Source organism: Panulirus ornatus, chromosome 8, assembly GCF_036320965.1.
Source record: "Panulirus ornatus isolate Po-2019 chromosome 8, ASM3632096v1, whole genome shotgun sequence".
Classification (NCBI taxonomy): domain Eukaryota; kingdom Metazoa; phylum Arthropoda; class Malacostraca; order Decapoda; family Palinuridae; genus Panulirus; species Panulirus ornatus.
Window position 1 is genome coordinate 6,059,353 of NC_092231.1, and position 133,844 is coordinate 6,193,196.

The 133,844-nt window shown below is 44.3% G+C and overlaps 5 protein-coding genes across 8 annotated transcripts in view; 1 reads left to right on the plus strand and 4 right to left on the minus strand.

Moving 5' to 3' along the window:
• Positions 1–221: 221 nt before the first annotated feature.
• Positions 222–15,095, minus strand: LOC139749673 (carbohydrate sulfotransferase 10-like). The gene is made up of 6 exons (XM_071663838.1): positions 14,360–15,095; positions 6,089–6,253; positions 5,294–5,404; positions 4,596–4,720; positions 3,288–3,495; positions 222–2,039 (listed from the first exon to the last, which is right to left on the minus strand). Exons 1-6 carry the CDS (start codon positions 14,939–14,941, stop codon positions 1,728–1,730), a joined length of 1,503 nt encoding a protein of 500 aa, XP_071519939.1. The 5' UTR covers positions 14,942–15,095; the 3' UTR covers positions 222–1,727.
• Positions 15,096–17,238: 2,143 nt separating this feature from the next.
• On the minus strand, positions 17,239–35,312 carry LOC139749781 (charged multivesicular body protein 4b-like). Its single transcript, XM_071664020.1, has 5 exons — positions 34,828–35,312; positions 32,700–32,877; positions 31,312–31,426; positions 28,198–28,385; positions 17,239–18,732 (listed from the first exon to the last, which is right to left on the minus strand). Exons 1-4 carry the CDS (start codon positions 35,006–35,008, stop codon positions 28,203–28,205), a joined length of 657 nt encoding a protein of 218 aa, XP_071520121.1. The 5' UTR covers positions 35,009–35,312; the 3' UTR covers positions 17,239–18,732; positions 28,198–28,202.
• A 2,734-nt stretch (positions 35,313–38,046) lies between these two features.
• LOC139749782 (uncharacterized) lies at positions 38,047–78,268 on the minus strand. 2 transcript variants are annotated; one of them, XM_071664021.1, is made up of 3 exons: positions 77,975–78,268; positions 68,811–68,982; positions 38,047–43,025 (listed from the first exon to the last, which is right to left on the minus strand). In XM_071664021.1, the coding sequence occupies exons 2-3, from the start codon at positions 68,868–68,870 to the stop codon at positions 38,562–38,564; spliced, it is 4,524 nt and encodes a 1,507-aa protein (XP_071520122.1). In that variant the 5' UTR covers positions 68,871–68,982; positions 77,975–78,268; the 3' UTR covers positions 38,047–38,561. The 2 variants fall into 2 exon arrangements, with proteins under 2 accessions (XP_071520122.1, XP_071520123.1); XM_071664022.1 differs by lacking the exons at positions 68,811–68,982; positions 77,975–78,268 and adding an exon at positions 54,016–54,103.
• On the plus strand, positions 68,587–84,670 carry LOC139749783 (uncharacterized). Of its 3 annotated transcripts, none has more exons than XM_071664024.1 (3): positions 68,587–68,913; positions 80,033–82,021; positions 83,248–84,670. In XM_071664024.1, the coding sequence occupies exon 2, from the start codon at positions 80,058–80,060 to the stop codon at positions 81,990–81,992; it is 1,935 nt and encodes a 644-aa protein (XP_071520125.1). In that variant the 5' UTR covers positions 68,587–68,913; positions 80,033–80,057; the 3' UTR covers positions 81,993–82,021; positions 83,248–84,670. The 3 variants fall into 3 exon arrangements, with proteins under 3 accessions (XP_071520125.1, XP_071520124.1, XP_071520126.1); XM_071664025.1 differs by having other exon boundaries at positions 68,588–68,913; positions 80,033–81,494; positions 83,248–84,668; XM_071664023.1 differs by lacking the exon at positions 83,248–84,670 and having other exon boundaries at positions 80,033–83,238.
• A 37,839-nt stretch (positions 84,671–122,509) lies between these two features.
• LOC139749669 (uncharacterized) overlaps positions 122,510–133,844 on the minus strand; it is an 11,970-nt gene continuing 635 nt past the window's right edge. Inside the window, exons 1-5 of the mRNA XM_071663833.1 lie at positions 133,762–133,844; positions 133,068–133,377; positions 130,186–131,155; positions 128,483–128,614; positions 122,510–127,624 (exon numbers count right to left, since the gene is read on the minus strand). The exon at positions 133,762–133,844 is cut by the window's right edge and continues 635 nt beyond it. Coding sequence (XP_071519934.1) covers positions 123,731–127,624; positions 128,483–128,614; positions 130,186–131,155; positions 133,068–133,377; positions 133,762–133,844 — 5,389 coding nt within the window. The 3' untranslated portion in view covers positions 122,510–123,730. The remainder of the gene's footprint in view (positions 127,625–128,482; positions 128,615–130,185; positions 131,156–133,067; positions 133,378–133,761) is intronic.

Here is a 133,844-nt window from a genome sequence, read left to right on the forward strand (position 1 = left end):
CAGTCACTCAGAGGTTCTAAAGTTAATAAGTGTTAACTACATTTACAGACAGTGGAATATGCTAATAGTTACTGTAGTTCTCCTACAACTACTATATATATATATATATATATATATATATATATATATATATATATATATATATATATATATATATATATCAGTATTTCTAATGTTCACTACTAGGTAATATCTGGATTAAAAAGAGGTAAATAAACTTCTCAAAATTATGCTTTTATTTCAAGTATTCGAAACGAGTATTTCTTAATATTCTACTGGAATCAAGTCACTTTTTTATGTTACCTCTGCCACAACAACGAGATGAAATGTCTTTTTCACAAATGGCTAAATCATTCTCAGCTTCAACGTAGAACCTCATGCCTTTATATCACAAAAAAAACAAAGGTTCTCAGACATATTACCTTCTAATCAACACCACTACATGTACAGCACATGTAGTTACAGAAAAAAAAAAACCTTTTGAGTTGTTTCAACAAACTAATATTTCAAAAGTAGGAAAATCTACTACATAAATAGAACTTTAAGATTACGTTTCACTAATTTCTGCCATTTATGAAAATCACATTGAAATGAGGATCATTCATTTAACGTTTCACACAATCCTTCGTTACCTGTCTAATCCTCATACAAGTCACTACAGTGATCAGGCTATGTTAAGTGACCATGATTACCACTGACAAAAAAGGAAGATGTAGTTTGTACGATGAGTCGAGAAGTGGTGGCTGAGGGTGAGGGTAAGGTGTTGTGGGAGAGAAAGGAGGAACAGAAGATTGTGGCTCTGTTTACCATCATCTACTCCACCCAAGGAGGTCATCAGTGACCACAATATGTTCCTGGCAGGAGTCGAAGATGAGTCTGCCTCTCAAGTTCATAGTCTCCAAACACTATCAGGTTCAACCTTCTGTTCTCAAGAAGGTGGTGTTCACCGTCCGAGATCAACACAAGAACTTGGCATCATGTCCTCCGGTTGGTGCTACTTAGACAACACTTTACGTTCGACTACTTAGACAACACTTTACGTTCGACTACTTAGACAACACTTTACGTTCGACTACTTAAACAACACTTTACGTTCGACTACTTAGACAACACTTTACGTTCGACTACTTAGACAACACTTTACGTTCGACTACTTTTCAACTGGCTACATGAAACTTACCCTTTTATAAAGCTCCAGGATGGTTGGTTTGCCCCGTGCCTGCTGGATGGCCGTAGGTCAAATCTCCGCTTCAATGACCTTCCTCCCTCAGAGTCCTTCCTCACATGCTGTCAATCACCTTATTCATCCTATTTCCTGAGTGGACAACCATCACTCCTTCGAAGAAGCAATGACTTGGAATGCATAGTCTTTTTTTATGGAAATGGACATGCAAGAAGCTGTATGTACTTGTCTTTCGTTAACACGAGCATAGACAGGGACTTGTCTTTCGTTAACAAGAACAGAGACAGGGACTTGTCTTTCGTTAACAAGAACAGAGACAGGGACTTGTCTTTCGTTAACAAGAACAGAGACAGGGACTTGTCTTTCGTTAACAAGAACAGAGACAGGGACTTGTCTTTCGTTAACAAGAACAGAGACAGGGACTTGTCTTTCGTTAACAAGAACAGAGACAGGGACTTGTCTTTCGTTAACAAGAACAGTGCCACAGACTTAACTAGATCATTTTGTCCAATCCATCATATCTATATTTCCGTATCAACATTTCTCACTGTCTCCCAGCAAACTTCAGATACTCGTCGACGGAATACCCAAACAGATCGAAGTCAAGCTTATACCGCTGGTAGAGGAGTCGAACTTGTCTCTGAGTTAAGTTCTTGAAGTAGTGAGGCAGTACAGTTGCCGACGAGCCTTCGGCGTCTCCTTGGTTCCTCCATTCATGCACGTCCTGGATCTCCTTCAGGTCGGCCACTTGCGCCAGGAACTGCTCGTCTCTGGTCATCGTCTCCAGCTTCAGAACCATTTGGTAGTCAGAGGCACACACGCCACACTGCACCCAGTACGGTAGCCAACACACCACCTACGGAGAAGGGTAGGGTAATACAGACACACACACACACACACGTCTGGGCCAAACGTCCACTGAATCTAATATGGAATAATAGTAACTCCACCAACGATACAAAATTGGTAATAAGAAAGCACAATAATGTTCCAATAATAATCCACTGGATATTAAAGATACCCCCTCATCTACGATACAATATTGGCAATCAGAAAACACAAAATAACGTTCCCATAATATAATAATAATAATAATAATAATAATAATAATAATAATCCTTCTCAAACACGATGATCATGTTTACAACCGTCTCCTGAGTCTACAGAATCAGGAATGTTATGGATTGGATTGCTTTAAGTGCATCGTTTAGTTTAGTATGAAACTGCGTTATATATACGTTCTTCTGTTTTGAGTGATGTATGACCAGGAAGGTGAGGCGTAGTTTAGGGTGGAGCAGAGGACGTTTGCAGAAGACACTACAGGATTCTTTTTCCTGTCCAAATTTGGTACCAATAAGATTTCTGTGGACGTTTAAAAGTTGTTCATATCCTCTGTTAATTGTGTGGTATGGGAAGTGATTGATGCCCAGTAAGAAAGATGTTGAGTGTCAAGGGTAATAAGAGGGTGTAAGTTGGATTAATGTCTGTCATTGGGTTCTGAAAACGATGGCTGACTTCTTTGGCGATGCAAACACTATTTTGAGAGACCCATTGTCCTAACAGTATGTTATAGCGTTGAATATTTTGATGATGATTGTAAAGTAGTTGTAAATGTAAGTAAATGAAAGCATGACTTTATGACTTATGATTCACAACCTGGGTCTACGTTTTCTGAGGAAATGTGATATCCACTGCGTCAAAAGTTGTTAGCTCTGGCTGGTTGGACGGTTATTTTGGGGTTGTTAATTGGGTTTTACGCCTAACAACTGCCAGGGTCATTAAGGCTTTCAAGGTCAAGCAATAAACATCACCCAAAAATCGTAAACATCTTCAGGAATTCAAGATAATTCTACGACCACATATATACACACCCTCTGTATGTGGACCATGTGTTATTCTGTGTTCTATTATTCGGGAGTTAGAACAACATCTATCTACAATATCTATTTCCACTTAATGATCTGCTAAGTTTAGGTTTACTTCTTAAATCACAATTTGGCCATGTTAAAGTCCACAGATGATGTAGATATTTTCCTGACCGGTTTAATCTTAAAATTCAATTTTCAAATTAGTCTGAATTTCCGTAAACCCGTCGATGGCTTACGTTTTCTATCCAATCCTGGGCGGTCTTCAAGCTCTTGGTGGAGTCGATCACAAAATCAACAAACTCGGGGAAGGTTGGCGTCGCCCTGGTGACATGGCTGTCGGCTGGTCGGTATCTGAGAACGATGGCTCGCTGCAAGTGCTCGAAGTACGGTTGGAAGGGACGAGGGTCAGGACGTTCAATTTTGTCCCTGTAGGCCGAGAGTAACCTGTAGGGGAGGAAGAGGAGGACAAATGCTGTAGTGGGGAGGGTGGGGGGAAAAAAATATTCACATGATGGACTCACTTGCTAAAATAAATAGCTCAAAAATCACCAGAAAAAAACAAAAAACACTAGAAGGAATGGGAAACCTTAACCTATTCACTTAAATATTTTCTCTTGTAACTTCTGTCATGCACATCAAAATAGGAAAGGCACCAACCAGATCTGTACCCTGAATACACACACACACACACACACACACACACACACCTTGGATACATAAAAATCTTTGTAATCCAAAGAATATTTCCACAGCATGATAATATGAACAAGCTAGGAAATAAATCAAGATACATTCAGGATTTACGAACTTTGAAAAAGATTTGAGCACTTGGTGACAAGGTGGTTTTTTGAAATGTGCTGACAGTACATGAAGTCACTAGACAGCTGCTGGAGGGAGACCTAAGAGGTTCCTACAGAAGGTTAAAGCAATATAAATCAACACGAGTTACGGTACGAATGAGCAAATCCTTGACTGAGGTTGGGGATAGATAAGGTTGAAAATTACCCCTGCTGGTCTCAGATGCCACTGAGGATGAACCAAGAGTATGTTGTTTGGGAAGATAAATGAATGGATGTTTGAGATATTCGAGAGAATGAAACTGCTGCCAGCCAAGGACAGAGTATTCAGAAGTGCAGATGTAATTTTGATTGAAAGAGACTGATGTATGGCATAATGAATTAAATTCTAAAATGAGGAAGTGAAGTAGGAGGGGTCTGCAGTAATATAATGACAGCAGGCAATGTTGATAATAATCTGCAATGAATCTAATCTCTCAAGAATGGGTTGTAGATGAAGACAGATCGCATGTTGAGGGTGAGATATGGAGAAAAAAAAATATATCAGATTAAATAGTTTGACCATAAATGAAAATAAAAATCATCAAAAGTTTATGAATAAAAAGGAAGCAAAAATCATTGGGGGAAAAAAAAAAGATGAAAGAAAAGTTTCTAAAAATGTGAAAACTAAAGGAATGGATAGACGAGATGAATCTCGTCTTAGCCATCCGGATCGTCGCGAACAACAACACACGGAAGACATCGTACCTGGTGAAGGGGTGACGGACGACGAGGAAGCGGAGGGCCTTCTTGAAAACTCGGTTTTTCTGCTGGCTCTGGTGTGGCTCCCTGTACTCCTCAAACACTCTACGGTGACCACCTCCAAAATTTGGCTGGGGAAAAAATAAAAAATTGGCATGTCTTCAAAAGCAAGTGGTGGTCCAATGTCTTAAATATAGTTTGGTTATTTCTGCTGCATTTTGCAGTAAATTCAGATAGTTTAACTTGCCTCCAAAAAGAGATGAATTTGTCCAAATATGACAGATGACAAGTGTAAATACTAACTCAATTAAATATCAAAGTCTCTCTATAATTAGAATCTGTTGGTTTTTTAAAAACACCTGAATATTCAACCCCTCCCCACCCTATTTTTAGAGGGGGGTGGGGGGCTTAGAATAGATAAATATTGGGATGGGATAAGGAAAACGAATTCTCAGGTGACCCGTTCTCTCTCTCTCTCTCTCTCTCTCTCTCTCTCTCTCTCTCTCTCTCTCTCTCTCTCTCTCTCTCTCTCTCTCAACTATACAAGTTCTGTCACTGACATGGATTGGATTCTTCTTTAACGCTACATACAGCAACACGACTCAATCCTCAATCTAAACTTTTTTTTTTTTTTTTGCAATGTGACGAAGTCCACAAAAAAAAGAGAATCTAACCCTCTTGATCATGTAATCAAGACCCCTCACCATATACTTGAGCTTCTCTCTTGCTTTGGCTGAATATTTCTCTAACGCTGGGTTAGCATCGTTGATGTGTTTCAGACGTAGGAAGTATGCCATCCACGTTGTTGACGCCACCTGGGAAGCCAAAAGAATAAATAAATAAAGAACAAGAGTCAAAACTCCAAAACAATCAATATAACACCATCAAACACCTTTGGGGCAGAATACGCAGCTAGACGTTCTAATTTTACGTAATAGGTTAACTACCATGAAAAAAAAAACATTAAATCGAGCTTCTATAACACTGGAAAGATAATGTTAACAACACAAACAAGAAAGCGCAAGTCGTGCATGCCTGAGAAGTATAGTTTCAGATGACCGTGTCTGGAGTGGAATTTCAAACTGGGATGGTAGAGCGGATGTCTATGTTGTCAATGTTTGTTGGGGGGAGGAAGGGATCTATTAGAATAGATTACTGAAATGTGTGAGGCAGGGGAAACCTTTTTAATCTTATCTTTAATTTCTTATTCTAAATGAATTCTTTTTATTTCATTTTTTTTTTGAGGGGGGAGGGTTGGGGGTTGGGTTGGGTATGAACTGCTTATGAAGTCAAGTTCTGAGCATTTGAGATGAGACTATTGGACGTAATTTTGTTTCGTCCCGCAGTGTTGAAGGTCTTACTTGTCCAGCAGTTGGTGATTGTTCTGGGTACTCGTGTTCTGTGCAGTTTGCCGCTTTGTTTTATGAGCCTTTGACTTGTTTTCTCATCCGAAACATCTTGTGTGTGGAGAGCAGACAATCGCTGGCGTGTTGACCCACCTTGTACACCGGGCAGTATATGACCGGAGGAGTCCTGGTGGTGTCCCACACGAAGGTTATATGTTGACGGACCGACGTTAACTCCGGGTGCTTGAGGCAGACGTCCGTCAGCCTAGCCAGCCGCTCCTGCTGCACCGCCATCTGTTCAGTCATCAGCTCCTCAACCTGGCAAAGACGAACGGCTATTAAATGGTGACAAATATTCTTCCTTCTCATCAAAAATATCCAACTCACAATCACTTTCGGCTCAAAAGCCTCGCTAACCTAATCAGATATCATCCTCCACGAATACCACACGACGCTGTGAATATTGTTGAAATCTAGCAGACAAAGTCAGGATACACGTGGAAAACAGATCCAGACTCATGTTTCCATCCAATCGCACGCCCCTGGATTTTTCCATGTAGGTTGGCGTGACTGGAAATCCGTTATCATTATAGTGATGGTTCCCAGTCCTTGATGGAACTAAGGACTTGAATAACGGCTGGATGTTCCAGGATACATCCCTCTTGTGTTGAGAAGTGTGATGATATTACTCAAAGGAAGTGGTGAGTGTATCGAGGTCAACGAACCACTTTGAAGGATTCACTTTTAAAGAATACCAACTCAATGCGTGAAGACTAATATGTCTCGTGTGTCTCTCTTTGTCCCCTAACTTGCGCATGTTTTATCCTGCAAGAAATAATTAGTATAAAAAAAATCAGGAGAGTGAAAGGCGTGAATGGGATAAAGTGACTTATAGAGATGTGGTATACCGGGGTCGACGTGCTGTCAATGGACTGAACCAAGGGCATGTGAAGCGTCTGAGGTAAACCATGGAAAGGTCAATAGGGCCTGGATGTGGATAAGGAGCTGTGGTTTCAGTGCATTACAAAAAATGGATATATATATATATATATATATATATATATATATATATATATATATATATATATATATATATATTTTTATACTTTGTCGCTGTCTCCCGCGTTTGCGAGGTAGCGCAAGGAAACAGACGAAAGAAATGGCCCAACCCCCCCCCATACACATGCATATACATACGTCCACACACGCAAATATACATACCTACACAGCTTTCCATGGTTTACCCCAGACGCTTCACATGCCTTGATTCAATCCACTGACAGCACGTCAACCCCGGTATACCACATCGCTCCAATTCACTCTATTCCTTGCCCTCCTTTCACCCTCCTGCATGTTCAGGCCCCGATCACACAAAATCTTTTTCACTCCATCTTTCCACCTCCAATTTGGTCTCCCTCTTCTCCTTGCTCCCTCCACCTCCGACACATATATCCTCTTGGTCAATCTTTCCTCACTCATCCTCTCCATGTGCCCAAACCACTTCAAAACACCCTCTTCTGCTCTCTCAACCACGCTCTTTTTATTTCCACACCTCTCTCTTACCCTTACGTTACTCACTCGATCAAACCACCTCACACCACACATTGTCCTCAAACATCTCATTTCCAGCACATCCATCCTCCTGCGCACAACTCTATCCATAGCCCACGCCTCGCAACCATACAACATTGTTGGAACCACTATTCCTTGAAACATACCCATTTTTGCTTTCCGAGATAATGTTCTCGACTTCCACACATTCTTCAAGGCCCCCAGAATTTTCGCCCCCTCCCCCACCCTATGATCCACTTCCGCTTCCATGTTTCCATCCGCTGCCAGATCCACTCCCAGATATCTAAAACACTTCACTTCCTCCAGTTTTTCTCCATTCAAACTCACCTCCCAATTGCATAAGTATATAGAACCAATCTCGTCTATGGATAAAGATATTAGCTTCCAAAAACGTTTATATAAAAGTCATGTTTTAAACCCGAGTAATGTATCCTGCTTTTATAATTCTGGTTGAGGATGGTATTTTCCTCCTGTTCACTTAATTGTATTTCTAATACTTTAATCAATACTGTATAATTCATGGTACAATCGACGAATGTGCAAGGATACTGTGTTAACTAATTTTCATTAAAGCAGATATACCATTGCCCGTGCACAGCCAATTCATAATGGTTTATAGTCGCTTTGATAATAGCCCCTCCCTACAAAAACAGAACTAGGCTTTAATAAGTTTCTCTCTCTCTCACACACACACACACACTTCAGAAAATCAAGGGATAAATAACACTCTATTTGAATTGTACTGTACCTCAGTGATTTTTTTTTTTACCTATTATGCTTTAATCAATATCCTATACAACGACTATGCACATATAAATACTTTCAACGTCATACGGCGCCTACTAAGTAATGTGGACCATGTGCTTCATCACGAAAATTGCTGTAACTGGCAACTCGACCGAGAACAGCCAATGACGATGGCCGTAACAAACTCCTTTAAGCTGTTTGGGGGCGGAGCATCATGTCCTTGGAAGGAAACGTTTGTTAACCGTCTTTTGGCAACCATTTAAACAACATTACCACAATGGTCTCTTTTTAAATGACGTTTATCAGCATCTCTGCCAACTTAAGAATCATTTATTTGAGTTTGGTTTCGTATATCTGGAGGTTCGCAGTTACTGAGGTATAGTTTTTGATACTCTTGCAGAAATATACCAGCCAGCAGCAACCCAGTGTGTGTAATTCTGCCAATCTATGTACGAAAAGACAATGCTACTCTGTCACATATCCACTACCACAGCGGGATGAACGATTTTAGTGAAAAAAAAAAAAGTAAATGGATTCAGTCGACTGCTAGTTTCAAAAAATGTCAAAAATCTTCACAATCCTAAATCATATATTAATAGTACCTTTAATGGACTTATCAATTTGTTTAAACAAGATCAGTCAATTCTTTGTGAGTTATAACGTTATATTTAATGGACATACACGATCTACGATCAAGGTATACTCTTGGAAAGAGAATATTACTTTCAGAAGCAAATCAATGGGGAGGGGAGGGGGCAACGGGTTTGTACCCCCTCCCTCCCCTGAGGGATATACAATGAACAATAATAATGATGATTTATGTATTTCATGTTTGACGTATGTGCCGCTTCATTTCATGTTGGTAATTCGTTCAGTATGTCTTACAGCCTAAAAAAAAAAAAAATAATACAATTTTAACTGCATGGTACAGTTGGCCATTAGATAACTGGTTATTTTGGATTTGCGCCTCTTCAACTACCAATGTCAATATGGCCATCAAGTTCCATATAATAATCATCAGATGAATAAACTCTTAAGACACAAATCCCCTTCATGTGCTTAAGACACTTCTCAGACCATATTTCTCTACATAAATGGTATCAAAATCTCGATACAATTCATTTGGCCAATGATAAATCACCAATAAGGTTGAGGGAAATGGAAAACATGTAAGAAACATATTCGTGACTCCCTTTTAAACGATAAAAAGTTAACAATACATCAATACGTCACGAAGAATTGTTCTAGAGAATGGAAAAGGGACTTAATTAATTAAGAGTCGCGAGTTTACAGATGATAAAGGAGAGTTTTGTGGTTAACACAAGACCAGCTGGTTGGCGAAGAGCGCATGAGGGATGTTCTTCCATAATCTAACCTGTCCTAAACTAGCTTATCCTAGTTTAAACGGACGGGAGAAAATCCCGATCGCGTTTTTCACGTAATATAAACCATTTCAAAGTCCCCTCTTAAAACGCGTGCCCGGCTTGGCAAGTGTACCTTGGTAAAAGCTGTGCATTCATAACGTAACCCAATAACGCCTAGAGAAAATCACTGATAACGTTAGAAATACAAGCGAGCCTACAAAATACAATTCTAAATTTAAAATGAAAATCCAAATTAAAACTACAAGCGAACAATTGATAAGTCTTAAATTCCTTATGGGCGCCTTAATCTTTTGAGGGCCGGCAAGTCTGCTTATTGGCGATATGTGGCACGTTATCCAGCCATGTGTGTAAAGATTAGCCAATGACATAAGAGCATGGGTCGAGTGTATGTATCTTCGAGTCTATGAGCGAATCTAATTGGTTGTGAGTAACGAGTATGCAGCTGTGTATCAGAGATGAACTGCAACACAATTTTTACCAAGTGTGTGTTTGAATTCTCTTTTTTTCTTTTGTAACAACTTTTTGGAAGTATCTGCTGTTTTGCTGATTTGTCAAGAAATGTGGAGGAAGTAATTGCTGTGCTCTGGATATGAACATGCCGGACGGTATGAGGCGTGTAAGGGACAAAGCGAATTCGAGCGATGTGGTATACTGGGGACGACCTAATGTCAATGGACTAAACCAAGGCATATGAAGCGGTCGGGGAAAATCACAGAATGGTCTATGTGGCCTGGTTGTGGAAAGGAGGCTCTAGGTCCAGTACATTATACATGACAGATAAAGTGGGGATGTGAGAGAATGAAGCCATTTCTTCGTCTGTTCCTGGCACTACCTCGCTAACGCAAGAAATAAACACGAAAAAAAGTTAATGATATCGTAACAAACAGTTTTAAACGTCAATTATCGCCACATAGATCAAATACGGTAGCACAATCGAGAATTGTTACCATCTGGGAATTTTTCTAATTTTTTTTATTTTGGCGCAAAATTAGTCTCTCAAACCTTGATCAGATACTATCATGAACATTCATTAAAAAAAAGTTTCATATGATAACGGAAATAAAAACTCGTATTTCTGTATTCATTAAGACTTGCCTACACAGGATGTTTCAAAGAAACAAGTCATATAACAGCTGCGCATTTCGCAAGGAACCGAAACTAAGCGGGATCTCTATACAATACAAACTTAACATCTGAAGAAAGACAGCTGATTAGATATGCAAAAAAAAGAGGAATGAATTGTTTCTAGAAATATGCGAGCGATGACGGTAGTAATACTATATCATAGACGTGGTGTCCCACAGAACGGGTCCTACGTCATTATACTCATGAAACCGTTACGTTCTTGAAATTCCATTACTCATGAAACACTTGTCTACTTCTACCCCTATATATCAGGATTCGAACATAAGCAAAAGCTTGTAAATACTATAAAAAAAAAAAAATCTTAAAAACTCCTTCAATACATCATTATAAACTGACAGCATTCTCGTACAGTGAGAGAAGACTCAGCTATGGTCAGTGACCCCAATCAGAGACCCCATCGCTACCTGCTTCGCCTGCCATCAACAACTGAGCATCCATCCTTACGTTCTTTCATTATGTGATGTAAACTGTTAAACAGGTACATGCAGTGTTCTCTCCATGTCATACACAACTGTTTATAATAGGACGCGTTAAACAGTTTTTCTTTATAAATACCCAACTGTACACACACTATTATACGTAGCCTACCCAATCATTGACCTACTATGTACGAAATGAAGTTTGAGAAACAATTCACATGAAGTAGTTTCAAACTGTAATCCTTCTATTATGAACTCTTACCATCGTGCAACAAGCCTATTTAACAAAAAGTTTCATTGAAATTAAGACTGTTCAATGATGCCAGTTCTCCTTAACTACTGTACTTCTTTAAGACAATCGGGAGTGAGGTTAATGTAGAAGTGGCTAATAATATGCCACAACTTCTACTTGGCAACTCCTCCCGGCCCAACCTAACGGTATTCACGCCACACAAACTGGTTGGCCAAACATCTTCGATGGGTATCCATATGATGGCATTCTTTTTATTTTTTCCTCCTCACAACCTCAAGGTAACGTATTAGTTATATGTGATAATAAGTATATCTGATCATAGGTATATCTGGTATTAGGTATATCTGATAATAGGTATAACTGGTAATATGTTTCGTGGAAGAGTTTGTTTAATCGAACAGCACTGACAGACCGTCACATGCTTTTAATCACAACTCAGACAATTCTTCCCAGATTTTATTTACAATCGTTTTTCTAATCATGGTCTAAAACGTAAGTTTTCAACCCATTCACCAAAACACCTACTTCTGCAGCTGAAGGAGAGTTGGCTGACCTACTTTTTTTTTTTTTATCCGATTCATGCATCGAGAATATATTCATTTTCAATGATGGGCAAACATCATCAAAACTATCAACACTGTAACTCTGGACATTTAAATAAATAAAGTCAACTAGTTATACTCAGACGTTAGCCATTGTGACTCAACTGCCTATGTATCATATTGTCTCGTTAAGTAATTACAACGATGCAGTTTATAACAACGCTACCATTCTTTTAATAGTAAATTTCTACTCCAATGTCCCACTAAAAAATACAATTACAAATAAGATTACAATGATATTTTGGAACGAAATCGTCATGGATGGGTACTGGGTACTGGGGCTATTCACATTCGGCACTCCTTCGTGGTTAGTGGTTAGCGTTTCTGACCATGAGTCAGCACGGGCTAGCCTGAGGTCGTCCCAGCATAGTAGGTAGGAGTTCTACCGTTGGGAGCCGGCCTACACCCAACATAGATAGATGTTCGGCAGATGGATGCCTAGCTCAGGTTGTGTGTGTTTGTGTACTTATATACATAAGAGTAATGCCATGGAACATGTACACAAAGTTCAGAGACAAGGTTCATGTGTAATGTACCTATATATATATATATATATATATATATATATATATATATATATATATATATATATATATATTCTTTCTTTCTTTCAAACTATTCGCCATTTCCCGCATTAGCGAGGTAGCGTTAAGAACAGAGGACTGGGCCTTTGAGGGAATACCCTCACCTGGCACAATTCTCTGTTCCTTCTTTTGGAAAATTGAAAAAAAAAAAAAAAAAAAAAAAAAAACCGAGAGGGGAGGATTTCCAGCCCCCCGCTCCCTCCCCTTTTAGTCGCCTTCTACGACACGCAGGGAATACGTGGGAAGTATTCTTAATCCCCTATCCCCAGGGATAATAGTAAATATATATATATATAATATATATATATATATATTTTTGCCGCTGTCTCCCGCGTTTGCGAGGTAGCGCAAGGAAACAGACGAAAGAAATGGCCCAACCCACCCCCATACACATGTATATACATACGTCCACACACGCAAATATACATACCTACACAGCTTTCCATGGTTTACCCCAGACGCTTCACATGCCCTAATTCAATCCACTGACAGCACGTCAACCCCGGTATACCACATCGATCCAATTCACTCTATTCCTTGCCCTCCTTTCACCCTCCTGCATGTTCAGGCCCCGATCACACAAAATCTTTTTCACTTCCTTTCATAGGGCTGAGCTTTGAATATCAACCCTCACCACTAGCCCTCCCGTGCAGGTAAATTATACTGGTAACATTTACTGAAGTCTTTCATATATATACTCTGCTTTTCTAGCAATGTGACGATTCAAAAATTAATTTACTGTGAATACAAGGAAAAAAATTATATATCACAAACCATCATTGCAAGTTACAGAACGCGTTCCACCCCTCACCTATAAAGGGAGTCTTAAGGGTTAGGTTGACCCAGATAATGGAGGGACGTTGACCCCAACCAACCCACTCAAACTATTCGGTGGTACGTCCACTTCTAAAGATATGTGTGTGTGTGTGTGTGTGTGTGTGTGTGTGTGTGTGTACACTTTTCAGAAAAGTGTACACTTTTCGCGACATGTGCAACTACAAATGTGCATAACACTATATTAATGCGATTAACACTGCATTACGTGTATTTCGAAGTATATTTGCCTATCTTAATATTCCAAAAACATATCAACGACTTGCAAATATATATTAATGGGTACATACACAAAATAGCAATATCCACGGTTAACTTTTACACAACAATTGTGAATAAATAATACCCTATCCCGCTAATCCTAATAAATGGTGACTGGTTGGTTTAAGGTACGAATATCTACGAAAGATATCTCAAATCTAAGATAAAACTACAGCAGACCTCGATCATATACGGACAGCTGACTTTGAAAGGAGCTTAATGGGCACCTGACTTAGAAAGAAGCTTAATATTAAGCTGCGTCATTGTACTGATCGCTCTCATCTGAAATTTCGTAGAAATAAAAGAAATATAGTCCTACGACGAATTATTTAATTTCCTGGGCTTACAAGAGAGAAAATTTATCACCAGATCCTTTCAAACATGCCATTGTTACATGGTTCATCACGTGGAGATGCAAAACATCATTCTATTTATGCTATACCTACATTATCACCACATTTCCTCTCACTTTCACAGCTTTTTCTCCCTCCAAATTCGTTAAACTTGCCTTACAAGTGAATTTCCCAAGTGTAATGGTACCGTAATAACAGTAAAGAATCGACTGTTAAAACTCGACCATTTTACCTCAACTATGGAAGTTGTGCTTTTGGTATTTCTTACCTTGGGATCCTCGTGGTGGATTTTGAGTCTCTTGAGGACTTTGCCATTTGTAGGGGCCAAAGCCACAGGCCAGTTGGAGTCGCTGGGATCCGGGTGTCTCCAGCTTTTACATGGGTAGACATCCGCTGTCTCGTGGGTACGGCCCTCCTCCTGACGAGAGCTTCTAGTACAGTTCCTCACGCTGGGGAACATGACTTCCTTTGAGGAGGTCGTCGATGTGGGTATTCTCCTCTGCCAGTCTGCAGAAGGAGGAGAAGAGCTGAGATTTTTCTCAATCTTGGTGGAATCATATCGGACTGCTGGTAGAATGCGCGGTGAAGTCTCGTGCCAAGCGACCTCCTGAAGGAGCTCGCGGTCGCCCATCGCCAGGAAGAGTTCCTGGACGTCGCTACGTGTTGGTAGCCTGGCATTCTCCACCAGAGCTTTGACACGGGACTCGACGCGTTGCTTGTACTCTCTAAGGCGTTCGCTTTCACTGAAACGACTGCACACAAATATGGTGAAAGCACTGAGTATCAACACAATCTTCAGTCGCCTGGTTAGCATTCTCGAGGTGAGCTCCCGGAGACGTGACATGGTCATCGTTTTATACACACAGTCATATCGCTCAAATCGTTGTGCTGTCAGGGTATTTTGATATCACATAACAACATCACTTACAACTTCACAATGAGATGGATGACAAACTGAAGACCAGCAGAATGCTTACGTTATTACTCACGTCTGAACAGGTACTGCCACCTCCAGTAGAGCTGCCTCTTGTCGGGAGCATTACGTAACGTTGCCAGACGCATGAAGAAACTTGCCACTTAATTCATTTACTTTATAGGTAAGGTCTTATAGTGCCGATGATTTTTTTTTTATTCAATTCAGGCTTTATGAGGCTGGTAAATATGAGACCTAATTCCATTTCATATGCAGAACCAGAATTTCATCACTTTTGCGCAAACATATACAAAAAACCTCAAATGCTGTATTTTCATCATGCCATTTACATCACAAGACTATTGTTTATATTAAAAGTTGTAGAAATAAAGAAAAATACTAGACGAAATAGATTGATGATATATCAATACAGGCGTTCAACACACACACACACACACACGCACACACATGTAATTTAGGTATGAGTAAATCCCAACTTAGAATGATATTCAAAGAGCTCAACTCTCTGCAGGCAAATATAAAAATTGCATTCAAGTTCAAGGAAAGAGGAAATATTTAGCAAGCTTTTGACATCCTACACAGGCCAAAATTTGAATATTCTCTTAATTTTGGTCACTCCTCTAAGTAACCATCTTTGGTGTCCTCCATAGATGAGCAACAAAATGGCTCTAAAATCTGTAATTAAGACAGCCAAGTTATAGGGACTTTTAGTTGCCCACCATGGAAGAGAGAGGAGTGGTAGGTGAGTCTGACCTAACCGTCTAAGTTTCTAAATCTGATCAAATGCCGTTAACAGAAAAGTTGTTCGAAAGATGTAGGAAGAAGACTAAACGATAAAACAGGAAATTAAGGACAAAATTTCAGGAAAAGAAAGTTGTTAGGAAGTACTTTTACGGTATATGAGTGGAGGATGAATTGAAGAAAGTGAACGAAGATTAAATGAATGTGAACTGCACACGGTTAAAAAGAGGCTTGACAGTTATAGTGTTTTATGTCCGTCATGTGTCGTAATACATTTGTATTACGTTAATAAAATGGGTATCGCACTGTATTCACAAACTGCATTATTTGTTTCATGAAAATATATTGTACAACTAAAGCGTTGTAATGATCATGTACTATAATAAGGAAACTAAAGTAATACGCAAAGACACACCCCTGCCACTTGAAATTATTCCTTCCGTCTCTCTCTCTCTTCCTACATGTACACACGCCTTACGCCTTTAATAAAATCTTTAACAGTTTTTCTCCCATACTTTTAAGATCTTCCACAAGGCATCTCTATCAACCTTATCATACGCTTTCTCCAGAATCATCAATGTCACATATAAATCCATTTGTTTCTCTAAGTATTTCTTACCCACATTCATTATAACACCTGATCCACAAATCCTCTACCACTCTGCTTATCCCCAGTCTGATGCTCTGTACATCCCTTTACCAATAAGGTCAGACTGGGTGAGTTGAAAAGTCGGGTTGGTTTGGATTTGACTCCATCTAATAAGCATTCAAGTCTTGAACCTTCAAGATGTATGAGCAATATTTTCCAAAAAAGATGAATCATTCCTTTGCAGCAACTTGAAACCAATATAAAGCATCTGAATCAGATGCTCAGTTTCTTTGTAAATAGAGTTTCCAAAGGTAATTTATAAGATAAAGTGATACCAAGTACTGTGATCTTATTGTGTTCAGTAGAGGAACACAGATTACTCAAAAGAAGGGAACATTGTAAAAGGTCTTAGAAATAAAAATGAGCAAAAATTTAGTTTCAGAGGCATTACATTTAATTAGGCTGTATGCCCTACTGGGAATTCCCATGGTTATGGTAATGAAGGAAAAGCTTTGCAATAACAGCCAAGACAATCATTGCCAGATAAAGGACCGAGCTTTAATTGGTATAAAAACAAACAAAGAAATGGACTCATGGAAAGACTATTCTGTGTAGATGGGTACCCACTATGCTCAGAATATGAGAATATATATTACTGCACTGGATAAATATTGGTAATCGCTACTACAGTGATTTATAATGTTGTGTAAGGATTACATATAAATATTCAAAATGCAGCAGACTTCTGGGTTTCTTGGTTTTAATCATTCCTAATGCTTCCATACTGTCACCTTCCACAAGTCTTGAACCTGTTTTCCATATAATCATTTAAGTTTGGTATAAATAGGTTCGTCTTGAAATTCCAGGTTACGAAAAAAACACATTATTGGAAATAACAGTTTCTATTATATCAAATACATATATTGAAACTTATGCATTTTCGTTCAACTGAAATCATTAGGTATCCAGTACACAAGAATTACACCTCAGAGCAATTACAAGCTGGGCCTTCCAAGTCATTGGTACAGAACCTACCAATCACGCAAAAGAAGAGTAATTTTTGATCTTCAAATAAAATCTTTTATAATTGTATTTCATCTAAAATCTGGCTGTAGTTATCCATCACTTCACAAGCTTTATGACACAACACACATAAAGAGATAACTGATTGAAAAACAATATAACTAGTTATCACTTGTGCCTGTAAGTATTACAGCAAATGATTGCGGCTACTGTCTTCTTACCAGCAAAGCAAAAAAATATACCATGTGAGAGCTGCCACAAAGCTTACGGTTGCATGCTACAGCATATATACAAATCTTCACAAAACAAAATAAACATTTAAGCTTACCATTACAATGCATAAAGGGCTCATTTAGAATATTTACAAGATTCTTAAGAGAGGACGAATTATCATAAAGCCCCGCACAGTGGGGAAACCCATTTCCACCTTGCATACCAGAACACAAGCCTGTCATATCTGGAATACCGAGTATTATTTCTGGTGAATGCAGCAACTGTTAGCTTTGCATGTAATTTTGATAAGGCACATTTCCAACTCAGTGCGAGAATACTTAGCCTTCACAACAGTACTAATGCAGCTGAGAATCTCTGCTCCCATCATAATCACCACAAAGACTTCCAGAATCCTGCTAGATTACAATACAAACTTATGCGAAGCCCTGTATGCAAGAACTGATCACAAGAGATTTTATGCTGCTTTTTAAAGTCAGTTAACTTTGTAGAAACTGGGCCAGTGACAAGGAACATTTACACAACAATTAATTATCTTTTTATCATTCTAGCACTGCTTGAGCTGGTCATCTGCTCACATAACATAATGTCTGTGAAAATAAAATTAAAAAGAAATATTTCTAACGATTGTTGTAGAATAGACATTGCAATAAAGTGATCTACTCATTACAAAAGGCTCGTTGCAGTCTCCAAGTTGACAGTAAAAGGACTCAGAGCTCAATTTACAATGATGTGTGGCTAGGGCTTAATGCCAACACAAAACAAGCCATACTTAATACATATACATATATATATATATATATATATATATATTTTTTTTTCATACTATTCGCCATTTCCCACGTTAGCGAGGTAGCGTTACGAACAGAGGACTGGGCCTTTGAAGGAATATCCTCACCTGGCCCCCCTTCTCTGTTCCTTCTTTTGGAAAATTGAAAAAAAAAATATATGTATATATATATATATATTACATGTGAAGGAATTTAGGAACAGGCTGGTTTGTATGCAAGCACATGAAGGTCAATGCCCACAATGGTTTCATTGAGGAGACCTTTGACATCCTGGGAGTGATTACTGGAAAGTCAACAAAACAGCAGGGTTCAGGGTCCATACGGAGAGGAACCTGAAAAGGTTTCATAGATATATCAATTCTGCACATGATATATTTCATGAAATACCTGAATCACAGAGTATCAATAACAGTGTGCTGTAAGTATCCCTCACATCATGAATATCCATAGTTTTATCACATGAAATACTTTCTCAATAATTCAGAGATATATTTAAACAAATAGGCTAACACGTAAAAACTAACACATGAATGTCTAGATCATATATTTTCCATTATACTTTGTCGCTGTCTCCCGCGTTAGTGAGGTAGCGCAAGGAAACAGACGAAAGAATGGCCCAACCCACCCACATACACATCCACAGCCACATATACATACCTATACATTTCAACGTATACATATATATACATACACAGAAAAATACATATATATATACAATGTATAAGAGTGAGTGCTCAAATTGCAGAGGTATAAGTTTGTTGAGTATTCCTGGTAAATCATATGGGAGGGTATTGATTGAGAGGGTGAAGGCATGTACAGAGCATCAGATTGGGGAAGAGCAGTGTGGTTTCAGAAGTGGTAGAGGATGTGTGGATCAGGTGTTTGCTTTGAAGAATGTATGTGAGAAATACTTAGAAAAGCAAATGGATTTGTATGTAGCATTTACGGATCCGGAGAAGGCATATGATAGAGTTGATAGAGATGCTCTGTGGAAGGTATTAAGAATACATGGTGTGGGAGGCAAGTTGTTAGAAGCAGTGAAAAGTTTTTATCGAGGATGAAAGGCATGTGTACGTGTAGGAAGAGAGGAAAGTGATTGGTTCTCAGTGAATGTAGGTTTGCGGCAGGGGTGTTTGATGTCTCCATTGTTGTTTAATTTGCATATGGATGGGGTTGTTAGGGAGGTGAACGCAAGAGTTTTGGAAAAAGGGTCAAGTATGAAGTCTGTTGTGGATGAGAGAGCTTGGGAAGTGAGTCAGTTGTTGTTTGCTGATGATACAGCGCTGGTGGCTGATTCATGTGAGAAACTGCAGAAGCTGGTGACTGAGTTTAGTAAAGTGTGTGAAAGAAGAAAGTTAAGAGTAAATGTGAATAAGAGCAAGGTTATTAGGTACAGTAGGGTTGAAGGTCAAGTCAATTGGGAGGTAAGTTTGAATGGAGAAAAACTGGAGGAAGTAAAGTGTTTTAGATATCTGGGAGTGGATCTGGCAGCGGATGGAACCATGGAAGCGGAAGTGAATCACAGGGTGGGGGAGGGGGCGAAAATTCTGGGAGCCTTGAAGAATGTGTGGAAGTCGAGAACATTATCTCGGAAAGCAAAAATGGCTATTTTGAAGGAATAGTGGTTCCAACAATGTTGTATGGTTGCGAGGCGTGGGCTATAGATAGAGTTGTGCGCAGGAGGGTGGATGTGCTGGAAATGAGAAGTTTGAGGACAATGTGTGGTGTGAGGTGGTTTGATCGAGTAAGTAACGTAAGGGTAAGAGAGATGTGTGGAAATAGAAAGAGCGTGGTTGAGAGAGCAGAAGAGGGTGTTTTCAAATGGTTTGGGCACATGGAGAGAATGAGTGAGGAAAGACTCACCAAGAGGATATATGTGTCGGAGGTGGAGGGAACGAGGAGAAGTGGGAGACCAAATTGGAGGTGGAAAGATGGAGTGAAAAAGATTTTGTGTGATCGGGGCCTGAACGTGCAGGAGGGTGAAAGGAGGGCAAGGAATAGAGTGAATTGGATCGATGTGGTATACCGGGGTTGACGTGCTGTCAGTGGATTGAATCAGGGCATGTGAAGCATCTGGGGTAAACCATGGAAAGTTGTGTGGGGCCTGGATGTGGAAAGGGAGCTGTGGTTTCGGGCATTATTGCGTGACAGCTGGAGACTGAGTGTGAACGAATGGGGCCTCTGTTGTCTTTTCCTAGTGCTACCTCGCACACATGAGGGGGGAGGGGGATGGTATTCCATGTGTGGCAGGGTGGCGATGGGAGTCAATAGGGGCAGACAGTGTGAATTGTGTGCATGGGTATATATGTATGTGTCTGTGTGTGTATATATATGTGTACATTGAGATGTATAGGTATGAATATTTGCGTGTGTGGGAGTGTGTGTGTGTACATTGTGTATGGGGGTGGGTTGTGCCATTTCTTTCGTCTGTTTCCTTGCGCTACCTCGCAAACGCGGGAGACAGCGACAAAGCAAAATAATAAAAAAAAAAAAACAATGTACATAATTCATTCTTGCTTCCTTTATTCATTCCCGTCGCCATCCCACCACACATGAAATGACAACCCCCTCCCTCCACACGCGCGCGAGGTAGCATTAGGAAAAGACAACAAAGGCCACATTCGTTCACATTCAGTCTCTAGCTGTCATGTATAAAGCACCGAAACCACAGCTCCCTTTCCACATCCAGGCCCTACAAAACTTTCCATGGTTTACCTGACACTTCACATATCCTGGTTCAATCAACTGACAGCACGTCGACCCCGGTACACCACATCATTCCAATTCACTCTATTCCTTGCACGCCTTTCACCCTCCTGCATGTCCAGGCCCCGATAGCTCAAAATCTTTTTCAATCCATCCTTCCACCTCCAATTTGGTCTCCCACTTCTCCTTGTTCCCTCCACCTCTGACATATATATCCTCTTTGTCAATCTTTCCTCACTCATTCTCTCCATGTGACCAAACCATTTCAATACATACTCTTCTGCTCTCTCAACCACATCTTATTACCACACATCTTTCTCACCCTTTCATTACTTACTCGATCAAATATGTATATATACCAACACATAAATACCTGTGCATCCAAATTACAATAAGACAATGACACAGAAATATATATGCACCTGAATTACCATATAACATCCAAAAGGTGTTCATAATGTGTTCAGCACTGATAATAAAATAAAATGAAGCTGGAGCACTTCTTATGAAGCATCAACTACAAGACCTTGGTTGTATTCATTACTAATATATGTCACTGTTTTAGTTAAGACTGTTGATGTTATCTGTAGCAGAAAATTAGTATACTGTAAACCTGAGCAAACTATAACTTTCCAAAATGGAAAACCATTTCTCTTTCTGAAGTGGAGCCTTCTGAGTATCTGAAAAAGCCACTGCCAAAAAAGGGGTTACTTTCCTTATAATCCTTGCAATACTTGAGGTAATTCAAGAGAATTCATCCTCCAACCTTCACAAACATATGGGGTCAGACTTGCTGGAAGAGACAGAGATATGGCCTCATTCACTCACACTCCCTAGCTGCCATGTAAAATGCACCAAATCCTGAGCAATCATCCACCTTTGCGTGGTTTCCCCTGACCACTTCATATGCCCTGGTTCAGCCAATGTATACTACTCCTTCCACCAGACTCATGGATACAATATCTCAAATAAAAAATTGAGTGGTACCCAGCAATGACAGGAGGCTTTGCCAACATACATTCAACAATACCCTGGTTTGAGTCAGAGCTGGATTATTCCCAGGAAGTATCACAAGACATCTGGGTACAGTCCCTCCAGCATACACCCTAAAACTGTTTAAGTTGTCAGTATACCTTTGGAATATGCACCTTCAGAACATAGTATCTGCCTTTGCATCCCCTGCCAATGACCAGGGATATTAGATGAGTTTACCTATTATGGGGTCAAGTCAATATGCCTGCAACATTAAGACGTAGAGGCACTGAGGGCAATCAATCCTTATCAAGGTTATGTGAAAGGATTTTGACTATAAGAAACACTGAAGTTCCTCTGGATAGTCATCCTCTGAATTTGCATCTAAAGGGCTTCATCTAAACACTAGTTAGGACAAGATACCTGCGGGTTTCAAGTCTATGCTTATTCTTATCTACCCTGACAAAAATGTAAAGTACGATGGTTTTACCTTGAACAAGCTGAAGTTAGTAAACCATACATTGAGGATCTTAAAGAGCTGAAGGCTAACAAGGATTTGTCAAGATTTCTGACAGGTAGACATCTACCGAAAAGTTTCACTTTGTTTATGGGTTGAAACCCTGTGAAAAGCTCTACTGGTGATCATAGATAGACACCATTTGAAAAGTTTTGCACATGTATCATTGTTACACTACCTGCGACATGGAACTTACAGCTTTGGGGTCTGTCTTCATCTCCACCATCAGTGACATAGGGTTACAAGCTGATCATGACGGAAAATAAGTAAAATATCCGAACACATTCTGAAATCCCATAACCTTCAGAGCTCTGGAAAAATGGCTTCATAAACAACAACCCGAAGAGGTTTCGCATGCACAGCCTATGGGAGAACATTCTCCAATCAGGTATTCCTTGGTGTATCACATGTCTAAGCCAGTCATGACATGAGACCTTTAGGGCAGTGAGAACTTTTGTTTTCACCTCACTCACCATGAAACAAGGTAATAAGCTGTATCTGTTGAACAGAAACACAGGTAATGGCAAAACATATTTAATATGTGGAGGGATACATCTGGGGGACCATCCCTTTGAGGAAACAAACCTCTCAATTGTTTGGATAGAAACAATGCCCTTCAACTGGTGTCCAACACCATCTGATAGTCCTTCACCTCTGAGAAAGACCCCAGGCCCATTCGTGAACCCAGATAAAAAATATACAAAACAATAAATATTAGTTGGTAAGATCTATGGTAATAGGACAAGGTATGTGCATGGATGGCTCTACACACAAGTCATGGTGGATGCTTATCAGATAACACATCAACAGTGCACTGCTTAGTGTTTATCTTTCAAATAACATCAGAACAAAGGGACGAAAATGAGAAGCTGTAAACTCAATATGTGATAGTGAGAATCAAAAGTTCTTAGAATAAATGGTGGTGGGACACCTCGGGTAGAGAAGACTTACGTAAAGAAGAAAGACTGAAAGTACAGTAGAGCTTTGGTCATTTAAGAAAAAGCACAGTGCAGTGTATGCAAGAAGGCTGCATGACAGAGTACTTGTTGAAATCCTATTTGTGGTTACAGTGGACTTGTTCCAAGTCTATCTGCGGCTATAAAGTACTTCTTTCAACTCTTATCTGTGGCTATGAACCATATGTTTTCTTATTTAATATGAAACATTCTTAAACAAATTCAAGATTTATGAGAAAAGATGAAACATTAAAAGGTGTGAGAAAGATATTTGATCTGAAGAAATCATCAGGATTACATGTAGATGAAACCATAATAATATGGCATGGTCATACATGATGTATCTGAAAGGATAGTAAATATGATATTCAATAATACAATTGAAGGTACCAGGCAATGACTATGTAACAAAAAAGAGAAAATATGAGGAGCAAATTTCTGAAGACTAGGAATTCCTTCTAATATAGATATCAAGGGGATGATTCTTGAACACACATAGCAGAAGCAAGTGTGTAAAAGAAAAATATAATAAAAGATACCTCTCAGCAACTCCATTTAGCCTGCATGATAAATACATATAAAGCTTCATCTTGGTGTTCAAAACTTTGTTAAAGATACAAGATCTAAGCTGATATAAACAGGCAATGCTGAATGTAACAATGATGGAGTGAAAGACAAAACCCCAAGTACTAAAGCATGAAACAAGCAGGAATTTACAAAATGGTATAGTTATATGGACTAAGATTTATGAGGAAAATCAGATTATGAATGCTGGAAATCACATTTGTGTAAGTAACATTAATGACATGGAGAAAAAATGCAGGAGTGAAAAGAAATGGTCTGCAATGGAGTAAAGAACATCGGGAGTGGGGACAGCTTACAGCCAAGATAAAGTATAGTTGTTAAACATCCCTTGATTCCCTGGTGCTTTTAAAGTCAGATTACTGAGTTATGGAACAGTCCATTTGTTATTATAGGAGTACAACTAAAAAATAAAAAATAAGAAAGATGTGGAAGGATGGGAATGACCACACCTTTCAGAAAGTACTCTGTGAATAGGAAGGTTAGCATGACAATAATGTGATATCAAAAATGAGTTTATAAGAGTCTAAAAGAAGGAACAGAGAATTGGGCCAGGTGAGGGTATTCCCTCAAAGGCCCAGTCCTCTGTTCTTAATGCTACCTCGCTAACGCAGGAAATGGCGAATAGTTTAAAAGAAAAGAAGAGTCTAAGACTACACATACTTCACATCCATCTCAACAAAGAGCAAGATTCTATATCACACCACTATGTGGAAGGGAGTCGAGATAATCCAGCATCTTAAAAAGAATGAGAGTATATCTTGTAAGAAATGGCTATGGAAATATAATACAGATGCAATAGGTAAAGTAGAAAGTAGGAACATTTAGGTAGGAGCATTAGGTGGTAGGAGTAGGTAGGAATATTAGACACTAGTATTAGGTAGTAATAGTCAGTAGGACATTAGATAAGAGCCTCTGCAAACACTGTGCTTTATTTGCCCTCTGCTAGTAGCCTGTTTAGGGTGAGGCACTAAAGGCTAAGAAGCGGCTCTGGAAATCACTAGGTAAGGAGACTATTGCTATGGCCAACCCCCTAGACAGATAGTTAGATAACCAGAAGTTTGATGTCAGTACTCTGAATTGTTTCCGTCAAGGAATATGACCCAAGGTGTGGTGAAGTCTGTCAGAAAGGAATGCTTGGTTTATTTTTCAAAATGAAAGAAATGTGGATGAGCAATAAGATGACTAAAAGATGGCGATGGATTCTTAAAGACCTAGACCAAAAGCTGCATAAGACAAACATAAAAGTGAAAGACTGAGAAACAGTGGAGGTGATGAGGTTCTTATATGATACTCAGCAATCAATCAAGACTATAATCTAGAGAGGTGATGGATGAAACAAGGCTTCAAGTTACGACGTTTTATATTTATGACAATTCAGAATTACAGTGCATTTTGTCAACTTACAACTCTGTGCTTTGCTTTGTAATATTTGAATAATGAAAATCTCTAATCTACATACGCTTATTCTCTTACAGAAAATTTTCTTTCAATAATAAAGTATACCACCATATCTGAGGATATTGGGGAAGAGCAGTGTGGTTTCAGAAGTGGTAGAGGATGTGTGGATCAGGTGTTTGCTTTGAAGAATGTATGTGAGAAATACTTAGAAAAGCAAATGGATTTGTATGTAGCATTTATGGATCTGGAGAAGGCATATGATAGAGATGCTCTGTGGAAGGTATTAAGAATATATGGTGTGGGAGGCAAGTTGTTAGAAGCAGTGAAAAGTTTTTATCGAGGATGTAAAGCATGTGTACGTGTAGGAAGAGAGGAAAGTGATTGGTTCTCAGTGAATGTAGGTTTGTGGCAGGGGTGTGTGATGTCTCCATGGTTGTTTAATTTGTTTATGGATGGGGTTGTTAGGGAGGTGAATGCAAGAGTTTTGGAAAGAGGGGCAAGTATGAAGTCTGTTGTGGATGAGAGAGCTTGGGAAGTGAGTCAGTTGTTGTTCGCTGATGATACAGCGCTGGTGGCTGATTCATGCGAGAAACTGCAGAAGCTGGTGACTGAGTTTGGTAAAGTGTGTGAAAGAAGAAAGTTAAGAGTAAATGTGAATAAGAGCAAGGTTATTAGGTACAGTAGGGTTGAGGGTCAAGTCAATTGGGAGGTAAGTTTGAATGGAGAAAAACTGGAGGAAGTAAAGTGTTTTAGATATCTGGGAGTGGATCTGGCAGCGGATGGAACCATGGAAGCGGAAGTGGATCATAGGGTGGGGGAGGGGGCGAAAATCCTGGGAGCCTTGAAGAATGTGTGGAAGTCGAGAACATTATCTCGGAAAGCAAAAATGGGTATGTTTGAAGGAATAGTGGTTCCAACAATGTTGTATGGTTGCGAGGCGTGGGCTATGGATAGAGTTGTGCGCAGGAGGGTGGATGTGCTGGAAATGAGATGTTTGAGGACAATGTGTGGTGTGAGGTGGTTTGATCGAGTAAGTAACGTAAGGGTAAGAGAGATGTGTGGAAATAAAAAGAGCGTGGTTGAGAGAGCAGAAGAGGGTGTTTTGAAATGGTTTGGGCACATGGAGAGAATGAGTGAGGAAAGATTGACCAAGAGGATATATGTGTCAGAGGTGGAGGGAACGAGAAGTGGGAGACCAAATTGGAGGTGGAAAGATGGAGTGAAAAAGATTTTGAGTGATTGGGGCCTGAACATGCAGGAGGGTGAAAGGAGGGCAAGGAATAGAGTGAATTGGATCGATGTGGTATACCGGGGCTGACGTGCTGTCAGTGGATTGAATCAGGGCATGTGAAGCGTCTGAGGTAAACCATGGAAAGCTGTGTAGGTATGTATATTTGCGTGTGTGGACGTGTATGTATATACATGTGTATGGGGGTGGGTTGGGCCATTTCTTTCATCTGTTTCCTTGCGCTACCTCGCAAAGCAGGAGACAGCGAAAAAAAAAAAAAAAAAAAAAAAAATCTGAGGATAAATCATCTATGTACTTCTCATGCAAATTCTAGTGGTCACAGCATAATACTATTTGTATCCCACACAATGGTGAAATGCAGTAGTTTGTGTTCACTGCTTCAATATCAATTATGACATCCACTGTAAATGTGGGCATCTACACAGGCCTGGATGTCTTCCAGATGAAACAAATACTGGATCAGATAATTCAAGGGGTAATGTACACAAGCTAAACCTCCTCCTCCTCCCTTCCAGTGGTCCCTATTCTACTTAAACATCCCATTTTTTGGCATCTATTAAATATCAATCACATTTTTGTGATATGGTAACAGCCCACCCCATCCCACTAAAGTAGCACCTAAAGCCTTCATTTTCATTAAATGCTGTACAAATTACAATATCACAAAGCCTGGCATGGTATGTGGATGGCAAGTTTTTTCAGGTACAGTGCAATGATCTATCTGTTAGAGTTACACTGAAACATACACATTAACTTAGCCCCCTTTCATCGAATGGGTTTCAATGGTTCAACTTGCAAAGGATTCAACTTACAAAAGGTTGTCCAGGGATGTAACCATGTCATAAGCTGAAGCCTTGCTGTTGAGAAATGTGGAAGAACAAGAATCAGGTAGAGGGATGAAAGGATCAGTATGAAGGTAGAAGAGGTATCCAGCAAAAAAAAAAGAAAAAAAAAAAATTGGAGGTTTTTCAAGAACATTTGTATGAAATATGATATGCACAGGTTACTCTGATGTATTATGGGAATGTATGTACTGAATATAGATACACTGACATACAAATATACTGATTAAATACCATGCAACTTGCAAAAACATTGCATCAATAAACCATACCAAAGTATATCATCCCCTTGACTCTTGTTTATTCATTGAAATAAGTCACAACACAACAAATCTTTAAAAATGAATGCTGGTATCACCCACGATCAATTTCTAGAAGCTCCTGCAGCCCATCGCTGTACTACTTCTAGCAGCAGGGAAATATGAACTCCTTTAGAGAGAGTTCTTTGACATGACTGTACCACCAATGATACTGCCTTGCCAAAGGTGACCTCTCACTCACAGTATAACCCCAAGTCAGTAACACATCCCTTTGGCCTTGAAAAGGATATATTATAACACATCTATACCTACAGTGTTTATGATGCCCAAGCAGCTAATTCAGCCATATCATCATCCTCCTCCTCCTTCTTCCTACGCTCAGGCCTGGCAATGGAGCTGGTGGGAACCTCTGGTAGCTCTCCAACAGGTTCACCTGTGGTCAATAGTTTCTCATCCAGGTCTTCCTGTTCGAGCTCCTCTAGCTCAGCCAGGAGATCATCCTATAAGAAAAGAAAGAACATTTGCATTAAGAATATGCATCAATTAGTTATCATCTAAATATAATCTCCCAATAAATATTTGGGTGGCTAATGTAAAACCTCCTCTAACCATGCCAAACATAAATTACAGATTTCCTCATTTTCAACTGTTTAATTTTTTCCCATACACACATTTCTCTCACTCTATCTTTCACAATGTTATAAAGCCAATACGGAATACCAGAACACCATCTGCTCTCACCTACCAATGGAGGCACAGTACCAACCATTTGCATACAGTGATGTTTCAAAACCATCTAATCATCTTCGTGGCACATTCTACATGAAACCTTGCTGAAGATCAAGTTATGATGCAAGTGCATCTATTTGTACCATCATCAAAATGACATACAAAACCCTAAAAAAGTAGATATCCTACTACTGGAAAAAATTCTGTGAATAAAGTTTCATTTCACTCACAGTTTCTCAACTTGTCTAAAGCTGTTCATCAGAATCACTCGTTGGAACCATCAAGAATGCCCTACAAGACTGAGGTTTCCCTTTCATTCTCATGCACAGTCAACAATAATTAGTTGGAAAACCAGCAAGACTGTCCTATAAGAGTGAGATCACCCTTCCATCCTATCACACAGTCAACAACAATCAAATGGAATAATATCAGGAATGCCCTGAGAGCCTGGTCATCTTCGTGTATGCATAACTATAAGGTTGGAGTTAAGAAACCCTACATAGAAAATATATACTCTAACACTCAACATACCCAGAACTGCAATTAACAAGATGTCTGAAAAAATACTTAGTAAGAACAATTCATCTTTTTATAACTACCCCAGGGCCTCTTTCTGAAAGGGTCCTGGTGATTTCCAAGTGGTCATACAGCTTCAAGGCTGCACTACACTTCATGGCTGGGACTGGATTTCAGATTTCAAAAGTTTATTCCCAAGATAAAAGGAACTCCATCCACAATATGTACTCCTGGAGGTGAAAAGTTTTTTGACGAGATTATACTCTTTCATTTACTGATGATAAACGGTGCCATGCCAAAGGTGACTTTTCACCCACTGTGTAACCCCAAACATGCAAAGCTTGTAGACAATCTGGTATGAAATTCTTTTATGTATTAGGGACGTTGCATGTATAAACTACTGCTTACCTTCCCAGTCTTGTGACCAGTAAAACAAATTAGTGGAAAAGGCTCTTATGCCATTGAAAATAAGGTCTTGTTTATCAACTCATTGAAGCTTGCATTTATGTTTGAAAGTCATTTGAAATGTTTATGGATTGCTAATCACTCTTAGAGCATTTAAGTATGCCATCGAGCAAGGTCTGCTTATATTCTTACGAGTTTTTGAATGCAGAGCATGGAGTGAATGGTACAGGTGTTAATAAATTGAGATGCCCGAAAAATAAGATTTCCTAGGAAGGTGTATGGATGAGCTGAAAAGTATGTAATGAATGACAATGAACCAGATGTTAAATGTACAAAAGAATAGTTAGATCATTGGACAAGTATTAGGTATGCTTTGCAGTTCTAAAGATTGCTCCCCAGAGATGGTGCTCATGGGCTCCTGATGTCTTGCTATTGGGAGATTTCATGGTAACGGATAATTTGAAATTCTCATTTCTCTAGCAGAGAAGTTATATATTAGTAAATTTGTCTTTTTTATGTGTCTTTGTCACATTTAGGCAACATATATTGTATCTTTGAGACTGTCAGATTGGATCTTTGTACACTTGAATGTTTTCCTAAAGTGGAATCCATGTGTTGATAAGGTTGTGATGATTAGCCTATTATTTTATGTTGTCATTTGAGAGCAGCCTGCATATAGGGAATCTAACACTGTTATTGCTGAACCTTTCAGACATGAATGCAAGCTTCAATGAGTTGATAAACAAGACCTTATTTTCAATGGCATAAGAGCCTTTTCCACTAATTTGTTTTACTGGTCACAAGACTGGGAAGGTAAGCAGTAGTTTATACATGCAACGTCCCTAATACATAAAAGAATTTCATACCAGATTGTCTACAAGCTTTGCATGTTTGGGGTTACACAGTGGGTGAAAAGTCACCTTTGGCATGGCACCGTTTATCATCAGTAAATGAAAGAGTATAATCTCGTCAAAAAACTTTTCGCCTCCAGGAGTACATATTGTGGATGGAGTTCCTTTTATCTTGGGAATAAACTTTTGAAATCTGAAATCCAGTCCCAGCCATGAAGTGTAGTGCAGCCTTGAAGCTGTATGACCACTTGGAAATCACCAGGACCCTTTCAGAAAGAGGCCCTGGGGTAGTTATAAAAAGATGAATTGTTCTTACTAAGTATTTTTTCAGACATCTTGTTAATTGCAGTTCTGGGTATGTTGAGTGTTAGAGTATATATTTTCTATGTAGGGTTTCTTAACTCCAACCTTATAGTTATGCATACACGAAGATGACCAGGCTCTCAGGGCATTCCTGATATTATTCCATTTGATTGTTGTTGACTGTGTGATAGGATGGAAGGGTGATCTCACTCTTATAGGACAGTCTTGCTGGTTTTCCAACTAATTATTGTTGACTGTGCATGAGAATGAAAGGGAAACCTCAGTCTTGTAGGGCATTCTTGATGGTTCCAACGAGTGATTCTTGTGACACACATAATCCACCCAGATAAGCCTCAACTTCTATAGGCTGAGGTGCCATTATGGGTAAGAAAAATGGCTGTTAGACTAAAAGTTGCATACACCAAAAGATTCAGATTTCAAATTTCTTCTTGCAGCTTTACATATGTGACATTCCGTGAAAAGTCTCTGACTGTTCTTAATCAAAAACCAAACTCCTTAAGAATTCTGTGTATATATGACCTTTGTCTTGTATTATGAGTAATCAATCCTTATGTACAAGTAGCGAAACCAAGATGCTAAAAACATTAATTAAAGAACCTACTTCATCCACATCTTGTCCAAATGCCACTGGGTTAGAGATGGCCTCTGATATTTCCCGAGCTACATCCTGTTGCTCTGCTATGTCGTCCATCATGTCGTGGACCTCATCCACATTCCTGCAATTTTTTTCAAAAACTATCAATCCTAAGTGCACATTACATCATGCAACATATACATAAAAACCAATTCCTTTGATGAGAGTCACATTTAAATCATTGAAAAAACTTTCTGATAAATTTCTTATATTGCTTTAAATATATAACTATGACTAATTCTTCCAGATAAACTTCCATTTTAGGAGACCTGCATTCATGATTTATCTGATGATCATTTAAGAATGCTCTCAAATTCTGACAGATCATCTTTCGTAAATTGAAAAGATCATGCAACTTGCATTGTGGCCACCTTGGAGACCTATCTGTAAACCAGACATAACACTAAATTGCTGTCTCAATCAAGCATCACCTACAAGCAAAAAGAACAAGAAAAAAGGTGGAAAACACAAAGAAATAAAGAGGACAATGAAGAAGAAAGCAGAAGTCAGAAGAGATGCAAGCCAGAAAAATACAGGAAAAACTGAAGTCAGAGACACACACAAAAGGACCTAATAATAATAACGATATTAATAATAATAATAATAATAATACACATGACTGAGTGCGAACAAATGTGGCCTTTTCTATCTGTTTTCCTGGTAATATCTTACTGAAGCAGGGGAAAACAATGCTGTTTCCTGTGGGCAGTGCCAGGGATATATATTCAAGCATTAACAAACTCCATCTGACTGGGGTTACAAGTGAGAGATCATCTTTAGCAAGGCTGATCACTGAGAGGGTAATCACATCAGAGAACGTCTCACTCTAAAGGACTTGAAATTTCCTGTTACTGGAAGTATCACAGCTTTCAGAAGCAAGTTCCTTTAGAAAGAGGTCCTGGGTAACACCAGGATTCTATCATAGAAACTGGTCTAAAAGTAATCATAAATAATTATATATTATGCTATCCAAGAGCTTATCATTATCAAGGGTCTCCTGCAGTCCCTCAGTACCAGGGAAAGAATGGACGATACTCTTTCATCAAATGACAAAAACACTCTCACTAAAGGTGGCTTTTTCACTGGTGGTGTAACCTCAAGAAGATGGAGTCCAGTAACACATCTTAAACCTTGTCCATGAATGTCTAATCTTAGAGAAAATCAACTCTAGACACTACATTATAAGTGCCTTGATCTGTTAAAATCTAAAGTTCTTAAGCCTAAAGCTATTGCTTGAAGGGATATAAAACCAGGTCCAAAACCTAAATGAAAATTGAAGCAAGACTGACCGTCCCATGCATAAACATCATAGGATATCAAAAATTGGAACTCAAGGGTGTTCATTTGTTACTTACATGTGTTGATGAGCTGATTTCAGAGCTTTGGCTGCTTCACTCATTGTTTGCAAGACATTAGTGTTCGTGTTAGCTGACTCAAGGGCTTCTCGCTGCATCTCAATAGTACTAAGAGTTCCATCAATCTGCTGAAGCTGCTTGTCATACCTCTTCTTGCGCTTAAGAGCTTGTAGTGCGACTGTGAGGAACAAAGTCAATCACATTAAATTCTATAGAAAATATCTACCCTTTGGTTAGTACAATTATTTATTGCAGTTTCTAAACAATCCTATGAGTTGCATCAATATATGGATGTATGCACACAAATTCTTGCATCTACAGTGATTTCTGAACTACTACAGATAGAAGTCAGTGTAACAACTTTTGCTCACAATCTTTATAGGCCTGCTCTGTTCTAGTAACCTGAAAGTCAAAACAGTATAACATTTGGTCCAATGATGTAGTACCAGCATCGAAAAATATTATGAGCAGCCCTGGCAAATAACTGGAGAAAGAGAAAGCTTTGTATATGGCATTTATCAATCTAAAGAAAGCAGAATATAAGGTTTACAGAGACGCCTTGTGGAGGGTGCTGTGCATATAGGATATGGGAGGTAAGCAATCAGATAATTTAACTATGCACTGAAATTAGCTTTGGATACAGTACAGAGTAATTTTGTCTCGCAATGATAATATACCGTAGCTGAGATCAGAAGACATATTGCACAGCATAATTTAGAGCATTATATTTCATCACACAGTATCATATACGGCAATAGCATTAAGTTAATCTTTGAAAAATGTGGGGTTAACTAAAATGCATAATAATGAAACACTTGCAAAATCAAAACTGAAAAAACCTAATGTAACCTCCCTAGCAGCCAAGAATTACTCTAACTTTCAACATATTAATCAGAATATTGACAAACCCGCGACAGAGCAGCACATCAACTGCCAACGAATGTCAAAAAAACAGACGACAGATCAAGTGGCCATTTGCCCAAGCTCTCCACAAGCAGACATTCCACACAGCTCTACTCAACAGACTACACTAATGTTGGCATATAGTATTTCTACTATAAATCTTGGTTACTGGGGAGGTTAGGCAAGGATTTCATAAGTCTTGTTGAATTCTTTTCATTCGTTTAACCAACTTTTACAGAAAATAATCCCACACTTCCTCTAACATTCAGTAATGCCAAAGATGACGTCCAAGAATAAAATATACTGAAATATTCCATTTCTTTTCATCCATTCTTTAAACATTACACAATCCCTGCACAAAAAAATCACTATCTACAACTAGTTTCAACATACAGGTAATTTATAGTTTCCAAATAGTTTTCTGTTTATTACTTGCCTTTAAACCCTGCAATTTCCCACAAACTCTGAACACTGGCTACTTTTGAGTTTTTCCTTGTCATACAATACGAGAAAGTACTCCAAATCAAATGTGTCATCAAGCATTCAGCATAAACTTGTTTCATAACACTTTCATGAAAATAACATTAACAAAGGCGAGCCTCTAAAATACTTCAACATAATTTTTCTAAATTACCTGTAAATGTGCGTACATCTTTCTTGTGTACTGACGCATCTCAAACAATGAGACGTCCAGACCTCAGATGAAATACAATCTATCAAAATGTCTTCAGTCTGGGTTTTATGTGAACATTCCATCTACTGTAACTAATGTTTGCAGCCACAAGTAAATCAAGAACAAGACTCGACATTCACCTGCTGTGTAATAGTCAATATTCCACTAGGTCTATACAGGATAAAATCACCATTTTGGTCAACCACCAAGAAACAGGAGTTTAGGGTTGGCGAAATCATAAAACATATTGCATTGCTATAGATATGAAGCTTAAAATCATTCCAAAAGGCATCAAAAAATAATCCTCAACCAAACCATAGCTAAGCAAACCCAACAAAACTAACAAATGTATCCTGAAATTCACAAGATGTCCGAAATGATAATAAATACCCAATACAAACTTATAAACCCTAAAGGACACAAGGCTCAATACCATAAAGCAATTTATCTATTGACAAGCACATATACAGTCAGGCCCCTGAAGGCAGCAGGAACAGGTTTTTCTGACGTATCCCACGACACTAGAAAGTCATGCCCGTCACAGATACATACCTCTCTTATTTTTAGTGCCATTCTGCTTAGCGATGGTGATTTCTTGTTGAATTTTCTTCTCTAGAAAGTCCTGTTTCTTAATCAACATTTCCTCCGTGTCCCTAAGTTTCTGGATGGCTTCCCCCGCCGTGGGCGCCTTCTCGTTTTTCCCTCCGCCGAAAAGCTTGCCGAAAATGCTCATTTCTGTGTGTCTCACGACGCGTGCGGGAGAGGAGGAATAGTCCAAAAATATATCTGTTTTTCGTCTTCCCAACAGCCGCCCCTGAGTGTGTCTCCTTCCACCGTCGCTATTCCAAACAAACTCCCGTACGTTACCTTCACCGTCCCTCCAGTGACGTTTCACAACACTTTATCCCTCAATATTTCCCTCCGATTTTCCCATTTACCTATTACGGAAAAGAGAAAAATGTCATCTGAATTTAGTGTTGTGATGTGAGCACTGATATCTCTCTGTAATTGAAGGAATTTCTGTGCGTTAATGTGTCAGATGGCGAGTGAAAATAAAGGTATCCCAAATTCTCTCATGACGTCAGCCGTGACGTCATCGTCAGGCCATTATGAGTCAGGTTCTCGCCTTTCCTTTCAGCAGTTGGTCAGGCGGTCAACTCGAGTTGCAATATCCAATTTACGCATGAATACGAGGCAAACACACGCCCTTCATGAAGGAATCTGGGATGGTCCTACGGCAAATAATTTTAGCCGCGCCTCTTATCAAGATAAGAGCTAGCAGAAGCGAGGTATAGTCATGAGATAAGGAGAGATTGGTCGAGTGTTGGCTGACACCATGCATGGGGGGAAGAGCTTAGTCCACACGTGACTCTGGGTCACAGTTAATGGCATCATCAACATTCATCAACTTCCATCATCAATTTTAAGGTCAACATGACACAATGTTAACCTCTGCTGAGTGAAGTGGACAGTACTAATACATTCTGTATGGAAGTATGGTACAAGCTTATCATTAATCTTTAGATCAAGGACAATATGAGTATTATATCAGAGAGTTTTGACAGTGCTTCCACCAGCGTGGTGTGGCTGGCTACCTTGAGTACACGAATCTTATTGAAACTCCTGAGTTAGTTCACTATTTTCAACAAATATTAATTTTATTTATTCTCAGGGTTGCTGAGTGGTACCCAGGCCAAGGTATCTCTCCTTTCAAATAAGTCTCTCTATGAAGATTGAAATTCGCAAAGTTAGCTATTTCTTAAATAATGTTATTTAAGAAAAATATTTTTTTTTCGAGTGTCGCCCAATATTGGTTTTGTGATTTACATCTGAAGGACCACCATATTATATGGACTCACAGGTATAGTCGAAGGTGAATATTTTACTTATTAAAGTGTATTTGATATATATATATATATATATATATATATATATATATATATATATATATATATATATATATATATATATATATATATATCAACACGTAAAAGCTAAAGCCGGAAATATAAATTTTTACATTGAGAAACTTTGATTTACAAACCATTAAGAGTGATAGAACGCACATTTATCAGTGGAGTTTTTCATTACTAATATCTCGGGAAGATTATTTAAACTACATATTGCACAAAAACTAGATCCTTGAACACTTTTTCAAGTCTTTTTTTCCCCATACATCTGAGCTGTTTCAGACATGGGTCAGTGGGTAATTTTTCTTAGCCACGATTGTATTATTTTGTATATGTAAGATACGAGCAATTCTGGTGTTAAGGAGGAAAAGTGAAAGACGCTACGAATTCATTAAAAGAAATTGATATAGTTCCATGGTGTGATCTCATAATTTACTTAATATTACGTGAGGTTGAAGTTTTACACTCGGAGAACCCGTCTTTGGAAATGTCTTTACTGCCATACAACTTTTAGACTAATATAATGCACTGTCTACATTCATAATCACATAGGTTATTCTATTCATCCATAACCCTCATACTGTATAATAAAAAAGTATTTAGACATTTTCAAACAACTTCTCGTTCTTATTTCAAATTACTTTTCATTGCCGACCTCATCTGTCTGTTGTGGTAAAGTTTCCAGTTCTTTCTTCCACAATGGATAACTTTACAACCTCTAGCTTCTTCCTGTAACTCAGCATTGGTATTTTTTTTTAGATACCATCTTTGCTGCCTTACTCTGACCCTTTTCTCTATCAGATCTTATGTTTCCTCCATTATGACGGCCATATTTGAAATGTACATACACTCCAGTCTAGGTCTAAGCTATGAATAGTTGACAGAGCATTATCTGCTATTTCAATACTGACCAGTGGTTGGGATAATCTGCCTTCATAAAATTCTCCTAACGTGATGTTCTTGCAACAGGTCGGGTGGAATGTCGACTCCCAAGTCTATTTCACACACACCGTCTTGTTCCCTGCCCGGTTACCTTACAAGTCAAATCAGGATCTTTCACTGTATCACAACTCTTGGATTTGCTTGGCTTGAACTTTACCCTTGTATTTGACCATCTCTGGAGCTTCTCCGTCTATTATGTAAGCTGATGGCATCCTGGTCATTCTATTACTTCTCTTTGTGACTAGGAACCTCCGTAACCAAGCGTAGCCCCTATGGTTTAATAAACATATAAGCAGCATGGAGAGTAAAGCAACGTATCGCGCCACCCATATTAGTTTCCTGAACTAAAGTCACGTCTGACATTCCTCCTTGGCTTTGATAATGTTGACTCAAGAAGGGAGTCTCACCCCTTTATGGATGCCTGAAAATCCAATGGTTTTAAATACCTTCTAGCGGTTCAAGAAATCAAATAAACATACATCCCTGTTATATAAAGCTCACGTTTTCACAGAAAGCTGAAAGATTTGTAACACATGCCTTCCCTTTCTTGAACCAATTTTAGGTAGTTTCTCCTTTTTTTAGGCTATCTTCCATATACCTTAACCACCTTCCCTCCCTCAACGCTTGCAGATTACAGTAGTTTCCTTTTTGAAAAATATGTACAACATTTGTTGTACGACTTCCCTGACACCTCAGTCCCTCTCAGCCATTTGTGTAATATTTCTAACGTCTTTAGGTGTTTTTGCGCACCTTTTTAGCTCTGAGAATTTAGGTTATGCAGCTTAAATAAGGCTTGGTCCTTCAATTGCTACTTGTGTCTGTATGTAACACACTGTTATGTGTTTTGTGTATGTGCATATATACAAGCGCACATTTTCTTTTCCTGGCTTGCAAGGTGTCAGTAGAAGAAACTATGAAACTTTCTTTTATTTTAATTCAATTAATGCCCATTTATGCCACAGGTACATTAGCCTCTCATATTACAGACATATGATAATGGGAACATCATACATGCCTCTGAAAATTATTAACAGTGAATAATAGTCTTTATGCCACAACTCGACACACCAATAATGAAAATTAGTTCCAAAGACATTACAGAAAACCTGATATCCATCACCTGATTTTAGTAAACAATTATGTCTAGAAGACACAATATAATATGCCCACCTTGTTCTAACTGTAAGTCTATAATTCTGGTTGAGGAACCAAAATATGGTATACTTTTAATGCTTTAAAGAATAAAGGAACATTTTTTTCAACAACTTTGGCGTACCCTTGTTCTTACGAGTCCTACCATACACATAAATCAAAATATAAATAAATATTACACGTAACTCGCATAAATACTCCCAAATAATCATAAAAGTGTCATTATTGGTTACTGAACAAATATATTACATAGATCTTACACGACATCAGGTATGATCGAGATTAATGATCTAAATCTACAAACTGTGGATGTCTTGGGTGCCAGAGGCGACGAGACGACAAGTTCCGCCGCCGCCGCCGCCCGGGCGGGAACGGCTGCCCACCGAACGCTGCCGCTAACTGAGCCTGCTGGAAGTTCTGCTGGGCCGCCTGTTCCTCCATGGCAATGGCCATGTACGCTGCGCTGGCGGCGAACACGATGCCCATCAAGAGTAGCGTCGGGGACGAGAACAACGACTGCAGTAGGGAGTTAACCTGCTCGCGGTTCATCGTCTGGGGCGCTTTGGTGACGGGTTCGTCGTCTTCATCCTCCCGAGGATCGATTAAGGGTCCGATCTCCTTCTCTGCTGGGGCAGGAACCCTTGTAGTCGCTTCGGGAAGCACCACATTGACAACTGGCGCTCCCATGTGCATGTTGGTCTGTTGTTGTGGTCGGTAGCTCACGAAGCCGCCGCCAGAGGGACGACCGTGCCCCATCTGAGCGGGATCCCGACGGAGGTTGAGCAAACCTTGGTTCCTGTCGGGCTGAGAAGGACCTACGCGACTGATACTGCCCCGCTTGTTGTCGTTGTCTCTGACGCCCGTCTCGATTATGTCCTCCAGGCCTGTGGCGTCGAACTCCCCGAGTCTGGACGCTCCAATAGCATCAGGATTGTAGTTAGGAGGCAAAGACGGTATACTGGTGACAACTGGGAGGGCAGGCGACGACACCCCAGGGGATCGACTGTGAGTAAGCACGGCAGGACGAGGTGTTTCACGACGTGCAGTCGAGGTCACGAGTCGACTGGGTGTTGCTGTAACGCCGTCTTCAGCAGCACCTCCACGAAGATCTTCGTTCTGTTCTCTGTCGCTCCCATGGTTTCCATGATGGCCGCCGTGTCGATGGGAACTGTGGCCATGGTGGGCCTCCATCGCCTCAGCATTCCCATGGTTGGCTGGAACGATTTGACCGCTCTGTGTTCCGTGGGTGCCATGATGTCCATGCGCACTGTGCGAGCCATGATTGTCGCCTGTAACCCCACTGCTGTGTACACCATGACCGCCATGCGACCCGTGTAGTACACCATGACCGCCATGCGGCCCGTGTAATACACCATGACCGCCATGCGGCCCGTGTGGTACACCATGACCGCCATGCGGCCCGTGTAATACACCATGACCGCCATGCGGCCCGTGTAGTACACCATGACCGTCATGCGACCCGTGTGGTACACCATGACCGTCATGCGGCCCGTGTGGTACACCATGACCGTCATGCGGCCCGTGTGGTACACCATGACCGTCATGCGGCCCGTGTAGTACACCATGGTCGGTGAGGATGCCATGACCCAACTCAGGCGCGCCATGAACGGTGAGGTGGTGGTGGCCACTGCCGCTGCTGCCATCGAAGTCCGCAGGTCTCGGCGGGTACGGGTATGTGTAGGTCGGCGGCGGCGGCGGGAAGTAAGGGTACGGCGGGTACGGGTAGGGATACGGGTATGGGTAATGCTGAGGACGACTGGTGGTGGTGGAGGTGGGAGTGAGGGAAGAGGGCGCCTGGACAGCCAACACTATAGATGACACAACGTGCCTCATGCCCTCGGGAAGACGCGCTATGATCCCCTGTTGCTCGGGCGTCAGCTGAGGAGGATCAGACCCGTGGTGGTGACCTGACCCGGGGTGTGGCGCCTCCGTCGGACGTCTCGGGAAGAAATCAGGAGGCACAGGTTGGACCACCTGGCCGGCCATGTTTACATCACTCTGGCGGTAGTTGCCGGAACTGAAACTAGAACGGACGGGGGCTTGGGCGAGTTCGCCCTCGGATACGTTCTGGCCACCGTCAGCTAGTGGAGGCGTCAGCTCCTCTGACACACCACCTGACGTGGTAGTTTGATCTCTAGACTTATCTACTAATGCTTGAGTTGAGGAGTCTGCCCCCGGAGAAGAACCTTCGCCCACGGGGTGAAGTGCCATGTAGCCGTTCTCGTGAAGGCTTCCACCCACGGCCTGCACGTGATCAAGAAGTCCCAGCGTTGCCAAATCCCCCTCGCCCATACGAGCCAGGTGATCCAGGGCGTCGGACGACAGAAGAGCCCTTAGGATCGTGGAACTGGTGGCCAGGTCCTCATCCTCGTACACGACTGGGATCCTATCCAGTTCCTGAAGCACTGACAACCGGACTGAGTCCTTCTCCATACCCCAGAGCTCTTCCAGTAAATAGGGGTTGGCTGGAAGGCTTCCTCCACTGCCGCTCTGGACTGGACCGTCTGTATAACCTTCCAGGTCAGCGCTGGAAGGACGTGGAGGTGTGATGTCGTAGTTTTGATACAAAGGAGGAAGTCCTTGTCTCATGTAATCATTGCCTAAGTTTTGGTTCGAGGGAAATCTTGGGTTCACGTGAAAATGTGAATTTGGATAAGCTTGTAAATCTGCTGCCTCGTGAGGGATATTACCATTATATGATACCAGGTTTGTAGACTGGCTGGGGAATGGATCTTCGTTGATGTCTTCTTCTAGTACATCCCCAGTTGGGGTGATGGGGAATAAACTTGGATTATGAGGTCGAAGTATACTCGCGGATTCCGATTCTGCGACGCCATTCGGGGCCAAAGCCCAGTCCGTCAGAGCCTGGTGCGGTAAACTGTGCTGCAGCAGGACTGGTCGATCCCCACCTGTCTGATGGCCAGCGCCGCCCGTCTCATGATAATCCTCGTCGTTCACGTAATCGAAGGTCACCGCCGGGTTGCCCTTCCTCATGAATTTCGTCGGGCTGAGGACCAACTCGCCGTCTATCTCTTCATAATAATCCTCGTACCCTGTGGTGCTCCCCTCGTCCACCGCAGACGGAGTAATGTCGACGTCGTACTTCGAAGTGTCTGGAGAACCAGAGGTGGAATCTTCGCCAAGAACGCCGATGATAGTCGGAGTCTCTGTGGCCACCTTCTCCGTCGTCTGGTGTTTGTTCATATCTAACACAGGGACGGCGTTGTTGGTAGGCCTGTTTATGACGTCGGGAGGACTGGCATTCCACATTAGACTAGATATGACGACACTCTCGGTCTTATCTGTCGGGGGTAAGTGGGTATGTCTATGGTCTGTAAGATTCCTGGTCATATATTCTGGTTCTTGCTGAATGTCTTGGGGAAGCGTCAGGTAATCATCACCAGTGGTGCTGTTTGTGTCGGATGTTTCAGAATGGTATAGTTCCTCGTGCCCTTCATCATCCAGTAGGTGCTGGATGTCGTCGTTCACATCCTCAACCTGTTGCCCAGTACCTTCGTTCAGAGCAGACTGTCCGTCAGGAGTTAGGTCAGTGTCTTGGGAGCTAAACTCATCATTCAAGTCCTGAAGTTCCTCGGAGTGGAAAGCGATGCTCTCTGTGGGCAGAGGAGTTTGAATACCTGGCTGTTGGTGATTATGGTTGGCATGTCCCTGTGTTGGGGTGTGGTCATCGGTGATCTGTGTTACGATGGGGAGTGAGGGGACGACTGTGGCATCGGCGGGTTTTGGTGTGGCGGGAGGACTGACCAGCGTGTCGTTCACTAGTTTCCCGGTTGAGACGGAGACGTGAGCTATGGAGGCCAACTGCTGTCTGATGTAGTCCACCTCGGGGTCCACGGGCACTTCGCTGGAAGGTCCTCCCCACCGGGATTCGAAAGGGAACACAGGCATGTCGCTGGAAGCTGCGGAAGAGCTGGCGTTTGGCGTCTGGATGCGCGAGTCGCCCGAGGCACTTCCAGTGAGGTCCTGGATGGCGCCTGCATCCTGGACGACGGAGGAGGAGCCGTAGCGCTGGGTGAGGGCAGCCACCAGCTGCTGGATGATGGCCGGATTGGGCGAATTGATCATGACGTACCCCGGGCGGCCACCGTCGGGTCTGTTGATCATGTCCTCGACGAAGCTCTGCACCATGGACACAGCGGCCTCAGGACTGCTTCCGGTGATCCGGCTGCTCACCCCACCACTTCCCGGGTTACTGCCGCCGGGACGGACTGAAGCCTGGTTGAGGGCGTGCCCACCTGACCCCTCACCATCCCCGAATCCAACACCGCCCTGGCCGAGAAACTGTCTCTTTCCCTCAGCTCGGTCGAACACGATCGATGGGTCGGGTCTGCTGGTGTCAACAGTCTCACGACCATCGCTATTCTTCGTTGTGTTATCGTCTGGGGACTCGTCGTCGACTGCTTCATTACTGACAGTCTCACTCGCCACCACTGCTTCACCAGACACCGAAGTACAGTTAATACCTTCATTTAGTAAAGTTCGACACTTGGCAGACTGATCAGCCACTGGTGTAACACTGGTCGCCCCAGAGAAGAGAGAACCGCTGTGAACCACCTCCTCTGCAGCCTGAGTGGTGGTGGTCGGGAGTTTGAAGAGGAGAGATAGCCTAGCCTCCCACGGAGACTGTGTCGTTCCCGAAGTCCCCACTCGAGCGCCGTGGCTTCCCAGTGTCCACCACAGGCAAGTCCCCACCGTCACCCACACCTGCAAGAAAACTTATATGAATACTTAAAACCAAACCTATAAAATCTAGTGCAGATTTGGGGGTGAACTCTTAAAAAACAAATGGTCAAAAGCCGAGAGTGGGACATGTTCACCATGAAAGTATTTTTTTTGTCCATACACATAAATGATGCTTCAACATTTACGAAAATAAAACGAAGTGATTTGTCGTGAACATACTAGATTCCAAAAGATCGAAGCCTAATCAAATTATCTAAAGCCTGTTAAATGCGACCAAAGATCAGAAAGCTGTAAACATGAGTGCGACTGAAACATATTCAACACAGACGCATCATGATGTTATTTTCAACATCTGACGTACACATGTTAACTACCCTTATCCTCTTTTTTCAGTCACATGAAATGGTTCATTTGTAGTGAAACTATCATCCTTAAATAAAGTACTTTTAAGGAATAGTAAGTTCGTGAAAGAAGGGCGAGTGAGCACCCCAGAGGTGGTGGATTAAGTCAAACTGTATGAATTACACTTAACAGCCTACACTCCACTAAGACTGTCCAAGGCCATGTTTATAATGAGATGTGTACAGTCTGGAGAATTCGAGTCATCTGCAAAACATGAGGGAGATTCTCGCGTTCAACTTCGTCTTCACTTGACAATCGATGACCTTAATGACCTTGGTCGTCGCCACCCTAGCACGACAATCGATGACCTTAATGACCTTGGTTGTCGCTATCCTAGCACGACAATCGATGACCTTAATGACCTTGGTTGTCGCTATCCTAGCACGACAATCGATGACCTTAATGACCCTGGTTGTCGCTATCCTAGCACGACAATCGATGACCCTTATAATGACCCTGGCTATCGCTATCCTAGCCAACCAGGATGATCACCTCTCATTCCAGTAGAATCGTTTCGTACCAACATCAACAAAGAATGGTCCAGCCTTCTCCACTTCCATCCCACACTTTCTTATCAAAACTTGTTCTCTACATTTAGAGAATACGTGATGATTGATTGCTTTAGCAACTAAAAAAAAAAAAAAAATAGACTCCCATTCGAGGTCCTGTTAGAGTAGATTAACTTCTACGTAGCCTAGTGACATTGGACACCGCAGGGTGCAACCGGACTGAGGCATCAGACCAACGATACAAACGCTAACATCATGTCACTCCAAGACATGATACTCACACCCACCCACCACACACACACTTCACCCACCCCGGACCTGTCTGCAGGTGGGTTTAATCCAGCCTTAAAAATCTTCAACATCGTCCACAAGATCACAGAAAACAATATCAAGTCTATTCCTAATGGCTCTACATCAAGACGCAAACCATTACATATTTCTTCATAATTATTTAAACCAAGGAATTAACACCATGTAATCCAGGAGCGAAGAGGAAGTAACGCCTCTCAGATACAAAACCTGTGGGTGTGGTGGTCAGCTGAGACAGGATGGAGTGATCGCGCGCGCGTCAGCGAGGCTCCCTCCTTCCTCCCGGATGTATCGTTGTGTTTCGCCGAGGTGTCTCATCATTACTATTGATCACATGTACGTGTAGCCCCTCCGCACGGGAACACGATATCCCCGACCCGACATGCATGGGAGTCAAGTGTTACTGAATCCCCTCTGAAGGCGATGCAAAAGAGCATCCACTCAAAGAGAAGACGAGTGTAGACATCCACTCTAGACGAGTGTGGTCAGTTCTGAACGAGCTATTTGACAACGTGGGGCCTGAACAGGAGCCCTGGTTGCGCAAGCAAGGCGTAAATACAGCTTCGCTCGTTGGTAATCGTACAGGAAAGCGAGGCAAAGCTTAGTTCGATGGCAACAATACAGGAAAGCGAGGCAAACCATACAGCTATGTATGTATGTATGTATGTGATCAGATTATGTTTCATGTTCATGTATCAAATATATCACCCGGGAGTCACCATTGCCACGTCCTAGGCTTGCGGGAGTCACCATTGCCACGTCCTAGGGCTTGCGGGAGTCACCATTGCCACGTCCTAGGGCTTGCGGGAGTCACCATTGCCACGTCCTAGGCTTGCGGGAGTCACCATTGCCACGTCCTAGGCTTGCGGGAGTCACCATTGCCACGTCCTAGGCTTGCGGGAGTCACCATTGCCACGTCCTAGGGCTTGCGGGAGTCACCATTGCCACGTCCTAGGCTTGCGGGAGTCACCATTGCCACGTCCTAGGGCTTGCGGGAGTCACCATTGCCACGTCCTAGGCTTGCGGGAGTCACCATTGCCACGTCCTAGGGCTTGCGGGAGTCACCATTGCCACGTCCTAGGGCTTGCGGGAGTCACCATTGCCACGTCCTAGGCTTGCGGGAGTCACCATTGCCACGTCCTAGGCTTGCGGGAGTCACCATTGCCACGTCCTAGGCTTGCGGGAGTCACCACTGCCACGTCCTAGGGCTTGCGGGAGTCACCATTGCCACGTCCTAGGGCTTGCGGGAGTCACCATTGCCACGTCCTAGGCTTGCGGGAGTCACCACTGCCACGTCCTAGGCTTGCGGGAGTCACCATTGCCACGTCCTAGGCTTGCGGGAGTCACCATTGCCACGTCCTAGGCTTGCGGGAGTCACCATTGCCACGTCCTAGGCTTGCGGGAGTCACCATTGCCACGTCCTAGGCTTGCGGGAGTCACCATTGCCACGTCCTAGGCTTGCGGGAGTCACCACTGCCACGTCCTAGGGCTTGCGGGAGTCACCATTGCCACGTCCTAGGGCTTGCGGGAGTCACCATTGCCACGTCCTAGGCTTGCGGGAGTCACCATTGCCACGTCCTAGGGCTTGCGGGAGTCACCATTGCCACGTCCTAGGCTTGCGGGAGTCACCATTGCCACGTCCTAGGGCTTGCGGGAGTCACCATTGCCACGTCCTAGGGCTTGCGGGAGTCACCATTGCCACGTCCTAGGGCTTGCGGGAGTCACCATTGCCACGTCCTAGGCTTGCGGGAGTCACCATTGCCACGTCCTAGGGCTTGCGGGAGTCACCATTGCCACGTCCTAGGCTTGCGGGAGTCACCATTGCCACGTCCTAGGGCTTGCGGGAGTCACCATTGCCACGTCCTAGGGCTTGCGGGAGTCACCATTGCCACGTCCTAGGGCTTGCGGGAGTCACCATTGCCACGTCCTAGGCTTGCGGGAGTCACCATTGCCACGTCCTAGGCTTGCGGGAGTCACCATTGCCACGTCCTAGGGCTTGCGGGAGTCACCATTGCCACGTCCTAGGCTTGCGGGAGTCACCATTGCCACGTCCTAGGGCTTGCGGGAGTCACCATTGCCACGTCCTAGGCTTGCGGGAGTCACCATTGCCACGTCCTAGGGCTTGCGGGAGTCACCATTGCCACGTCCTAGGGCTTGCGGGAGTCACCATTGCCACGTCCTAGGCTTGCGGGAGTCACCATTGCCACGTCCTAGGCTTGCGGGAGTCACCATTGCCACGTCCTAGGCTTGCGGGAGTCACCACTGCCACGTCCTAGGGCTTGCGGGAGTCACCATTGCCACGTCCTAGGGCTTGCGGGAGTCACCATTGCCACGTCCTAGGCTTGCGGGAGTCACCACTGCCACGTCCTAGGCTTGCGGGAGTCACCATTGCCACGTCCTAGGCTTGCGGGAGTCACCATTGCCACGTCCTAGGCTTGCGGGAGTCACCATTGCCACGTCCTAGGCTTGCGGGAGTCACCATTGCCACGTCCTAGGCTTGCGGGAGTCACCATTGCCACGTCCTAGGCTTGCGGGAGTCACCACTGCCACGTCCTAGGGCTTGCGGGAGTCACCATTGCCACGTCCTAGGGCTTGCGGGAGTCACCATTGCCACGTCCTAGGCTTGCGGGAGTCACCATTGCCACGTCCTAGGGCTTGCGGGAGTCACCATTGCCACGTCCTAGGCTTGCGGGAGTCACCATTGCCACGTCCTAGGGCTTGCGGGAGTCACCATTGCCACGTCCTAGGCTTGCGGGAGTCACCATTGCCACGTCCTAGGCTTGCGGGAGTCACCATTGCCACGTCCTAGGGCTTGCGGGAGTCACCATTGCCACGTCCTAGGCTTGCGGGAGTCACCATTGCCACGTCCTAGGGCTTGCGGGAGTCACCATTGCCACGTCCTAGGCTTGCGGGAGTCACCATTGCCACGTCCTAGGGCTTGCGGGAGTCACCATTGCCACGTCCTAGGCTTGCGGGAGTCACCATTGCCACGTCCTAGGCTTGCGGGAGTCACCATTGCCACGTCCTAGGCTTGCGGGAGTCACCATTGCCACGTCCTAGGCTTGCGGGAGTCACCATTGCCACGTCCTAGGCTTGCGGGAGTCACCATTGCCACGTCCTAGGGCTTGCGGGAGTCACCATTGCCACGTCCTAGGGCTTGCGGGAGTCACCATTGCCACGTCCTAGGCTTGCGGGAGTCACTATTGCCACGTCCTAGGCTTGCGGGAGTCACCATTGCCACGTCCTAGGGCTTGCGGGAGTATCTTTTTTTTTCCCACGAGGGTTGATACCACAGGTCAGGATGTGAGTAGTCGCTGTTGGGATTCCCAGTGACGGTGTCTGCCTGAGTGAGTGGTGGGTGATAAACACTGTCTAACAGAGCTATCATGACGCGTTTGATGTTGGCACCTTCCTACTATGTACGGCTTGACCCATTTAGAAAAAAAAATTAGAAGGGTCGTTCAGTGTCTGAGCATCGTCGTGCTCAAGGGTCTTGCCGTCTTGCTCTAGGGTCGTATTGTCGTGCTCTCGGGTCGTACTACCGTCGTGCTCTAGGGTCGTACCGTCATGTTCAAGGGTAGTACCGTCGTGTTCAAGGGTCGCACCGTCGTGCTCAAGGGTCATACCGTCGTGCTCAAGAGTCGTACCGTCGTGTTCAAGGGTCGCACCGTCGTGTTCAAGGGTCGTACCGTCGTGTTCAAGGGTACGTACCGTCAAATGTTGGTCCCCTCCATTTCATCCTCTTCCCTCAGAGAGAAGGAATAAAGGTTTCGGACCCCACCAGGTCTCGTATCTGGCCAAACCCAACCTAACTCTCTTTCTCAATTCGTCTGTCACTTGTGCGCTGTCACCACTGTTCTTCCACAGACTACAGCAACGTTGCGTGTGTGCGCCATAAATGGATGGCCGAGCGGAACTGTGAATAAAGATGTTAAGATTAATCTAATCCTCATACCACCATTGTGGTGGTGGTGGTTGGTTTGGGCTTCTGACGGATGGCGAATATATGCTGATGTAATTAATAACGGGAATCTCCCTCCGCACGGCCTCGCTATTTCAAGGTTAGCAGAGAGAGAGAGAGAGAGAGAGAGAGAGAGAGAGAGAGAGACAGTTGTACTGGCCTCTCGCTCGCGAGGCACGCCAGTTGCCCCTTACTGTCTTTATTAAAACTTTTATTATACCAAGATTTAAAATGCGCGAGGTTTACGAGTGTCATAGAACACTATATTATACGGATTATAAGATACATTATATCGTGAGTTTTGTCTACAGTTACCCAAGGTAGAATACGTAAATAAAAAAAAAAAAAGAGAATGTATACAGTGGTGTGAAAAGCTTTGACGTGTCCTAGCCTTACCAAAGCTACAAATAGCCTAGGTGAATTTACCATCTTTCATTTTCACTCGTATACCATTGGTGCGTGATGATGTTAATAAACCCCTTGCCTATTTAAAGTGAAAGTGATCTTTCGTACTTCCATCTGGCAATTACCCATTAAACTATAAACTGTGTCGCTGCAGATGATGGTCAAGTGTCTACCTAAGTGTTTTCTGGGACAGTCAGCTGGCTGGTTGGTCATTTGGGCTCTGGACCTAATGACATGACAGGATCGTATATATATAGGACGTCAACTCTCAAGTTATAACCACAAGTCATTCATGTGTTCCCAATAATTCTGAGTATATAGATAGATAGATATAGATAGATAAATATAGATTCACAAGCTAATTTTATCTTGCTGTAGTAAGATACTTTTACTGACATTGGTCACGTATTTGGGAGCATTTATTTATAACGAGTCATTAACAGTCAACACGTACTACACTAATGTGCACGTACTGGAATCATCTAAATGCACTGAACATCAAATCAATATATATATATATATATATATATATATATATATATATATATATATATATATATATATATATATATATATATATATATATATATATGAATGTATGTTAACGTACTGAATAAGTAACAATATTTTTGCTTTACATTTTCTTAGTATTCAGTTTTTGAAAGGCTATCTAATTTAGCTCTATCTTTTTAAATATAGTTTTATCTTCCCATATTACGTGTGGTAGTTGAAAGGCTGGGTGGGGGATACTGCAATGTTTTTTCTTATTTACTCGAATTCTTCTGTCGTTGTCGTTATACAGCTAAATGGTTTTCTAATAATTTTTTTTTTTTTGCGATTAGCCAGGTGCTGGTGTGGCGCAAGTGAATTTATATTCCACGGTTGGCTAGTGATGGATGGATGTTAAGGTTATCTGTTTTCATATTCTTAAAGCCTAGTCTTCATATGATTCGCTCAATCACACCCAGCATGAATTTCCTACTTGTTCACCGGTGTGAAATCACCTGAGGTAAACGGCACATTTATGAGTTTAATGCTATCAACTCCATCTTTTTCTTCCTGTGATAAAACAAGTCCATTTCGTCTTCAGTAATAACGCTACATGATCTATATTCTCTCGTGAATGCCACTCTAGAAGATCATTACTGCACATTTCTCCATTTCTGTGATTATTATAGACAACACACAAGCCTCCAACAGGGCCAAGTGTGTTGTACGTACAACACACAAGCGTCCAATAGGGAGGACCAAGTGTGTTGTACGTGCCTTAGCTGAGAATTACTTGATTCAGATATTTTGAATTCCTCAAATAGGCCAGTCTAACTCGGCATTAAATGTCTTACTATTCTAGAAAGAAGCATTTCTTTTTTTTTATCAGAGGGGCTTTGTTTTTGTTGTCTCATTTGACCCTCGCATTACAAAATATTAAAGTCTTTGTTTCATGGGAATCGTGAAAGTGGAGACGAGAGCAAATTATTTATAAGGGTTCCTGTGCTAACGAGGTCATTCTAAATTATGAGTTATTAGTTGTAAGTCTGTTGTTGGTGTTGCTGGTCTCCGTGAGGTTGTGATTTCTGCAAAGGACAGGAGGGGTGGATGTCACTAACTGGCCTCACAATTGCGATGAGTACGATGTAAAACGTTTACATGAGTTATGCCCTCGACAAGGGTATAAAAGAAAACGTGACGGTGACAACAAATGGCCAAATAGGTTAGGTTAGCTTAATATTTCGCACTACCTGATGCATTTAACTTTAATAAAACCTTTGTAATGTGATAAGAAATACAAACAGCTGAGTGGTTAGAGTGCGCAATCGCTCTTTTTACAGTTTCATGCGGGTTTTACAGGCAGGTAAGGATGAGATCAAATTGAGCACAGACTGCAATATATTATAACTATATTATAACCGTTAAATTCATGTCATGCTTCAGTGCCTCTCTTGCACTAACTGTTGCGGAAGACCGAGCCATCATATGATCAGATTTTCTTGTCATTAAGTCCTTGGAGATAGTCATTAACTTTCTTTTATAATGTAACTATTCTGTACAGTTAACGGGGAAAAATAACTCCTTGACATCAGATACTTATACGAAAAAGATATTTTGTTTTATTTATCTGAAAAATTATCTTTTTTTATTTGAAAGATTATTTCTTTCATCTATACGAGAAAAAATAAATTATAAGTTCGAAATTGGGTAATTTCTCTGTTGTGGTAAAACATGGTCGGCATGTTAGTCTGTTATTATAACAAAGCGAGTTTTTAACTCGTAGTCAATTTCTACTTTGAGGGAGGTCTGTGACAGAGTGCGCTCTCATTATGAGGTCTAACACATTGATATACGATTACATGTATATTTCGTAGTGAGAAATGTATATGTAGAAGCTGCTGCAACTATTGGTTAAAGGGCCACCCCTTTTCTCTGAGGTGATATTGTTATAAACAAGCCGTGAGACAAATCTTGGTTCAGGCGAAAACCAAACTTGTACATACATAGTAAACATATGCATCCTCAGAACGGCGTATAGGTGGCTGTCGACTGGAACGTAAATTGAGGTTACCCTACCGGTAGCTGAATCTGCAGCGACGCTAAGTACGTGAGGAAAGTGAATGATTTAAGTCAGAGGACGTGGGACACGGAGAAAGACCCCGTCAACACAGTCTACCCTCAAATTGCAATGAGCTTCTACGACTGGCGTTATCTTTCAACTGACATTATCGATCATGTATTGTTTTGATTACCTTAATGGGCTAGAGTGGAGGGTGGGGGAGGACGCAGGTGGTGGAGAGATCACTCGAGCTGTGTGAGGAACGGGTAAGCAAAGTGGTATTTTCTATACTGCTGGGTCGATGGTCTTATTGAAAGGTTAAGTTAGGTTAGGTTAGGTTAGGACTCGAACTTTACCAGGTGTACTCGATCTTGGATTCTCTGGACTACTGACTGGCTGCTGGAGTCATGCCACACACACCTTGCTCCGCCCAACATCGCCTTCCGTACTCCCTTGACAGCCTCAAGAATTGGACCACCTCCTCCTCCAACCACGTCACCATTAATCAATCAATCCAATCAAGACCGTAGTTATCTACGCCAGCCTCGCGTCCAACTATGTCCCACCCTCTACCGTCTCACGAGGCTCCAGTCCCCTCCAGGTTGTCCAGTCTACCAAGCATCCAACCCTGTCCCACCCCCCTTACTGTCTCACTAGGCCCCCAGTCCCCTCCAGGTTGTCCAGTCTACCAAGCATCCAACCCTGTCCCACCCCCTACTAGTCTCACTAGGCCTAAGTCCCCTCCAGGTTGTCCAGTCTACCAAGCATCCAACCCTGTCCCACCCCCCTTACTGTCTCACTAGGCCCCCAGTCCCCTCCAGGTCGTTCAGTCCACCAAGCTTCCAACCCTGTCCCACCCCCTACTAGTCTCACTAGGCCTAAGTCCCCTCCAGGTCGTCCAGTCTACCAAGCATCCAACCCTGTCCCACCCCCTACTAGTCTCACTAGGCCTAAGTCCCCTCCAGGTCGCTCAGTCCACCAAGCTTCTCTGTATCACTCTAGACAACAATCGAAGTTGCAGAAAGATCACCACATCATCATCATCATCATCACATCCCCCGGCTACCACCATCTTCACATTCTCCGTCGACTCGAGAAAACTTGGCCACCCTGCACCTGAGCTCGGCAATATCCACACGACCTTCGCTCTTAAGTCCACATCGCCTAATGTTCCTCCTTATTATCCTCCACACAACAGCAGCGCTAGGCTGCTGTCAAACAAGCCACAGAAAACGGAGTACATGGGTCCATCTTATACCACTTAGCACTAAGAACCGCTCAACGCACAGTGGTACGTACATACAAGGGTCGTATCATGTCACGTTCGAGGGTCGTGTTACGTCACGTGCAAGGGTCGTAATATCGTGCCCAAGGGTCGTATTGCGTTACGTTCGAGTCCCAATGTCGCACTCAAGGGTCGTATTACGTCACGTTCAAGAGTAGCACCGTCGCACTCAAGGGTCGTATTACGTTACGTCCAAGAGTCCCAATGTCGCACTCAAGGGTCGTATTACGTCACGTTCAAGAGTAGCACCGTCGCACTCAAGGGTCTTATTACGTTACGTCCAAGAGTCCCAATGTCGCACTCATGGGTCGTATTACGTCTCGTTCAAGGGTCGTACCGTCGTACCCAAAGGTCGTATTACGTTACGACCAAGAGTCTCACCGTCGAACTCAAGGGTCGTATCATGTCACGTTCGAGGGTCGTGTTAAGGTACGTGCAAGGGTCGTACTATCGTGCCCAAGGGTCGTATTACGTTACGTTCAAGAGTCCCAATGTCGCACTCAAGGGTCGTATTACGTCACGTCCAAGAGTCTCACCGTCGCACTCAAGGGTCGTATTACGTTACGTCCAAGAGTCTCACCGTCGCACTCAAGGGTCGTATTACGTTACGTCCAAGAGTCCCAATGTCTCACTCAAGGGTCGTAACGTCGTGCTTGTACGACGAAGTCCCCGGAGGAACAAGTTGACTGTTGGGTTAGGTTAGGAACATGGCCTGGAGGGTGGCGGGCGACCCGCCTCACAAACACCCTTATTGTACTTCGTTATCATCTTTATATGACTACATATATATATATATATATATATATATATATATATATATATATATATATATATATATATATATATATATATATATATATTCGCCATTTCCCGCATTAGCCAGGTAGCGTTAATAACAGAGAACTGAGCCTTAGAGGGAAAATCCTCACTTGGCCCCCTTCTCTGTTCCTTCTTTTGGAAAAGTAAGAACGGGAGGGAAGGATTTCTAAACCCCAGCTCCCTAACCTTTTAGTCGCCTTCTACGACACGCAGGGAATACGTGAGAAGCATTCTTTCTCCCCTATCCCCATGGATAAAACACACACACACACACACACATATATATATATATATATATATATATATATATATATATATATATATATATATATATATATATGGCACCAGTGGACGCGCACAGTTAACGGTAGACACCAGGTCCAGAAGTGGTTACAAGACTTATTAACGCTATCACAACATCGTTGCCCCGACTGGTGACTGGAGCTTGAGAATTCGGGAGGAGTTGCGTTGGCTGGAGGGTAATTACGAGTGCGATGATGGAGAGAGAGAGAGAGAGAGAGAGAGAGAGAGAGAGAGAGAGAGAGAGAGAGAGAGAGAGAGAGAGAATGTCGTGTTTGTCGCATGTGATGACGAAAATGCTATAAAGCTCATAACTGCATTGAAATCACCGGTTTCTATGAACACTGCTTCTGAGTTCAATGCTATAATTTCTCCCAAGACAAATCATTATCGAAAGGCAATTACAAGTTAAGATCTTAAGAGCTAATACCTAAGGCTAACTACTCCTGAAAATAACCTCTGTTGTATCTTACCATTTGGATGAGGAGCTTCATGTTACGCACGAACGGTTTTGCTTCGCTTACAGCATGTCTTTACCCCACGACGTCCCATCACACACTGAAGACCCCACTCGCAAGTATCCCCCGCCTTCGTGACGTCACAACATGGCTGCCCATTGATAAAAATATAAACAAACGCGAAAAAGCGTCGACAATCGAAGGTTAGAAACGTACTCGCGTATCTTTCCTTCTTCAAAACTCTTTTGACAATAATCTCAAGTCCTTTCGGATCACCACATGACCATAAAAAATATATATATGGCAGGAGTGTCTTATAACTTTTAAATTCTCGTTTCGGTAAAGGTGTACCATTTTGCCAGCTCCCGCACAGATGATGTTTTAATGTACGGCATGATCACCGTGACCTACAGAGTCTCCTCAACCAATCATCATCCTAAACTACCATGGAGAGACAGACCACAAACGAGCCTAGCATTTTCTTGTCTCCACCACCGCCACACCTTAATAAGACACAGACCCACCATACGGTAGCAACAATAGCAGGTCAGGTATATATATAATATATATATATATATATATATATATATATATATATATATATATATATATATATAACAGACACGCTCACAAACTAACTTAATTCACATTTATCTGTATTATTTTTCCCGTAAATTACATTTCTAAGACTAAGTTACGTCTTTATATCAACTCCCTTTTCATTATAAAGTAACCCGTCCCAATAACTGTTCATCTGTTCCAAATCAGGCAATGATGGGTTTAAATGAGTTTAATCTTTTTTTTTCTTTTTCTTTCTTTGAGCCTTTGTATACAGCCTGTGGCCTGGACGACTATTGTGTGGGGTGAGGGAAGACTGAGTGTGGTGGCTTGAGGGTGGGTGAATATCTAGGTGAGGAGTGAGGCTCGCTCACAGCTCAGGGCTCCTAGTCTGCCGTATTACTCACCCATGGAAAGGATTTTATACTGATATATGACACCAATGGACGAGCACATTTAACGGTGGACACTGGGTTCATTTTCCTCGTGGGCGTAGGAATATATATATATATATATATATATATATATATATATATATATATATATATATATATATATATAATATTTCATTCTATAGTGTTCGTGTCGATTGATATGTTATTTCTCGTAAGATTTTTAATTTTCTTTAATTTTCCAAAAGAAGAAACAAAAGGGGGGCCAAGTGAGGATATTCCCTCTATTCTCCTCCCTCTCTCCCACTTTATACTCCCTCACCTGCCCTCCCTACCCGTCTCCCTCCCTCTCTACACTCCCTCACCTACCATCCCAACCCCACCTGTGTCTCCCTCCGTGCCCCCATCCGCCGTGGCCTCAGGGGCCGTCCGGCCCCGGCCTATGACACCCCAGACCCAGCAGCATAAAGCTCGCCTGATCGCTGCCTCCTTCCCCGCCTCCTTCAGCGTCTCCTGCCCAGTCAGTCATCGGACATGACACCGTCGTCATCAGCATCTCCATACACTGACGGAGGAAATCCCTAGCGCCGCGGATCCATCCCCCTGGGGCCAATAGAGTGCTATAACCGGTACAGGGCTGAGGACGCTGGCGGTGTTAATGGTGAGGTTAGAGGCGGGCGGGCGGGCGGTCGCGCGCACCGTTATGTTTACCATCCAATGGGTCTTTCCTCCGCCTCCACCCACACCACCACACTCACCGCTCACAACCCGGTCATGTGTGTGTGTGTGTGTGTGTGTGTGTGTGTGTGTGTGTAAGTGAGGATGAGAGTTTTAATTACAACAACAACAACAACAACAATAATAATAATAATAATAATAATAATAATAATAATAATAATAATTTTTTTTTCAAACTATTCGCCATTTCCCGCATTAGCAAGGTAGCGTTAAGAACAAAGGACTGGGCCTTTGAGGGAATATCCTCACCTGACCCCCTTCTCTGTTCCTTCTTTTGGAAAAAAAAAGAAAAAAAAATAATAATAATAAATATACTGATACTACTACTACTAATAATAATAATAATAATTGATACTACTACTACTACTACTATTACTACTACTACTAATAATAATAATACTGATACTACTACTACTACTACTACTAATAATAATAATAATAGGAATAATGATTATCATAATTATCATTATTACTATTACTATTAACGGTTTTTTACTCAATTGTCACCAAAGATTAAAATATATAGAAAAAAAACTCATATAACTTATAATACTGAGGCTTTTAAAACGGGGGATATTAAACTAGAATTTCATGTAAACCAACTTGGTTGAAGGTTGATCAACCGATCGTTGATGTGTGTAATGGTTGAGATGCGGTTCTTCTGGTGACTGTTTGCACACACTCGAAGCGGTCACGGAGCCGAACTGCAACATAGGGGCGAGGGGATCGCAGGTGGCAGGAGGCGATAGTGGCGGGAAGGATGCCACACCTCATTTCCTGAGGTTTAGGTAAATCCTACAGCTCAAGGGAGGTTAAAGAGGATCAGTGTGTTGAGCGCTTCTTGATAACTGGCGTAAAAAGGAACTGATTATAAGCTCCTTACACTCCACTCTAAGAGACTTGCCCCCGTTGTGTGATGGGTAGGGAGGAGAAGGACGAAGGACGCATAGGTGAATTTGGGGAGAATGAAAGTGTAAATATTTATCTTAAGATCAGTTGGAGGGAGTTCAAGAATCCTGAGTATATTACAATTGTAAAGGCGATGGCTAGAGGATGTGATGGTGGTACTGACGTGTTCCTTCCCGCTTGGCTTCTCTTCCGAGATGAGACAAAGAGACGTTTGGTGGGTTGACCAACCTGGAGGGGACTGGGGGCGGCCCTAGTGAGACAGGAGAGGATGGGACAGGGCTGGAAGCTTAAGTGGACTTGAATGTTAACCTGGAGGGGACTGGAGGGGACTGGAGGGGACTGGGGGGGGGGGCTACTTCGACGGTAGGGGTGGGACAGGGCAGGAGGCGAGGCTGACGTAAAATGACTACAAACTTCGTTTTACTGACGCTGACATGGTCAGTGGATGTCCACTTCTGCTGAGAATGTCCAGAGGTCGATGTTCCATCATGTAGGTGTTGTGTTTGGACACACACACACACACACACACACACACACACAAACACGGCACCGAATGTAGGAAAAAAAAACAACTCATGAATAGCAAATAGTGATCACTATGCACTCCACAATACGCGTATGGCTGCTGTGGATTCTATTCATAATCCTCAAATTCATTTGAGGATTTGTGGATTTTCAAAATTTGGAAAACTTGCGGCGGGAAAAGCTGGAGGGAGTTAGTAAGGAGGGAGGTATGGGGTCAGAGCAGAAAAATGGGTGGAGCTTAATGGGAAGAAGGAGGAGCCTAGGCACAAGTGGGGGAAGAGCTTTTTGGGAAGGAGCCTATGAACAAATGGGTGGAACTCAAGAGAGCATATAGAGGGGCCGAAAGATAGAAGGGTTCATTTTTCTAGATAGAGAGAGCATATCAAAATATGGGTGGACGTAGTGGACGAAGGGAGGAGCATAACCTAGCTCCACCCATGTGGAGCAAGGAGGACGTGGGAAAAGGGGCAGGGGGCTGAGGACAAGTGGGAGGAACTAATTAAAAAAAAAAAGGGAAGAGATTAAGGACAAGTGGGTGGAACTTAGAGAGATGTAGGAGGGGCAAAAGGACAAGTGAGTAGAGCTCTATAGAAAGGGGGAGGGGTCTAAAGACAAATGGGAGGAGCTTCACGCACAAGAAGGAGGAGCCCGTACCACTGAGAAGGCTGGCATTACCAAGACACATGACATAATAATAATGATAATTAATAATAATACTAATAAATGATGATAATAATAATAATAATAATAATAATAATAATAATAATAATAATAATATGATTTACATTGGGTTGGTAATAGTAGCGACTTCCAATAAATCTAATAAATCAATCGATTTATTTCTTTAAACGTAACATTTATCAGTAACACACTGTCTCTGAACCTTAACGACTTACGACTATATAAAGAAAAAAAAAAAATATATGTAGAAAAGGTGATCACCCTCCGCAGTTTCCAAATGTCACCAGCGCAACAACGGACAACAAAGATTCACACGGGTACTGAATGGCAAGAACCAACATTCTCACGCACACACAGACACACAGACACACACACACACACCTTTTGTATACACGAGACAATCGCACAGTTTGCTATTGTATCTGGGAGACGTGATGATATATCATTCGCGAGAGAGACGCCTTCAGCAACCCCGCGCGTTCTCTCTATGTGGTTGTTGTTGAGGCCCGACGTAACCACGTCAACATTGCGTGCGTGTGTGTGTGGGGAGGACTGGTGAACACGAACTAGCAATTTCCTGCCGTGGCTGCTCTGTTACCCCGGTCGTAAAGCTGCCAACATTTCCGTCTTTCGCGGTTGGAGGATCGTAAACGTAATGATTATATCAGTTGCTTGTTGCAGACGTAAGAGATGCAACACGCATGTGTTTGTGTACACACACATACGATCTGTTTTTCGTAGCTAGACGTAGCTTAGCTACATCAAGACGCGGGACGACTTTTCAGTAATCGTGGAAAGACCCGGCGTGGCCTGTGTGGCAGACACAACGAGGACGACTTGCAACGACCCTACGATAATGTGGGAGGGTGTCATCAGTCATGCAAAGGGAGGGCTTATACGACTTGGAACGACTCCCTGCGCTGGACAAGTAACCAGCGTGTTTTGAACCCATTCGGACGATGGCATGACGGCCTGGGCGGTCGTAAAGATTCGTGCTCAAGGACCATGTTGTCACGCTTAAGGGTCGTACGATGGTGCTCAAGGGTCGCACTAACAACACTAAGGGTAAGCACGATCGTGTTTAAGGGTAATACTGTAGTGGTCTATATATATATATATATATATATATATATATATATATATATATATATATCCCTGGGGATAGGGGAGAAAGAATACTTCCCACGTATTCCCTAAAAGGGGAGGGAGCGGGGGGCTGGAAATCTTCCCCTCTCGTTTTTTTTTTTTTTTATTTTCCAAAACAAGGAACAGAGAAGGGGGCCAGGTGAGGATATTCCCTCCAAGGCCCAGTCCTCTGTTCTTAACGCTACCTCGCTAACGCGGGAAATGGCGAATAGTTTGAAAGAAAAAAAAAAAAAAAAAATATATATATATATATATATATATATATATATATATATATATATATATATATATATATATATATATATATTCGCATGAGTAAGATGGTCATGCGATACCTCGTTTCATTCGAAATTCATGAAATAAATCCCCTATGTGGACGAGGAAACAGAGATGGACATGGAACAGAAAACGGAGGTAAAGGAGAGTGTGGGAAAGATGAATGAGGGAGAGACTTTACTGAAGTTGTTGGAGGGGGAAGGGGATGGGAAAGGGCTCTTCCTGCACAGTGTGGTGGATGTAGGAATGGGTGGGATGGGTGTGGTCGAGGTTGTGGGTGGCGGAGTATGTGGGTGTCAGCGGTGTGGGTGAGTGAGGGCGGAAGAGGGTTTAGGTGTAGATGGGTCGGGTGGGATGGGGTGGGGTGAGAGAGTACGGTACATGTAAGGCGCCACACGACGAGCTCCGCCAGTCTTGGACGACCACCTGCTCCCGCCGGTACAGACGTCGACGGCTGCGACAGCTACGCGCGCTCGCGCGCAAACGTTCCTCACCTAAACCCCTGCAGGAGACCTGCGCATCGAACTCTTCACCCACACTCCCTTAACCCAAGTGTTACTTCAACATCCCGGAATTAAATGGACGCGTGAGACAGGCTCGGTACAGACGCCACTGGACGGGCAAAGGTATACAGGAGGTGAGGGGGACCTTGGTGACCAGTGGCAAACTCGGGCGGGGACGCGGGCGATCACCACCACCTCAGACCAGCTGGACGAGGGAATCTCTCCCACGGGACACAGGTGGTGATGGCGTTCCTCTTGGCTGTGACCCGATACCTCGAGGTCGTCAATGGACGGATAACGAGGTGGTCTCCAGCGCCCCTCTCAGGGTACGACGGGTCGTCGCCAGAGTCTCTGAACGGCTCTTCTTCGTCTCCCTGGCCTGCGGCGTCCACCCCAGGAGGAGGAGGAGGAGGAACAGGTCGTTTCCTGGGCATCGACGTAGGGGACGAGAACACCAACTTCCAGGCGGGGATGTGGCTCCTGGGTCTGGTGGGGCTGCTGGCCACGGCAATCCCGGCCGTCTTCCTGGAGCCAACCCTGGGCTTCAGGAGGAGGAGGAGGAGGAGCCACGACCCCGACGGCGGCGACGACGGGGGGATGCTGGGGAACGTGAGAGAAGCCGTGGGTCTCAGCGTCGGGGAAGTGTGGCGCCATGTGGAGGAAATGTTGGAGATGGCGAGGAGGAGATATGAGAAATGAGGCAAGGGAGGGGCGTCCAGCCTCATCCACAGTGTCCTCACGATGCCAACTCGAGTGGAAATGAGGCGTGATGTACTCATGACCTTCGCTAAAGTGTCCTTTGATTACATGGCCGACATGAGTGAGGTGGGGTCCCACCCAGCCTCACAGGCCACCACCACAACGTCATGTTGACCTACTACATTGACCCACTGGCCACGCACGGCAGCACGCCACACACACACACACACACACACACACACACACACACACACACACTCCCTCGCTCACCAGTGCTCCCGACAAGACAAATCAAGCCATCTTGAATCTATTTGGGCCACAGCCCTGACAAAAATATCTCTCGTTCAGTTGTGATGTTGTCGTTCTAAAACTTCACTTCATAACATTAAGGGAAGATTTTTGAATAAGGGAAGGTCTTTTGAACTACTTTTCACGATTACATTGATCTATTCTGATGAATAATGACTCTCGGGTCTGACTTCCTCACTGAATATTGTAATAAGAGATAATTTGGCTGACTGGTCAAAGAAAGTACTGGTAATACACCCACAAATACTCTACCCTTACAAGAAAACCGTGGGAAATAAAAACTTAGAGACTTCTGGCTGATCTACGTCAATAAATGTAAACAAACGTCCACCGTGTTTTCCTCTCCCAGTAAACAACTTGTAAACAACTTGAGCTATGACATCCCAGAGCTACGGGGTCATGCCAGCTTGTGTTCCCCCATAGCTCAGATCTCTCCTCCTCCTCCTCCCACCACATGCCACCCGACCCCCTCACCACGAGTACCTGGGTGTTAGAAGGCTCTGTCCTACCATCTCCCACCCTCTTCTCCCATGTTACTGGAGCAACACGGCCACCCATATCTGTACCTGGGGGTTATGAGAGGTTATGTGTTGTACCTTTTATCATTTCCTCCCATGCTAACAACACCCCACGTCCCCCACACAGTACCTGGGAGTGTACGAGCTATAACTACCCCTCTCCCACCATCTACACCCATGCCACTAACACCCCACGTGCTCCCACCCAGTACCTGGGAGTGTACAGGCTACAGCCACCCCTCTCCCACCATCTACACCCATGCCACTAACACCCCACGTGCTCCCACCCAGTACCTGGGAGTGTACAGGCTACAGCCACCCCTCTCCCACCATCTACATCCATGCCACTAACACCCCACGTGCTCCCACCCAGTACCTGGGACCCATCAGGTATGGCATTCCATAACCACGTCAGGTACATAATGCCTACACGTGCGCCCAAATGACACAGCCTCGCTAAAGACGACTTTTCCACACTCGCTGCGTTACCTGTAACTGTACACACGTCTCTCGCTTCCCCGATGAAAGTACGTGTAACATAGTGCATTGTACGAGTCAAGAGTGCATTATACGAGTCAACAGTGCATTATATGAGTAAAAAGTCCATAACATGAGTCAAAAGTAAATGATAGATTGAAGCAGTCCAATCTGACCTGAAAACAACTTCCCAACGCTTGGCAAATTCTATTTATTCTACAAGATTGCTGCCTCCCTCTTGCGTTAAATGGGTATGTTCACTGCATTTACTGTACCAACTTTCTGTATCGGTAAATCTTTAAATCAGTCATAGCACAGATAACACAATGACGGCTTTAACAAAGTGTCCTGCTCCAATATATCAGTTATTCCTAAAATCGAATCGTTTTCTTTCACATAATTGAATACAGAAAACTATTTATGGGATACCATGATAATATCAGAGGCAACTCATCGACAGTACATAAGAAATAAATATGACAGGGGTCTATTGGCTTAAGTCTTTATCTGCCAGTTTTTAATGTAACTTTATGCAAGTTAGGAGAGAGCAGAAAGAAGCCTCTCTTCACACACTCCAGCAACATCGGGTGCTAACAAAAACAATGGAGTGCACTGGATTATTTGTGGAGGAGAGGAAATCGTTGAAAAAAAAAAGAGAAAAAATATAAGGGACAGGACAGAATCTTGAGGAACACTGCTGTCGATGGAGAAAAGGGGTGGAGGCTGAGCCATTAACAACCACAGATACAGATCGGCCGGAGAGGAAGCTAGATATGAAGGAGCAAAGTGAGGGAGGGAAGGCAAAAAAAGGGAAGCTTAGAGATGAGATCCCGATGCCACCACACTCAGTCAAAAGCCTTAGATATGTCAAGGGCAACTACACATCACTTCCCCAAATTTTTCAGGGCTGATGACTAGACATTAGTAAGACAGGAAAGAATAACACCAGCGGATCTCACCTAAAGGAAGCAAAATTGGTGATCAGAGAGAAGACTGATTTTCGAGGTGTTTCAGGATATGCCAGTTGAGAACGGATTCAAAGGCTCTGGAAATGGTAGATGTCAAAGCAATAGGACGATAGTTAGAAGGGGGGGGGGATTAAAACGGTCATCTTTCACAAGGATGGGGTGTATGACTGTATGTCTCCAAGAAGAAGGAAAAGTTTTGGAGTTTAAACAGAAAGCGGAACAGACGAGCAAGCACAGGTGCAAGTTCAGAGGCGCACACACACTTCCAGTACACGAGGATGGATGCCATCAGGACCATAAGCCTTGCTTGTGTCCAAAGTGAGAAGCGTTTTTAGGACAGTCCGGAAAAAGATTACGTGAAAAGGCGTAGCATTAATAAGAGGAGCATCAGGAGGGGATGAAGGAATGTTACAGTTATCCAAAGCAGAGTCAGAGAAACGGGAATGTAGAGGTCGTCTTGGCGGAGGAGGGGGATAAATGCCTCCATTCCAGCAAGAATAACCTGAGTTATGCGTTTGACGGAGACAGAAGCATCGCCACATAAGAGACAGAGATACACCAAAAGAAAATCAGAAAAGAAAATGACGTAAGTTATTCCAGTTAGCTTTGTTCAGGTGTCAGTACCTACGCGCAGATGGGGGGCTGCTGGAGGAGGAGGAGGAGGAGGAGGCGCCGTTATAATAGATACATTTATAAGAGTGTGATCAGATGAACCAACTGGGGTGTCAGATTGTATATGTACAACGGGACGAGAAGTGGAAAAGAACTCCACATGTTTATATAGAAAACGATCATGAAGTAAACTAATACTTCATTTATTTTTTTGTCATATCATGAAGTAAACTACTACTTTATATATTTTTTGTCATATCATGAAGTAAACTATTACTTTATATATTTTTTGTTATATCATGAAGTAAACTATTACTTTATATATTTTTTGTCATATCATGAAGTAAACTATTACTTTATATATCTTTTGTCATATCATGAAGTAAACTATTACTTTATATATTTTTTGTCATATGAAGTAAACTACTACTTTATATATTTTTTTGTCATATCATGAAGTAAACTATTACTTTATATATTTTTTGTCATATCATGAAGTAAACTATTACTTTATATATTTTTTTGTCATACCATGAAGTAAACTATTACTTTATATATCTTTTGTCATATCATGAAGTAAACTATTACTTTATATTTTTTTGTCATACCATGAAGTAAACTATTACTTTATATATCTTTTGTCATATCATGAAGTAAACTATTACTTTATATATTTTTGTCATATCATGAAGTAAACTATCACTTTATATATCTTTTGTCATATCATGAAGTAAACTATTACTTTATATATGTCATATCATGAAGCAAACTATTATTTTATATATTTTTTGGAAGCCGTCCTGGCTATATAGACATTTCTGTCACAATCAAAGTGGCATTTTACACATCGAAACCAAACACATTAATCTACTCACTACAGAGATGCCCAACTTAACACAGTATTACCACCCAGCATCCTGCCCACAGTGTACGAACCTGGGTCATGTGTGGCTGGCTAGTCATCCTAGCGTAGCTATTTTCCTCTGGTTCCTGTAAACATCTAATTGATAACCTTATACTTGCCTATCGCGTCCTTCCACCTCCATCTAGATATATGACTGCTTCCCACCTCAGCAATGTCGCTTTCTCCTTTTTTGAAATAAGTCCATCAAACTCCCTCTAGAATATAACCCGACCACAACGATACTATAAAGTGACACCCGGAGCTTCGCCATTCAGTAAATTTATCAATTCTTTTGGGTCCGGTACCACTCCAGTGTGACTAGCAAGTCCTCCATGCCGGCTGGAATGCGCTTCAATCCCCCCTACCTTATAGTCTCCAGGGTCACGGAGTCTTTATGTTCTCATCTCTCTACCCGGGGCACCTGCTTCCCTCACCTCCTGTATTACACCGCTCGCTTCCCTCCCTCCTGTATTACACCGCTCGCTTCCCTCCCTCCTGTATTACACCGCTCGCTTCCCTCCCTCCTCTGTTGCACCGCTTGCTTCCCTCCCTCTGTTACACCGCTCGCTTCCCTCCCTTCTGTATTATACCGCTCGCTTCCCTCCCTCCTGTATTACACCGCCACTGCTGGAGTGATTTAATCAAGTCAGCACCACGCTTTCACATCTTCATACTGTTATCTAAACTCTAGGAGAGAGAGAGAGAGAGAGAGAGAGAGAGAGAGAGAGAGAGAGAGAGAGAGAGAGAGAGATTCGTTATACGTAAGGCAAACCCCGGATTTAGTTGAACCAGACGGTTCAATTACGATTTAAAGAGGAGAAAATAGATCAAAATGTGATCGAACTGACGGGGGAAATAATAATAATAATAATAAAGGAGGGGGGAAAATAAGAAAGAGAGAAGTAAACAATATGGCTGTGTGTCAGCCTCCCTCGGAGGGCAGCGGGAGGGAGGAAGGTGGGAGGTGGAGAAGTCTAGCCTCACAACTTTCACTGGTGAAATCATTACTGTTTCCTCCTCTCACCCCGCGTCGCGGTTCAGAGGCCAGAGGTCGCGTGTCTGTTAACCTTTCCTCATTATCACCTCTTCTTTTTCATCTCCATCTGTACCTCTACTGAGCGGTAGATGCGCTCGAGTTCAACCTACAAACAGTAGGAGGTTCGTACATGCCACCATAGATATACTTCGTTTTCTATAGCGAGGCCATGATCATCGGAGAAAACGAAGCCAATTTGCGGGATGTTGGAATATGCGAATTAACACAGCTTTTAAAAAGACTGTTATTACAACTTTTACCTTTTAGTCACATTATCTGAATAATATCTGCTATAATGATAGCAATATATGGAAAATATGGTAATAAAGGCGTTGCGGGAACGACTTTCTAAATATCACAATAGAGATATCCAGCTGCGAAAGCACACGATGAAAAATTTTACTTCACGCGTAAAAAGAAACCAGATTTTTTTTTTTTTCGAAGGATTAACTTGTGTTCTTGAGGATTTTCCAACACAGATCTTTCACTGTCGTATGACCCGTCTTTTGATTAAATTTTCTTACTCTTATTTTACAACTTAAAGTTATGAGAAGTTTTTTTCATTGAATTTTCTTACTCTTATCTTACAACCAAAGTTATGAGAGTATTAAATTAAGTTCCCATCACCACCAAACGCTCAAATGCGCGTGGAAATAAGTTTGAATATTCAAGGCATCGCAATATACGCATGACAGTATAGACAGATAATTACTTTCAGGGAGTCTGACGTCTCTTGAACCCCTCTAGACGGGTGTTACGGCTCTGGAACCCCTCTAGACGGGTGTGACGGTTCTGGAACCCATTGAGACGGGTGTAACGGCTCTGGAACCCATTGAGACGGGTGCGACGGCTCTTAAACAACTCTAGACTGGTGTGACGGCTCTTAAACACCTCTAGACTGGTGTGACGGCTCTGGAACCCTTTAAGACGGGTGTGACGGCTCTGGAACCCTTTCACACGGGTGTGACGGCTCTGGAACCCTTTAAGACCGGTGTGACGGCTCTGGAACCCTTTCAGACGGGTGTGACGGCTCTGGAACCCTTTAAGACGGGTGTGACGGCTCTTAAACACCTCGAGAAAGGTGTGACGGTTCTTGAACTCCGACCGTCCCACGCAAACGAGCGAAGAGAATCAGTGTAAAACCTCTACTGTCGTGTCGTCTGCCTCTCTGTCCTGTAATGATCAGGGAAGAAAGAAAGGCAATTTCACCCGTACCACAGAGTGAACGAAAGCTTGACGACGGAGTTACCTATTTGCACGACAAGGGAGAGGGAAAGTGTATGCCCCCCCGTGTGTGTGTGTGTGTGTGTGTGTGTGTGTGTGTGTGTGTGTGTGTGTGTGTGTGTGTTTATTTGTGCATGTTTTGCTTGTTTGTGTTAGTTTGTTTGATAGTATGCTTGTATGTGTGTTTTAGTTTTGTTTTTGTCTGCGTGTGTGTGTTCGTGTGTGTGTGTGTGTGTGTGTGTGTGTGTGTGTGTGTGTGTGTGTGGCGTCATCTGTCTCACACCCAGAACTCCGCCGGTGGTTCTGTCTGCCATACAAACAACACTAGGAGGTTTGTCCTCCCCAAATACCCTCACATGAGGTGTGTGGGGGTGTTAAGGCTAGACCTCCTCCTCTTATGCAACAGGTGCAGCTGGACCCCCTCCCGTTCACAGGGGGGAGCCATGGTCATGCAACAGGTGCAGCTGGACCCCCTCCCGTTCACAAGGGGAGCCATGGTCATGCAACGGGTGCAGCTGGACCCCCTCCCGTTCACAAGGGGAGCCATGGTCATGCAACAGGTGCAGCTGGACCCCCTCCCGCTCACAAGGGGAGCCATGGTCATGCAACAGGTGCAGCTGGACCCCCTCCCGTTCACAAGGGGAGCCATGGTCATGCAACAGGTGCAGCTGGACCCCCTCCCGCTCACAAGGGGAGCCATGGTCATGCAACAGGTAGAGCTGGACCCCCTCCCGCTCACAGGGGGAGCCATGGTCATGCAACAGGTGCAGCTGGACCCCTCCCGTTCACAGGGGGAGCCATGGTCATGCAACAGGTGCAGCTGGACCCCCTCTCGCCCACAAGGGGAGCCATGGGTTCCTCCTGTACATAGGCCCAGCTGTGCCAGTCCACACAGAAGTGGCTACCTTCTGCATAGCAGCTGGTCTTCCCTCCCTGCCTCCCACGTCTCCTCCTGCACAACGCCTCCATCACCACAGGACAACTACCGTCTCACTGTAAGACTCTGGGGCGGCGAAGAACATCATCTCACCCCCTGGCGTCCGACTGGGTAAGACAGTGTCGTAGGCAGAGAAGCTGTGGGGGAATGTTGCCCACATAAATGTCAGGGAATGTTCTTCAAGGCTGTGGGGAAATGTTGCCCACATAAATGTCAGGGAATGTTCTTCAAGGCTGTGGGGGAATGTTGCCCACATAGATGTAAGGGAATGTTCTTCAAGGCTGTGGGGAAATGTTCACCACATAGATGTCAGGGAATGTTCTTCAAGGATGTGGGGAAATGTTGCCCACATAAATGTCAGGGAATGTTCTTCAAGGCTGTGGGGAAATGTTCCAAACATAAATGTCAGGGAATGTTCTTCAAGGCTGTGGGATACTAAGGTCAGAGGTCAAGGTCACCCAGTCCTCATGATCGTGGCGATGATAATCAAGCCTTTTAAGGTCAAGGTCCTGGTCTAGCGACGAGAGAGAGAGAGAGAGAGAGAGAGAGAGAGAGAGAGAGAGAGAGAGAGAGAGAGAGAGAGAGAGAGAGAGTGTCCCCCCCAACACCAACCTCCTCCTCCGCCTCCTCCCCAGACAGTCACCAGAACAAGACAAGAGCGTTAGCTACACCAGCTTGCGCCAGGTCTTCCCCGCGCACTGGTGGAGACGTCAGTGATGGTCACGTTAACAGGCCGGCGCCGGGAGCAGCGGCAGCAGTAGTAGCTTTACACTCAGACGACGACGAACCTTACCGAACCTTATTGTCGTGTGTATCTTCTCGCTCGAACGACATGGACACAAAGGTGCTGCGGATCACAGTCTGCCTTTGCGATACGAGCGCCGTCGGGAAGGGAAAGTTTTCGACGCCGTCTGGATCAGCAGGAAGAGGAGGAGGGTTGGGTAGGGGCGTTGGGGTAGGAAGGGAGGGATGGAGGAAGGGAGGGAGCGTTGGCTAGCAACGGGGGAAGAGAGAGAGAGAGAGAGAGAGAGAGAGAGAGAGAGAGAGAGAGAGAGAGAGAGAGAGAGAGAGAGAGAGAGAGAGAGAGAGAGAGAGTGGGGAGGTGGGATGGGAGGGTGCGAGTCACGAAGGCTCACGGGAGGGGGAAAAGAGAAATTTCCACTTGTGTGTGTGTGTGTGTGTGTGGGTGGGTGCGGGTGTGAGCAGAGTGAAGGGAGCTCGTCAGAAGTGTCCTGTTGGCCAGACGGGCAACACCACCTCGCTGCTCTTCCTCCGCCTCCTCCTGCTGCTGCTGGTGACGTCGAAGAAGACCAGTTTCCTCCCCCTACGTCTAACGGTCGCATGCGTACCGTCTAACCGTCAGCAAACCCGTCGCTCTCTGCCCTGCAAGCAACTCACCTTGGAAGGCGTCGCATAGCGCCAGGAGTCTGTCGCAACCTCGTCGAACCCCTGTCGCATCCCGACCCCCCCATCGCACTGACCTCCGTCGCTTCTTATATAGGTAAGTACCCGCGCCTCCTCCAGGAGTAGTCGGTCCAAAGGGGGTTTTATGAAGGCTTATCGTGTTGATCTGTGATAAGAAAGATAAGAAAATCAGACGACGCAAGAGGGAAATAAGTGAAATGATAAAAAAAAACATGACGCAAGAGGGAAATAAGTGAAATGATAAAAAAAAACATGACGCAAGAGGGAAATAAGTTACGATGAATGTGGCCAAATTTTGAAATCCAGAACCAAGTAAATGGTCGTAGAACTAAACAAAACACTTCCTTGAATACACGTCAAAAGACGTTAGGGAGTTAAGCAACCTTTTCCTTACGTTCCTTCGTTGACCTTGACCCATCCTCATTACTTCACATATACTTGGGTGGAATATCATCACCCATGTATCAGACCATACGTGCTATCAACTGCTGGTAACTGTGTTCTGTATCGCGCCGGAGTTTGACGCCCAAATATTCTTACTTCCGATCAACAATAACATGAACAACTTGATTGTAGTTACAACTCAAAGTGTAAATTAAGCCTCGGCGAGGTGGTGTCATCTTGACTGGACGAAAAGGAGTACAGCCTCGGTCGAGGAAGTTCTTTGAAAGAAAAGGAGTCCATCATTCCCCTGCTACCGCTTGGAGTGCAGTCTTTAAGCTACACGAACCTTTATAAAAGGTGTACTGATGATTAGTGTAATGATAACGATAACAGCAATAATAATAATAATAATGATAATAATAATGATAACAATAATAATGATAAGTTTGTGTGTGTGTGTGTGTGTGTGTGTGTGTGTGTGTGTGTGTGTGTGTGAGTGTGTGTGTGTGTGTGTGTGTCCCTTGGAATGAATATCATCCAAGATACATTATTATTACTACTATTTAGTTTTTGTTTACAAATTGCAGGGTAAACTCAATCTAAATCACACTAAAGTTTCACCACCTGACATCCCCCCAGCGCTCCAACAAGACCTCAAAATTGACTTTGAAGCAAAAACATGATAGACGAAAAATCTCACCTATATAATTACCCCCTAATTAAACTACATCAATTTAGAATAATTTCATATCTTTACGTTCGTTAAAGGGTAACTATTTTTTTATTCTATTAAAGGCAATTCTCTCTCTCTCTCTCTCTCTCTCTCTCTCTCTCTCTCTCTCTCTCTCTCTCTCTCTCTCTCTCTCTCTCTCTCACACACACACACACACACTTAACGGATACACTAAACGGATACACTTTCACTTTACACATCACACTTCACACAGGGAAAGTCTTGCCACAGTTCTGAAAATCCTTTCACTTGTATTTCATCACAACGGCTCAGGTTGATGTGGTTTGAGGTGGACTTTAGTCCGTGACTGGAGCCTTCAACAACAACAACAGAATAGCTCTCCTCTTTTGGTTTCCCTCCTTCACTTTGCTCCCTCATATCTAGCTTCGGAGTCGGACGGGGGTGGATAGGGACAAAGAAACGTATAGGGTCGGACAGAGAGAGAGAGAGAGAGAGAGATAGATAGATAGATAGATAGATAGATAGATAGATAGATAGATAGATAGATAGATAGATAGATAGATAGAGAGAGAGAGAGAGAGAGAGAGAGAGAGAGAGAGAGAGAGAGAGAGAGAGAGAGAGAGAGAGATATGAGGATTGATGGAGACGTCTGGGGGTGAGGGATAGGCCAGAGAAGGATGAGGATGGATATGGACAGAGAAGGAGGTTCAGACACATGGATACTGTTAAGAGGGAGAATGAGTCAACCCTCACAACTCTTCTCACCCTTGGGAGAACATAGAAGGAGACAGCATCTCCCTCACCCTTGGAAGTATATAGAGGGAGAGCAATTCCTTCATCCTTGGAAGTATATGGACGGAGAGAGCATCCCTCATATCCTTGGGAGAACATAGAAGGAGACAGCAACTCCCTCACCCTTGGAAGTATATAGAGGGAGAGCAATTCCTTCATCCTTGGAAGTATATAGAGGGAGAGAGCATCCCTCATATCCTTGGGAGTACACAGAAGGAGACAGCAACCCCCTCACCCTTGGAAGTATATAGAGGGAGAGCAATTGCTTCATCCTTGGAAGTATATGGAGGGAGAGAGCATCCCCCACACCCTTGGGAGTACATAGAAGGAGAGAGCATCTCCATCACCCTTTTGAGGATATAGAGGGAAAGAGAGAGAGAGAGAGCAATGCCCTCACCCTTGGGAATATATATAGAGGGAGAGAACAACACCTTCATCCCTCGCCCTTGGGAGTATATAGAGGGACAGCAACTCCCTCATCCCTCACTCTTTGAGGTATATAGAAGGAGAGAGGAACCCCCTCATCCCCCGCCCTTAGGAGTACGTATATAGAGGGAGAGACCAACCCCCTCACCCTTGGCAGTACACAGAGGGAGAGAAAGAGTGTTGCTCAGGTAAGCCCCTGGCGTCTCCTCCTCCAGGCGGGCCACAGGTGTTGGGTGGAGACTTGGGGGTGAGGCGGCTTGGGTCCTCCCCCCTGTGTGTCAGGTGCCGCCGCCGCCGCCGCCGCCCGTGGGCAGGTGTGGGTGGCGCGGCCCGGGACCAACACCAGCCACACCCTCACACGCCGACCCACACTACCAGGAGGAGTGTACACACTCGTGGCTACCTCCCTTCCTCCTTCCAAGGTAAGGTCTCCCCCCAAAATTCAAGGCGTCACCCTGGGCGATATACTAACCTGGGAGAACACTGGGAGAACACTAGAACACTGGGAGAACACTAGAACACTGGGAGAACACAAGAACACTGGGAGAACACTAGAACACTGGGAGAAGACTTGAACACTGGGAGAACACAAGAACACTGGGAGAACACTAGAACACTGGGAGAACACAAGAACACTGGGAGAACACAAGAACACTGGGAGAACACTAGAACACTGGGAGAACACTTGAACACTGGGAGAACACTTGAACATTGGGAGAACGCTAGAACACTGGGAAAACACTAGAACACTGGGAGAACACAGGGAGAACATTCGGAGAACACCGGGAGAACACTAAAAGAACACTGGGAGAACACTAGGAGTACACTAAAAGAACACAGGGAGAACACTAAGAGAACACACCAACGCTTGGACTCCCCGAACCTTGAACTCAGGATCACAACTCTTCATTCTTCTCACAACGTCACCTCGGCCTAGCCTGTCTGGTCTTGCTCCCTCTCCACCACTTGGTCCTCCCGACTCGCTCCAATCATCTCCTGGACCTCATACGATAGTACGGACTGAAGCTGCTGCACCACACCCGCCTCTGTCACCTCCTGTCACTAGAGATCCCTCGTCCCCTAGTTGCAGTGCGGCACCACGAGCGAATCGGACCCATCTGACCCGGGACAGACTGGCATAAGCTCCAGCCTAATTCAATTTGAATATTATCTCATGTTTAAGACGATCTATTGAGCACCCTCTCCTCTTCCTGTGGTGTGTGTGTGTGTGTGTGTGTGTGTGTGTGTGTCATTGCTATTTGTTTGTCATGGGGAGAGAAATTCACCCTTGTGTTGCTTTGTCTCTTAGACCTGTATATAGGTAAGACGTCTTTATGTGCAAACATGACGCCCAGGGTTCGAACCCAGGCAAGCGCTAGCGTGTCTAATAAACTATTTTACTGTAAAGGGAAGGAAGTTTAGCAATCCTGTGGTCCCACTTCTTGAACATTTTCTACTGTCACTCAGTCCATTCCATTCGTCCACCAGTCTTATATATATAAATAATTTCCTTTTTCTTTTTTTTAACAATTGTTAAATTCGTTTTGGCCTAAGGCTGCTCTTAACCTGGTTAAACTCTTCGCCGTTTACAAATTGGTGAAACAATTCATATGTTGCCACCACGTCGCCCCTTACTCTTCTCTCTTCCATGGAGGGCAAATTTTAGAACCTCTAACTCAGCTCTCTTAATTCTGGTATCATTTTCGTCGCCTTCCTCTAGACCTTCTCTGTTGGTTCTTTGTACTTCCTTAATCGCAGTGACCAAACATGAGAAGCATACTTTATTCATGGCTTTATGGAGGATAGGAACAGTTTGTTGAATACTTTTATCTTTTTTATCCATTTCCTTTAATTCTACTACCACATCTACCAGGAGACAGTCGGATATCCTGACAACTGGTTAGAAGCGATGTCAACTCCCAGGTCCCCCACACAGAACCTGCAGCTTAATTTCTTCTTGGTACTATTCATAACAACACCCTCCCTTGGTTGAGTACCATTCTCGTTAAATTCACTAAGGCTACAAATTTTTGCAAGGATCCCAAGGCAATGTACAAACGAGGTACAAAAGAAAGAAAGAAAACAAAAGAAGTACTTTTCCGGATGGGACCGATGAATTTTGAAATAATCAATACGACTTGGTGTTGTCTTAGGTCGGTTGGGTAAACATGAATGTGAGACCAAAACCTCCTAATGATCATACTAACTCCACTTTATGGTGATTTCCCCAGCAATATAAGATCAATATGATATCTATTATGGCAAATGACAGGAAATGTGGCTGGCAATCTGTATTTTACAATAGCATGAAAGCGGGTTTACCAATGTGGAGCCAGATCAATGAGTATTTTTCCAAAATCCCTCGTCCGTGGTGTCATACTGTTTCGCTTGATTTTCTTTTCTTTTAACCCTGTGTACACATCTGTCCTAACTCGTGTTCATTAGAATATTATACATCAATATTCACTTCGTTAAACATACTCGTTTGGGACGACATTAAACGCTTCCAATTTCCAATTATTTTACTTGAAACAGTTCAAATGAGTCTGATAACATACAGAAAAAACCCACAGCCTCAGATAATGTGGTTTTTACACAGTTGTTTACACTGAGTGCTGCTGTGATCCGTTACCGTATCACTTGTCTCTTGGGATAGTCATGTAGGCCTAGAGGCGAGGCCAAACGTTCCATGGTGTAAGTTCATATTGCATTGTTATTCCTATGAACTTTATACATAGTTATAATGAGGATTTGAAAGACACTGTCCTATTGCAATATGTCCTGACGTTTGTTTGTTATATATTGTCTATTACGAGACTTGTTTGGTATATATATTGCCTATTATGACACTTGTTTAGTACATAATGTTTATTATGACACTTGTTTGGTATATATTGTCTGTTATGACGGTTTACAGGGACATTATCTGAAGTGTGATTTCACTTTATCACAGAGGCTAATATACCATACGTGAAACTGCTGCATATTACGCTTGCGTGTCGTCTGAGGAAGCTGTAGGGGTGTGGGGCCAGCCTAGGAGTGCAAGTACTCAAAGCCATCTTACGAAGCTGACACCACAGGCACCAAACATCCACACACACACACACACACACACAGTTCCTCCTACATTGATCATACGACGGTTAACTTCCTCCATGTTCCCCCTCAAAGCCCACGATCAAGTCACGTTTGGTCGTAATGGTAACTTTTAACGATTCCGGAACACGGATGAGACTTCCTTGAATTTGCTACTGCTAGGTTAGCCACACACACAATTCCCAAACATGCGTCATGCCTTGTTGGTCAGCGTTACGGCACCTATGACCTTTCCACCGGACGCAGAGCCATCTACTCCTCCCACTCCCTCCTCCCCCGAAGCGTCCAACCGTCATCGTCTGCGAGGCGTCGCTGAGAGCCGACCCCCTACCCCCAACTGGCCCACCTCCCTCCGTCATCACTCACCACTTTCACCGACGCGTCCGCTTCCCTCCCTTTCTTTCCCCGGCGGTGCTGTGGACAATGTTCCCTCTTTACCACCTACCACCGTCAACGCACTGAGACCTGACTCTCATATATATATATATATATGACAGGTGGCTCAAGCCAGGCAGTGGCAGAGACCTGGCGAATCTAATACCAATTTCATTACCGTGCTCCGTACGATTGTTTGCCGATAATTCCAATAAGGGAATTCTAGAAATCACTGATATTCGAGTTTAGTACTTTTCATGCAATATCTACTATATCTTCAACATATTGTACTGCATGCATATAAAACTCCACAGTTATGCAAGGCTTAGAAGACGGGGCAACACGAGTGCAAAACTACCTTCACAACAAACAGTACTCATAGACATGGTGACATGTCTGGGGTTTCCTGAAGAGAAGGGAAACTGGTAGTTACTGTTGAATGAATAGAAGTTTTCAATATCGTCCACAAACCCATTTATCATCAATTAACTTTATGTTAGTTTATATGCGACATATATTCCTTTTGTGTATATCAATTGCCATGGTAACAAGACAATCATGATGAACATGCCCAAATCGTGCTCAAGACGAACAAAAAAAACCAAAAAAACCACAGCATTCCTCGGTGTTGAGGTTCCGTCACCAGAAAAAGTAAAAAGTAGAATTATCATTTTTGAAGATACGTCGATAATGTAATTTGCATCCCCTCGCTGGAGAGCTATGCTGAGGCGCTGAACTAGAAAGCCGGCTACTCTCCAGTCGTTAGGTGATTTGATGAGCCAGGAGCCAATACTATAAACATGTAAACCATGGTTCCCTTAAAGTCCCGGCGTCTCCAAACCGACTGAATTAGAAAGCCTATGCGTTTCCATAATCCTCTGATCTGCACTAAGATTTCCCTAAAGTATTAAGTATCACTTTGATTCTCTAAGGTGTTCTCCAAATGGATGAAAATGGAAGCAGATGTGGAACCCGTACACCCATATACCTGCCCCCGTTCCAGGTATATTATAATGTCAACACCGTCAGGCTGTTTAACACCTCCATCAAGGCTGAAGAAATATGGGTTCTCATTCCACAAGACTTTAGGAAATGACGTCTTTGATCTCACTGGGCTCAGTGCATGTCGACCACTTCTATGCTGCGGATATGCCATCCGCAATGAAGGAAGGGTCTCATATTTCACAAAAAGTAGCCATAATTATCATCAGGTGGTTGACAGTGTAAGATAAATGTACATAATTCGCAGCCTCACGGGAGTAAAATCACATGCAGCCTAGCCCAGACTGGAACCCGACCTTTAAAGAGGTTGCATTCACGTCGCTAAACATCCCCCACTCCCAGTAGAGATTTCAAAGATCATTACCGCCCCTTGGTACGTAACTTTCTATCCTGATGAGCACAGTTTTCAGAGTGGGTCGCGACCACGTCACACCCTAAATATCCAAATGGCACCTGGTTGTGAAGGGCGGCTGGCCACTGCTGCCAGCGCTGGGGCATGACGACATTTTCCCGCGCTTTGAGGCGTAAGCAGAGTCGACCATAGTGATTTCTTCCCGTTCGTTCCTATTGACAGTCGACAAGTTTTATCAGTCGATTTTTTAATACATAAAGAAAACAATATATCTTATCTATATATATATCTTATCTATCTTATCTATATAGGTACTCAAAAAATGTTTTAGATTACACAGAACATTTCATATTTTTGATAATTAATATTATAGTTTTGAAATACAGTGTTTCATCCATCATACATAAGTATTGTTTTTCAAACAATAATGAATGTCATAATAACGAAACTAATAAAAAAGTTGTAGTTTTTATTCTAGAGAAACACAGACAATCCTTTCGAGGTCCATCTATTTCCAGTCATTTGACACTGGCCAATTTTTCTATACAATTTTTTAATTCTTTTCTATGCCCAAAATCCTCCACTTCATAATTCAAACATATAATGAATTTTGATTTTTTTTTCGTAACCTTTGAGAAGACTGAAGACTTTTTAAACTAAGGTAATCCAGTTTAATTTTTCGTTTTTCTCAAGATCGTCCCTTGAAATGGCCTTAAGAATATTGTTTTCTTTGTCTATAATCTTGGGAAACAGGATGCAGCGCTGTGCAATGTTTATCTTCATTATCTGACAAGACTTGAGACAAACGAATTATTCGTACGATATTCATTCACTGAGATTCGTATCAATAACTCTAACACTAAATAGTTTTTACCAAAAAGCTTTTCAAAGATTTTTTTTTATCTAACAATAGATATATAAGAGAAAACAACAGTATGTTCCATAGCTGACCGTGACGACTGGGCTACGCTTGGTCGAAATCGATCTAGGGTAAACTGCATGATGGTCGCTTCGCTTTCTAGATTCTCTAAGTCACGTATGATGACACCCTAATCTGATCCAATCTTTTCCCACTTCAGGTGACAGAAACACAAAGTTCCCTACATGTGATAGACAAATATATTCCAAAAGCACCATTAATTACATCATATTCTCTTTTATAACTTAGGAGCGCTTTCTGATTTGAATGTGAAGCCTAGTGTTTACCTACTAAGTTTCAGAAATAACATTTGGAAGTAGATGATCAACAGAGTAGCAAGGCAGCGACAGTAAGTGGATATCACTTAATACGATGATGTTGGGAGTCCGTAATTTCACCACAGCCATATTTAATGTAATCAAACTCTCGTACTTCCTTATCTCTGGTTTCGTCTACCTTGTCCTTCCTTTTCTTCTTTTTACTCACAAACCTTATTCTCTTACCGTCCCTCCTTTCCCTCCCTCCACCCGTTTTTACATCCCTCTTTTTCTCCCATGTCTCGTTTTCGTCTGTCTTTGTACGTAAAAGGAACGTCAACCATAAGTAACTAGTCAGTCGCTTGGGGTTTGATTTGGTCCACTAATTACCATCATCAGCTCTGGCTTCATTGGTGTTTCAACTCGCGATTTCGTTACCGACTCGAACTGTGGTTTCGTTACTAGCTCAGAGCCAAGCTTCGTCGTTTATGGCTTAAGTGATGATTTTATGACTGACTTGAACACACTGGAAAGGTTTCGTGATTCATATCTGCGGAAAGGCTTCGTTATTTATAATCTACGTTACGAGTATGAAAGGCAGCGTCATTGTGGGCTCTTAGAACGGATTTCTGCAGTTTCATTAATGTCTTTTAAAGCTAGTTTCTATCTCCCTCGAGCTCCGAATTCACAATTCACCATGGAGTTTCGATACTGACTCGATCGGAAAGTTCGGTTCCCTTTACGACCAATAGAAATTATACCAAACAGGAGACGGAGAATTTTGCATATAATTTGCCTGTCGTGGCTAGCCAATTGTTCTAATCAAACACAGCTACATACCTGGAGGTGATTTCCTGAGGGGACGTGTCCCCTGCAGATAGAGACGTGGTTAATTCCTACGATGTTTTCTTTCAATCGTCAGCTGACTGCTGAACGCCGAAGCTCCGAACAACGTCCATTATATCCTCAAGGACATATGATCCCTTTTATTTCAGCATTTTCCTGGTGCTGTTGGGGCACTCGTTCACGGAGATGGTCCTTACATAACATTTAGTTGTTATTTGTTACTGTATTTATGTCTGCGCAACATTATATGTATATCAACACGCCACACGGGAGCACCCGATGAACAATCAAAGCAAACTGCGCAGTAGGGAGATCAAGTAGTCACTACTGCGCATAAGCTGTTCGACTAGAGGACATGGCTTGCAATAGTTGGTTGGTTAGATGCGCTTTAGACCTATAAGCTTTGGCTGGGTGTCATCAAGGCCGCTCAACGTCAAAATGTTATACCACCACCAACCAAAAAAATACAATTTTGAAATTATCTTCATGTATTTAATATTACTCCGATTCCATGCATGTTCTCAAAGAATGTATATATATTTGTGCTTCCGTAAAGAGGCACTTGGTAGAAGTAGTGTGGGAACCATGAACGTATTAAGTGTATTGATAAAGTTTTCAGCTTGATACTGAGCAAGGTATTACAAAATGCTACATATTATGTATGACGCAACTATCACCCCAGGTGAGGCCCGTGACAGAACAAATAAAGATGTTATGAAACTCAGCAAATATATAAGGAAGGTGAGAGACACAACAGGTTAGATATATCCATGGAAGGTATAGCAAAACTGGAAGACCTGGGCTATAAACTTAGTAGATAAATTTGCACACAAACACCAATGAATTATGATGGATGAATGTTGGATGTGAGATTTAAGATAATAGTTTTCATAATAGTAATAGTAATTATAATAATAATAATAATAATAATAATAATAATAATAATAATAATAATGATAATAATGATAATGAGTAATGGTTACAGTGTTCTTACATAGTTGCACACTGTAAAGAAACAGGCTAAGCTACACGTCACAACCAACGTAATAAGGGCTGGTTAATTGTCTCCTTCCGCAGGAGGGACATAATTAACCCTCTGTAAGAGGAAGGATATAATATTTCTTACTAAGTCTCTTGTTTATGTTCTTTCCAACGCCCCTAACCCTGGCCTTTGACCTGACCCACAAATATCCGGTGAAAGGCCAGTTTTGGTCGAAGGTGTTGTGAAGATGAGTTTGGTGGCGTCTCCCTTCGTAGTGTAAATGAAAATGATTGAAAGTGTGGAGGGAAGATTACTCCATCCGCTTGCGTTTACTGACGTATCTACTGCGTCATATGGTGCTAATTAGGGTCCTCATTGTAATCACTCAATGATTTACTAAATAATTTCGGTAGTTATTATTTTTAAGAATTCGTCTGTTACTTTTGATGGAGTTTTCCGGGAAATTAATGCGGAGCTCCCTAGCTACAGCCCAATAAGCCATCAAGGGGGCAGGGACACACACACACCATTCTGCCATTCATATATTTCTGTTATTCATATTTTCCTCTCTCTCTCTCAACGGGTAACCACACAATATGGCTCATACTATGGCTATTCTCACATTCTCAGTGAAAACATAGATACATAGTATCCTCCTTCGTAACTCTATCTGGAAATTGCGAAGACAATATGAGTATGTGTCTTTATTTGTGTATTCTGTCAGCCTGCATGTGCTTATGTGACATGTCTGTATGTATGTTCGTATGCATCTCATGTCTGTATTTAATTATTAGCTGTATTTAGGCAAGACGTTTCTTGTCCTCTTATTTCGCACACATAATCAATATGTAGATCTTAAGACAGGTTTAAGTGATACACGTTTGATAAACATGGCCTGCCTGTTCTGTCCGTATAGTGACAGTGTGAATATGCCTTATATTTTCTACACTGTTAACGCTACTTGTTTACATACATGTAATGTACTCTTAGTGCCAGACCTTTTTAGTCCATGACTTCCACAGACAGACGATGACCTGACCCTCGACTAACCCCTCCGGTATGTGTTGCAGATGGTGAGGTGGTCGAGCGGGAGACATGAGGCTGACAACACCGTGGACGGGGCTGGTATGGGCGGGAGTTCTTATCTCTATCGCCGCCACTGATGGCCTCATGGTCCAGCAGGAGCCCCACTCGGACACGCAGCTGTACGTGGCGCCCGCCACCTACACCCGCAGGGAAGGCAAGGCTCTGCCCAGCACCATCATTATCTCCAGACCTCTCGGTGTTAGGGAGGACCCCAAGGACGACGAGGTCTCCATCGCCTCCGAAGAGGACCACTCGAGCGAGGACGACCTCGACCTCAAGTCGAACATTAAATTCTACAAGATCGAGTGTACGAGCGGCCGCTCATGCACCTCCATCATCCCCGCCAGGACCGCTACGGCCAGGCCACCGCCATCCAGGGCCTACGACGACATCGACATCAGGAAGTACCTGGCAAAGTTCAGTCTCCGCGATGGCTTCCAGTACACGGACGACTTCGAGTCTAGCGGCACGCCGAAGGAGGACGAGACGGAGAGGCACTTCAGCAACCACCCTGCCACCAGCAGCCTCGACCCCAGCAACCCCAGAGCTTTCGGCTCCAGCGACCACGCCATGTCCAACTACTGGCCCGGCTCAGCCTACAGGCCTCGCCCTCTACCCTCGAAGGGTCTAGTGTTCAAGTTCCAGCAGTATGAACCACCCAGAAGAACGTCTTCTATCGATGATTTCCCCAACAGGCGCCCCGCTATACAGTGGGACAAGATCTACGAGTCCTTCCCCTCAAGACGCCCGGCGATGGAGTGGCAGAAGGTGCCGTCTCAAACTTTCGTCACGAAGAAGAAGAAGAAGCCGCTTCGTCCACACCGTCCCTCCCGTCCCAGCGAGCCTTCGTGGCCCTACCAGTCCTCCCGCCCGAACCAGCAGTCCTCTAGGCCACACGTTCCCTTCGAACGTAACGACAATATCATCTTTCCACCATACGATCTGCCCCGGCCCTCCACTACCACAAGAACCACTCTCCGACCGCCGCCCTACGATGGCGTCTGGAACCGCTACAGCACGTCCACTGTGTCACAGCTGGACAAGGACACGGGGGAGTGGGTTAAGGTATCCTCCAGCAGTACGCAGCTGGACAAGGGAGTGTTCGAACGCCCCACCATCTCCCCCAACACCCTGCCCTCGCCCTCTTACCACACCGTGGCCAGCCTGACGGTACTGGGGCTCAGCGACGTGAGGCAACCACTCTCCACCTTCCACGACTCAACAGCCCGAGACACTCACCTGGTGGAGGTGCCCAGCGCCCTACCCGGTAGACCGCCGGCGTTAATTGAGACAGACGGAGGCCACGCCGACGTTATGGCCGCAGAGGATCTCTCGGCCTCCAGCCCACGCCAGACGTCGTCTTTCTCTTCCTCCGCCTCCTCCTCCACCACCACCACCACCTCCCCAGACAGTCACACCTCGGTCGCTTCCTCGGAACTCAGCCAAGTGAGTGTTCCCTTCTTACTCATCTCCACCAAGTCCCTCACTGAGGACCAGTCGAGCACCAGCACTCCACCAACACCCACCACCACCACTACTACCACCACTCCTCCTCCGCCTACCACCACCACCACAAGCACTACGACTACCACACGTCCACGACCTCAACCCTTAGTCACCCGAGCAGCTACCACTAGAGTTACCACCAGCACCACCAGCACCACCACAACGACAACCACCCAGACGCCCCAGCCGGCGGAGGAGGGGTCCTTCTTCGACAACCCATATGCAGTCATGGCGGCCGTGGGCGCTGGGCTCATCCCGGCCACGTTCGCCGCACTCCTGCCGGCGTTCATCGGCAGACGACGCCGTAGGCGGAGGTCTGTCGTGGACGCCTCGGACAGCGACACTTCCCCCGATGGCGCGACCAGACCCTCAGAGGTGGAGGAGCTGAGCGTCAGGGTGCGACGCGCGGTGCGAACCCTCGAAGGAGGACAGACATAGCCCCAAGTCACCACTACCTGACGCAGACGGTACCGTCCACACTACGACAACGACGTTCTCCTTTCTCTCTCTCTCCCTCGACCAGCACCTTTGGCTTGCACGACTCCTGAACGACCCACTGCACGATTCCGTAACGACCCAATGGCACGACCCTTGAATAATAACAAACCCACGGCATGAACTACCTGACGACCGACCAACTGCAGGACGACCCCAGCATGACCACCATCATCATCATCCCTTCCTCCTCCTCCTCCTCCTCACTGTCATTCACCGTCGCGATCACTGTCACGGAGGGAGAGACCATCAACCACACCTTCACTGCAACTCCGACACCACTAGTCTTTGTCCTGACCATCACGGGTCAGGTCACAGCCTCTGGTTCAGTGAAGAATAACCTTTTGACCTTACCCATTACGGGTCAGGCCATTCGTGTCTTTGTCATGTTTCGGAGGAAAACACTCCACTGTCTACTTCATCTGGAGGGTCACACGTCTATAAACCCTTACCTGAATATGGGGTAGAACTCCTATAATGTTTACTATTGGAGATAGACTCCCTTTCCTTACTGTCTGCTCCACCTCATACCTCCTCGCTCATTAAGCCTCTGGGTAGAGTAATCAGTGGAGGTGCTCCCACCTTACGTACGATGCGTGTAATTACGAGATAGAGATAATCATTGACCAGACGTCTTATGGGTAAGATTTCACAAGTCTAAATCAAAGTTTTACGAGTCAAACGCAAAATTCACTTCATCTTTGAATATCACGGACCACCGTGGTGTAGTGGTTAGCATTGCTGACCATGACGCGCGTATCCACTGGCCGCCAAGGGTCGAGTGTATGGGTTCGAATCCTGGTTGCGGCTGTCGGTCCACAGTCAACCCAGCTGTTCATCCTCCCTTAGGCATTGGGTTATTAAAATAAGTATCAGGCTTTGGGTAGAGAGATATCCATTAATGACATAGCCTTAATTAGGTTATCCAAGTTACCCGTGCCGTCTCAGCTAATATAGATCAAAAGTCAAAATAGAATCTCAAGTAGCGTAACCCCTTTTCCATATTTACCTTAGGTCACGGTGGTGCCAAAGAGGCGCCAATAGCGAAGCGGTTTGGCTACTCGCTCTAAAGCCACGGAGACCTGAGTTCGATGGTTCCAATTCATATACAAGTCTCTTGTTATTTCATTGCACGGGGAGACATGATGGAAATATTTGCCTTTTGTACACTTAACATTCCTTGTTTTTGTCTTTGCAGGTCAGACGGTCAAATGGGATGAGGAGACCATTGGTCCTGAGGCGGTGAACGAGTGTGATCGAGTCCTACTACTCCTTCAGAAGTATGAGGTGGAGGGTGGGTCATACTCCTCTTCTCCTCTCTCCCTCATGATACAGAAGACGGTTGTCCTTTCGCGAGTATGATCGTCATACTAAGATAACCTTTTTTTATGACTAGAGCTCCTTGAGAGTATGTTGGTCATACTACTATCTATCTTCTTACGTATGCTGGTTATATTACAAATATATACCTTCATCCGTATGCTAGTCATACTATAAGACCTTCATAAGTATGTGGGTCATACTAGATTTTCGTTAAGTATGCTGGTCATACTACAAGACCTCCAAAAGTATGTGGGTCATACTTAGATCTTCCTAGATATGCTGGTCATACTAGAAGATATTCATGTCATACTCGACTTTCATAAGTATGTTGGTCATACTAGAATACCCACATAAATACTAGATCTTCATGTTATGATCATCCTATCACAAGGCCTTCACAAGTATGAATATCATACTAAAATACCTTTACTAGAATGTGGGTCATATTAGGCACGTAGGTCACTCCTAAAAGACCCTCATTTAAGTATGTGAATCATACTAGATCTTCAAAAGTATGCTGATCATACTCCAAGACTTCATACTTATGCCTGTCATACTAAAAGATGTTCATAAGTATGATGCTCATATTACAATAACCATTTCACGAATATATATAACCCATATAATCTCAACACCTCCACTCATAGTATTTATCCATGCATAAGTAAATCTTTTAGGAAATCTAAAAGCATTTCTTTTAGGAATAGTCGTCACATTTTACGTTTGATATATATATATATATATATATATATATATATATATATATATATATATATATATATATATATATATGTATATATTCACTCTTCTTTTCTGAAAACCCATACAAATCTTCACCTTAGCCTCCACAAGATAATGATCAGACATCCCTCCAGTTGCACCTCTCAGCACATTAACATCCAAAAGTCTCTCTTTCGCACGCCTGTCAATTAACACGTAATCCAATAACGCTCTCTGGCCATCTCTCCTACTTACATAAGTATACTTATGTATATCTCGCTTTTTAAACCAGGTATTCCCAATCATCAGTCCTTTTTCAGCACATAAATCTACAAGCTCTTCACCATTTCCATTTACAACACTGAACACCCCATGTATACCAATTATTCCCTCAACTGCCACATTACTCACCTTTGCATTCTGGGGTAAACCATGGAAAGCTGTGTAGGTATGTATATTTGCATGTGTGGACGTATGTATATACATGTGTATGGGGGTGGGTTGGGCCATTTCTTTCGTCTGTTTCCTTGCGCTACCTCGCAAACGCGGGAGACAGCGACAAAGTATAATAAATAAATATGAATATATATATATATATATATATATATATATATATATATATATATATATAGATACACACACACACACACACATATATATATATATATATATATATATATATATATATAGAGAGAGAGAGAGAGAGAGAGAGAGAGAGAGAGAGAGAGAGAGAGAGAGACTCGTTAATGGCGAGAAGTAATATTGGCGTAGCACAGGGACCACCACTAGTCTTGGAACCACTTATATTTCTCTTGTATAATCCAGTAATGTTAATACTAGCCTATATATATACAGCTTCCAATACTACTGTGTAGAAACACCCTGGAAATCTACTGTTATACTTCGAGACGCCTTGATATAAATGGTCGGTCATACTACAGGGTCTTCGTGAGTATGTTGTTTATATGACGAAAACCACGAATGAAGAAGGTGGTTGATAATATTATGGCATCGCCCGTCATACTAGAAAGGGGATGATATTATAGATGCAACTTTGAAAACAAACAAAAAAAAAATTAATAAACTCTCAGATAATTCATTTCGTGATTTTTCTATCCTATCAATTTGTTTTACCTTTTTAAGTTACATGAGCGTACTTTTTTTTTTTTCCAAAAGAAGGAACAGAGAAGAGGTCCAGGTGAGGATATTCCCTCAAGGGCCCAGTCCTCTGTTCTTAACGCTACCTCGCTATCGCGGGAAATAGCGAATAGTATGAAAAAAAAAAAAAAAAAAAAAAAAATATATATATATATATATATATATATATATTATTTATCCCTGGGGATAGGGGAGAAAGAATACTTCCCACGTATTCCCTGCGTGTCGTAGAAAGCGACTAAAAGGGAAGGGAGCGGGGGGCTGGAAATCCTCCCCTCTCTTTTTTTTTTTTTTTCAAATTTTTCAAAAGAAGGAACATAGAAGGCAGCCAGGTGAGGATATTCCCTCTAAGGCCCAGTCCTCTGTTCTTAACGCTACCTCGCTAACGCGGGAAAAGGCGAATAGTATGAAAGAAAAGATATATATTATACTTAATCGCCGTCTCCCGCGTTAGCGAGGTAGCGCAAGGAAACAAACGAAAGAATGACCCAACCCACCCACATACACATGCATATACATACACGTCCACACACGCACATATACATACCTATACATTTCAACGTATACATACACAGATATAAACATGTATCTACACATGCACATTTTCATGTTTGCCCATACATGCACATATACATAATATATACATACACATACGGAGACATATGTGGTGAAATATATACGGAAAAAAACGGTAATGACTTTAAAAAGTTTGGGGGCCAATTTACTATAGAAACCTCTTCATATCTATATTAAGTACAGGAGCTACAAGATCTTTCTTGCGAGAAAATAATGAAAAAAATAAAAACTGCAAACACGTATGATCAATCTAAGGATGCCATCATATATATAGTGGCTACATCTAAGTCATGTCTTCGTAAATATCCTAAGTATACTTCTCAAACTCACTAGTTTGTGTTGAGGAATGCTATCATTGGTAATAGAATATCCTAATACTCATACCAAAGAAAACGAACAGATTTTACTATCAAAGAAAATAAAAATTAGGTTAGGGGATACTATTCAAATTCTCTACTTTACATTGTTGGTTATTCCAGAAACATCGCAACGCCAGCACTTTCTGTACATAGTCAGTGGAGAGAGATTTTAAAAGTTTAGGACTGGACATCACTCTGAGTTGTAGTTTAGGGATGACAGAGATGCAGAGGTGAAATATGAACTATTTGCAAAATCATTTTCCGTTTTTCAAAATTCACACAAGAACACACACCAAAAAGAAGATAAATTCCTGCCGTCAGAAAGAACGTTCAGAAATCAGCCAATCAAGGTGAGTAGACTTCCTTGAAGAATTTCAAGACATCATACTCACTCTTGTCTGGGAGTTTCGCGCCGTTCACCCTCAGGATGGATCGTTGCCGGGTGAGTGAGTCGGCGTAGGGCTGAAAGTCTGCCATGAAGCAATGCTTTTGCATGAATTTAACGTATTTGAATTTCAACGTCTTATCTTTCTCCTTTTTCTTGGCGTAGAGTGCGTGGTAGCATTTCCAAGACTGCTTCTGCACGACGAGGCAATTCTTCCTCACTCTTTTGAGTGCTTTGGTCAGCCTCTTGTCCAGGTAAGCATCGTAAAGGTCTTCATTTTTGAGGGTGTGACCCTGGAAGTCCCATCTTGCCTGGGACTGGGAGGAGACGGTGTAGCTGTCGTACTTGTTGAAGTTGATTTTCTTGACGCCCACGTCTTTCCTGGTCAAGTCGATGACTGGGGTGTCGATCCCGTTCTCGTAGATGGCCAGGTAGCCCTTCTTGGTCAGGATGGTGAACCACAGCCAACTGTCGCTGTACAGGTCCAAGGTAACAAGGGATGGTGAAGGTGGAGGGATTGCGACGATCCATGTATTCGACGGAACATTCCCATTCGTCCTCCTCGTCCGCCACTTCCTTGTTCAAGGTGAAGAGGATGTCAGGCTGCGTCCCCGAGCTGTCGTGGAACTTGATCATGGCTGCTCGGGCCGTTTGCAACCCGAAGATGTAGACGTTGGACCCTTGCAGTGTGCGGAAGTACGGGTCCTGGAACTTGTACCTGTACGAAGGTTTGAATCTCTCTGTCGTGCGCAAGACCTCCTGAGTCCGGAGGTAGATCTCATCGTGAGGCTCCCAGATGACCTTGTGCTTGGCCAACACCAAAGCGCAGCTGCCCAAAAGGATGAGGTATAATAATAGATTCATACTTTTTATTTTCTTAGACTGACTCCCCGCTGGGGAAGTTGGTTGTGTCGTGTCAAAGACAAATGGTGGATGCGAGTGTATCGAAGTGTTTTAGTGGACGAGAATGTTGCAGGATGTGATGAAATTATATCAATTGAGGGGGTAGGGAAGATGCCTTAGTCAGAGGTATGGGAAATTTAGGTTAATCGAGTGGTTTGTTAATGTCACGAATTTAGGTTAATTAAGCGTGTAGGGAAGATGCCTTGGTGAGAGATATGGGAAATTTAGGTTAATCGAGTGGTTTGTTAATGTCACGAATTTAGGTTAATTAAGGGTGTAGGGAAGATGCCTTGGTGCCAATTTAGGTTAATGAAGGGTGTAGGGAAGATGCCTTAGTCAAAGATATGGTAAATTTAGGTTAATCGAGTGGTTTGTTAATGTCACGATTTTAGGTTAATTTAGGGTGTAGGGAAGATGCCTTAGTCAGAGGTATGGGAAATTTAGGTTAATCGAGTGGTTTGTTAATGTCACGAATTTAGGTTAATTAAGCGTGTAGGGAAGATGCCTTGGTGAGAGATATGGTAAATTTAGGTTAACCGAGTGGTTTGTTAATGTCACGAATTTAGGTTAATTAAGGGTGTAGGGAAGATGCCTTGGTGCCAATTTAGGTTAATGAAGGGTGTAGGGAAGATGCCTTAGTCAAAGATATGGTAAATTTAGGTTAATCGAGTGGTTTGTTAATGTCACGAATTTAGGTTAATTAAGGGTATAGGAAAGATGCCTTAGTCAAAGGTATGGTAAATTTAGGTTAACCGAGTGGTTTGTTAATGTCGTGAATTTAGGTTAATTAAGGGTGTAGGGAAGATGCCTTGGTGAGAGATATGGTAAATTTAGGTTAATCGAGTGGTTTGTTAATGTCACGAATTTAGGTTAATTAAGGGTGTAGGGAAGATGCCTTGGTGAGAGATATGGTGAATTTAGGTTAATCGAGTGGTCTGTTAATGTCACGAATTTAGGTTAATTAAGGGTGTAGGGAAGATGCCTTAGTCAAAGGTAAGGTAAATTTAGGTTAACCGAGTGGTTTGTTAATGTCGTGAATTTAGGTTAATCAAGGGTGTACGGAAGATGCCTTGGTGAGAGATATGGTAAATTTAGGTTAACCGAGTGGTTTTTAATGTCACGAATTTAGGTTAAGGGTGTAGGGAAGATGCCTTAATCAAAGATATGGTAAATTTAGGTTAACCGAGTGGTTTGTTAAAGATGTGATGACTCTAGGTTAATTAATGGGGTAGTGAAGATGCCTTAGTCACAGATATGGTAAAGTCAGGTTAATCGAGTGGTTTGTTGATGTCATGAAATTAGGTTAATCAAGGGTGTAGAGATGCTGCCTCAGTGAAAAACATGGTAAATTTAGGGTGTAGTGAAGATGCCTTTATCAAAGATGTGGTGAATTTAGATTTGTCTAGGTTATAGTGGAGAGTGGTTGGTTGTAGTGAAGATACACGACCACCCCCCCCCCCCCCCCCCCAAACTAAACACACCTTCACTATCCCCGTCGACAAAGGTATCTTCACTACAACCTCCACAAATGCATTTTCACTTCACCCTCGACAAATGTATACCCACCGATACATGTATATACATTCAATACATCGACATACAAATCTTCACTCCATCCCTGACAAGTATATCTCCACTTTACTCTCGATATAAACACCTTCACAACGTCCTCGATGAATATATCTTCACTTCACCCTCAGCAAAAAAAAAATATATATATATTTACCACGCCTCCAATAAATGCATCTTTACCGCATCTTCCCGTAAACTCATCTTTACTACACTCTCAACAAATGCATGTGCAAGTACACCCTTAACATGTATTATTCACAATACTCTCAACAACAAAAAAATATGTTCAAGTCCTTAAAACCCTGTTCTCGACCACTCCTTGTCTGAAATGACTCGCGTGAGATACGTCAGATACATTTAGAGCAAACAATTGAAACAAACAAGAAGCATTTTCAGTAATGCCAATCGAAACAAAGAAGAGAACAATTTGGGTTCAAAACAATAGAGCGATGGTTGAGTATGGGTGAGGACGGTTAATTTAAGATAGGCTTTACCAACATTGACACAGTTTAGATTAAGATACACGTACGACCATCACGCAATCTAGTTTTATTGGATCGTAAATCAAGGGTGGTATCTGAACAGACACTTCAATCAATCCCACCTGGAGTATCATAATTTTTTTGTGTGTGTATTCACTTAATGCCCATACTATACCTTAGGCAAAGGCAATGGAAGATTATTGTAATGTCGTGACTGATACAAGTAATTCTAATTATCCACTTATACGATAGAATTATCTACTATAAGATATCTATGTATATGCTATGAACACAAACTCAAAGCCTAGCTGAAATGTATCAATTGCTAGGTACATAAATTCAAGGCCTAGTTGAAATGTATTAATTGCTAGGTACATAAATTCAAGGCCTAGTTGAAATGTATTAATTGCTAGGTACATAAATTCAAAGCCAAGCTGAAATGTATTAATTGCTAAGTACATAAAATCAGAGCCTAGCTTAAATCAGTCTGACTGCTTTGTATAAGAGTTCAAAGTCTGGCTAATGTGGTTAAAGTTCATAAACCTGAATATGATCGCTTGTGCTTAAACCCAGTCTCTGTTCTGGTTTATCAAACCCTGACATTGTCCTCGATTTCATGGATCGACTATTTTTTTTTGCTTCCTGGTTTATGAAATACTGCCACTTGTCTTCTTCAGAAACCTAGCACTGTTTTCTGGAGACATGTCTCAAGTACATCAAGACATCTTGGTCCTCTGGTTCAGAAACCTAATATCAAAGTTGTGAATCATGTGCACCAAGACACCGTTTTCCGGTTCAGAAGCCTAGCCACTGTGTTCTGTTTCAAGTACACCAAGACATCATAGAGTCTTCTGGTTTAGAATCGTAACATTTTTCCGTCTAGGTCAGAATAGCCATTTGTCTGTGTTTCACAAAGGGTCTGTACACACACGTAGCCACTGTTCATTGCCTCAGAAAGTAATTTTCACAGTTTGGAAAGCTGGCCTCCGTCTTCTTGAGGAAATCCTGAGGTTACCCTCTTTTCAAAAGCATCGATATGGGAGAGGACGAAGCGTGCAAGAGCTTCTGCCGCGTCGACGTCGAGGTGGAGGGTGGATGAGAGCCTGCCACTGTATCCTCCATGTCCGACAAAATGCTGATGGCCGAAGCCGAAGCTCTTGCCAGAGGTCAGGAAAAGGCTCAGGAGGACGAAGAACAGAGGAACGAGGCCGAGGAGCAAGATAGCAGGGGTCTCCTCGATAGCTGTGGCCAGGTCGTTGAAGAAGTCGCTGATGGCCTCGGCGATGGATTGAAAAAAGTCGCTGATCGCCTCGCCGATGGAAGTGAAGAGGGAAGTGACGGCTGTAGTGATCTTCGGGGCCAGTTTAGTAGCTCCTTCAGCGGCGTCGTTCAAGAAATACAGATCGGGGGTTGTGTTGAAGGCTGGAGTCTGTAGACGCGTGTTCGCCACTTTAGTAGTGTCTATCCTGTCCAAGACGGAACTCTGCCGCAGTCTGTTCACTTCTTGGACTATCTGGAGAGCTTTGATCATAGCTTCGTACTTTGCGAGCAATCCTGGGTTCCAAAGGAGATCTACAGGCACCCCGCTCTCAGGCACTGTCAAGGAGCTAATGGTATGGTCTAACGTTGCGTCGTTGCTAGGCTGTGGACTCGTCATGGGAAGAAGGGATAAAGTTGGCGCTGGATCCTCAGGACGCGTCTTTGGAGGAGAGGTCGCCGGTGGTGCTGGATCCTCTTCGAAAGGATACCTGAAGGAACTCGGTAGAGCGTAACGCATTCCTAAGTTATATGGTCCGCCAAGAGAGCTTGTGAGAGGAAACGGGTTGTGGTGGTCGTTGAGCTTATCCTGTCCTGCAGCAGTGCTCAGGTCATCTGAGGGCGGTAGCTGCTGTGGCTGGCCCTCATCCTTGTGTGGATGGTGTAGGAAGAGGTCGATGGGGGTCTCAGTGGCATTTGGCGACTGAGGTCGCTCTGGGAAAGTGTCGTTATGGTCCGGATGAGACTGTTTGGCGAGGACTCGGGGGAAATCCCGTGATGATGAAGACGATGTGATGGGAAGGTGTTGAAGGCGGGAGGCCGCGGAGAAATCAGGGAAGCTGGGTGGGATCACAACAGCGTCTAGGGAGGCAAGCGTGTGGAGCGGAGTGTGGTTGTCTTGTGGTGAGGAAGGCCCAGGCAGCCCACCGCCGCCGTCAAGGCCAACGTCAGTGTGAGCGAGGCTGTCCACAACTGCAGGAGATAGTGATGGAGGTAAGGTAGTGTTGGAGGATTGTGGTGGTGGTGGTGGCAGTGGCGGTGGGTATGAGTCCTGATGATCATCGTCGAATACATTAAATGATCAAGTTTTTAAAACCTAGAATTAAGAGGACTATCATCTCAACACCCCTAGTAAAAAAAAATATAATGTGATTAATCAAACGTGGTAATAACACAAGCAATAAGGACGTTCATGCTTGGCAACATCTTCCTCTACTGAATGATCATTACTAACTCAAGAGCTGACCGCCCCACAGAACATGCATTAGTGCTAATTACAAAGGTACCAATGAGAGGGGCTGTGGCTTTTAAGTTAAGATAAACTAGACCCGTAGATTACCTCAGCTATGAACTAAACTTATACATACATGTTCACTGGGGATATGTTACTTGTCATTAGGAGGTTACAAATGCTCTGAAAGCAGATACTTTAAAACCAGAGAGAGAGAGAGAGGTCGAGTGTGAGGGATAACATTGCACCAGTGGAATATGAGAACTGTCCAGATTGTACAAGCTTAACATTAAGACTTAGAAATGACACATTTACGTTAAGAAATGCTGGGAAATATATCTTACATATATATATTTTTTTTACAACAGCATAAACAGGGGATTAAGTAAATTTCAAAGGATATTACCGTTAAATTTTGATTTCTACATGTAAGGCGTTACCCAAAACAGCAGACGAAAGACATGTTAGCAATACACCACTAAAATAGCTTCGGAAGGAGTACGTTAGAATTGACTTCGCCTGCACTCTAACCACAAGAAGCTTCTCATGTTCTTTGTAGTAATAATTGATGGCATTTGTTATAGCCAAACTATATTCATTATCGTTTGTATTATATGATATAGAGTCTTAATGAGGAAATTATTTTCATTATACAATTTACACTAGTATATGACTGATATATCTCAGATTACATATCCAAATAATTTTTCATTATTCAATTGATTTTATCACATAGGATCCACATTTTACACATCACACACATCCACTTACAATTCAAGTACACTAGAAAACGCATGGGCCTCCCTGTGCCAGTAATGGCACCTCGAGCACATACACAACCGACCTGTACCAGTAATGGCACACATGAGAAAAGGCTGACATCTACAAGTGGCCTATGCAAAGCTTAGTCTTGACGGAGCTTCACGCTCACATTATAACATACATACATGTCTAGTGCCTTTCACATTATTCAAATTTACTGGTATTTTACAAAGTGACCGACTACCATTCTTCTAAAAACGTATACTAAATGTATTGTTACTAAAAGCATCTTTATTTACCGACATGTTATTATATACAACTTATTAATAATATTGTTTCGTATCTTACATAACCAAGCATGCATTACTGTATTATTTACAACAATACCCATTTTACATTTACATTCTGGTATCATGCTATTAGTATCTATAGTATCTTTAATAATTCTACATCTACATTTAGTCTGTGTCACCAACTAGACCCAAATGCTTTTAAAAATCCACACGAGGATATGGAGGCAGGCAAGTCGTACTCAAGACATCTTACACAAATTGTTATGAAGACGACACCACACGACAAGGTGTGTAATACTGAAACGTCTCAATAGGATTACCGTGAATTGTGTAACTCAAGGGAGCCACAAATGTTGGCAATTATGAGGACTTTTGTTGTTCAACCGATTAATAATCTGTAACAGGTAAGGTTACGTTGGGGACCAGAAATGTTATTGATATCATAATCACTGTACATAAAAAAATGATACAACAGTTAATGCCCTGCGCGTTAATATTAACAAAACAAACTTTATACAACATAAATACTGCATTCATTATATATATATATATATATATATATATATATATATATATATATATATATATATATATATATATATATATAGTGTCTACCTGCTGGTGCTGTATGTCGTTCACAGACAACTTACAGTTTGTACTTCACGCTGCCCAAAACGCCACTGACTCATTTTGTTTTCGTTACCCCTCTCATCCCTGCTGCTTCCACCAAGCTGACCTTGAGACGCGTCTCGGGAGCAACTTTTGTCACGATTGCAGACCACTTTGGGACCTGAACTTCCGTTCCAGTCTCTCAATGTCGGCCAGGACCCAGTGCGCCAGGGCGTCCGCCGCCAAGGCCCGCCCTTGCTGGTAATATACTCTCCGATGGTATCCCTCCGCCACCACCATAACCTCCGTGGCCGCCCTTGTGGAAGAAGAATGGGAGAAGCAGAAGCGGCAAGAGAAGCAGCAGCGCCAACGCAGGGTTGGCGTTGATGGCGGCCTGTAGGTCCGTCAGGAGCTGGGAGATGGCGTCCGCCAGGTTGGTGATGAAGTTGGTGAGCGCCGTGGTCAGCTCTGTGGTGTCCTGAAGCGCCACCGTCGCCGGCTGAAGATCCAAGCCGTCAAGCTGTAGGTCATCGTCCGGCAGTAAGGACGGTGGTGGGAAGGGAACAGAGTCCAGCTCCTGGAAGTCCAGGCTGTCCACCATGACGACACTCGGGGACAGCGGCGGGTCCTCTACGGTGAGGAGGGTGTCAGCCAAGGCCGTGTAGTCTGAGAAGCGACTGGGTTCCCCGAACAGGACGGAGGGCGGAAGGTTAGCGATCGACGTGTGGTGGTCGGGTCCTGCCGGATGGGAAGAGACGCCGCCGTTCTGGAGAACGATAGACATGAGGGAGGGAGGGAGGCTTCCCTGGAACCCTGCTGCCAAGGCCATGGCGTCCGTCTGGTGCGGGTGGACGGGCAAGGTCGTGCCGTCGACAGGAGGGGCAAAAGGACTGGATGGTGGGGCTGCTACTGCTGCTGGTGGGGTGAAAGACGTACGGATAGTGAGTTCCTGAGGTTCTAACTGTGGAAGCCACATGATAAGAACCCAGCAGAGAGAGACAGACAGAGGAAACGGTGGCCCTTGTAGGAGGGGAAAATGAGTGCAAGAGACGAAGCAAAAGGAGAGCAAATAATATGCATACAAAAGTCATGCGAGTTGACAATGAAAATGAGAAGTTTCATGCAGCGTCTACGAAGCACAAGACAATAACACGAACGTGAAGGGTAGACTCGTATAACAGGAAGGAAGAGGAAAAGAAACAGCTGTCAAGACGAACACCAGCAGGGAAGTGAGAGAAAAGTTTTCGTCAGATATTTTCAATTTTTCAATTATCTAACGTCATTTTCACGTACTTCAGTTAGCCACTCTGAATCATGTTACCAAGCTATTCGCCAACTTGCTCCTCACACTGTGAAATAACACCTGATTACGATTCGGTAAACTAATATTATTCTTCAAATATTAAAGGACTCAAGTATGATCTTGCTCCATTGCTTATCTTTGCAGACTTTCTTTCTTTTTGTAAGTATATCATTTTCAGCAGACATATAAACGTAAAAAAAAAGGAGGAATGTGGAATATTTTTTTTTTATTTTTTTCACCTTTCGTCTTGATAGCTAAGCTGAATATATACTGCTTATGTGTAGGTCAATATCAACATCATTTACAATAAATCGCAACACATGATTGTTCGCTGGAGGTATAACGTCGACATTGAATTTTGTTTCGATCTAACAACTTTATACATTGTCCCAGTGTTAAGTATAATGTAGTTTCAGTCCATCACTTAAATATTTTAGTTTAGTACTTCAGTATATATATATATATATATATATATATATATATATATATATATATATATATATATATTTTTTTTTTTTCATACTGTTGCCATTTCCCGCGTTAGCGAGGTAGCGTGAAGAACAGAGGACTGGGCCTTAGAGGGAATATCCTCACCTGGCCCCCTTCTCTGTTCCTTCTTTTGGAAAATTTAAAAAAAAAAATGAAGTTAAAATATATTTCCATTGTCCACTTCATTGCTAATAAACTAACGAAATATTGGTAATGAAGACTGACTGGCTTGATAAGGAACAGCTCCACAACAGAAGCCAGTATAGTTGCCTTATGGAGTCTAAACAAAACAAAAAAAGTAAGAATATAAATATAAGTAAAATGATTTGTATGATTATGATAAAACGAAATTCCTTTGTTGAAAATAACATAATAAAACAACAAAAGTTCTTGACTGAACCCCTCGGACACTCATTTTCAATATATATATATATATATATATATATATATATATATATATAATGGGCCACATGCATAGTGAAAGTATACGTGGTCTTAGAATTATCTTCAACACCTGAAGAAGGCGTTAAAAGATTTTTCGGTTGGTGGGTGACGCAACTTACGATGAAGACCGTGACAAGTAGATGATAGGCTTCAAGCCCACACCACCAACATAAACAGAGAGTGTGGGACAGTGTCGACCAGAGGTGTCTCACGACTTCTCTTCGCGACTGCTTGTGAACTATTAAAGAATAAGAGAGGATAGACCATCAACTACACTTAGGAACTGAAGAGTGAGTTCTACAGAATCATTTACTGCTGCTACAAAGTCAATCATGCAAAAAATAAATTCTATACATATATAATGCAATATCTACAGTGCGCAAGTGGTTAGAATATTTACATTTATTACACAATATATACATAAGTAGATATACATGATTATCTACATATTTCTACCTACTGTGTCTTATGGACAAAGAGGATCTATGTGTCACAAGTAGAGGGAGCAAAGAGAAGAGGGTGAGGCTGACTGAGGAAGAGCGGGAGGGATAGAGTGATTTATAGGCTAGGGTACCGAGGTGTGAGCGTTCAGGAGGGCGAGAATTGTTCATGAGATAGAACGAATTGGATCAATGTGGTATACGGGGGTAAAGTGCTAGGACTTATCTGTGGATGGTAGTGTCGGGTTCCAATAGATATACACGTCAGCCAGCCAGAGAGGTGTGTGGAACTGAGGCCATTTTTCGTTTGTTCCTAACGCTACCTCGCTGAAGTGGGAAAGGCGATCAGGTATGAACATGTGTCTATATTACATATACTTAACTTCCTCCAGCCTCACCATCGTCACTAACCTAATGTTGCTGTATACTCCCTACACCATCCACCTCTGCCCCCATCACCCAAGATACCTGGCTGGGCGCCGAAGACAATGTCGTATCGCTGTGTGGAGGGCTTGGCTAGAGGGGCTTGCCCCACGTAGCTCGGTGGGAGGAGACTCGCGTAGCCCTGCGTCTGTAGTTGGTGGATAAGCAACGCCGCTGTGTCCAGGTCTAGGTTCTGGAAGTCTGCGTATTGCGAAGTCGGGCGGACCACGTACTGCGAGGTCTGTGGGTCCGCGTACTGGAGGGTCCATTCCAGAGGACGAGGCAGAGGCAAAGAATGGGAGAGAAAGAGAGGCAGAGAAGCCGTAAATAAGACTGTAAAGATGAATTACTGATGCAAAACAGCATGAACCTTCACTACAGTATGAATACAATAACTATGCAAAACAGCATGAATCTTCACTACAGTATAAATACAATAACTGATTTATTACATTCAAGGGCGACACTCATGTACAAGACTCACGTCAGGAGGGATCTGTCCAATGCGGTTGACAGCCACCTCCGAGATGGCAGGTCTGGCGCTGCTGCTGTTGTTCTGGTGTCCCTCAAGGTCTGAGGACCCCGAGTTATCGTTAAGGGTCTCTGAGGCGTCGGGTGGGTTACTTCCCCTTGTATACACTTCGGAAGTCCCATGAGAGTCTTGCGAGGGACCGAAGGGCTCGTGCTGAGGCGTCGGGTCCTCCGCTACTGCTACTGCCAACGGCGGGGGACAAGAGCTCCTCTTGGGAGTTTGTGCTCACACTTCCCTTGGGAAGCGAAGCGATATCACCAGAAGGACTTCTGAGTCGTTGGAAGGCCTCTGTCAGCTGCGTCAGGAGCTTCAGGAGGTACTCGCGATGCAGCTCGATCACCTCTGGCGTTGGCATCGCTACCTCGAGGCTACCGTTGTGAGCGGTACGTCTGAGGAGGGAGTAATACTGGGTCATGTTCTCCAGAGTGTCGAGCTCCTGCTGTGGGAATGTCGGGGCTACAGGGACGACGTCCTCCTGCTCCGAAAACGGACCGGGTTGGGCGGCTGCCGATGCTCCTGCCGACGACCTCGTCGCTGATGCCCTGACGTCCTCTGTGAAGAAGAAGCAACATATAATAGTATTGCTGTTATCATGAGACAGTATCCACTAGTTAATCGCACGCAGAAGTTTGTAAGTGACTGTTTACGAGGTGCAGTTAGTGTCTGATTCAAGTGGCAACTATGGTCTTCAAATATCATCAGGAATTCCTAACTCACAAGGAAAGAAATTAATCCTTAACGGTTGCCAATGTCTCATAACGATCTAACTTTTCCCCGACTCTACTTTTAAAGACAAAAGACACAGTCGTTAGTGATTAATGTCAGCAATAAGTTATTGGTCTACATTCTAGAAGCTGCAGAATATAGTTACTGAGCCAGAATTCGTACCATACCTGGAATATAGAAATTGAAAAAGACATCTCTAACCATACAACAATTGTTTTCAAAAGACTACACAGGTTTAAACCTAGATTTTGCCAAAGTTCATTGAAAATATGTTTTACTCACACTACATATAATAGTAAAAACATTCCATATGTTTAGAGTCCTTTAATCTTCTAAAGTCTTCCATAACTATATTCTATTTTTCTTAATATAGATACATTTAGAAAGTCTGTTAAACTGAATTCCATGCAAAGATATTGAGGTACTGTCTACTTTATATAGAACGGGGCGGCTGTCAATGGCAAGAGCTCGTGCTACGTTCTACACCTGGCCAGGCTACACACACACACACTCACTCAAGTAATGGTGTCAAACAAACATGAAAACGACAACCGGCAACACAAGTAGACTGAGTGGTAAGGTTAACCATTGGAGAACAGAAAACGGGTGTGTTTGAATGATCCGTTCCCCCAACAGCTGGAGCTCGCCCGCGCCTTCTCGCTGTGGTGTTACGTTGAAGATCTCTGGCACAGAGGAGCTTAGGAATGGAGTGAGGTGATACCTTAGCTTCGTGGCAGGAGTCGAGGTAGTCAAAGAAAACAGTAATCATTGTCTGAGTAGAACAGCATATATGGCAAAGGAAATTAACAGAAAACGAGAGGAAAACAAAACATTGGTTGAAATAACGTCAAATACGAGAAATTGAAAGTCCATAACGTGATCTAAAAGGCCATTCTGTTACAGGAGGAACATATTGTGTCCTTCATGTATATACAGTGATAGATTATCGCAGATAGATAATGACCGTGAGAACAATAATAGACTATTAGGTCTTAAAAAGAAAAAGTAAGATTTAATTATGACGCGATTGGGTAGTGGCGCTCCAAGGAAAACCATTCACTTTATGGGCCACAAGTGCTTGTGAAGCAGTGGGAGGAAGAGTCACGTCTCACGGGCCACCTGCGAGCTGGCACTGTGAGACGTGTGGAGTTAATATCATACTGATGCTTTCCGGATCCAGCTAACGTTCTTAGCTGACATTTCAGAACGCCAGACAGTGTGCCATATCCCCTAAGGGCTGCATGGAATTGGGACGTCACGTGAGAAAGTTGAGGATGAAAAGGATGAATGAGATTTAGGTATTGCATGGCGTAAATATACAAGGGTTGAGGTCTCCGTCCTCTGTACATCCTCTGAAGGCGAAGACGTGTGTAAAACGCCTCCCAGTGCACCTGTGGGATGGTGGATGGGCATAGCTAGGCTGTGGGATAGGGCGGCTGTGGCACTGGTACTCAAAGGGAGGAAGTCAAGAAGGTACTCTCTCTCTCTCTCTCTCTCTCTCTCTCTCTCTCTCTCTCTCTCTCTCTCTCTCTCTCTCTCTCTACGTAATACACCATCACTTCTTCCTAATGTTTACCATGATCAGCTGGTCGACCCTGGTCAGCTGTTCGTTTTCTACGCCTTCGTCCGAGGCCCATACTGGAGGTGAGGCGAGAGGCCAGCATAGGCAGGAGACCCAGGGTCCTCCTGATAGCACCTGCCATGCCACCTCCGTCAGGTGAGCTGGGACGACGGCCTTGTCCACCACCTGCAGGGAGGGAGAAGACTCCTGAGGTTAAGGGGCGCCGTTTGAGTCCGTTAATGTCAGAAAAATACATAGCGTAGGAGGAAGAACTAGTTTGTTGTTCTCCTGCAGATGGAATAACAAGAAGTGCTTCTTCTCCTGCAGGTGCAGGAGAAATCTGGCTCTGTTGCCATAAAGAAAAGCTGAAATAAAGCCAGAGTTTCACACATGACAGATGGTTTATATACCCACTGTGTCAATGCCTCGAACCAGTTCGTGTGTGGGGGGGTGGTTGAAAGTTCGTAGCAGTGGAAGGCATCTCGATTTCAGTGCGGGCCACTGGAGCTTCTAAATAGCGGGGCTTACACTAATATTCGTGTATGGTACTTGAGAATTCGAAGCAGTGTACTCTAGATATTCGTTCGTGTGGGGGTGCTGAAAGGTCGAAACAGTAAGGGGTGTTGATAACTTCGAAGCGGCGAAACATTCTAGTATTTTTATGTGTTGTTGAGAGTTCGAAGCAATGGAAGCTCACCTTCAGTACACGAAGAGTATGAACTTCAAATTTTGAACTTGACTGAACTGAAACGCACTTTATAATAAAATCTAATTATAAGAAGATTCCCTTAATTATCCAAAGAAAGTGTATATTACTTTAGGTTGAAAAAGTCCATTTACAAAATGTATATAACCCACTAAATACAATCTATATAATGATTATGAAAGAGGAAAACTTGCTCTAAAAAAGATATAAACCTGGAGTGAAGGAAAATATGAATGTGAGAACAAATGATAACTCTATTGAGAGAGAGAGAGAGAGAGAGAGAGAGAGAGAGAGAGAGAGAGGGGGGGAGAGAGCATTGCATCTCGTAGAAGGCCACCGAAGGAAGCCGGAGGGGGGGGGGGGGACGTTGCTGGAAATCCTCCCCTCCTGTATTATTACAGTCTAAAAGCGGAGGAAAAAAAGCATGGAAAGTGATGGATGATGTTATAGTGTCAGTGGTTGGCGTCTTTCTGAAATCTATTTTTTCACCTATTTTTTTTTAAATATATATATTTCTTCTTACTCGTCATGTATACATATTCATCATTTCCGTTTTAGCTCACCCATTGCAATTCAGCATTTTTTCACTCATTAGTTTTTGTAACATCACTCATATTCTCATTCTTAATCGTTACTTTTTACGTTCATTCATTACTACATAACAACCCTTACAATAACTCAAACGATCGTAATCCCCCCCTCCCCCACATGCCCTTTGACCTCTGTATGTAAACACACCCTCCTGTATGACCTTGTCAAGCTCCCGCAATCACAAGACGTAGCCACGCATGACCTCATGAGATGCCTTTCTGTATAAGCCAATAATCATCTGCACGACAAAGGAAAAGTAATGAGACCCCCCCATCTCCCTCCCAAAATGAATCCACAATAGCCCTTGACCTCTGACCTTGGCCATGCCTGCTGTCCCTGGTGTCACCCATCTTGGTTGTTCGCGGTCGTGTCGTCGTCTTCTCTCTTTAGGTCGTCGTTGTCGTTTTCGTTGTCGTCCTGAGGGGATAGTAATACATTTACTTAAATTACATTAGTCCCCCACTCAACGTCGCATCTCAAAACACAGAAAATGGACCAGACAGATTTTCTTTTTTAGACTCGAATAACTTTAAGAAAACGAAAGCAGAGTTTAATGAGAGTTGGGCAAGTGTTTGTAGACTTGACTCTCGCAGGAAGAAAGGTTATAATGATGAGGGAAAGACTAAGAGACGGAAGAGAATTCTGCAGCTTAAGTCTTCGAGGGAAGAAAGAGGCATCATAACAGCCTATCCTCGAGTGGCAGGAATCCACACAGAAAGCTGTGGGAAGCAGCGGGCCAAAGGCGTGCCACGGGTCCATCCATACCTACCTTGAGGGTCGGGACACAGGCAGACAATTGACGAGGACAGTGGCCGAAATAATACCTATAGAAGAGAGAGAGAGAGAGAGAGAGAGAGAGAGAGAGAGAGAGAGAGAGAGAGAGAGAGAGAGAGAGAGAGAGAGAGAGAGAGAGAGCAACATCACCACGTAAAGGAAGGGAAGGTTGAGAGAGATGATGCGAAGAAGAATTAATGTGACGGGGGGGGGGGGGGGGGTGGAGGGTTTTGAAACCACTGTTGTTAACAGAGGAGTGGTTGATGAGCCATACTTACATATGTGTGAACAATATTCCAAACTTGTTTGTTTGGCTGGTTTCTTGGGTTGAACGGCCGTTGACCTATGAGGAAGAAGGTCAATAGGCCTACAACCTCCTTTTCCGCTATGTGCTCTTGTTTCAAATACCTAAATTGTCTTATAAGAAATAAATCTATGAACTAAATCTAAATAAAATGTAGTTAATTGATTGAATCAGGCTACTCTCTTGGGTGACTAATACACTTATACATATTGAACAGCTGATCACGAGAAAAAATATATATATTTACCGCACCTACATCATAATCTCAGGTTTTGAGGAAGGAGAACTTGGGATATTGATGATTTAGGGTTTCTAAGAATATGGTTATGCTCGCCAAATTTCTGTCATGACATTCCTTATTGTATATTCATCAGTAACTTGTATTTTTGGATTTTATTACATTTTAATCTATTCCTACTTCATGTGTTGATCAGTCATTTATATCTAAATAAAAAAAAATATAAAAAATTCATTAGTAACTTGTATTTATGGAGATTGTTACATTCGAATCTATTCCTACTTCATGTGTTGATCAGTCATTTATATATAAATAGAAAAAAAACGATATAAAAATAGATCTTTGGCATCGCCGGTATAATTTAAGTCACTGTCACGCATTCAAACACAGCGTCACCGACAAAGTATAAACACGGTGTCTTCGAGCGTCGGACGTCAGGCGTTGCGCTTTTTTTTTTTAAACCAGCAGCTTTACCATGAGATGGAGTACCACCACAGTATAACTGTGAACTGAAGGCTCGTTATGACGAGCAGCCGTAACGGAACTGACGGAAAGTGACGGCGCGTAAACCTTACAAGCGTCACTGTGGAACTCGGAGTTGTTGGACAGACAGAGAGACAGACGCGTCCGTTATGCAGTGGGGAAGGAGACGCAAAGTGGCTTAGGATCAAGTCGCGCGTCGCCCAGTGGATCTGATGCGATTGTTATGGAATTTTCACTGGATCAGAATGCTGTTGGACTCAACCTGACTATTGGTAGTTAACTGTAGGCCCATAATGCCTTTGTTCATTCCAGGGTGGATCTGGAGTGGCATGACAAGTGAACTGTCGAAAATGAGTCATATTGACTACCTCACTTTACCATCATATGACCCACCATGTTTATCAGTGGACGTTACACCGAGGGTCACCCCTGTGGAGACCTGTGGCTCATGGAGGAGGAAGAAGGAGGTCAAATGAGGCAGGGAAGATTTTCCTATAGCGATTTCACGTGACGGGAGCAGGAACCCAGAGCACGATGGTATTAGAAGGTAACTGAGTTATCACAGCCATACCTCCAGTACATCTTTCTTACCTCTGACATGAAATGTTTACTGAATTACTCGTGTTTGACGGACGGAGTGATCGAGGATGGATGGTTATAGTAGCGTAACTCGACCCCGTGCCAGTAAGGGCTACTCCAAGCACAGGCACCCGATTTGTGCCAGAAATGGTACCCCGAGCACACACACACACACACACACACACACATGCGACCTGTGCCAGTAATGGCACACCCGACAAGGGGCTGTCACTGGCCATGCCAAGCTTACATTTAGCGAATCTCTACACACACGACGGTGTGTTCACAGGTGTTTATACCTTAGCGTTGACGACAGACCCAGACCAGAAATAACCAATCTTGATGGTCTACGACACACTGGTCTAAGACCAGGGCCCGCGCCATGGTATACAGACCAGACAGATCTAACAACTCTTTTGGTATGTATGTTTCAACTTGCAAGTAATACGTAATATCTGGCTGATAGACCACACGAACAGCCGTCGGGCATTCATTCCAGCAGCGCAAGTCGTCTATCTCCTCAGAACAGGCCTTCGGTATGACCGTGTCTCGTGCGAAGCTAATGATTGGAAAGTATAAGAATAATAATAAAAAAAAACTTGCCTCTGGTCCTCCTTGCCACTGAACTGCACACAGCACAATTCAGTTGGACCCGAGGCTCTGTATATGTTCCGACTGTTCTAGTTTTTATCAACTCGCAAGCCAACTGCTGGGGAGCTCTTAGGCATTCCCTTAGACTCGTCCTCTTCCTTCCCCCCAGGTCAAACCCCCTCAAGAGCCCTCCTACACACTTTCCTTCTAGATTCGTGGCCTCAGGCCAGCCCTGTAAAACTCCCCTCTCAAGTTTTTCAACTCCAGACATCAGTCCCTTCTGTCACCATGCAAGAGACCTGAAAGCTAGACTTGGACCTGGAACCTGTACCGAAAACCTGGCCCTGTACCTGTACCTGGAGCTTGAACCTCGACCTGAAACCTGTACCGAGAACCTGGACCTGGGAACCAGGAGCTGGACCTGTATACGAGGTCTCGCATGTGAGGTCTTTACCTCACAGTCTTTAAGGAAGCCTGGAAGATCCATCGCTTCCACGTAAGATGTCAAAACTTTCTGATGAAAAGAACAAATAAATATATGATTTACGAGACCTAGAAAACAGTTAGGAAGAGACGTTAATAAAGCATAGAATGAAGAAAAACTGAATATACCAACGAAGTTAAAAATACAGGAACTAATAGAATATAATGATACCAAACGAAATAATATAATCAAAAATGTCTCCAACATTCTCTTCATTAGATCAGTTCTCGCAAGTCTTACCTTTGACTTGTAATACAGATTCTGGCTTGAATGCCCTTGAGCTCTTGATAAAGCCATTAAATCCAACTAGAAAAATGTCAAATATCAGGATTGAAAACCAACGTATTCAGAAACAAACAGAGAGGGAGACAACGCTTCACCTAATGGTAGATCGAGGCAAGGGTGTAACCATCACAATGACTCGTGATTCCACGCAACCAGTCAGTAGAACCTTCAGGCTCACAAACCTGACGTCTTTAAGACCAGTGGAAACTGGTGTTCTTGAAGGCGACGGTCTACTGCAGAAATAGAGAAACCCTCAAGGTCTTCTGGTGTGAATACGGAGTCCTGTCGGTGTGCTGAAGGCGTAGTGGGGTCAGGAGGACGCTCGACAGGTAATGAAGAGTGCGTTAGGGGTGGGAAATGCTCCCGACGTACTAGAGTGAGTCGAGGGTGAGAGAAGGTGTCCTTTAGCTACAGACGAAGCCAATGCTTCCCAGAGGTCATCGCCCGCGCTCTCCGGTGATCAGTGTCTGCTTCTCTTCTGAATTATACACAGAATAGGATGTGCTGGAGAGGTTTCCTCAGATTCGGTGCAGTCTACTTAGCTTAAAAGAATAAGATCACACACTCTCATCTATGAAAGCCGATGATGTATACACTAATGTTTACCATAGTTAGTGGCATCCATGCTTTCTTTCAAAACAAGATAGAAAACAGAAGTGAATTTTGATGGATAACTAAGTTTAATTTCACTTTGTCGAGAATATGTCCCCGAGTCTAATGGTCAAAAGTCAGGAGGAGTTTGGTTGGGGACCAGAGTTGGTTGCTCTGTGGGATAGAGTCAACTTACAGATTGTGTGGAGGTCTGTGTCGGCTGGTGGTGGTGGTGATGTGTGTGAGCGTGGCGTCGGAAGTGGCTGGCGGTGTTGGCGTTGACGTCCATGAAACCCATGGTGAGGAGGGCGGGGATGGCCAACCCCAGGGGAGCCATGATGGCCACGGGGGCTCCAAGGGCGCCGAGAAGAGCCGTCGTTATGGGCAAACCGACGAAAGCTGCCGCCATGACCTGTCGCATCATAGTGCTGTGGTGGTGATCGTCGTCTTGCCCTTCGGAGGGCACCAGTGGCGGCTCGTCGGGGATATCCTGACGCTGCAGGTTCAGGACGGCCACTAGAGGCGGCGTGGCGGCCGCCTGACCCATGTGCGCATCGTCCAGGCTACCCTCCTCCAGGTTGTGGCCTCGTAGTGGGCTCTGGGGAGCAACGCCAAGACCCTGTTCCTGGAGGGAGGCGAGGTGTGCCTGGAAGAGCTGGTTCTTCAGCAGGTTATGCGTCCCCGGCTGACCTAAGAAGGTCTGGGTGGGATCCAGGGTCCCTCCGGGCTCGTTCGTCTGGATTGGGTTCACCTGGAAGCTTTGCTTGTTGTCCAGGAGGTCAGAGAACGTAGCTGGGCTCAGGACTGTGTTTCCAGGCACGCGAACGACTTTATAATCTGGACGGCTCTGGAGGCCTATGTGCTGAGCCAAAGGACTTGGGGTTATGTAAGGGGTGTTGGAGGGTACAGTTTGAACACCTGGTCTGATATTTTGAGGATAAACTGGAGGCGCTGATCCAGGATTATGAACAATGGGTCTACCATACCCATAAACACCCGTGTCTTGGAAGGTGGAGTCGAAATCACCGGTCAAGTTTTCCTCGTCATTCTGGGTGTTGAAGTCTTCAGTCTGGTTCAAGAGACCCAGCACTAAGGTTATGGCATCCAGGAGTTCCTGGTTATTTATGTTGGATGCTGTTCCTACAGATGGAGCAGCAGCTTGTGAAGATGGTAGTAAGGTTCCATGCTGGTGCTCCTGGGCTGGTGGTGTTGGAGTGGAGAGCGAGTCTTGCTGTGGAGCTGGAGTGGAGGACGAGTCTTGCCTCGGTGTTGGAGTGGTGTTGATGATGTACGTGGGACAACCCTCCTGGAAATCGCAGGCAATGTTGACGTTGCCAGTGGGTCTCGTCCCCAGAGCTTCGTCGTAAATGTACGTGTTCTTCCTGTTGCCCTGTGGTGGCGGGCCCTTCGATCGGGTCTGAGGATAAATGTTGGACATCCGTGTCTTCGGGAGCACGCCACGCGCACGTTGGGCCCCGGGAAGACGTCGCTGAGGACGGCGGTTGTGTTCAAGACACCGTCCACGATGATCTGGGGTCTGGGTCGTGGCCTTCGGACGCTGGTGAGGAGAGGGGGTCGAAATAATCCAGGAGGTTGGAAACTTCCTGTAGAAGGTCTGATGGTCGGGCGAGGCGGTGGACGGTAGAAGTTATTATTACTCGTAGATGTTCCACCGTTTATGATGGTTGTTGACGAGGACACGACGCCGTCACCTCCCTCTGCCTCCGAGGTGGCTGACGATCCTTCATCTGTGACTGTGGCAGCCACACTGGCCGACGACCCCATCCCGCTCACGCCCTGCCTCTGATCTGAGCTTAAAGCTTGGCTCGGGAAGGGCAACCTGAGGGGATACTGACCAGTTGGACCAAAGTAAGTGCCGTAAGGGGTCGACATACCCAGGATACGGAGGATACGGCTCCTGTGAGTAAGGACTTTGAGGGTAAAGCGACTGTAGGTTAGGCCTTAGCGGGTAGAGTCCTTGAGGATACCCAGTTGAAGAGAAGCCCACGAGATGATTGAAGTTCTGAGGGTCATATAGACTATCCTGTGGACCACTGATGCCAGGAATGATGAATGGGTATCGTTGCTCCTGATAGCTGGGATCTTGTGAGTACTGAGGCAGCGGAGGAAACCCACCACCCGTCGATGTCTTGGCGGGAAGGTCTTGTTGAGGCAAAACCTCTGGACCAAAGTTTGTTGTTAGAATCCCTCCTGAAACTTGGACTGGCTTTGTACTCTGACTTGTGATCTGGTGAGCGAGTTCACCACTCGAAGAAGGTGGAGAGTCTGTCTCTAGTTTGGTGGTCTGATGGGTCGACTGCTGTACCAGAGGAGCAGGGGCGATTCTGTTGTCAGTAAGACCAGTGATCGCTTCAATATCCTGTGTTGCCGGTACCATGTTGCTGGAGACGATGGCAGGTGTGAGGGTTTGTGGCTCGGTCGCCACAGCCCCTGGGATTATGAAATCTGAAATCGGACGGGGAAAGTTGAATCCGTCTTGACTTGAGAATGTCGGACTGGGCGAGTCTTCAGAGGAATTAAGGAAGGAGTTACCAGTGTGCGGTTGACCAAGATATCCTGGATTAGACGCACTGGGGTAAAAGTCCGAATGCTGGGGAGGTGTGTAAGGGAACTCGGGTGCGGGGATGTGAACACTAGCAAGTTCTCCGTCACTGTTTGCCTCAATCACGTCCAGTCTCTGCAGGTTATCAAGGAGAGGGTTGTAGCCTGGCGGGGGCACGGTGATGGGTGGCCGAGTGGTGGTGCCCCCGACTATGAGGAGGTCGGCAGGATGGACGGGTCGGTTGGGAGGACGCGAGGTGGTGAAGGCATAAGTTGGTTGCTCAGGATCCCCTACGAAAAACGGAGAAGGACCCAAATCTTCGACCCTGGGTACGCCGCTGATCTGTGGGGAGCTGGAGTTTATCCCCGGCTTGGATATGCGAGAACCAGAGTCGTTTGTTTTATTCCTCACGGTGAAGGAGGCTGACGGAGTCTCAGGAGAGCCTAAGAGAGTCTCAGGGACGACGGGTGACGGCTGAGCGATGATGTTGGATGGGGGGCGCCCGGGAGCTGCGGGTCGGGCGTTGGCATTGTGTAAGATCAGTTGAGCAGGATCAACAGGGCCGCCGCCCGCGTAGCCCAGCGGCCCAGATGTGGGCCCTCGTGTTGTGGCTTCGCTCTGTTGCGTAAGGTTCGACGTGTAGGAGAAGTTTCGATGTTCTGGGTAAGCCAGGGGAGTAGAGCTCAGAGCCTCAGGCTGAACCGGATTCGACGGGCGAATACGCAAGGGGTTGAGACCCGCGGACTGGCGTTTGTATGTCATCCTGTCCTGTAAACCCTCACCGTCCCCCTGGTGGTGAGATCCTACACTCTCTGATGACACCTGTGCATCCCTGACCTTCAGGTGACCCTGGAGTGGAACTGGCGGGTGACCTGAGCTCAGGTTGACCGTCGAGTCGCTGTCGCAGCTCAGCACTCTGACCTGTTTTGACCATGGGTCGCGGGTACAATAAGGTCGACTGTATTTCGTCGTCCCCACCGACGGGTGAGGGACGAGCTGTGTATGGCTGCTCGAGACTGTGTGCCTGATGACTTCTACTGTCGGTCTGTGAGTGTAAGCTACTGTCGATGCCTGGATGAGTGTTTCACCGGACCACTTCTGGTAATGTTCTGTACACCAGGCGAACCCTGAGGTGTTCCAGCCACTATGGGAGGAGATGTAGGTTCCTGGGTGTTCATCCCGTTCTGTGGTGAGCCAAGACGCGGGTCCTGCCGTATCGGGTGGGTCTGTGGGGTGGGGAGAGAACCATGGGGAGACCGTGACAATGGGGAGCGTGACTTTGGCAATGAGAGGGAGGCTTGGGGAGATAGTGGTAATGGTCCGTTTGGGTTGGATGACGGAGGGAGTTGGGGAGTACGATGCAGGAGGGCGGCGGCGAGGGGCGTCAGTAGGTCAGCGTCCCGCGGCCCTGGCCTTGAGGCGGGGTGCAGGAGGGAGGAAGTATGGCCGGGTCCAACTCCTACCGTTACTGGCCCAAGGGGCAGCATCACCACCTGCCCCCCAACTGCACCGTCCCCGACCTCACCACCTGCCATGTCTGATTGCCCACCTGTCTTGCTTATAGGTATGTTTGTGTTGCTTACTTGCTTATCTATCTTGCTTACCTGAGCCTCTGCCTTGTTCAGTCTCGCACGCTCTCTGTTTGTTCGACCTGTGGCAGACATGACAGAATGGCTCAATGCTGGTGACAGTCTTTGCAGTAAACTTTCGTCTGCTTTGAGTGACTCTCCGTCTGTTGTCAGTAATTCTCTGTCTGTCGTCTGTGAGTCTCTGTCTGTCGTCTGTGAGTCTCTGTCTGTCTGTGACTCTCTGTCTGTCGTCTGTGACTGCCCGTCTGTCGTCTGTGACTGCCCGTCTGTCGTCTGTGACTGTCCGTCTGTCGTCTGTGACTGTCCGTCTGTCGTCTGTGACTGTCCGTCTGTCGTCTGTGACTGTCCGTCTGTCGTCTGTGACTGTCCGTCTGTCGTCTGTGACAGTCTGTCTGTCGTCTGTGACAGTCTGTCTGTCGTCTGTAATTCTCTGTCTGTCGTCTGTGAGTCTTTGTCTGTCGTCTGTGAGTCTCTGACTCTTGTCTGTGAGTCTCTGTCTCTTGTCTGTGACTCTCTGTCTGTCGTCTGCGACTCTCCGTCCGTTGTCAGCGACCGTCTATGTGCTACATCCTGCGAGCCTCCGTCTCTTGACAGTGAACCTGCGTCTGCTGTGGCTGGACCATCGTCAGTTGTCAGTGAGTGTCGGTCTGGTGACGTCCAGTCTCGGTTTCTGCGACCCCTCGGGTGGTGGAGGGTTGGGCGGGGCGCCCCGAGCAGCAGCAGCAGCAGCTGCTGCACAAGGTGCTGTCGTTGTCTCGTCGTTCCAATGATATGTGATGTCGTCTCATGTCGTCGGACGTTGCGTCTCGTCGTTGTCTCTCGCTCGCCGGTCGTTTGGGAGAACTCACGAACATTTGGTTCGTAAGGAGGACGTGAGTTCCCGACGATGGGGACAGTTTCGTAAGTACGAATGTTAGTAGGAAGGCGAGTGGGAGGAGGAGCGTGCGTCCTCTCCCACCTGGTGTTAGTACGTGGGCGTCCTGCAGCGTAGACGCTGGAGGAGTCCAGAGCGACGCGGAGGCTGCTGAATGGCTCGTCGGACCCTGTGATCGGTGACCCGTTACCGGGCGTGACCTGAGGATATGCAGCGGAGGTCGGCATCTCGTCCTGTACGGTACCCACAGCAGCAGCGGCCCACACCACGCCACCACCACCCGAGGCTACGAACGTCAAATGTAGGGGAGGATCCCGTTCCACAGGTGCAGGAACGTCCTCCCGAAGGCTTACCTTATAGACGGTGCCTCGATGCGATTCTCCGATGGACTGGGGTGATGATGATGGTCCTCCGTCACCCACAGTATCAGTGCTCCCGCCTGCATCAGGAGGGTCCTCTGAGCTCCCCGTCTGGAGCTGGCTATGTTTACTCGAGGACGACACACGTAGATCCCCGACATTCTCGTAGGGATGTGCAGGAGGCCCAGTTGCACGTAGGAGAGCCGCCGCCCCAGACGCAGGTGGAGGTGCGAGGCGACACAGATGACAGAGCAACAGCAGCAGTAGGCCACAGAGGGCCGCCTGCTGTGGCGTGACACCCATGGCCCCCGCCAGTCAGTCCACGGTACCGTAAAAGCTCTATGCACTGGCCTCAGGTCACATTTCCACCCACACTCGCGTACGGAAGGTCAACACTCAACCTTGACCCGTCAGGCAGAACACCACCGCCGTGACATCTAACCATCCTGCTGGCTGACACGGCACACATCACACGCCAACATAATCATCACACACGCACGATCTGCACATCACATACAAGACTGGAGGTAGAAGACGCGGGAGGAGAGGGTGTGGAGCGGCGGACAAGTCCTCCTCCTCACTCACCGGTTCCACAACGTCGACTGAGCCGCTCCCCCCCAACACAAGAGAGCGCGAGAGGCGCTTGCTGGACCCTGTGCGTCACAGACCGGTCACTGGCCAGAGACCAAACACTGACCTGGTTGGCAGTGGACTTGGGGGGTCTGACGCCACAACCTTGCGACGGAGCTTCGAGTGGCCAGGGGAAGGCAGGCCTCGGACGCGTAACACGTTCCTCTACACCACACACTCTGAAGGTGGTGACGACGAGGCAATCATGTAATGCAATGTTCCTACGAGACGGACATGCTGGAATCTGCGGACTCCTTCATTATGTTCTTCTTTAACAGGAAGGAAAAAAAGAAAAGGAAAAAACGAAGATCAGGAAATACTGGCACCTTAGGAAAAAATAATTTCTCTTTCCTTCCTGCCTCTTTCCTTCTAAACTCTCTTTCCTTCCTGCCTCGCTTTGTTTTTCTCTGGTTTGCCTGTATGTGCAAACGTCTGATACCTAATTTCCACCCCACTATCTCTCTCTTCAACAACTAATTTCCACCCAACTATCTCTTTCTAACATCTTATTTCCACCTCTCTCTCTCTCTCTCTCTCTCTCTCTCTCTCTCTCTCTCTCTCTCTCTCTCTCACCCACTGACAAATGGTGGTTATCTGGAGCGACGAAGGGAGGGAGGGAGGGAGGGATGGGGTTCAGAGAGACGGCATCATTCATCAACATCCCGTCCCTCATCACTCACCCCCTCACTCAACACCTTCGTGGCTCCCGAGGCGTGAGATTCAGGTGGATGGTTCTCCATAGCAGACAACACACCTGAACAGGCATATAGGTAGAGTAGGTTGGTATACAAATGTTTACATTCGAGCGGATCAACATCATATATATATATATATATATATATATATATATATATATATATATATATATATATATATATATATATATATATATATATATACGAGGGAAAGACCTGATCAAGACCATCTTATTAACGTTATATACGACAATATACCAATATACCAGAGCCTAAAGTGGGAACCCATTTTATCCACCAGCCTCTAAGGGAGCGGATGAACAACTGGGTTAACTGTGCACCGGATGCTACGACCAGGATTCGAACCTTGGCGGATTCGACCCCCTTCAAAAGCAAAAAACATAATCAAAACACTCAACAGAGCACCCAGAGCAATCACCGGTTGCTCAGCAACAACCCAAAGACAACAACACAGGCACAACACCAACAAAAATGCTTTCGAGCACACACACACACACACACACCTCACTATGTTCAGCACTCAGTTCAGTTTCCACTGGCTAGATCCCTCCCACCTAAACCACTTCATAACCGAAGCACCAAAACCCACTTGCAAGAGGAAATATTCCACAGTGGCAAACGTAAATGCTTATGAAACTGACCCATGACGCTGAGGACTGATTCGCCGCGTTGGGTGAATGAACCACACTCACTCACCTCCACTGTGACACAGAAGAGATAATACAAGTTACATGACAAGTAACAGTCGCCGTTAACCGTCAAGTGACCCATTAAATGTCCTGTCAACCGTCATGTGACCTATTAAATGTCCTGTCAACCGTCAAGTGACCCATTAAATGTCCTGTCAACCAAGTGACCCATTGAATGTCCTGTCAACCGTCAAGTGACCCATTAAATGTCCTGTCAACCAAATGACCCATTAAATGTCCTTTCAACCGTCATGTGACGTATGAAATGTCCTGTCAACCGTCAAGTGACCCATTAAATGTCCTGTCAACCGTCAAGTGACCCATTAAATGTCCTGTCAACCGTCATGTGACCCATTAAATGTCCTGTCAACCGTCATATGACCCAATAAACACCCTATCAACCGTCAAGTGACCCAGTGATAGTTAAACACCTCGTCAATCGTCAAGTGTGACCCGCCAAGTGTCAAATGCCCTGTCAACTGTCAAATACCCCGTCACCCGTCAGGAGCCCTACATGACAAGTCATGAACAAGACTGAGGAGCAATCACTGAGGCGCAAACAACCCACTGACTCACTCGGTCAACCGAATGCATTCAACACGGCCTCGTGTGACATGGAAAGAAAACGGGCAGTGAGTAGGCATATTCAAAAGTTATTTCTCTCTGAGTTCTGATGTTCACCGTCATGGTTATCAGCCTCTGGTGCAGTACATCACTCCATCAACACAGAGAAGACATCATCCGACAGGGAGAGAAGTGTGCTAACTAATCACTTTGAGTTCTACAAATTAGTAAATTGGTTCAGTAAACCGTTCGCTATCATGTGATACAAGTAACTCACTAAGGTGAAGTAATGTAGGAGAAAATGGCTCATTAAATTCAATTACGTCCACGAGGAATTATGTGGGGTTTTTCCCCCCCTCTCGTAGTGTTCAGTAAATACTAGATCACACACACACACACACACACATCACCGTGAGTGACCCACTACGAAGGCAGTACTAATAACTACGTAACCATCATTCACCAGAAGCACCACACAGACCTCAGCTGATGTTTACATGCAATTAAGCGAATGTCCACAACGTCACAAAATTGCAGGCATGACTGCTATGTTACACTGAGCGTAATAAAGATTGCATCCACCTGGCCATATGTTCCATAACGAAGCACAGCGTATATATAAAACAGACCTTGATCAACAACGGAGACAGGAACTCGGACAAACAACTAAAAAAATTCATGCAAGCTCACACCGGCAGAAACTATAAACAACACAACACACATATAATATACTACCACAACCAGATATGGACAGCATTCAAGACAGATGAATGTGTACTACGAGACATTGTCTCGATAAACATTAACTATACAATTCAAAATTACAAAGGTAAACTAGTCGTCTATGACATAATAAATAAATCAACAAGTAAATAAAAAACAAATGCAGTGTCATCATAAGTAACCAGCTCTACTAAAAAACACAAAAGAAAAGTTACATTCAAAGAATCCAACGTAGTTTAAGAATTCAAGTGTGAACAAAGAGAAGACTCACCCTACTTACACCTACGAGAAGATTCCATCAAACTACATGTCACCATAACGCACAGCACTGACCTCACACGAGAGACGACGGTTAAATCTACAAGGATACTACGCTGTGAACAAGACACAAGACGCCTCCACATCGCCGAAGTACAAATCAAAGAGCCACCACCAAAACTTATCATCTAGATCACAGTCTAAGACAGACAACACCAGCTACACGCCCCAGCATCACGGTACAACCAATTAGTAAGGTCGGGTTTGTTTATAAATTTTTTGTTTTATTTTGTTAATATTCAAACTTGACCTCGACATTTTCCTTGTCTTTTACAATATTCCCTGTTGCTGCCGAATATTCAACAGTGATGTCCTTTGACTAAAAACAAAGAAACAAATGTGCAGAATGTTAATTTTAAATGGATAAACTTTATGATTTATTTTCTCCCTTTCTGGCATATACAAAGCCACACACTATATGGCCTACAGGGACGCCAGTACGATTTAGCCACAAAATAATAAATGAATGAATGAATGAATAAATAAATAAGTAAATAAATAAATAAAACACTATAATCATGGTAGAATTCGTTCGTTTTCTATACTTTAAATATGAGAAAAAACAAAAAACATTTGATCTTTTCCCTCTAACTTGAGCGATCAGCCTTCATAATTCCTTGACAGAGGATCCAAAAATGTAACAGCATTAGGTCAGTGACAGATACACGAGTTAACATGACCAACCTGTCTGGACGTATTTAGGGAAAATATTACCACAATAACGGTATGATAATTATAGTTCTCTCTGTTAAGATTTACGACATAATGAGATCCCCGTTAATTTAAGTGCCCAGACTTGCATTATATATATATATATATATATATATATATATATATATATATATATATATATATATATATATATATATATATATATATATTATAGCGCTTTTCCTTCGTGATATTTCATCTAATCATGTATATCTTTTAAGTGAAGCACCTATTTTTAAGCGAATACTCATCTCAGCGCATATTCTCTTTAAGCGTACACGCTCCAAAACATATCCTTTTCAAGCACAAATTCCCTCTAAAGATGATCTTTTAATGCAATTGTTTTAGCGATGGTTGCAAAATATAAAAGATTTTAATTCCTAAGAATTTATTTTAACTAAGAATAAAAAGAAAATATCAAGGTTTCGTAATGTTACCTCATTCTAACTCATCAAGAAATTCATACAAGCAATTATGAATATGAGTAAATAGGGCAGAGATGTGGAGAGTCAGCGGTAAACCATGAAAGGGTCTGTGGGGCCTGGATGTGGTGGATAGGGAGCTGTGGTTTCGATGCATTAGTGTCACATAACAGTTAGAGTTTGAACGAAATGTGGCCTTTCTTCACCTGTTCGTGGCTCTACCACTCTCACGCCGGAAACAGCGATCAGGTATAAAAATAAATAGCAGAAGTAGCACTGGCTGATTTTATAATGCGAATTACACATGGGCTTAAATTAATCGATATTATAAGAATCTGTCGATTATTTTCGACTGGTGGATGAACCCTGGCAATGACGGCTCACCCAAGAAATGTAACAATGTAACGTAACGTAATGTAACGTAACAGTGAATTATCAGTCTATCATAAAAATATTAGAGCCCTTATGACCTATTGTAGTCAAAGTTTGGTACAGTTTAGCTTCTACCAGATGAGAGATTACATACGATTGTTTATGCGTTTGAGTCGCGACCTAATGGTGCCGTTTTCTACATTCACCGAGGAAGTGCAAGGAACAGGTGAGCGCGATTAGTGTTACTTCGTTGTACTACTTTTCAAACACCCGGTGTTGCGTTTCTGACGTAGTTCACGGCATTATTGTCTCTGTGCTTCACTGTCCCCAAGAACCGTTTCCATTTATCGTGGGAAATGACTGGGTGATGATGCACATTAAGAAAAGTGGAGGTAATGACATTTTATATAGTTTCCCCCCGAATTTACGTAGTTGTTGGATTGGAGCGGGGGTGGGGGTGCTTGAGCTGACCCAGAGAAGCAGCTGACTTGAAGTAACGAGTAAAACCCACACACACACACACACACACACACACACATGAAGGTATGGGAATGAGGGTTTCTCTAAGCCTCGAGTGCAGCTGGCATTTTCAAGATATGGAGGCCCTGTGAGTGAGGAATTCCTACCTCGTACAATACAAATGAGTAATCTCGCTCAGTTTCCCACAGTGCTGGAGTAAAAGGGAGGAGGAGTGACTATAAGAAATGATATACTACTTTTGCAGAACGTTAAGTAGGTGGTTAAAGGTATCCAACTCACAAATGTCGCCTGCAACTGGCAAAATTATTCAAGCTCCTGTTCGAAAAGTCAGCGGAGGAGGAACTTCTCTATCCAGGACAGTGGAAATGACACGTAGTGCCCATCTAACAGAATGCAGTAGTGCCCATTTAACAGAAAGCAGATAGAGAAATTGTGCCAGACTTCAGTTCATTAACTCCTGACGACCAGTGTTTATGAAAAGGGGGAAAAATCTAAAACAATTAGGAACTAAAGGGATAGATAGTTGCAAAGAAAACGCAGTCCAAGGGAAGAGATTATACGTCACAATTCTCTTGGAAGTTTTTTTTTAACGAAGTGAGCAGCGGTGCTGGAACAAAAGAGATGGGCGGATGGACTATGTGTTCCTGGACATCAGCAAGCCTTTGACACTATCACCATAAGAGACTAAAGCATATAAGAAGCTTCGGGCTGGTATTAAGAAGAGGTTTCCTCCAGAGCATCAAAGCTGAGAGAGAGAGCAATGGAGGCTAGTCGGAGGCGCCTCCTCAATGAGCGGAAGGGGTAACCAGCGAGACTCCCTACTTCTCCATCTCCCGGGCCACTGTTGCTCCTCATTCACGTAAATAAATAACAAGAAGGACTGGAAGCATATGCTTGTGGACGAAGCTGCTGTTCCTCATTCACGTAAATGGTTCACAAGGAGGACTGGAAGCGTATATTTGTGGACAAAGCCAAAATGTACGAGAGAGAGAGAGAGAGAGAGAGAGAGAGAGAGAGAGAGAGAGAGAGAGAGAGAGAGAGAGAGAGAGAGACCTCAGACGTCCAGAGGATCGTAAGAAATCACCAAAGAGAGCGACACAGCCTCGAGCCTCAGACCTAAACTAGATATAGAATATTGAGACTGGGACAATGTGGATGGAGGCTCATTATGACGACAGTACCATTGACCAGGAGACAAACTGCAGGAATTGGAGAGTTAAAGGGACTTTTCCCCCTAAAAACGTCAGGTCAAGGGGGCTGTTTAAGGAGGCAAATTGCTTACTGATTACCAATGTAATCTGCCATCATGGAAGATGTGCAGATAAACATTACAACATGTGTTAATAGATCGGAACTAGAGTTTGCAACAGGTGTCTGGTCACCATTGCTTCTGGAGACACGTTGATCTGCTGGAGAAGGTCCAGAGGAGGATAAGGATTGTAGCAGACGTATGGAGAACTGAGCTATAGGTCGGCAGTCATGGAATTACCCACAATGGAAGAGAGCAGACGTAAGAGGAGACGAGACATGATAAACAAAAGACTAGTGTCTGAAAAGAGGTAATTATGAAAAATGCCAATTTACGAAAGATGGGAAGAAATACCTCTATTGCAAAGTTGTGAATTCATGCAATAAGCAAAGAGAGGACAAAGAAAATACATTCGGTAAAAGACTGAATAACAAGAATGTGTGATATGTCAGAAAGATTATGAGACGCAGCCACACGAGTGTAGAACTTCCTCTCCCAGTATTGCATAAAACAGACACACTTGATCCATCGTCATACTGTGGCCAGAATTGCGACCACCGAGCCAAGGTTTGAACCTCGGGTCAGGGCAGCCAACACACAGACAACCCTGCTGTTCATCCTTCTATTTAGAGATGGTCAGTGAATGGAACAGGCGTAAGCTAAAGAGAAATATATGAGAACATACGTAACATACACCACAGCAAAGACGTAAAGTCTCCTCGTAATGTGTACAGCTGGACGTAAGGAATTTGGTTTCATCGAGGACCATAACACTGTACTCTGGCCACTGCTTCTCTCAGAGACGGGGAAAGAGGTCGACGAGAACATTATAATACCAGAGGGCTGTAGGTCAGTATAACTAAGAACAAACACAATGGGTCGTTGAGGATCCACTTTCTCCAAGGCCCTGTGGAACACCAGCGGTAAGAATCGTCGGCATGACACGGGTTCGAAGCCTCGAGAGAAACAGATGTGTTAGGTAAATATTCTCAGTGGCCGTGTTTACACAAGGGTGAAGTAGTGAGACGTCTACGTATACTGACTACATAATTATGTCTGCTGACACCGTTACGTCTGACGCACCATCCTGGCTGAATGGAAAATAATTATTACCTTTCAGTGGTGATCTCTCCAGTCTCGTCATGAGAGAAAACGGGAATGAAAGTTTAAGAAAAAGAAAACAGGAATGATCCATTACTGCTTCTGAATGTGATTCTCTCTCACCAGGGTTCATTATCTAACACAGGACGATCTGAGAACATGACGGGGGTGACTGACAACATGACGGAGGTGACTGAGAACATGACGGGGGTGACTGAGAACATGACGAGTGTGACTGGGAACATGAGTGTGGCTGAGAACATGAGAGTGACTGAGAACATGACGAGTAACTGCGAACATGACGAGAGTAACTGAGAACATGAGTGTGAATGAGAACTTGACGAGTGTGACTGAGAACATGAGGGGAGTGAGGTAACGTAACTTGTGTGTGTCCTTCAGGGATGGTCGGCTGTGAGGAGGGTCGAGAGACCGAGGGTTCGATACAGCTTCGACCAGACGTGACCCATTACTGTACTTCGACTGAGAAGGAACAAGATATAAACGAGCAATTCAACAGCACACACACACCAGATATAACTACCAACAGGCTACTCTCATCATTCAGGTGTTTCCCATTTGGTTTCATACGCTCATTAATGTCAAGCTAACGACTGTCGTGTCTCTAAAGAACATAAGAGGAAATGACATATTTGTACCGACTTAGCGCTGTCCATCCATCAACTATGTTCAATCAAGTATGGAATCAAAATTCAATGGACATTGATATTTGTCTAAGCCTTAGTTTCTGATTACAGGGATAACTTAACTAAAGAGTTTTCCACTGTACAGATAAGGCATTCCTAAGCTTTACTCAAACGCCTGGCAGAATGGATATGATATGATGTGGAACGCTCAGCCACTCACTGAGGGGTTTATATTTGACCCTTAACTAGAATAATTTCACTGGGGGTCTTTCCACTATATATATTCGTTTTCAAGAAGGGCTACGATCAATAATAAAAACAACAGAATCAATCACATTTCCTGATAATAATTAATTTCTCCCATGAGTTGTTTACCACGTAAAAAACAAACAAAAAATAATCATTTAATAAACCGAGCTTGTATTCTAACACCTTTTCTATATCTGAATCCCCCTTGCTCCCCCTATTATCACACATGTATTCTATCCCTTTATCGTACCTCCGTCTTTCTCCTTACCACCAAGCCACTCTTCCTGTAGGTAGCTAACCTTTCATGGCTGCTTGGGCAACAGCGATGGCCAGCGAGCGGAACAGATTATCTCTATAACAACACAGTCAGTTGTTCGCTCTACGGTGTTCTGTGGTCTATCTCGCCCGGGTGACCTAGATTCTGGTCGGACTTATTCAAATGACACAGATGGACCATTATATATATATATATATATATATATATATATATATATATATATATATATATATATATATATATATATATATATATATATCTTTTCTTTCAAACTATTCGCCATTTCCCGCATTAGCAAGGTAGCGTTAAGAACAGAGGACTGGGCCTCTGAGGGAATATCCTCACCTGGCCCCCTTCTCTGTTCCTTCTTTTGGAAAATTAAAAAAAAAAATCAAGAGGGGAGGATTTCCAGCCCCCCGCTCCCTCCCCTTTTAGTCGCCTTCTACGACACGCAGGGAATACGTGGGAAGTATTGATAAATACACGCAAATACAATTATGTGTTCGAGCACTGAAACAATGATACATAATATTATTAATGAAGAATATGGGAAAACGTATGAAGCAGGATATGAGTGTATTTAATTACCAGTCCTTCCGACAATATCTAGCCAAATGGTAGAGCTAGCGCGTCGCGCTCACCGCACGAAGATCTACTGTAGACTTGCCTAAACATGACAGACACTAAAATGTTGGCATACTGCGCAGCCGTAACCAACCCTCCCCATACATAGCAATAATGAACATGGTCGGTGGTTGCCCACAACTTACCATAGAAAGTGGGAGCTTACAACAGACTGGCCTCAATGGCCATTCTCAACTGACAGTGAATCATTGCTTGTTCGCCTGCTGCAGATGACCTAAAATGATCACTAACTGTACAGTGCTTTCACTGTTAACACTGGACTGTTCCATTCATTGTAACGAAAACGTAAAATTAAATTTGTAATGAAAAAAAGGAAAGCGGTGGATCGTATCATATAAAAGAAAGGTCTTCATTAGAACTTACGTTGCTAATGGTTTCCAATCTTTTCATCAATCACTTAAATAATGATAAATGTGCGTAATGATTACACATAAAAAATATCAAAGACGAACTGGAAATCACAGATATTTTCTATTTGAATCCATTTATCCCTAAATATTCGATTTATCTTGTAAAATGAACTAAAGTGATTATGCATATAACGCTTATGAAGACTGAATTATATACTTGAATCACACAGAAAATGGTTTCTATATCTATGTAGCCTATAGAACATTTAAGAAGCCTCATAGCAAAACCGAGATGGTTTCTCTGTTTAAGTAGCCTATTAAGCATTAAACAAGCATTATAGGAAAAACGAAGCATAAGAGCACTTATCAAAGTCAATAATCCATTTCAACGAAAAATTGTTCTTGGCTCTTACTTTGTCCTTGTGTTCACAATGATGTGTGATCGACAGACCACAGCGAGGGAGACTTCGAACGTGTGTCCTCTGTCCTCTTGTTCACGGGTACCTGTTTGTTTATACTGTGGCGAGCAGACTGCCGTTGGAACGACTCTCTGGATGCCATATATTGCCAGAGACGGGACAGAGGTCTCGGTAAATTGGTATCTTTGTTTATGAGACTTTATCAATAACCATGTCGTGAGTCTATCCGATAAAAGAATATTAGCAAGGACTTATAATTGTATTTTTTTGGTCAAGAGAGCTTCATAATCGTCTCACGCGACATTATGTAGTAAGCTATTGTGAAGTGTACTAGTAATAATATAGATTCAGATCGAATTTTCACAATTCGGTTCGAAATTCATTCGAATCTCAAAGCTTCGCAGGGTTCTTTGGGATAAATATAAATGTTACCAGGTGAGTGCGCAGTTTTTTAAATTATTTGTGAATCATGTTATGTATACGGGCGCACTAAAAGAGAGTGTAATCACCTATTTGTAACCGTACATATGTGCGAATGAACGATGTGGTTTACGATTGTGTAACCCCCATCTCTTTTGTTTCCTATCATCAACTTCGTGGATTTTATTGTTTTATTACGATAGGAAACCACACTGGTGATGATAGACTAAGACTGAACATTTGGTAAATATATTCTTGGCCATATTCTCGTCCTTGTACACCCAAAAGTGATTTTGAGATCGACAAATACATGCTTTGTCGTCTCTATCACCCTTCTGCCGCGGGTTTTTGAATATATACTTAGCATTAACGTGTGCACCCCGAGCCACTCTTGTGGGGGGAGAATTCCTCTTGTTCGCTACCCCTGTAAAACTGTAGCCAGAGATCTGGCCAGACCCCAGGTCTTCCGCGTCTCAATCACTAACATCTAATGGGTCTGGGGCGTTTCCCTGGCCACACATCACACCCGTGGAGGGACTGGTCCTGGTGTCACTGTCACGTACAAGGGAATTTATATACAGAGAGAGAGACGGTCACGATCATACACCAGTGGAGTGGCTAGTGTCATTATGCAATACACAGACGCGTGTCGTAATGATCACTCAGTGTCGTAATGATCACTCAGCCGAATGGCTGTCTAAAACCCAATAAACAGTTATTTATCTAATTTATCATTTATTTAAACAATGTCATCACTGTACTTGGGATTATCCCATATTCTATGAACCTTTTAAGAATGCTTGTACACTATGGTTATGAAACATATATTTTCCAAACCTAACCCTGCAATATGTGACTCAATATACAACACGGAGCCTCATACTCTTTTAAAAGCAAAGGAGAAAATCTCAAAATCAGTAAAATTGATATAAATATTTAATGTAACACTGGTCAGGGAAATGTTACACTGTACAGGATAAAAGAAATCATTGTACAAAGATCACGTATGGAGAAGTACTTCCTAGTGGCTGGAGAAAAGAGATAAGAATATTTATTTTTGTCGACTAGAGCGTGGTTTTATGGGTTTGGGAAATAAGGGTGTGTGTGTGTGTGTGTGTGTGTGTGTGTGTGTGTAGAAGATTTAGGGAGGGGTAACTTAAGAATACAGCGAATCTAAGAAACACTTCGGAAAGAAGAGAGCAGGGAGACCGTATTAGGTTCTGGGAGGGCCAGTGGATGTTCCATCATCATCAACCAGTCAAGTTGTAAGGCAAATATAATGAAGATTGTCTGGGTCTTACGTCTGTCGACTGCCAGGGAGCATGAAGACCATCAACACCATGTTATAATCTCCACTCGAGCAGACATGACCGATAGGTTCAGTTATTCAAGGTAGTTCTTACGCCAGCCACACACGCCTTCAAGACGTACATGGCTATTGAAAATATATAATATGGTACAATGGAGAAAAAAGTATTTTGAATAGTATCTTTCAAAATTACAGTATAAGTGAGTAATGTTATCATTACCAGCAGAGTTTGCATTTAAATAGCTGTCTATTGCATTTCTTTACATGATGTAAACATTCTAATACTATACAATAATACCATTTGCTACATTTCATATGATACTGCAATGAAAAAGATCCAGAAAAAAAAAAGAAAACGCAAGATATTGCAGAAAATGGACCGTTATTAATCTCTGCAAGCAATCAGAATTTGGTCACACATGTGCAGGATCAAAATAGGAATTACAGAATTAAGGGACAATATTTCAAAGCTAATTCTACGTCTGACATTACGATCAGAACGCTTTCTCTCCTCATTGCAGAATTACTGAAAAAAAATTATCTAGATCGGCTTATTTTGTGAAGACTGATCATGTTAATATATCTATATCACTGTCGTTAATTTAGTTTAAATACAAATAAATACAAGAACATAAAAAATAAATATTAAACATACGTACTTAAAATAACAATAAATTACTAACATACCGTAACAGAATATGTGCCTGTAAGTTGATATGTAGTTTATAAGCCGTACATAAAACACACATAGTTCAAACTCTTACAGTGAGTTGTCAACATTCACACACACAACACAACTCGGACGGACCACACTTCATATGTTATATTTTCCCCTTATTGGTTTTGTATCCAGTTCTGCAGCTCCTCCAGATAACGAGTGTCTGACTTTAAAATCTTTGTATAGCCGTTACTACCGTTTTCTTTCGAACTAGTGGCGGGAAATTCAAACTTCTTTCTGGCTCTGTCTGGAGATTTTATCCCACTTTGTGGTGGTTCTCGAACTACTGGAGGAGGGCTGTAGATCATCCTCACAGCCTCGAGGACCTCCTGAAGGTCGTCCTCGTCTTTCTGCAGATCGCGTCTCCTTCGTCTCTTGCCCAGGACGATGGGTAGCCAGATCGGCAGAAGGGCGGCGGCTCCGTACACCGCCACGGACCCCACGAAGCCTATGGCGTTCTGCAGCTGGTCGTTCGAGGTGCCGATGGCGGATGAGATGGCGTTCAAGATACCCGGGGCTTGGGTCGTAGTCGTAGTGGTTGGAGTTGTGGTAGTTGTAGTTGTAGTAGTAGTGGTAGTAGTAGTGGTGGTGGTGGGTGTAGTGGTTGTGGGTGTAGTCGTCGTAGGTGTTGTAGTCGTAGGTGTGGTTGTGGGTGTTGTAGTAGAGGTAGTGGCAGGGGTGGTGGTGGCTACCCTTTGACGGGGCGTCGTGGTGGTTGTGGAGGTCGTCGTTGTCGTTGTGGTCGGTCGTGTCGTGCTGGCGGGGGTCGTCGTCCCCACAGGATAAGGTCTCAATGTCGTGGACCGTCTGGTGACCCAGTCTTGTGGCTGGACGGGGACCTGGACATCGTCCGGGGACTGGAGCGTCGGTGTGATCTGCTGGGTGACCTCGTCAGCCTCTGGGGTCGAGTCTGGGTCAGTGTCGACCTCTGTGTGGGTCACCGGCTCGTTGGCGACGAACAGAGTCGGTCTGGAAGTCGATGTTGTCGTTGTTCTCCTCCTGTTGGGGAACTGGGTGAAGAACAACGCCGCTGACGACGAAGACGCGACCGAAGACGTTCCTGAGGTCGTGTCAGCCACGGGTGTCGGCCGGTCGGTCTGCTGCTGCTGCTGCTGCAGGAGGGCGATGATGGTGGCGGTGGCGGCGTCGGAGGAAGAAGGAGGTCGAGGCGACCCACCTGACGGCGGTAGTGTCGTGCCGGTGATCCTGTTGATGACGGCAGGAACCGCATTGATGAAGAATATCGGACTGTTCGTCACGTTGAGGACCTGCCCGACGTCGTCCGTGCTGAGCTGAAGGTCGATGATGTCGGTGACGGCGGGAGGCAGGTCCTCCTTCGGCCCGACGGGGTCCCTGTCGGGGTTAAAAGGACCTTCCCCACCCTTCCACCCGTTCAGAGCCGAGTACAGGAAGTTGGTCACGAGGGCCACGTCTGCCGGACCGTCTTTATTCTTGTTTTCCTCCGTGGTCGTGCTCGACTCCCTCACGGTGTCCGTGGGCTGCCGCTGGACGGCGTTGGGTTCGTCGTTATCCGAGATCAGTGATGACATCACTTGGGCGATGGAGTCGTCTAACTTGTTGTTGGTTGTGGTCGTCACGGCGGCTGCACTGGTGGTCGTCGACCGTTTGACTGTCGCGGCTTTCTCCGTGGTTCTTATGACCTCCTCGGCCTTCACGACCTTGATGCCTGGAGACTTGGAGGATGCCTCTGGGTTGGAGATTATAGCCTCCGTCTCTCTGGGCGCTTCCGATGTACTCGTGGTTGCGTCCGTCGCTGGCTCGTTTACCACCTCTGGTCTGGTGGCCGCTTCTGGCGATGGATTCTTCATCACTTCAATAAAATTCTCCGCCTCCTGATTAGCGCCCGTAACGAACCCTCCTGAATCCTTGAGCGATGATTCTCCGTCAGACGTTGATTCAGTGGTGATGGCCGCCGATTCTTCGGCGACCAGTGATCCTCTTACTGTTGTTGATTCTTCTGCATCATCATCAGCTACCGACGCAGGTACGTCTCCTGCTGTTGGTGCCTGCCGGAGGATACCTGATGCCTCTCCTGACTGCTCCCTCTCCACGTGCGTGTTGCTCCCCGCCGACCAGGGTGTGGGAGATGAGTGAAGCCTCTTCACCGGACTCTTCTTGTTCTTTTCCCAAGCTGTGGGGAAGTTAGTCCCTGCGTCCTTGTACTTCATGCCCGTCAGGATACTGAGCCAGTCCTGAGTGATCGTGGCTCTCGGTGTGGCCTCCGCCGCGTCGCTTAGGCTGCGTCGACGCCTCTTGCCCAGGACGAAGGGCGCCCAGTACGGCCAGAGGGCCGTGGCGAAGGCGATCCCGCTCGGTAAGGCTCCTATGGCGACGGCCTTCATCAGGTTGTCCATGCGGGACTCCGCTGCAGCCATGGCTTCCGCAGCGATCTCGCTGATGCTTGAAGACTTCTTCTTCTTCTTGCTCTTCTTCTTCTTCTTCGCCTCCTCCCCTTGTTTACCGGTTGGTTCTTGCTCTGGGGCCGCCTGGGGCGTCTCCTCGCGTTGCTCCGTCACTCCCGTTCTTAATGCAAATGAGTTCCGAACGGTCGAAGAAACTCCATCCCCAACGGGACTACTGTTGCTGCTCCCAGTTAACGCGAGAAGGTTACTCTCACTCTGCCTGTGTGTCTGGTCCTCGTTGACGATGTTGAACTCCTGCATTGGGCTCTGGTGAGGCACCAGGCCGCCTGGGTGAGGGTTCGGACTGCGGGCTGAGCCTAGGGCAGGTGTCAGCGAGAGGTTCGCAACAAGGCTTGGGAAGAGGAGTGAGGACGTCGGAAGACCAGAGTATCCCACATTGGAATATTGTGAAGTAAAGTCCTTATGGAAAGGGTATGGGTTACTAGGAATTGGGTCAGTTAGTGGGATGCTGGGCGTGAGTGGCGGGTACTTGAAATGGGCATGGGAAGGAGTGGCACTGCTGCCCCCTAAACCCACGTCATCAAGTACTCTAGGGGGTGACCCTGTGGGGAAATAACTCGTCAGGTTACCCACGTCCGCCTTACGGAAAATCCCACCGTAGGAGCTGTTGTCTGACGGCTCAACGTGAGGCTTGACGAGCTCGAAGACCTTGTTCGGCAGAAGGCCGAGGACCGAAGGCTTCTTACCCAAGATCTCATGCACAGTGGTGTTGTACAGTGGCACCACGGGTGGGATAGTGGTCGCCCTGATGAACTGCGGCAGGAGGTTGAGGACCTGGTTGTGGTTGAGGATGATGCCCTCCGGGTTGGCAGGATGTGCTCCCGTGGCGAAGCCGGGCGGGCGTCCTCCTCCATAGAGACCTTCTGTAGGTGGCGGAGGCAGCGACGGCGGGAAAGCTGGCGGACCTTTCGATTCGAACTGGGACGGAGAAGATGGTGACAATGCGGGAGGAGGAGGAGCGGGAGGACCTGATGATCCCAGCAGGGAAGCGAAGGAGCTGTGGACCGATCCAGATGTAGAAAATCCAGAAGGAGGAGGAGGTACGGGAGGAGGCACACCCTCCGGAGGTTTCAAGGGCAACACTCCCGCGGGCGGCGGCGACGGGCCTGAGGTAAAGAGACTGGAGAGGATTGCAGAATCTACGTCGGGGACTTCGAGCGTCCCAAGATTCTCGGCCGTGGAGCCCAGCGGAGGTTTCCCCGAGCCAGGTGATGGACCGGATGGGCTGAGGCCACCGTTGGGCCCTGATGGAGCAGGAGGGAGGTCCACATCCTCGCCACTCCTCACTCCACCGATGATGTTGATGATGAAGATGTTCACCACGTTGGTCTTGGACGTCGAGTTGATGTTCAGGTTCCCGACGCCGATGGTGTTGTTCAGGAGCTTCTTGACGACGGATCCCTCCGGGTGGGGGATGTGGCCCTTGGCTGTGTTGTTGTGGCGGGCGGCGTCGTACACCACGTTCGAACCCAGGAGGTTGTTGATGGTCACCTCCAGTTCCTTCAGGTCTGGGATCGTCGAGTTGACAACATTCACCGTCGGCTCCTGCCCAGGGCTCTCCACCACCTGGAAGACGAACACCTACGTCAGGTAAACCGTCATATATACCTACTATATGTACTAAACCTACATGTATGTACTACTACCGACACGTTCGTTACTCAACGCACGGAGATCATAGATAAATTTCACACGATTTTTTTTTGGAGGACGACTCGTATAACACACACACACACACACACATACACACACGTCTGGGCCATGTCTCATGCTGGCTCAGGAGACGTATCTCTCTCTCTCTCTCTCTCTCTCTCTCTCTCTCTCTCTCTCTCTCTCTCTCTCTCTCTCTCGTCCTGTCATGGGGGCAACACCCGCCCTCTCTAGTTCTGCCACAGATCCTCAACACATGTGGCAACTTCACGACGTTTGTCATGATCCAGGTTGTAATTTTCTCGTATGTTTAGATCAAATCACATTATGAAGGAAAGGAATTACACTGATAAAAAAGTTGGTTATGCCTCTTAAATCAACCTCGGCCTGGACAAAGGCGTCCTAGATCAGTCCCACATGAGCCAAGGCCTCCTGGATCAACCCCACATGAGCCAAGGCCTCCTGGATCAACCCCACATGAGCCAAAGCCTCCTAGATCAACCCCACATGAGCCAAGGCCTCCTAGATCAACCCCACATGAGCCAAGGTCTACATCAACCCCATATGAGCCAAGGTCTCCTGGATTAATCTCATGTGAGCGAAGGCCTCTTAGATCATCCTCACACGAGCCAAGGCCTCCTGGATCATCCTCACACGAGCCAAGGCCTCCTGGATTAACCTCACATGAGCCAAGGCCTCCTGAATTCACCTCAAGTGAGCCAAGGCCTCCTAGATCATCCTCACACGAGCCAAGGCCTCCTGGATCAACCTCACCTGGGCGATGGCCTCCTGGATGGCCACGGGTCTGGCAGCAACGGCCTGGTTGACAGCCGACTCGACCACCTGCTTGAGAGCTTGGATGTCCGTGACGGAGCTGATGCTAGTGTTGAGCAGCATGGAGTCCACCTGCCGGAGGAGGAACATGGAACTTAAACTGTGGATCCTCCCTCACCTGAAGACCTTTGGATCCTCAAGTTGTAAACGAGAAACGAATTGAGAATTGAGGTGTCCACCACCTCTTCCTCCTCCTCACCACACCACCTACAATGTCCTGCCGGACCACCACCACCAGTCCTCAGCCTCCTGCAGGAGACCTCATCTTACTCCCCACATCAGCCACATGCCCCATACGTAATACTGATGCTTCTTCTGAAGGAGTTTCCTTCTTCTAGGAGCATTACACAGCCCCTCTATTAATGTCATGTATATATTGTGTATATGTAAAGCTATCTATGTATGTTCTATTGTAGACGTTATATACAGATTGTATAGCAATTGTATATACTGTATTAAATCATTCTAACAACTAACACCTAGTGACACTGTACAGGGGTACTTTGTATGAATGGCAATAGTAAACAGCTTGTTGTGTGTTGAAAAAGGACTGACTGGGAATACCTGTTTTGTTAGTTAATAAGAAATGAGAGGTATACGAGCGTTTCCTGCAGGGATGGAGTGCGAGTGTTTGGGAGATATACAAGAGGAAGCTGCAAGGGGTCACCATGATGGTGCCTTAGGCTCACAAACATGGAAAATGAAAGCTAGGGTGAGAGAATATTGGCAAACTTTATGGAGAATAAGAAATAATGTTAGAAGGAGGTGAACAGCGCGAGGACAACAAAAGAACAAATGGGAATATCACACAAGGAGGCAGATGGAAAAGTCAAGAGGAGATGGATGAAAAATTTCCAGGGCAGCTGAATGATATGGTGGAAGATGTTGAGTGTTTGAGATGTGGAAGTATGCGAAGTGAAAGAGTCATGATTTGGTGAAAAGAGAAGAGGTAGTGAAAGCCCTGCGTTAGATGAAGTTTGGCAAAGAGGCTAGAGATTGGGATTGCAGATGAACTTTTCGAGATAGGAATGATAATGTTGTTGAGTGTTCGAATGTGTATGTATGGCTCAAGGTGAGGTGTCCAAGGACGGGTGGAGTGCCTGTATAGTACTACTGTATACAGGTAGGACGAGCAAAAGTTGGCATGTCCAGAGTATTAGAGACGGGGAGGAACAATGTGGCTTTGCCAATGTCTGATTTGAAAACTATAAAAGGAATCGACAGGAAAGGAGTTTGGGAGGTTCTCACTCCATAAGGTGTGGATGGAGGGCTTCTGAAAGCGGTTAAGAGCCCTTATAATGGAGGATGAAGATAAGGGTCGATCTAAGGGGGAAAAACTGGATCCTGTCCTGAGAATTGTGGGTAATGAGAAGACGCGATATTTCCAGTGTGAAGGAGGCCTCCACGAGAGGAAAACTTAACCTACCTCTGATGTATGGATGTGAAGCCTCACATCTTCTGTGTGGAAAGAGGAAGATAGACACTATATGGCTCGAATCAGGAGGAGAGATTGCGTGAGATGCCCTCTCCAGCGGCAGGGATGTGAGGAGGATGTGTTCAAGTGAGCTGGTGGGGAGGAAGGAGGAGGAGGAGGAGGTAAAGATCACCACCAGAGAGAGGGAGAGGGAGAGGATCATCCTCACCTTGGCATCGGAGAGGAACTGGACAGATGGCTGTGACTGGCCCCCCGTCAGGTTTTTGGTGATGACGATGTTGAAGGTGTCCACCTGGTTGTTGTGGAAGCCCCCGCTAGGGGTCGGGAGTGACATCTGGAACTGAGGAGGGACCCCGTAGTGCTCTTGCTCCTGCTGCTCCTGCTGCTGTTCTTGCTGCTGTTGCTGTTCTTGTTGCTTTTGGTGGTGGTGGTAATACTGCTGAAGTAACTGGACTAGCCCACTCCCAGTCACCTGATGGTCCAGCGTCTGGTCCATGAGGCTATGTGCTTGCGGGTGGCGCTGAAGGAGCTGCTGCACGATCAGCTGTGCCTGTGGGTTCTGCGTCAGCTGGTAGAGACGCTCCTCGAGCCGTTCTGCCAGCTGGTCTTTGGCATCTTGCCAGTACAGCTGTCGTTCCGGGAGCTGGTGCTCTGTAGCGTGTTGCGGGTACTGCTGCGATGATGTGTGTTGCGGGTACTGCTGCGATGATGCGTATTGCGGGTACTGCTGCGATGATGCCTGTTGCGAGTACTGCTGCGATGATGCGTGTTGCGGGTACTGCTGCGATGATGCGTGTTGCGAGTACTGCTGCGATGAGACGTGTTGTGGGTACTGCTGCGATGATGCGTGTTGCGGGTACTGCTGCGATAACGGGTGCTGCGCGGACGGCTGCGAGGACGCTTGTTGCAAGTACTGCTGCAATAATGCCTGTTGCAGGGACTGCTGCGAGGACGTGCGTTGCGGGGACTGCTGCGAGGGCGCGTGTTTCAGGAACTGCTGGGCCGTGGGGTACCTAAGGTAGTATGGATGGTCGGGTCCCAGTGGTTGTCGAGCAGGCTGCTGGGGCAGTCGTGTTCTCACTGAGTACTGACTTGTCGAAGGGGCGTACGAGCCAGGCCCAGGAGATACATATGGTTCCTCATACGGGAAGTCTACGGCCTCTCCAGCATTCCCCAAACTGGTGGGGGCGCCACAGACATAAAAAGGAAAACATGTTGATATTAGAATAGACATCTTGATTCACGTAAACGTCTCTTAGAGGTTAGGCGCTGTTCATACGAGTTTAAGATATTTAAGTACGTCTGTCATGACGCGCGGTGGAAATAGAGAGAGAGAGACACATCGAAGTAAATGGGAGACTCATGAGGGATATTTTAGAGAGAGAGAGAGAGAGAGAGAGAGAGAGAGAGAGAGAGAGAGAGAGAGAGAGAGAGAGAGAGAGGTAGCCAGCGAGCCTTACAGACATTACTTATAGCACGTCTGATCCACTGGGAATAGCCTGTCGTTACATCAAGATGAGACGTAGATTGAATATGGAGCGGATTTGAGAGAGAGAGAGAGAGAGAGAGAGAGAGAGAGAGAGAGAGAGAGAGAGAGAGAGAGAGAGAGAGAGAGAGAGAGAGAGAGAGAGAGAGAGAGAGAGACGTAGGAATACGGTTATGAATCGTCAGATGTCAAAGTGAACTGAAGGGTTTGCAGAAGACAGACCGAGGGTGATACACACGAAATATATAAACAGATGTGAGGACAGCTCAGCAGCACCTTGAGGTACAACGATGTGGATAAAGGAAGATAAAAGGGAGGTTAACCCACCAACATCTATGGTGACGAAGAGAAGGGTAGGAAAAGAATGGATGTGAATTGACAAAGAGTGAGAAACGAGAGGCGAAATAAGGAAGCTTGGATACTAGACCCGAAGTTCTACGCCTTGAAAAGCTTTATATATAGACACATCATCATAAACCACAGACGTAGGATTTCCTTGAACCTCTCTCAGAGATGATGACACCAGTACTCTACGTTAACATATGATTAATCAGGTCAGTAATCATCTTCAGAATGCCATACTAAGCGACCAGCAAGGAAAGAGACTGTGGGGGATTGAAGATGCTATAAAGAAGTATGCGAGTTGAAGAGAAAGATTCGATTGTTTTTAAACTCCATTTGAAATCAAAGCATCGCTAGACAAAGGGTTAGATTAGTCATGACAACAAAAAAAAATATGTTATGTATTATCATACGTTCTGGATAATGGCAGTAATGATACTGTCTATCAAATTTCATTTAGAATATAAATTAGAATTAAGTTTCGTGATACGTGTAAAAAAAACAACCTTATTTAATATACTTTTTCTAATGATCTTATAAACTCTGCAAAATGTCTTTGCATAACTTTATGAGAAACATTAATGATGCAAAGTTTAGAAAGTATCTCTTTAATATGGAGTTTATTTGGGTTCGTAAGTCAGTATGACACTGTGTCCTGAATGTATGACCTACACTGAGTCTGGCATGACATGACCTACACTGAGTCTGGCATGACATGACCTACACTGAGTCTGGCATGACATGACCTACACTGAGTCTGGCACATGACCTACACTGAGTCTGGCACGACATGACCTACACTGAGTCTGGCACGACATGACCTACACTGAGTCTGGCATGACATGACCTACACTGAGTCTGGCATGACATGACCTACACTGAGTCTGGCATGACATGACCTACACTGAGTCAGGCACGACATGACCTACACTGAGTCTGGCATGACATGACCTACACTGAGTCTGGCATGACATGACCTACACTGAGTCTGGCATGACATGACCTACACTGTGTCTGGCATGACATGACCTACACTGAGTCTGGCATGACATGACCTACACCGAGCCTGGCACGACATGACCTACACTGAGTCTGGCATGACATGACCTACACTGTGTCCGGCATGACATGACCTACACTAAGTCTGGCACGACATGACCTACACTGCGTCTGGCATGACATGACCCAACAGTGTACCAGAACTGACACCGAACCCCCGTCAGTGTCACCCATTCCCCACCTCCCCCTTTTGAACACCTCACCTGTAGAGGAGGTGGTCCTCTTCCCCCTGCTGGACCCAGTAGGGGCCGACGTCGAAGGTGTCTTGGTCGAAGTCGTCGAGGGTGTTGGCCCTCTGCGTGGACTCCTCCTCAGGGTCATGGTTCTTGGGATGATCTGGGACATAGTCCCGAGTCTGGTGGTCTGGGATGTGGTCTTCGGTGGGGCCGAGGTCTGAGGAATGATGATCGAGGGCGTGGGGGTCCTGGGTGTGGTCTGGGGCGGGGGTTCGCTCCAGCAGATGGTCTCTGTCATGGTCTGGGGTGTCGAGTCTGGTCTGGTCAAACGCCGTGTCTGGTGGAGGACGAGTCGAAAAACCAGTTCAGTATGAATGGAATTTTGAGATTAAGAAGCCAAGGTCTCTCTGCCCGCCTTACGTCACTGACACAGAGCGTCTCTCTCTCTCTCTCTCTCTCTCTCTCTCTCTCTCTCTCTCTCTCTCTCTCTCTCTCTCTCTCTCTCTCTCTTCACATACATCGACAGTTTATCCACCTATGATATAACCTCACATAAACCAATGAACTATTATCAGCATCCCACACAATGATAATTATCAATCTATAATTTTCAAAGACACAAAACCACATAGATAATTTAACTATTATCAGCATCCCACGTAATGATAATTACTAATCTATAATTCTTTAAAGACCCAAAATAGAGGTTTATATTATTTACCTTTAGACTCGCCATGTTTGCCTCTTTCCTCTGCCATCTTGACCATCATTTCGAGGGCAGAGACAGCGGGCTTCAACACCCGG

Excerpts from the sequence above, each read along its gene's own strand:
- LOC139749673 (XM_071663838.1), bottom strand. The coding sequence starts at position 14,941 with ATGACCATGTCACGTCTCCGGGAGCTCACCTCGAGAATGCTAACCAGG. Across the intron at positions 6,254-14,359 it reads TCCACCACGAGGATCCCAAG|GTTGAGGAGCTGATGACTGA; the intron begins GTAAGAAATACC and ends CGTCTTTGCCAG. Across the intron at positions 2,040-3,287 it reads CCCAGGATTGGATAGAAAAC|GTGGTGTGTTGGCTACCGTA; the intron begins GTAAGCCATCGA and ends CCTTCTCCGTAG.
- LOC139749781 (XM_071664020.1), bottom strand. The coding sequence starts at position 35,008 with ATGAGCATTTTCGGCAAGCTTTTCGGCGGAGGGAAAAACGAGAAGGCG. Across the intron at positions 32,878-34,827 it reads TGGCACTAAAAATAAGAGAG|TCGCACTACAAGCTCTTAAG; the intron begins GTATGTATCTGT and ends TGTTCCTCACAG. Across the intron at positions 31,427-32,699 it reads AAATCAGCTCATCAACACAT|GAATGTGGATGAGGTCCACG; the intron begins GTAAGTAACAAA and ends AAAAAATTGCAG.
- LOC139749782 (XM_071664021.1), bottom strand. The coding sequence starts at position 68,870 with ATGCGACAGGGGTTCGACGAGGTTGCGACAGACTCCTGGCGCTATGCG. Across the intron at positions 43,026-68,810 it reads GCTATGCGACGCCTTCCAAG|GTGTGGGTGACGGTGGGGAC; the intron begins GTGAGTTGCTTG and ends GTTTTCTTGCAG.
- LOC139749783 (XM_071664024.1), top strand. The coding sequence starts at position 80,058 with ATGAGGCTGACAACACCGTGGACGGGGCTGGTATGGGCGGGAGTTCTT.